At 37.9% G+C, this 140,925-nt stretch overlaps 2 protein-coding genes, 1 non-coding gene and 1 pseudogene across 7 annotated transcripts; 3 read left to right on the plus strand and 1 right to left on the minus strand.

Moving 5' to 3' along the window:
- Positions 1–4,257: 4,257 nt before the first annotated feature.
- On the minus strand, positions 4,258–17,031 carry lhx9 (LIM homeobox 9). 4 transcript variants are annotated; one of them, XM_058401212.1, is made up of 6 exons: positions 16,807–17,031; positions 14,210–14,451; positions 13,212–13,414; positions 12,279–12,652; positions 8,888–9,090; positions 5,989–8,037 (listed from the first exon to the last, which is right to left on the minus strand). In XM_058401212.1, exons 2-6 carry the CDS (start codon positions 14,393–14,395, stop codon positions 7,783–7,785), a joined length of 1,221 nt encoding a protein of 406 aa, XP_058257195.1. In that variant the 5' UTR covers positions 14,396–14,451; positions 16,807–17,031; the 3' UTR covers positions 5,989–7,782. The 4 variants fall into 4 exon arrangements, with proteins under 4 accessions (XP_058257197.1, XP_058257195.1, XP_058257196.1 ...); XM_058401214.1 differs by lacking the exons at positions 5,989–8,037; positions 16,807–17,031 and adding an exon at positions 4,258–5,488 and having other exon boundaries at positions 14,210–15,454; XM_058401213.1 differs by lacking the exon at positions 16,807–17,031 and having other exon boundaries at positions 12,279–12,649; positions 14,210–15,459.
- A 19,636-nt stretch (positions 17,032–36,667) lies between these two features.
- On the plus strand, positions 36,668–118,455 carry dennd1b (DENN/MADD domain containing 1B). 2 transcript variants are annotated; one of them, XM_058400714.1, is made up of 22 exons: positions 36,670–37,042; positions 38,386–38,450; positions 56,522–56,565; positions 73,455–73,504; positions 74,240–74,359; positions 78,286–78,355; positions 80,701–80,781; positions 83,939–83,992; positions 85,193–85,303; positions 90,491–90,591; positions 91,704–91,749; positions 92,846–92,947; positions 98,320–98,445; positions 100,055–100,156; positions 101,777–101,867; positions 102,129–102,169; positions 103,415–103,462; positions 103,678–103,734; positions 104,046–104,132; positions 113,307–113,389; positions 113,645–113,864; positions 114,014–118,453. In XM_058400714.1, exons 1-22 carry the CDS (start codon positions 37,026–37,028, stop codon positions 114,560–114,562), a joined length of 2,265 nt encoding a protein of 754 aa, XP_058256697.1. In that variant the 5' UTR covers positions 36,670–37,025; the 3' UTR covers positions 114,563–118,453. The 2 variants fall into 2 exon arrangements, with proteins under 2 accessions (XP_058256698.1, XP_058256697.1); XM_058400715.1 differs by lacking the exon at positions 103,415–103,462 and having other exon boundaries at positions 36,668–37,042; positions 114,014–118,455.
- Positions 118,456–125,556: 7,101 nt separating this feature from the next.
- On the plus strand, positions 125,557–126,930 carry LOC131360262 (uncharacterized; annotated as a pseudogene).
- A 1,246-nt stretch (positions 126,931–128,176) lies between these two features.
- On the plus strand, positions 128,177–128,291 carry LOC131360983 (U5 spliceosomal RNA). Its single transcript, XR_009205935.1, has one exon. It is a non-coding gene; the product is annotated as a U5 spliceosomal RNA (small nuclear RNA).
- The last annotated feature ends 12,634 nt before the right edge of the window (positions 128,292–140,925 follow it).

Here is a 140,925-nt window from a genome sequence, read left to right on the forward strand (position 1 = left end):
CATCTAACAATCACCATGCAATATGTGTCTGTATTCATGCTAGTCTGTTTTCCTAGTAGTGATAGAGTCTAGCATTACCTGTTTATTTTGAGTTTTGTTACTTTAGAAATTGTCCAGTTTAGAGGTTCCCACCTCAAGAGTATTTGCAAATTACATTTTAAAAGTCACATTTAAATGCAAGTTGCTTTGTTTCAAAAAGAATAAATTGAGACTCAGAGGCGGTGCTCAGGTGTGGATCATTGTGTGAAGACACCACAGGAAGCCTGGCTTCTGAGAAATCTTCTTTGAAGCCCCTGATACAGCGCTAATACAAACTTATTGAAGCCGGTGCATAAATGATTGTCTGTTTTTTTGTGTCAATGCTGCTTTAATAGGACAAAGACAGATCATTCTGAGCCATAGCTGGAAGCACCAATTTACTGGAGTGTGTGGAGTGTGTGTTTGTCCCACCTCTGATTGCACTCTGGCTTCTCTTTATGATCGTTGATAGACTTCTCAGAAGGATGTTCTAGTCAATGAATTGGGTTTGACTGTAGTACCATGAAATGTCAAACAAATCAGCAGCAGTTGAAATCACTTGGAGCCTGGTGTAGGTGTCATCTGTAAATATCTCTAAATTGCATTGTTTACAAATCTAGCTAACTAGCTATCACTTTCTTCTTTAGCTAGTGGTAGCATGAAATGCAGACATTATGTTTTGAATATATTCAAATATATAAGACATTATGAATTTTCCCAGAACCCCTTCATGGGATAATTTTGTTGGTTTAGAAGAGGGAGAAAGGAGACCTCTCTATAGCTGTGGCCTCCAGGACTGGAGTGTGACACAGATTTTTTTTTGTATGAACTCTGTGGAAGACTTAAGTCTGAGGTAAGGGAACTGGACAAACATAAAGGAAATCTGTGAATGATTACTTAACATGGCATGTCTATATATATATACTCTAAATAACTGATTTATACAATCCATCCCAATCTGGAGTGACTGTCCCTCCCTCCACCATAACTAGACCTCAATAAAATATGAAATCCTGATCATCCTTTACATGAGGAGATGACCCTCCTTGACAGAGTGGATAGCACTCTGAGCTGAAGGTCTCCATGGATGGATCAAGAAGGCAAGAAGGTTATTTAAGAGATTTGACATTGATTAGAACTTTAAATAAAGATGACTGTGTGTAAACAACCTTTTACAGTACTTCAGATTTTCAGTATTGTTTACAGAATTTCAGCACATTTTGGGTGTACTATTAGTATCACACTTACCTTTAGCACCAACATGATTTCCCATACAGTAAAACTGAATATCACAGGCTGAAATGAGTTGTCTTGCGTTGTATTCAATCAAAGAATTCATTCTAAAATCTTTTTTTCTCCGCATGAAACAAGAAATAGAATCTTATTTCCCTCAATTCTGACACTTGATAATCAGTAAGTGCTGTGTGCTTAGTATTACACACCTGACACTTCAATAGTATTTTACTAACCATCACACAGATATAAAGAAGGTAAGGCACACAGTCTGTGTTTTCCCTCTTCTTGAACAAGATTAAAAAGAAACATCTCCAGTAAATCTGTCAGTTCTCTTGTTGAACACTGCATTGGAATTTAATGGCATGGGTTATATTGGGCTCACTCAACACCCACACTCTCTCACAATCAGATCAATGCCTTTCTTTGACAAATTGGGACTGTGTTTAGAATCTTCACATTTGTGGTTTCTGAGGGAATAATTAGATGGCTGGATGAGACTCAGGCTTCTGACTGCAAATACACATGTTGGCTTTGTCAGAATTTGTTTAACAACTGTGTACAACTTGTAATGTATCTGAAAGCATACACTGGTTCTCTGTTACAGATTCTTTGCCAGCTGATTCTTCTTTGTGAACATTTTAAAAAATATATTAAATATATTTTTATATTTATATATTGTTGACTGTTAGACCAAGGTATCAAAAATGGCACAGGTGTGGACCTCTGAGGATTACATCAAAAAGGGGTGAAATTAGGCTTTTAAGGCTTAGGTGAAATGCATAATCCTAGTCTAAAGAATTCCTTCTGGCAAAATTTGTAGGTACATATATTAAACATACAATTGTGTGTTTTTTGTCATTTTAATATTTAATATAATTAAAGGTATTCCATGTATATTAATATATTGTTATGTTATGTTATGTTATGTTATGTTATGTTATGTTATGTTATGTTATGTTATGTTATGTTATGTTGTTCATGTTTAGGACTCCACATATCTTCATACAATGTACCTGACCATCACACCCACATGTGGGCATACAATTATTTAGAATGTCTCTGTATGCTGTTGCATTATAATTTCCCTTCACTGGAACCAAGAGGCTCAAACCCTGTTCCATCATGACAATGCCCCTGTGCACAAAGCACAGAGCTCCATGAAGACATGGTGTGTTAAGGTTGGAGTGGAAGAACTCGAATGTCCTGCACAGAGCCCTGACTCAACCCCAGTGAACCCCAGACCTTCACACTGTTACAACATCAGTGTCTGATCTCACTAATGTTCTTGCAGGTAAATGATCTCACACACACACCACCATCTCCAAAACCTTCCCAGAAGACTGGAGCTTATTCTAATAATAATGTTCAATCCCATTCCAGATTCAGACTGCATTTGTACAGTACATGTGGGTGTGATGGTCAGCGCTACACAAAGTTTGGCCATATAGTGTATAATTTGATTAAAATACTTCTATTTAACCACGAAGTTAGATGACCATTACGTATTGGGTTTAGATTAGATTAAAATTATGATTAAATCATGTTGATGTTTACCTGCTTTTTTTATGAAATATTATTATAGAAGTGAATGTACCAAATGTCCCACTGCAAAAGAAAAACAAGTGATATTGTGAAAATAAGTTGGCATTTACTTTCAGAATGTGTTTCAATGTCCTTCTAGTGAAAAGGCTCAAATATGCATGAAAGCAGGAAATGGTAGCGTTCCCATTTCATTTGTGTGCATGGGGCATGTAGACACACGCATACTTACATTTCCTGTTGCTAGCTGGCAATGCACTCATGTTCCCACATTTCTCACTCACACTGAGCATAAACTGTGTGTGTGTGTGTGATATATTCATATGTTCAGTGAGAGGAGAATTCTCGTCCAGAAACACACAGAGTTGAATGTACACATCTCCTGACACCCGGATCTTTCCAAGTGTGTGTGTTGTACCTGTCACTGTAAACATGTCTGATCTGCCAGTCTCTCTCAGGCCCACTCTACCATATCAGTCATATCAGCAGCTGAAGCCGTAGCACATCATAAGCATGCACTGAATTGAAACAGTTCTGTGTTTATGTGTGTAACTGTATTCAGGAGCATGAAGACGTTCAGGTCTTTGAAATGTCTAATAGCAGAAAATCTCAGTGACATTAATGATTTTCCAGTTCACCTATGATCCATCCGGGTAAGTGAACATAATCCTGTTATAGTAGTTAAAGTAGTTTTTGCCTGGTTCTACAAATAATTGTCTGATGTTTATAGTAAAGTGCATTTGAATAGGTATACTGCAACAGTATACCTGTATATATATACATATATATATATACATACATATATACAGTATACGTATATATGTATGTATAGGTTTTTTTTTTTTGCAGTGAGCACTGATTATGAAAGACAATACTGTAAAAATATCCAAAATATCTGTGGCTCAAAAGTAAATACTTACTTATTCATTCATTCCTTTATCTTCTGTAAACTCTTATCCTGGTCAGGGTCATGCTGGATATGGAGTCTGTCCCCGAAAAATTGGAGACGGGCATACACCCTGGTCACCACACACACACACACACACACATTCAAAAACACACACATCCACACACCTAGGGCTAATTTAGCATAGCCAGTCCACCTAGCACGGACCTCAGGTTACACAGACTGTAACCTGAGGTCAGGATCAAACCGAGGGACCCTGGAGCTGTGAAGCGGCAGTGCTATTTTCTTTTCAAGGTTTAAAGGATCCAACTACTAGTTTCATCTAATCTTATATGACGTATATTCCTCTCAGAGACACCCATTTTATGGCAACGTCTCTGAAGTCACAAGATTTAAGAGGCTCTGATGCATTGGCATGACTTCGCTCCAAGAGCTCAACACTGTGGAAATGTTTCCAATTGGAAACAGCTGACGTCTGTGTATTTTACACCCAAAGCTTGTATTTAAAAAAATAAATAAAATCAAACAAACGAGGAAAAAAAGCAGAATTCCACATGTAAAAGTGCAACAGAATCAGTTTAATAGCACTCCTCTGTATTTCTTACCTTTTACATAGAAGGGTGTGACCTGAGAACTGTGGTAGCTCACAAGCATCAGCTAGATCACTAAAGCAAAGGAGTGAATAAATAAAAGCAAACAATCGATATCAATATGCCGGTTCATGTAAAGAGATAATCATGTATGTGACCTCGTTTGGAAGCCATCTGTTCCGCTTGCTTTACAATGACATCTGAAAGTCTGGCACAGGATTCGCCCGAGATTTTATTGGTATCAGCTCCGACAGAGTGACACGCAGTAAACGTCTCAGAGTGCTGTAACGCAGCCGGTGTCCGTGTGTCCAGCTCACACTGTCCCAGGCATCAGAATTCAACACCATACTGCTTCTTTAATAATAACACTGCAACACTAAGTAAGTCCCAAAGCAAACCATTTCTATTTGGAAAGGAGCATTTTATTATTCAAATACTGCATGCAGTTGTGCATTTATTGTAGTTTGTTTGGTTTTTTTTTTTTTAGTGGAATATAGGTTTCACAAGGTAAAATGTTATATCATTTAATTTACATTTGACATCAAAAGAAACATCAGACAAAATAATACTTAGTGTTAAAACTGTAAACCACTGATAAGGTGCATGCAACATACAAATCTTATTAATTTTTTTATTATTATTAAATCGCTAAATCTGTTCTCCACAGTTCTCTTGAATATTTTACTGCTTTGGTCTTTTGAGAGTGTCATTTTCCATGCATTTAAAAAGTGTGATTTAAGTTTATGTAGGATATTGTAGCAAAGAAGAAGGTGTGTGTGTGTGTGTGTGTGTGATAGAGAGACAGGCAGAGAATCAGTATGTGTTTATGTTTTGTGTATGTAATCCTTATTCAGTTATATACAACTAGAATATTGTACATGTTTCTTGTCATTGTTATCCTGATACAAAGAACAATTTTAGTTCTAATAACAAAGATATTAGGAAAAAAACAGCTCACATATCGAGTGGGTTCTCCTCCAAGTGTGGATTCAAACATTCAGAAGAATTTAAAAGAAAAAAAGACTTTTGCATTACATTTATTGTTGCTGATTTAGGCTTATTATTATCATCTGATCCTAATATTGTCTTTGTCTTCAATGGTGAGGAATTCCGATCAAAGTTTTCCCCGTCTTTTAATACTTTAGGGAATTTTCAAACGCCGTGAAGTATGGCTGTAATGCCCCAAGATTTGTTCTCCCTGAAAGAAATCATAAAGTAACAATATATTAAACTACAAAGCAACCTGACTTTAAGAGGTTTGCATTTAGTTTTACTTTTTTTTAATACCAGTGTGCACTTTCTAGCACAGAAGAGCTTTTTATAATGTTGCCATATTCATGCATTAAAAAAAAACAATCCTAATTCTTCTGGATCATTTTCTCTATCAAGCACAGGGTCTTAGTGCAAATCCGTGGGGCATTACTTTAGAATAATAAAGAGAATGAAATTTGAAATCAATATCAAAAATGAGAGCAAGAGAGAGAGATGTGCGGTGGGAGTTTCTTTCTTTCTTTCTTTCTTTCTTTCTTTCTTTCTTTTTTTTTTTTAAATATCATTTACCAAAATTAGGTTTCAGTTCAAATCTGAGAGGCAACATAAAGAATGGTTGCACAATGAGAGAAATAAAACACTGTCAATGCAAGGCGTTTTTATTCACACAAATTTAATAAGATATAACAACCGCTTGGTCCATAAATATTTAATGGGAAATAGTTTCTATACACCATCTTTTTTTTCAAGAAACAAAGAAACAATGGACAATCTTGATAGAACACGTACCATACTATTAACACGAAGATCAATATATAAGATTCTCGGATTTACCGACTATATTTGAAAGAGTGCACAACTGCTTTCTAGGCCATCGCTTGCCTCCTTTGTAACAGAATTACACCATTAAAAAGATCCTCAGATGAAAAACAGAACAGTACAAAACTAGTGAGGCGTTCAAAGAATGCGATATCCATTAAACAAACACACATGTATCTCCTGAATTTCACAAGCTCTCTTCCAGGTTATAGCGTAAGGCACATAGTAGAACTGAGTTAGGCGTCTACTTCATGAAGTAGATCTTAGAGGAGCACTTTGTTCTACAAACAGAACCAACTCTCCATCACACAATGAACTAATCAACCCCTAACTGCCCCTCGCTGTCAATTCCAAATCATCCGTCATGTTTTTGGTCTGTTCAGTGGCAAGTGTCCATAAAAAAACCAAACAAAAAAAAAACCTAGAAAGAATTTGCATTTGACCAAAAAAGGGAAAAAAAGTGACTTGATTATACGTATGACTAACTTTCTCCAATCATAAGAGGTGTTTGTTTCATTTGGTTCTGCAAACCACAAGCTCAGAAGTAATACATTAGAAAATGCAAAAAAATAAAATAAGAAAGACAGACTAGATTTTTCCATCTCCAAATGTGTTGAATCTCATGATCACCCTGAGCTGCACCACCATAACACACTTATCACTAAGCAAACTGCAAATCTATAGCAATGAATAGGAATTGGCATAACAAAAGTTTGATATACTTTATACGCCAAAATACTTGTTAAAAGTGCCATATCTGTACAATCAATTCAAATGTCAAAGTCCATCAGAAAATAATGATGTAAAGGGCTCTTATACTTTTTTTGAACAGTTACCACTGCACAGTTTTCGATATTGTTTAACCCTAATTAGAGCCACGCTGGTACGACGATGCTGTCTTGAGGTTGAAGCACCACCTGGCATGCGAGTTGTAAAAGTATAAAGTACGTAAACGGCAATGGAGTTGTTTATCAGAGCTACAGTCACTGGATACATTGGAATGCAAAATGCTTTTAGAAATAAAATGCAGATCATCAATGAAATAAAAAAAAAATTACAAAACAGAATGGAGGATTTTCTGTGTGGCTTAAAGCACGTGCTCTAAGACATGTTTCCGCTTTCACATATGAAGTGCTGAAACATGCCGGCACGATGCTGACATGGTGAGTACATTACAAAAAATGGGGAAAAAATAGACAGACGTGTAAACTCAGCTGCCAAGTGGTTGCAAGTGCTACACATTAAGTTTTGACCCTCTCATTTGTTTTAGTGCTTTGTGTGAGAACGGGACCGTCACTGCTTGAATCGGAAATGAAATCTGTCCAATTTTCTAAAGTAATAGAAAAACAAAACCAAAAGAAATATGAATAAGGTTTACAGAGTGAGTTGTAGCTGTTCAAATTATACTTGATTTGAATGTAAACAAAAGAAATCAAATTATAATTTATGCTTTATTTCACTGATTAATTATTTCTGTCTTTCTTTTTTCTTTCTTTCTTTCTTTATTAATTTTTTGCCAAATCAAAATACAGTCTGTCCAAAATAATCCTGACTTGAGGGGACTACTTCGTCTTCAAATGGATCTGTCTCTGGTTGCTTAAGAGTGTTTTGTAAATAACAACAAAAAGCCACATTTGGAAGGGAGGAAAAAAAATCAATAAAGGACAAAACCCCAAATCTGCGTTAGAAAAGGTTCGTCAGGGTAGTTTGCGGGGGACTCCCGGACTCGTGGCTGTCCAAACTAGAGGTGACTGAGGTGACTACGGTGATAGAGGGATTGGTCAGGTCTGTAAGCGTGCTGGCCGTGCTTGGCGGGGTCAGAGCACCACTGTCGGAGGAGGGTGCGGGAAGTGACGTGCCGTCAGCCTTCTCAACACCCCCACTCTCCTGCCGCAAAACGTTCCGTCTGAATTTGGCCCGCGCGTTTTGGAACCAGACCTGCAAACCAACCCCAATGCCTTTTACTGATTGTGTTTATGTGTGCTGTCGGATACTGTTACATTCCTACCGTCAGAATATTTACATTACTGCTGGAAAACAAAATGCCATCATGAAAAAAAAAGGTGATGAAGTAGAAATACTCCTGATCTGTAAACAAAGCACTGTGCCCTAAACACCTTCCTGTTCTTGTACTATGTAGCACTTGAATACTAGTTCTAGGCATTAGGTACAACAATATTACAGGAATGATATATTTATAGATTTGACCTATAAATACGCAAGAATCTGTACATTCCTGTTACTGCCTAATGCTGCTATTTATACAGTACAGAGAGTGGCAGATTTATTGTTCTTTGTTCTGCAGCTGTACAGTGCTTTGATAATTTCCAAATGTAAAAATAAAACAGTAATGCATGTTCATTTCTAAATTACATAAATAAATAAATAAATAAATAAATAAATAAATAAATAAATAAATAAATAAATAAATAAATAATAATTCGTACATTTGTTTTAAATAAAATAATAATGATAATAATAATAATTATTATTATTATTATTATTATTATTATTTTATAATTCTTTCTAATTCTCTCTAACTCACTTCTTCAACATCCTAAAGTTAACACTAAAAACTGAAATTTAGGAATTCTCTTGTGTTTTTATCTCTCAACAGTAACGTGTTTAAATCACTACAAGGACATGGATGAAAACATAAAGCTAAATGATATGACGTGGAAGAACTCAAGCTTGGTTGAGCGATATGAGAGGAAATCTTCACTAAAGGGGGCACATGAAATAAGATCTAGGGTTTTTTTTCTTTGGAAAGACAGAAGCCGACGCTTACCTGCAGCACTCGTTTGGTGAGGCCCGTCTTCTGCGCAAGCTGCTTTAAATCCTTGGCATCAGGATTGTGATTGATGGCAAAGTAGGACTTCATGGTGCGAAGCTGGTGGTGCTTGAAGGACGTGCGCATGCGTTTGGTCTTCTGCGATGGAGCGTATGCCTGCTGGTCTCGATCCAGATGCTCAGCTTCGTTCTCATTACAACCTGAGACGAAAAAAAAAATTGCAAGATTCAAATTAAAAATCGTGAAGCATGATCGTTTTTTTCTTCCTGTCTTGCTGTGTTTTAAGTCTTAGTATTTGTTTCAGGTTTGTCATTAGTTGTGTTCTCTCTCTTTATGGGACCTTACGTTGTGAAGCATCTAAATAACAAAAAATTGGCCTCAGTGTTACTTCAAACAAACAAAAACACAAATAGTCAAAAACTATGTAAGTCTGTATGTTCGATTAGAATGAGAATTTGTTCCCTTCTGAGTCCCTATCAAGGTTTCTTCCTCATATCTTCTCATGGAGTTTTTCTTCTCCACTATTGCCTCTGACTTTCTCATTAGGAAAAAAAAAATTAATTTAGAAATGATATCCTTAAATTTATATATCCCTGTAAGAATTATCCAGATATAACTGATGAATTATAGAGCTATACAAATAAACCTGAATTGAATAAATTGAACCTCTGGATAAGAGTGTACGGATATTTCTAAAGAAAATCTGCCATCAATTTTTAAAAAAGTCTAAACATGAGCAATCCATCAAGACACTAATCTAACAAGAGCGCATTACAACAGCGACAACAACAACAACAACAATGCAGGGCGATGGGAGTGTTATGAGTAGTCACACAGAAAGAAAGAAAAGACACGACAAAGACCCTAAAGTCACAGCTGTACAGTTATGAGACTTTGTGAAATTTTTCTTTACATTCAAACTTTTTAAAAATTTTACATAAAATAAATCCCCTTACAACAGAAGAGAATAGAACTGGAAAATTATTTTATAAAAATAATAAGCAAAATAGATTTAATAATATATTTCAAATACGCAGAAATCTATGTGATGTTATGGTTGTGCATTTTAATGTCTGTACGTCTAAGAAATATCCTTTCCTCTCTCTGTTATATTTTAGCATTGATTAATTTTGTCAAATTTATTCTTGCACCCTGAACAGAAGAGTACATTTAAATTAGATTTCAGATTGGATTTTTGTATGTTGCAGGTAACACTAATACTAATACGATGATAAAGAAGAAGAAGAAGAAGAAGAAGAAGAAGAAGAAGAAGAAGAAGAAGAAGAAGAAGAAGAAGAAGAAGGAGGAGGAGGAGGAGGAGGAGAAGATATTGTGGTATTAAACTTTTTTTGGTAAAAAAAAAAAAGAGTGAGAGAGAGAGAGAGAGAGAGAGAGAGAGAGAGAGAGAGAGAAAGAGAGAGAGAGATTTTTTTCAGTGCAGCAGTAATCATAGTTGGGTAAAATATATTTTCCAAATGTAAAGCCAGGTTGGATTATGACCGGTTATAATCATTTTATTAAATTCCAAAAAAAAAGAATTCAAATCCAAACATAATAATAATAATAATAATAATAATAATAATTTCTTTCACAGCATACACTGCCAACAAAGCTTTGGTAGACCAAAAAAACCTTTTCCTTAATCCATTTTTATCTTGTGTTTGTTATAGCTACTTTAACTGTTACTGGTCATCTACACACACACTTAAAGGTTAAGTCGTTGTTTGTCATTTCTATTAAACATGAGGTGTTTCGAAATGGAAAAATGTGTTTAAGACGATAAAAAATTATTCATGACACTAAGAAAAAATGGGACCTTTTAAAAACATTTACCGAAAGGTTCTTTGGGGAACCAAAATCGGTTCTTCTCTGGCATCGCTGCGAGTGTTTACATGAACAGAACCAAGTCGGAACGAAAACGCAGACATTTGTGAAATGTTTAAATGTTGATTGTGAAGCTCTTGTGAAGTGAAGGTCTGAGAGTCGGTCACTTTCCTGATATGACCAGCAGGGGGCTCTGGGCATAACTGCTTACTAAATACTGTATATACCGCTTGGTCAAAAAAAGGAAAAATGAAGGCGTTTTCTAGGCGACTGTATCGCTGTTTCAGTGAGTGGACTGAAGGCATCACGTAGAAATAATTCCAAAATTTAATTCACGTTATATAGAAACAACAATAATCAGCATGAGGATTAATGTCGGTGTGTGAAAAATTCCAGCTGTTGCTTTATTTATCTCAGTTCTACAAAAAGCCTAAGCGCTTTTCCCCCAGAACAACAAACAAACCCTCCTGGAATGATCAGCACGTCTTCAGGGCTAATAATAAAAGGGAGAAATGTCCACTAATGCTAGACTGCATGCTACATGCGTCACACTGAAAATATTTTAAAAAGCACAGCGTGAGTTCAAGCTTATCACAGAGTCCAAACACTACACACAATTAAACCTCTGCCTTCATTGTGTCGAAATCCTGAGCGACTGCGAAACATACAATATTCCATTACGAGGCTTTATTTTTTGGTGAAAAACCCTGTGTGTGTGTGTGTGGGTGTGTGTGTGTGTGTGTGTCCAAATTCTGGCAGTAAAAGGCATTGTGTTTATTTTCTCCCGACAGTATCTCTAATTCACATTGAACACATTTCACTATGACAGGATACAAACACACACTTTTGATAACTGATATTAATTTCAATCGAAGGCACAGCGCATGAGATAAAGCCAATGAATTTTGCTGCAGCAAATATAACAGAATATATTTTAAATAATATCACATTTCATGTAGTATAACAGTGTATTATTTTGTGAATTAATGCGACACTTCCACGATTTCTTCCTTTAGGAAATCTAAGCAACATAATTGTTACGCATTCGTGTCGTTTAAAAAAATCAAATCATTAGCTATTAGCTATTACAATGTACTAAATTATTACAAATTATTTAAAAATTAAAAATACAAAAAAAAAATTCTAAGTCTAAATATGACACTGCGTTATTATTTTTGTCATGTAACGCTACGAATAGTCGCTTCTAATTCTTCACAACGAATTTATTCGTTAGTATGAAATTGTTAAGGTTTATGTTACTAAAGTCTGATTTGATTAGCTACTGCATCAGGATTTACGCTATTTTGTATTGTTTATTTTGTTTTATGGGCCAGTGTAACCCTGATATGTAATATTTCTTTTTGCATATGACATCAGTTTACATTTTAATAAATCCGATGTATTAAAAACAAAGAAACAAAAAATAATAGCGCATTCTTATTTGCTTCACGGCTATTAGTGCGCGTGTGTAATGTACTCTGAGAGGCGCGCGCTGTGGATGATTGTTGTGAAATGTAATGTAGATGCAAAAAAACACAGGAACAACAACAACAACACTGCTTACCCGAGTTGTACGTGCTGATATCTATGCCCATGGCCGGGCTCTTCCGTTTCCGCGGCCTTCCCTTCTGCACCGTGCCCGAGCCGTTGAAGTACGGCAGCGCTAGGCTCGCGCCCTTTGCAGCTAAGTCTGCGTAGTTCAGCTGCGCGTGCTGCTGTTGGTGATGCTGGTATTCCCCGTGCACGAGGCTCTCGAAGTGCAGACGGCAGTACACCAGACTCTCCTTCATGCCGAAGTGGTCGCCTGTGCTCAGTGTCTTGTGGCACGACGTGCACGTGAAGCAGCTAAGGTGGTACACGGAGTCGCGCGCTCGCATCACCATTTCCGACGCCGAGATGCCCAGGTGGCAGCGCGCGCACCGCTGCACGGAGAACCTTCTGGAACGGCAAGGACCTTATTTACAATCGGATTCAACTCTCACACCCACAGGTGTTATTATTATTATTATTATTATTATTATTATTATATTTCCCTCTTTGCTCGAATGACGTTCCGGAATTTATATATTTTTTTTTTATTTAAAGAGAAAATGCTTCTAAATGAAAGTGGACTGGGAAAATATTGAACGACAATATCCGAGACGATTAAGAAAGATTCAGTGTTCATGATGTACTACATCTAAACAAAAATAATAATAAAAAACTGTGAAATCTATGGCTAATTATATACATTTTAAGCAAACGAATGACCACATCTGTAGCAACAAAGTCTTTCAGATAAGTAGTCTGTATAATCTAATCTAAAATAAAATAAAATAACTTTATTAAATTAAATAACTTTATTTTGGAGCCCTGCATGCTTCACAATTCACAAGTCTATTGCAGTATATTATTCCCTGTGTATATGCACAGTGTCACAGTTATTTACGTGCTTGAGAAAGAAAGAATGAAAAACATATCAAATTAATGGAAGATTTTTTGCTGTGTTTGCCCTCACCTGTAGTAATCTTCTTTGCAGTAAATGCTGCCGTCCTTGGCGAAGCACGTGAGCTCGGACTCCAAAGCCAGTTTGCACTCGCAGCACTTGAGACAGCGCAGGTGCCACTGTTTATCCACAGCCAGTAAATAATAGCGGTCAGAGATTTTACCTCCACATCCGGCACACAGAGCAGGCTTCTCCGGGCTAACAGACGGCATGCTCTGGGGTTTAGTAATAAATAAATACATACAAACACAAACAGGGTTAACACCAAAAATCACTCTGAGTCGTGATATTTACTGATATGTCAATATATAGCCAGGCGACTTTACAGCTTATTTTCGTACAGCAAATAACATTCAAGATAAACAATGCATTATTGGATTATACTGTAGGGACAGTTGTTCTTCACTCTATGAGGCACGGTAGAGGCCTAACCTAAGAAACTACACATCTCTAAACGAAACCATGACTATAGGAGCGCAGTTTAGATATTTACACTTTGTTTGGTATTTATCAGCATGGAGGAAGCCGCAAAATAAAAGCAAAAAAGGAATGAATTTCCTTGAACATTAGGCCTCAGTTGTTTCTTAAAAGTACAAAAATACAAACTAAAATAGAATTAAATAAAAACAAAAATTCGATTATTATTATTGTTGTTGTTGTTAGTAGTAGTAGTAATAGTAGTATTAGTAGCAGTATATTGTTTAAATTGCATAATAATAATAATAATAATAATAATAATAATAATAATAATAATAATAATAATAATAATAAAAACTTCAAAGGTTTTTCATGGTGCCAAATTCTAAGCCAGATAATCAACAATCTACCATTAAAAAAGGACACTGTTGTATATCCTTTGATTCTGTTTAGTATTTTCGTTAGTTTGCTTTTGATTACATAGCACACGCTGCACTTCTTTTAAACTAAAAAGAGAAGAACTATGCAATAGTTTCATTATTATATTATGCAAAATACATTTATCTTATGCATTCTTAACAAAAAACCCTTACCGTTTCTCTCCCGTTCATCTGGACAGCTTTGGCTAGGCGAGACTCCGATTTGTTTCTTCTCTCCATCTCCTCCATAATGCCCTGGATGTGTTCGCCGGAGATGCCGTGGAATAGCATGGCTGCTGCTGCTGCTGCGGGGCGCAATGTGCAACTGCTCTCTTTCGCCTTGCACGCCACAACTTCCATATAACAGGCGCCACGGAGCCCCTCACACCATCCGAAAGCGATCTGCTGCAAGGAAACTTACACACACACCACCACCAGCACGCATACACCACCAAGCACACACACGCGCGCGCACGTGCGCGCACTTTAGCAGGCCGCCTCGCAAACTGCAAACGGCAGGAACATTAGTAAAGCGCACATCCACTTCTGTTTTTTTGTTTTTGTTTTTTGTTTTTTAAAAAAGAAGCAAAAATCAAAAGTATAGTCCAGGTGAGGAGGAAATCTGCTGAGAAAGAAATGAAAAATTTGTTTTAAATCGTGTGATTTTAGTTCCCAGTTTGGCTCTTATAGGGATCCGAGTGCCCAGAAGTCGGGTGTGGGGAGTGTGTGAGGCTTGGAGACGTGTGTCTTATTTGTTGAAGAAAGCGAGAGAGAGAGAGAGAGAGAGAGAGAGAGAAACGCCTGCCCTGCTTGGGTAATTTGGTAGGAGGAGTTCTCCCTCTCTCAATTCTGATTTCTTCTGTTCACTAACAAAGAGCTGTCACTGTAGGCTGCTGATGGCCAGTGCACTTATTTTATTCCCTCACCTCTAGCATGTTTAATCAGGGTCTATTCGGCCATTTGATGTGACCTCATCCCGATGACATAGACCTAATTTAGAAAAAAAAACTGAATTCGATTAATTGAGCATTTCATTAACCTATAGCAATGACTACTAATAATACTTTCACTCATTTTCATTAATCACCACCATATTTACCCTGTTTCAATAAACTCATTTAGGAGCCATTTATCTCTGATTAGCTCTGAACCACATCAAATGTTGTAAAAGTGATGCAAATAATTAAAGGGGAATTTACTTACGTCTTAATATTTAAACAAATGAACAAACAAACAAATAAATATATGTTTAAATCAGAAATCAGTGCCGTGTGTGTGTGTGTGTGTGTGAGGAGAGAGAGAGAGAGAGATAAAGAGAGAGAATAAATCATTTATAAAAATCCAAATTTTTGCATTTGTTATTATTTATTGACTTTTTTTACCAATGAGGTGTGTGTGCGCGCGCAAAATATTAATAATGAAAAACGCTCAATAACGCTTAAAAACTGTAGACTACACACACACACACACGTATGCGTATGTGCGAATATATATATATATATATATATATATATATATATATATATATATATATATATATATATATATATATATATGTATATGTATGTATGTATGTATTCTACATTTATAGAGAGTTTTTTTTTTTATTTAAACAATCTATCCTAGGACTGCTCCTGGTCCTTATGTATATATTTGTGTCTGTGTTTTTTTATTTGTTTGTTTATATGTTTGTTTTTTATAGAAACGTGTTAAATATATTGAGAAAATAAACAATACAATTTAAGCCCTTTTTCGGGAGAGGTAGATGAATAAATTCCTAGGCGCTATGCCGGGAAAGAGCAGTGTAATGCCAGGGTTTTATAATTGTATGAAAAGAACAGATACATGGCAGTGGACAGACTGAGTATGAGGTCAAATGACGTATAGCTTTGAATAAACAAAACAAAACAAAAAATATAGATAGATAGATAGATAGATAGATAGATAGATAGATAGATAGATAGATAGATAGATAGATAGATAGATAGATAGATAGATAAAGAAATATGCCATTAATATGGTGGCATATACATGTTCTTATAATTTAGGTAACCTAGATCCATGAAAGCATTTCTTTCTTTACAGTGACTAAAAGCAAAATCACAAACAACTTCTTCTTCTTCATATTATTATTATTATTATTATTATTATTATTATTATTATTATTATAAACCCTGTGAAACCCTAAAGCTTTCCGCCTATGGAATGATAAAATGCTTTAGGCTATGGAAATTTTTATGAATATTCAGATGATTTTTTAAAATAGCTTTAAATAACACATTATAATGCAGAGAACAAATAAATAGAAATTAAAAAAAAGAAAAAAAAATGTAAAAAAAAAAAAAAAGACAAATAAATTAAACAAAAATGAATTGAAACCTTTTATATAAAAAATAAATGTAAAAAACAACAAATTAAAAAAATGTGAAGTTTATAATGTGGAGAACAAACAAATAAATAAATACATTTTCCTGACATTTTCCCTACGCCGATAACCGACTGTGTCTAAATGTCAAACATCATTTGTCCAAAAGGTGACGAAAAAGACAAAATTCTTCCTCTAATTACCCTGTGAGTGGGCTGGATAGATAGATAGATAGATAGATAGATAGATAGATAGATAGATAGATAGATAGATAGATAGATAGATAGATAGATAGATTTACTTTTATCATAGAACGTTTATCATATTTCAAATTGCAGAAAACACACACACACACAGAGAGAGAGAGAGAGAGAGAGAGAGAGAGATTTGCTCGCGCTGATCTTACCTGTCCGTAGACTATTTTGTCCTAACCGTAAATAGCGCCTGAGCACGAGCTTTCTATTTCATTTACATTTTTGACCTCTTAATGTTTCGCCGTAATAAGCTAATTATCCTATGTGTAGGCTAACAATATCAGTCATGGCATTTATTCTTATTAAATCTAACTTCTGTCCATTACAATAGTGTGTAACTGCGCGAGGCTTCTCCGTCAGCTCCTGAGATGCCGTCTTGCGCGCGCGCCTGGGCGATCGAGCGAGAGAGAGAGAGAGAGAGAGAGAGAGAGAGAGAAGGATTGGTCCTTTTTTTCGTCGTATGTGATATTGTCATTTACAATAATCTCTGTTCATGCAGTTATTGTTTATATCTCAGATACTTGACCGGCCTTGATCAGGGCTTTAAGACAAAAACGTAGACACCAACATAAAGTTTTTTTCCTAATTATATTGCAAAGGTTAAAGATATATATATATATATATATATATATATATATATATATATATATATATATATATATATATATATATATAGAGAGAGAGAGAGAGAGAGAGAGAGAGATAGATAGATAGATAGATAGATAGATAGATAGATAGATAGATAGATAGATATTTTTTTAAGTTTATTGGTTTAAATGACCATATATATAATACTAAATATCACAATATTACCAAAATAGTACAATAATATAAATACAGTAATTTGGTGTAACATACCTTGTACTAACCTGCCTTTATAAAATATTAAATCTATTTAAATATAGCCTAACAATAGCCAAATATTGACACACACAGCCTAATAATAATAATAATAATAATAATAATAATAATAATAATAATAATGTATATTATTATTATTATTATTATTATTATTATTATTATTATTATTATTATCGTTGTTATTTTTTTCGATAGGATTAGTGTCTATCGGAACTAAAGTTGAGCACTTCGGCTTTGTAAGGCATTTCTAATATCACCTAAATAACCGGATGATGATTCGGTTATTAGAATTAGGAGCATCGGATTGAGCACGCGCTCAGCTGAGTGTCAACTATTTTGTTATCGGCATTTAATGACACTTTAACGAATATAAGTCACGTGCACCTCAAAGCTATGTTGTTATATTAAGTGAAATGAAATACTTTTGTGGACTTTTGTCCTGAGCTATTTTTCCCAAACCACTGTCGCATGTTCAAGACTAGACTAATAAAAAGTGAAAAACAAAACAAATAAAAGCAAAAAGACAACACCAAAATGATCGAAATTATTTTAGACGCAGTAAAAACTGAATTTGTAGGAAGAAGGTGGAATAGGACAAATCCCTGCAGATTTGTGACCTGCCACGACTGGAGCCTGACAGCTCTGAACTGAAGAACTGTGTTTGTGTAAGCAGCCTCTTCACATGCTTGGAAATCTATGTTTTAGGGTTTTTGCAACGATCTTATAGTGTAGGGGATTAACCGTTCCTTATTAAAACTTGCTAAATTTTTTTAACAAAATACATAAATTTTCAGTTCCTAAATCCCCTGTTTCACTCTAGCTGACTGGGCCTTCGATCCGTCTGCGTGCCAATGTGTTTACAATTGTAAATAAAATGCATGTGACGTCACACTGCGTTCTTCGCTGGCTTTCAAATGACGTAACATCTGCCGTACGTCGGCATTTAAAGATTTGATAGAGCTAATAGGGGACGCTCACACTGGCGAGCCTAAGGAGAATTTAGGTACCCCCCCCCCCCCCCACACACACACGCACGAGCATACACACGCGCGCGCGCACGCAGAGACACACTCCCTGTGAGCTGGCAGATGGGAGGTTTTTTTAATCTCCTTCTTAATTCAAAGAGTAGTGATCCTTAAATTGTCAGATAGCTTTCATGAAGCTACATATTCGACAACAGCAACGAAAAGACTTGGATTAATAATTGTATTAAATCAAGTAACCCTTTTCCCAAAATATGAGCAATATAACCAATAAAGACTTAAAAGCTGGTTCTTCTCAACATGTCCCCTTTTTTGACCAAAATTTCCAAATGGGTTTGTGCCTCCACTATTAACTTTAAAAATTGAAATTTGGTATGTTTTAAAATTATTTCATTGGTACTAGATACACAGCAATCCCCCCAAGACAACAGCATACACTATATTTAAATTAAATTATAATCTGTGCCGACAAGCATACCTCCAAACCTGAAAATATTTTACTGAACTCTAATTCTGGAGAGCTATTATAGAACCTAGTGGTCAAAAAAGTAAACTGCAACAAGCACTAACAGGAAAGAATCACGCTGCCCCATGCTCACTCAATCACTCATGTCCATGTTAGAGGGAACACTAGTTTCAGAGAGATCACCACAAGGTCTTTGACCATGTTTCTCACCTGACTCATGTTATTTCTTGATATACTATGGGTCTTCTTAAGATAATAGGTGGCTTTGACATGTAATTTAGTTTTGATAACATTTCTATTTGTGCTTTAATTAAAAACATGGCCACATATGCAGTGTGTCAAACCAGTGTTTTCACCCAGAATGATAGCTGGTGTTAGATGTCCTAATTGGATAGCTTAGAGGGACTTAAGGAGATGGCCTACTGTTTTGTGTGACTATTTGCAGTTGTGCCCAAAGGAATCTCTTGCCACTCTCAGTCAGATGTGGTGGGCTCTTCCAGCAACGTTGGCACAACCACAGTTGTTGTCCATCTGACCACTTTGGAGAGGCTGAAGCCCCGGGGCTGAGTGACATTGTCACTGTTGCATGACCAGACGGTGATCTGGAGGCTGCTCAGCTGCTGCTTGATCCAGCATGCACACACACACACACCTACCTAGAGTGCTAGAGGTTTAAGATTCTACCTTGTTTAAAGCATCTGAACCAACTCATCAGCTAGCTATCAATGCCATCACACACCTGAATTTCAAAAACACAAATCTTTGTACAGATGTGGCCTTCTAGATCTGGAGTCTGACACCCATGGCCTGGAACACCTAGCCAACCAAGCCCAGACCATGGAAACACACACACACACACATACACACACACACACACACACACACAGAGAGCAGATGCTAAAACTGATTTTTAGCCATCAGCCAGTTGACATCAGCTTCCAGTGGCCAAGTGTGTCATCATCCACACTAACAGTGGGACGGAGAAACTGTCTCTGCTTCAGTGACCAATAATACTACTAATGATAATAATAATAATAATAATAATAATAATAATAATAATAATAATAATAATAAAGGAAATATTTTGCAATTATTATTTCTACCTTTGTCAAAGTTACTCTACAATAAAAACATCTAACTGCATGTCTCCTTTGTGCCGATCTGACTGGTTTCAGTGTCTGCAGCATATGGTCTAGCTGAAGGTCAACTCGAGACTCCAAAGCTCTGCTGATGCAGATGTTGTCTGCCCCACAGCATCTTGGGTACGTTTCAGAACATGAGGCAGAGAACTGTGATAGAACACATGTGACATGTGCTGATGCCGGGGAAATTGTGCAAACTAATTAATAACCTGTTAGCAGTGTTAGATGTAACAAGATGGTGACAACAGAGAAGGCAGAGAACATAGCAAAGATATATATGTAGTCATGCAATCTGCATTTATAAACATTTATGGACAATGGGTCATTCTGAAGAGCTTAGTGAATTCAGGCATGGGACGTGGTGATAGGCTGCCACCTTTGCAATAAGTCAGTTCAGTTCTTTAGATATTCCATGGCCTATATGTTGTATTACTGAAAAGTGGAAATATTTAGGAACAGCAGCAGCTAAGCCATGAAGAAAAAGACTACATAAAGTCACAGAGCAGGGTCACTGAGTGGTGAGGTACATGGTGCAGAAAAGTTACACGTACTTTGCTGATTCCAAAGCTGAAGAATTCCAAACTTCCACTGGCATTAATATCAGCACAATAACTCTGCAGCAGGTGCTTAATGGACTGGGTTTCCATGTCAAGTAGCTGCATGCAAGCCTAACATCACCAAGTACAATGCCAAGCATTGATGAAGTGGTATAAAGCACACCATAAAGATGTGGCTGGATGAGTTTGGTATGGAAGAACTTGACTGGCCTGCACAGAGCTCTGACCTCAATCCCATCACCTTTGGAATGAACTGGAATGGAGAGTGAAAGCCAGGCCTTCTCATTTAACATAAGTGCCTGACCTCACAAATGCTGGGGGTGGGGGTGGGGGGTGTTGGTGTAGTGGTCAGGTCAGTGGTCTTATGTTTTGGGTCTTTGTGAGCTTCTTGCCATCAATTTTGACTAACATCCCTGTGCCACTGTGGACCTCACACAGCCCCAAAACATAAGAGGGGATTGTGTACTTTTCACCATAGGCCTTGATGACTCCTCTCCAAACATAGCATTTATAATTGTTATGTTTTATATATATATATATATATATATATATATATATATATATATATATATATATATATATATATATATATATAATCAAAATTGATATTGATATATATATATCATAATTGATTGATATATTCATCACTCCAAATGACTCAGCTCCAGAAGCTGTGAGGCTTGTCTAGGTGTTGTCTGGCATACTGAAAGTGGGATGTGGCATGGGAGCAATAACAGCTTTCTCCTGGCAACTCGACCATGCAGGTCATTTGTGTACTTCCTTATTATGCTTCTTGAAACAACACCACCACTTTTTTCCAGAGCAGACTGAATTTCTCTCAAAGGTCTTTGCGGGGTTTTCTTTGCGTCCAAAACAATTCTTCTGGCAGTAGCAGGTGAAATCTTTCTTGGTCTACCTGACTATGGCTTATTATCAACAGAACCTCTTATTTTCCACCCCTTTATCAGAGTTTGAACAGTAATATTTTCCAAATAAATGGCAATGTTTAACAATTTCTAAAAGTATGCATACTTTTGAGCACAGCTGTATACATATATATATATATTACAACTCTGGAAGAAATAAGAGACCACTGCAAAATAATCAGTTTCTTATGTTTTTTTCTTACAGGTGCATGTATTGGTGAGATAAACAGTTTTGTTTCATTTTTCGTGAACCGTTCACAAAATTCAAAATATAACTATTGTTATTTAGAGTGTATATTTAAAAGAAATGACAACACATCAAAATACCCATTCCAGAGGGTTCAAATCTGGAGATTGGGCAGTGGTCTATATATATATATATATATATATATATATATATAGAGAGAGAGAGAGAGAGAGAGAGAGAGAGAGAAGACTCCTACAATCCCAACTTCCTAAGCTTGTACAACTGAAAAATTGATTATTAAAGCTATAAAGGTCAAGGATTTAATTGTTAAAGGTCAGCTGCAAGTAGAGCGCCTTAATCCTGGTACATGAGGGAGCTTTCTGAACTGACAGGCAACATGCCTGACAGGTAAGTAGAGCCACCTCATGCAATTTGGTTGGATGTTGGTGGCCAACATCTTTTCCTCCCAGCCTGTCCCTGGTGCCCCTCCTATTGAAAACCTCTGGAATGTAATCAAGAGGAAGATGGATGGTCACAAACCATCAAGCAAAGCTGAGCTGTTTGCTTTTTTGCAAAAATACTGTTATAAAGTTCCCCAACAGCAGTGTGAAAAACTGGTGGAGAGCATGGAGCCAAAACGCACGCAAATCGTGGTTATTCCTCCAAATACTGATTTCTTAATGTTATTTAGCCAAAGCATTAACACAATTTGTTTACAAATTATTTGCATTTTGTTTTATTTGAGTTATTAAAGCTCTGCAAATACTGCATGATCTTGGGTTATTTTGATGTGTTGTCTTTTCCTTTAAATATACACTCTAAATAACAATAGTTATATTTTGAATTTAGGAGAAATATTGTCAACAGTTCACAAAAAATGAAACATTCATCTTACCAATACATGAACCTGAAACAGTATAAAACAGTATTGTTAAGAACATGTTTCTAAAAAATCAATCTAATGGACTAATTGTGTATTTTTGTTCACTGATGCAATTTCATATGCACAACTTATGTGGAGGACAATCAGTGACAACTGGAAGTGATTAGTTTGTAGAGTTCTTGTGAGAGTTGTGAAATGTAGAGTTCTTGCCAAATCAGCAGGAACTGTTAGTATATTTTCATAAGTAAATGATAATCAAAATGTAGAGATAGGTGCGTCATTTTCAGTGGAACCATGAAGGAATCTTAAAATGCTTTTTTTGGACACATTCTACACACCATATGGCCAAAAATATGTGTATGGGCCAAAAGTAAAATGTGCATGTGCACGCACACACACACATATATATATAAATATATATATATGTGTGTGTGTGTGTGTGTGTGTGTGCATGCTAGATTCTATATATACTTTATAGTTTTATCCGATTTCAAATTCGTCCATCCCTTAGCCTAGTGCTCAAATTCTCACTTGCTTGAGGGCTGTGAATACTGCACATGACAAAAGGAGTGCTGACTAGCGAGTCCTTTTGCTCCAAGAAGCCCTGCTGAAATCTGTCTGCTGAGGGACCTATGAGAGCGATGCAGCATCTATGTCTCATTCACCAACTGCTAGAAAGCCGAATGAGAAGACAAGGCGAGGCAATCTCAAAAGTCAGAGAATGCCAAGAAGCAAGGCAAGACATGAAAGTTGGCCTATTTCATGGTCAGGCAGTAGGGACTGGGGAGGGTCTTGAATGGCAATGTGTCTGCTTTAATGTGACAGACAAGTCCCTAGGCAAAATGAGCAGAGCCAGACAAGCCCAGGTACTCGATGAGTATGACACCGTCACTGGAATCGGTGTTTCTACACAACCCTGCCATGAGTCGGTATACACTTGTAAATAAATAAAACAAATTTGCCCCACATGTGGAGAGTTAATGGCATGGAGCCCTCGAGCAAGCTGTGCTGAACCTGTCCACCCTGCTCCAATTCGGATCATAAAGCTCTATGCTGACATTTGAGGGACTTGATCACTGAGCAACACACACACACACACATTCACACTCAGATGCTATTTGCTCGGGCAGCCATGCCTGTCCCTGCACTAACGCCTGGTGTGCACCGGGTGCCGGAGAGGGTGCTGATGCCTGAGGGCTCTGTGCCACTTATATTTACACGGATGCGACTTACATGCACAGACAGGCCAAAACATTTAACCCTACTGTTTAGGTCAAAATGACCCACTTACTTCTTTAATAAATAACAATATTTTATCTGCAACATTAAGCTTTATGTCTTTGACACAATATCTGTAAGAAACAATGAAAATTCTGTAAAATTATTGAAATTATGTTCAGATTATTTTTTTATGAAAGCACAGCTCGGCAGTGCTGATGAGGTCTAATACATAATCTAAGTCTAATAATAAAAGGATTAAATAAGCAAGCTGTTATTTCACAAAGAAAAAGAAATATTTGTTGACATATTGAAGTTTTCTGTTATGTGGTGTTTATTTTAAATAAAGGTGTCAGCATTTTGTAATGCGATATTTAACAATACAAACTGCATGTTTTTACATAACATTTACATTTATGGGATTTGGCTCTTATCCAGAGCAACATACAAAAGTGATTTGAAGTCTCACATCACGACTGGTCTGGTAGGTTGCAGACCTATGCAGACACCATCAGTCTAAAACTTTGTTTGGATAGCACATAGACAAACCATTTTTTTGTTCATCTCTAACATTATAAACTGCAGGCAGAGGCTGGTGGTGGAATAACTAACTGTTATTACTTCTGAATGTAAGAGGAAAAACTTTAAATCATGATGTTATTGGTTATCATGATGTAAATAGTTGGCTTTGGGGTGGTAGCAGTAATGCTGCTCCTGCTTTATAACCTCAATGTGGATTAGATTTCTAAAGCAGCACACCTTAAGTCTTATAAAGACTAAAACAGCACACTATACTCTGCCCCCTAAAAGCAAACTGACCAGGATAAAAGTACATGCAACAGTACTTAGGCTACTGGAAGGCATTAACACTCGTAATTACTGTGTGCCTATCTGGTTTTATTTTATCACTGGATCAAAACTGTCATATTTTCTACCACAACTCACACAGGGACTTGAATAACAGACACTACACATAAATGTTGATCATAAAAAGGCATTAACATTTAACTGTTCACCCTTTAATCTGCTTTTTGGTGCAATAGAGGTAAAGCTATTAGCTAGAAGTGCTTTTATCTTATTAATTTAAAAAAAGTTAAATTGTGCTTGTCATGGGGGTGACTGTTTATAACTGGCATGCAATAGCTAACATAAAACACACCAAAAAAATAAAATTGGCAAAATGCTGTTGTATAAAAGGGAATAAAACACTTACTTACTTACTTACTGGTTAAGTAATTGGAAAATCAATTTTTGCGGTAGTTACGGCCTCACACTATCCCTGACTATTTTCCTATAACAGCATGCCCTGTTACATGATTCTATATAACAATTTTTTTTCCGTGATGAAATCAGTTGCCATGTTAATGCATAAATTAATATTAAAATATAAAATATACACATACAAAATATAACCTGGTAACTCAGTCTACATTTCAATTTTCTATGAGAATGTGAAACCTCAGCTACATTATAGCACAGCAATTTTGTATTTTCTTTTGATAAATACGAAAATATATAAACAGTTCCTGGTGGTGCCCTTAGATGTTTGGACCCCACTGTGTAAGTTGAAAGTACGTCCTCTTGAGAGGAGAATGACAGTGACTGAACTTGGTAGCAGCCCAAGTGTTAAGCCTCAGGGAGCTATGGAGAAGTGCATGAATGCCAGGAGTCTGGGCTGAGTACACAGATGGAAATTAATATGTTGATGTAGGTGGCATGTTTGTTAACAGTAGGACTCCGTCAACTCGTGTAAGAGGCGGCCTACAGCCTGAAAAAGGGCTGATTAATGTCACACGGTTGCAGACGCACCGATAACATTACATCTGTTTAATACCAAACATCTATTAAAATCCAATATTCCTTTGTGATTTCACCATCTGGTTTTCACTTAAGCATTCACAATAAGTGACTCATAACCACTGGCATTTCTATTGTGTTATTTATGAAGTGAATTACTTCAAGTTAAGATAGTGTAATGGCTTACTCTGGGTGTAGTCTTGAAACGACACACAACAAAGAGAATAACCTTCTTGACAGCAAAGATATAAAACAGGTCATCATACACTATGTAGCCAAAAGTATGTGGACACCCCTCCAAATTATTGAGTTCAAGCGTTTCAGCTTCTCCCATTGCTAACAGCTGCATAAAATGAAGCATTAGCCATACAATCTTATTCTCATAGACAAACACTGGACAGTAGAAAGAGTGTAAAGGCTGCATATCTGTTGCATCACTCACTACAGATTTCCAAACTGCCTCTTGATGCAGCATCAGCACATAAAGCATGTATGAGGAGTTTCATGAAATGGGTTTTCATGGCTGGACATCTGCACACAAGCCTGAAATCACCATGCACAAGGCCAAGGGGTGTAAGAGATCAGCACTGGACCCTAAAACATGACAGACTTCACATCACACTTCACTATCTGGCAGTCTGATGGATGAATCTGGAGTTGGTCAGATGATCGCACAATACCAATAGTGAGTCTAGAGCTTCATTGCGTTTAGGATTTGAGCCCCTTAGTTCCACTGAAGGATAATGTTAATGCCACAGCATACAAAGACATTGTAGACGATTGTATACTTCCAAAATTGTGTCAACAGTTTCCTGTTCCAGCATGACTGCAGCCCTGTACACAAAGTATCGCTCCATGTAAACATGGTCTGATGAGTTTGTTGTGGAGGAACTCCAGTGCACAGAGCTTCATCAGATTTCATCACCTAACATTAGTGCCTTGCCTCACTAATGCTTTTTTAAATGAATGGGAAAAATTCCCAAAGACACCCTCTACTGGAACCTAACCTACTGCAAAGACATCACAGAGAAGTGGAGGCGATTACAGCAGAAATGAGAGAGCAATTCCATATTCATGCCCATGGGTTTGGAATGGGATGTTCAACATGCTCATACAGTTGTGATGGTCAGGAGGTATAAGGTATATGCCATTTGGTATCTAGTGTACAGTGAATACTCAAAGTGTTTGTGAATAAGAACATGAAGATTCGTCTGCAATTTTTTTTCTTTGGGATTGTTTTGATTTTTTTTCACATTTTAGTCATTTTATGTCATGATGTTTATTGATTGAAAAATGTAGTACATGTGACAATGTGACTGTTTATGTTCCAAAGAAACCAACACGTCTATGCCTTCATGGGCTTGGGGAACAGACCAACACCTGATGACACAAATCATGGTGTGATTCACATCTTACAGGTTCGTGAAGCGTGGGTTACATGTCTGCTGTACACTATTTCATCATTTCAAATAGAGTGTAAGGCAAATGCACATTCAGTCCAAATAAGCACTCACAAAAAGACTTATTCAGGAAATAGAAGGTTACATATATAACATTAATGAGATCTGCGATTGCTCTTCTGTTTTCCCATCCTTTGGCTTGTCCCATGGTTTCTTCCAGTTTCATTCTACTTTTTACTTAAAATGTGAATGTTTTTACCTTATTTGAAGTGTAAGACTGGAGGTCTCACAACATCTGAAAGGTTTTCTATAAATGACTATACATAAAAGGCAGAGTTGAATGTTTTCTTCTTAGAAGAGTCCTTCACATTAATTTGACCATATGGACACTGTATAAAAAAATACACATTAGGTTGATAATTGATTTTATGCCTATAATAAAGCAGATTTTAATAATATGCTAGGTGCTAGAAGAATGTAATCAAATATACAGTGTATATACCAGAATGTGTGTGTGTGTGTGTGTGTCCTAATTCAGACAGCTCCTAAATCCTGTATATGCTGTAGGCTGACTTACTGAAACAGGACTTACATGTCTACATGCACTTCCACAGCATCTCCCTCTTTTCTTATGGGCAACCTCCGTGAACACCGTGTAGCCGGATACTGGGTCTGTGTACGTTGTTTTCCCAGCCTGAAAATGAATAAAACATATACGACATCCTCCATGGACAATGGCTGTGGATGTGCATAGAGAATGTGGAACACCATCACACTGTATTGTTTTTTATGGGGTTTCATCATCTTGTGAGAAATGCACATGTTGTTGTTATTTGCTTTGCACTTGGTGTATTGGAGAAATGAATAGAGTGATTTGGGAAAATTTCTTAAGTAAACCAATTTTTTAGACACAAAACAGTAAAAAAAGAGCAGAAGTTTATTGGTTAAATGTACTGACACCTTCTGCATGTTGTTTAGGTATTACATCATGCAAAAAGACAGACACACAGATGTTTGTTTTACCTTCCATTTTTTTTAACCCCACAAAATGTTTACACAGATAGCAATAAAAATAAAATTCAAGTTTGTGGTAAAAAAGCTTATAAAAATTTGGCTAACACTCTGATTACTTTGACTCAAAAAACAAAGAGAAAGGAAATTCAGTGCCGCAGTGCTCGCTGAACTGAACTGCTCTCATGCATGCACAGTTTCTCTGCACCGCTACACACTCCTGAATGCCTTTGTGTGTACGCAATTCACAGCTTCTTTAATGACCACACTTGCTGATACTGTGCTGTGCATTCAGGATCAGGTCAGTTGCTCCTACGCTCTCTATTAAAGATACAGTTTAAATGCCACAGCCTGACCTTGAGAACTGACATGCACAGTTGTCTTTCTTTTTACATCTAAAATTGTTTTTATATTCACTTAACCTAGGCTACTTAAGATCGCAGGATGCTTTTCGTATATAAGCAAGACACAATGTCATTTCCCACTTGATGAACAATCTCATGTATGCTAGATACAAAAAATGTGGTATTAATATAGGGTATAGCATGGCACAACATGCTGAACATGTAGAAATATTAGGGCATTGTGATGATCTGCATAAAATCAATCAATAAAGAAATGTTTCAGATAAATGAGTTTTTACCATTGATGTGGATGATACTGTGGTATCCCTAGATGCAGTGATGAGTTTAGGGAATATTGATTCACATTACTAATTTTTCTGGATGCCTCACACATACATGAGAGTAAATGACCTCCTCTTTGGGTTCAGTTCATATAATATACAAATGTAAATGTTATGCATTTCAGAAAGCCCATGAACACTTTAACAATTGCTGGGTGCCGGGCACTCACAAATTAACCCACAAGAACTATACACTCATAAATGCAAAGGAAACAAAAAAGGCTGTTGACACTTTTAGTCTAGACTGTTAAGGGTTGTTCAATCTTATCTGCAAAGGGCCGGTGTGCAGGTTTCATTCCAGACTCAGTTGGAATGAAACACCCCTGCTTTAGAGGAACCCTAAAGGGTTCTATGTGATCATTAAACAGTGGGTTTCCCTATCAAGAAGGTTTGCAAGTAGAAGCATTTTGGAGGATAAGAACCTTAATTATCTAAAAAACCCTAAAAACATTTTGAAGCTATTACCTCACATTCACTGAAGCATTTTGATGGGTAGGTCAAGTATAGCTAACAATCTGGTCATGCAAATTTGTTAGTTGTAGCAGTTTAATAGCTTGAAAACTTTTACTTGAAAACATTTACTTCTAAACTGTTCATTGCATGTCGATGCAGTCTGACATTCAAACTCACGCACGACGCAGGGTCGCATTTACAATGACTTTTTGATTTTGATTTCCATCAAAATTGAAATTCTCATTTCAGTGAGAATTAAGTGATGCGCACCAATGCATATCTACATGTAAAAATGACACTGTCTCCTCCACTGAGTTGAACTTTTGTTGGGACGTACACTGGTGTCTATGTGCATCAGCCAGTAGGTCTTGATGAGGCTTTAACTTTTTAAGGAAAACGCTGCAATGAGAGTTGATTGCTTGCAATCAGAGCTATACAATTCAGCACTAAAATCAGTGTGTGCACAAATTACAGCACTATATACACTATATGGTGAAAAGTTTGTTGACACTTGACCATCACATCTGAGTGTTCTTCTTGAATATCCCATTCCAGAGTCCACATTCACTGTTATAATAAGCTCCACTCTTCTGTGAAGGTTTTAAACTAGATGTTGGAGCGTGGCTGTGGGAATTTTTGTTCATTCAGCTACAAGAGCATTAGTGAGAGCAGGCACTGATGTTGTAAGAGTGAGGAGGTCTGGGGATTAGTCAGTGTTCCCCTTCATCGCAAAGGTGTTCAGAGGGGTTAAGTCAGGGCTCTGTGCAGGACACTCGAGTTCTTCCACTCCAACCTTAACACACCATGTCTTCATGGAGCTCTGTGCTTTGTGCTCAGGGGCATTGTCATGCTGGAACAGGGTTTGAGCCTCTTAGTTCCAGTGAAGAAAAACTGTAATGCTACAACACACAGACTTTCTATGCAATTGTGTCCCTCTCAATTTGTGGCAACAGTTTGGGGAAGAACCACATGAGTGTGCATATTGTGATGGATGGTAAAAATTCTTTTTGAACACAGCTTTAAAGCAAGTCAGTTAATTAGATCAAGGTGTCTAAGGGAGCTACAGCCTCATGATGGCTCCTGTTCAGTGGACTAGCCATATGAGTATACAATGTTAACTGTGGTTAATAACTGGTTCAGATACCATACTTTGGTCCATGTCATCTTGGTATGAACAGTCTTTTTCACAAGATGGCGCACAAGATACTGCCCCAAAATCCTATACTGTCCTGAGAACTGTTCTGTTGGCTCAAGAATACATCACTGATAAAGAGATTCTTTTAAAACAGAATATTATTTTCATTAACTGCAGGCAAAAAGATTGCGGATTTGTTGCCATCATTTGCTACCACATGAACTGAAGACGTCATTGAAACGACAAAAAAAATGCAGCTCAGAAGTTTTTAATCCTCATTTCTGACGGAGTTTATAAAAGCATGCACGCTACCTTCAGCTGTGACAGGTTCCAAGGCCAGGAGTGCCTGAGGCATTTCTGTGACACACCATTTCACATGCCATGTCTGTGCTCCATAGTGAAGCTGGCACTTGGTAACAGCTCTTCTGTAACTCCTTTTCTGCCATAAAGTTTGAATGCAGCATCAAAAATATACCTCATGACGGCCACAAGGACTCTCTAGGTCCAAAACAGCGTACTATTAAATAGTGTGTTAAAATAGTAGAGCATGAAACGGCATTTCAAATTACTAAAAACATGGCTACTTGATTGCGTATCTTTTAACAGCCATAACATACATTTGCATGTAGTAACGCTCACAAAACTCCATTAAATGTAAAGCAGACAGACAGGGAGCATGAAATGTACAGGAAATGATCAGGCATGATTCACAGACATTTCTTCATTTATACGGCACCATTTCTTTTATTATAATTAAATTAATAAAAGAAACTTTTTTGAATTCTATATGTCAATCTGGATACAGTGCCTCCATTAATATTGGCACCCTTGGTAAATATGAGCAAAGAAGGTTGTGAAATATTCTCCTAATTGTTTTTAACAATTTGATCTTTTATTTAAATTCACAAAATTACTCCTCTCATGGATACCAAACAAAAACAACACACATTAAAAACATATCTTTGTTAAATATATGTGTGGCACAATTATTGCCACCCTTTTAGCCAATACTTTGGGCTACCTCCTTTTGCAAAGATAACAGCTCAGAGTCTTCTCCTAACATCTTTAACAAAGGGTTAAACATTAAAGACAATTTCTCACAGCCTTATTTGCTCATATTTACCAACGGTGCCTATATTAGTGGAGGGTACTGTAAGGATGTCTGCCTAAAAATAATTATTAGTTAATAATAAGTAACAATAAATGAATTACTACTATTTTAATAATTAATTAATAATCATTTTCAATAAATTAGCAATCTAAACTTCACAATATATTCCAGACATAAAGTGTAGTAATCAGTTCCATCAAGGTTTACATTAATGGCATTACTCATAAATTTACAACATAAGAATGTTTTTCCAAATGATAGGATATTCAAGATATTCTTGCATAAATGCTAATATGAATGTGATTATTAGCATTATACTACATTATACAATGTATACATTAAATAAGAATATATTATATAATGTTAGTGGAGTTGAATGGAAGCAGATAAATGAGTTTTCACAGGCTTAAGTTTAAGACTGGAATATGAGCATGTTGTTTTGTTTATTTAAGATCTTTTCTGTGCCCTGTAAGCTTGTTGGCTTTATTCTGTGTCAATACTAACACCCGTTCACATGAAACAGAACACCATCTAAAATATATAAAAACAAACATTTAATGATTAGCAACTGCTTTTAACCTGTTCTTGATTATGGTGCAATACACCGTGACTGGGAAGCCAGTCCGTCACTGGGGGTCATTCACACACATATTCACACACTTGTTCACACCTAAGGCAACCTATGTTTTGGGAGGTAGGAGATAACCAGAAAGCCCAAAGAAAACAGACATGGGGAGACCATGCATAGAACCACATAGTACTATGAGCTGAGAACCAAGAGCTGTGATATGGTAATGACAAACAAACAAAATCCCCTTCTTTAATGCTAGAATCACATCACAGATCCCTGAAGATGATCAGCAGTAGTTCCAGAGATGAGCTTGAAATGCAATTTTTGGACCACAAAACAGGTGCTGTGCTGTGAAGAATCCAGTGCCATTGAAGCAGGGATTGTGAAGGCTAGGTCTGTCATTCACAAAACAGTTTAATATTATTTTTTCAGTAGAAAACTGAATGGCTGTTGAAAACAATGCAAAACCAGAACACTGGAAAACAAAACCTCAAATATAATTTTATTGCATGGAGATTGTATGATTTTGATCTTAGTCAGATTTCAACATGCACAAAAACACTGAAGCCTTTCTACAACTACACTACATGGGCAAAAGTATGTGGATACCTGTCCATCACACCTATATGTGGATTTCCCCCAAACTTTTGCCATGAATGTGGAAGCACACAATTATGTAGAATGTGTTTGCAGGCTGTAGTTTTACAGTTTTCCTTCACTGGAACAAAGAGGCTCAAATACTGTTCCAGCATGATGATGCCCTTGTGTACAAAGCACAGAGCTTCATGCCAAACTGGTGTGTTAAGGTTGGAGTGGAAGAACTCGAGTGCACAGAGCCCTGACTCTAACTCAACCCCCACAGTGTCTGATCTTACTAATGCTCTTGTAGCTGAATAAACACAAATCCCCACAACCATGCTCCAACATCTAGTGGAGAGCCTTTCCAGAAGAGTGGAGCTTATTATAACAGTGAATGTGGAATCTGGAATAGGATGTTCAACAAGGCCATTTTGTGTAAATTGCTCTCTCAAAAAAGAACTTCTACTCAATGAGTAGCAGACGTTATCATGAGTAAAATAAGTTATGAAAACACCACATTTACACCAATCAGCCATAACATTATGACCATATTATTATGAGCCTAATATTGTGTTGGCCCCCCTTTTGCTGCCAAAACAGCCCTGACCCGTCAAGGCATGGTCTCCACTAGATCCCTGAAGGTGTGCTGTGGTATCTGGCACCAAGATGTTAGCATCATATTAACCTTTGTTAACCTTCAAGTCCTGTAAGTTGTGAGGTGGGGCCTCCATGGGTCAGACCTATTTGTTCAGCACATCCCACAAATGCTCAATTGGATTGAGATCTGGGGAATTTGGAGGCCAAGTCAACACCTAAAACTATTTGTTGTGCTCATCAAACCATTCCTGAATCATCTTTGCTTTGTGGCATGGTGCATTATCCTGCTGAAAGACGCCAAAGCCATCAGGGAATACCCTTTCCATGAAAAGGTGTACATGGTCTGCAAAATTGCTTAGGTAGGTGGTACGTGTCAAAGTAACATCCACATGGATGGCAGGACCAAAGGATTCCCAGCAGACCATTGCCCAAAGCATGACACTGCCTCCACTGGCTTGCCTTCTTCCCATAGTGCATCCTGGTGCCATGTGTTCCCCAGGTAAGCGATGCACACACACCCAGCCATCCACATGATTTAAAAGAAAATGTCATTCATCAGACCAGGCCACCTTCTTCCATTGCTCCGCGTTCCAGTTTTAATGCTAACGTGCCCATTGTTAGTGCTTTCAGCGGTGCACCGAGGTCAGCATGGGCACCCTGACCAGTCTGCGGCTATGCAGCTCCATACACAGGAAACTGTGATGCACCGTGTATTCTGACACCTTTCTATCAGAACCAGCATTAACTTCTTCAGCAATTTGAGCAACAGTAGCTCGTCTGTTGGAACAGCCCACACAGGGCAGCCTTCACTCCCCACGTGCAACAATGAGCCTTGGCCACTCTTGACCCTGTCGCCGGTTCACCTTGGACCACTTTTGATAGATACTGACCACTGCAGACCGGGAACACCCCACAGGAGCTGCAGTTTTGGAGATGCTCTGATCCAGTGGTCTAGCCATCACAATTTGGCTCTTCGTCAAAGTCGCTCAAATCCTTGTTCATTTTTCCTGCTTCTAACACATCAACGTTGAGGACAAAATGTTCACTTGCTGGCTAATATACCCCACCCACTAACAGGTGATGAGGAGATAATCAGTTTTGTTCACTTCACCTGTCACTGCTCATAATATTATGCCTGATCAGTGTATAAATATAGCATATAAAACAACACAGATATTAAAATATAATAGTTTTAATTTAATAATATAGTTTTAATTTGCCCTAATACACATTTTGTCCTCAACATATCTTCAGTTATACTGTATACACTCACACTGGAAATAAATGATTTTTTTTCCATTGTGCTGCTCCACATGATTGGCCGACTCCAAAACTGTAAGAATGTACAGGTGTTCCTAATAAAGGGGACGCTAAGTGTGCGTATTGTGGATATATTTGTCAAACTTACCACTCACACATGTTGATAACAGAATGTGCCCAAATGTACATTTAACCCATAATGACACTCCCGATAGTTTCTAGGTCCCTATTTAAGGCAGTAATTCAGGTCATAGCCCCGGGGCTGGGTGAGGATTTAAAGCAGCCTCTTTCCGCTCACCTTGCACGCGTCCTGGTGAAGGCTATGAATTAGCTTGTCCTGCTCAGAAAGAGTGTCTTTCCCCGGCAGCTCAGACTCTGTGCTTCCCACACTGCTCTGTTTCACACTGGGCTCGTTTTTTACTCGTGCTTCACTCGTGTACTGTGAGATCATTGTGACTTCCTCAAAGGTTGACGATTCGCGACAAATGCTAGCTGACATGATGACCGGATATTCTCCGAGTTTTAGAGGATTATACAGAGCTCGCGCTGCCCTGTAAAGTCCGTTTAAAAGAAACATTCCGTCCCATACAGGCTACTCGAATAGTTCTGTAAACATCGCATACCGGAAGTGCATCTGAACCAATAGGAAGCGTCGAGGCGCACGGCTGTGAAGAAGTGCACGGAGTTTTATTACACTGTCACATGTTATCCTTCTGCCATTATTACTATGTAGTTCATAATGCATTACAAAGAACCACATCCGTTGATTAACGACTCAATGCAGAAAACTAGATCATGATCTTTATCTCTCTATAAAGCACTGATTAGTACAACAGTACCTGAATTTTTTTTTTTATTACTCAGTCAGAAGGTGCTGGCTATTTGTTGGTATCTCAAACAGGGATTGTCCATCGTTAAAAGTGGTGTACAAATAAAATTAAATTTAAAATGAAATGAATTAATGCTGGTTTCAGCTGCTCAGGCATTTCCCAGCTGCTTGAAGCATCATTTCATGGTTCCTCATATTTTCTTACATAGGGAACTCTTCACTTCCCTGATTATTTCAGTGCTTGCCTATTACTGTCACTGACTTTTCCCTTACTGATTTGATTTTTTGTCACTTTAACACGTTATGACCAAAAGTTTGTGGACCTAAACCATGGGCACTAATGTTGACTTCTTCCCCCTTTGCTGTTACAATAAGCTAAACTTTGCTGGGAAGGTTTTTGAGTAGATGTTGGAGTGAGGCTCTGGGGATTTGTGTTCATTCAGCTGTGAAAATGTTAGTGAGATCAGATGCTGATGTTGGTTGAAGAGGACTGGGGATAAGTTGGTGTTCCAGTTCATCCCAAAGGTGTCGAGTGGGGTTGAGTCAGATTCGGGGCTCTGTGCAGGACACTCGAGTTCTTCCACCCTGACCTTGACAAGCCAACTATTCATGGAGCTCTGTGCTTTGTGCACAGGGACATTGTCAAGCTGTGAAAGGAAAATATAATTTTAATAAAAAACATTCTATACAATTGTGGCAACAGTTTGGGAAAGCAGCACATATAGCTGTGATAGGTTTTGGGCTGAAAATCTTGATACTAATAATCTTCACAAGAGCCCTTGGACCATGAGTAGCAAAACAGCCCAATAGCATCACTGATCCACCTATGTATATTGTACAGGGTATCAGGTGCTTTCCTGCTGTACACAGTTCCTTATTTTCACTAAAACATGCTGATTTATAAAGCAACAACAACAACAACAACAACAACAAAACCTTCCCTTATCTGACCACAACACCCTCACTCCTCTCATGACAATGTCCATTGTATATCTACATAATCTGATGAAATCTGATGAAATGGCTTTTAAGTAACCATCTCTCTAAAAATGTTGTAGGTCTGAAAGGTATTTCAGCATTGTACAAAGAATGTCCTAACCTCTTCATTCATTTAAACATTTCCCCTGATGATCAAAACCAAAACCATTGGGTGTGTGTGTGAAGAGGCCCCATTTCCTCCTGAAAACCGCAAGAACTTCCCGATATTTGCATGATCTTTTGCATGATCTTCATACAGGCTATGCTTGAAAACACATGCTACAGTACTAAACAGCATCTCAGGTGTCTCCTGTTGAGGATGCCTTGGCATGTCACCTGGCTTGTCTGGACATGCTAGTGCTTCACAGAGAAAGACCTAGAAATTCTTTCTTTCTTTCTTTCTTTCTTTCTTTCTTTCTTGTGGATTTATTTTCCTTTTGTTAAATGTCTTCCTGTAAAGGAGTGTCATTAGTCGTTATTATCCAGAATAGAATGAGAGAAGGAACTGGACAACTACAAGCTTTGAGGTATCCGTCAAACACGACGTGACGTCGCGCAGCGTCGGCTGCGCTTCCTGGTGCTCAGCAGAGGAGAAGTGAAACACTGCGAGCTGAACTTCTCAAGAATACAGAGAGGAGGGGAAACATGCTCTAAAATGTGTCTCAGGTAACCAGAAAGAGAAAGGTGCCCCTGTTGCTTGGACGGTAATTAAAGCGGCGAGTCGCGTCGCGATGCTGTAGCCATGGACAGCAGAATCCGGTAAGAAACAGCTGTTTACTTCCTAATGACAGTTACTGTGTTTTTTTTCCGTAACAGCTGAAGAGACCTGGCTGACCACAGCGGGGAGGTTCAATAAACCCAATTTATTAAAATGTAACTCGACATAACTGTTGTATAATAATAAATTAAAACCAATTGGCTGTCTAGATACTGGACGGGCTAGTTCAGTTAGCACGCAGGCTAGTAGGAGTGCTGTGGCTAGTGTAAGCTACTAGCTTTAGCTAACCTGCAGGGTCAGAGGTGGAAATTTACCTTTTACTATACACACTAAGCCTTTAAAATGTGTGTTAAAATGTGTCACCTGTTTCATTATTGCTTGTGTTATTTGTCCTCAGTAGGCCACCGATAAAGATCAAGTTTGCAGTCAAGAAACCACAAGTTAATAATAATAATAATATAAGACATTGTGTGCTTTTCATTACTGCTTAACAGATAACACGTCTGTACTGTGAAGATGTATGTAGAATAGATTAATATGTATTGCTTATTTAAACACAGGAAATGCTCTCAGTGAGTCATGGATCTACTTTGTAGGTTGTTGTTTGTCAGCCCTTCTCTTTCTGTCCATCTGTGTAAGAGATCTTTTATTTTTGTACACTATAGATTGCACTTGGCCATCACTCCAATATGTGCTTTTTCATCACCTCCCAAAGTTGGCTGATGCATTGCTGTTATAATAACCTTAACTCAGCAGCAAAGGTTTTCCACTCGATGTTGGAGCGTGGCTGTGTGGATTTGTGGTCATTCAGCTACAAGAGCATTAGTGAGATCAGACACTGATGATGTAAGAGTGTGGGGGACTGGGGTTCAGTCGGTGTTCCAGTTCATCCCTAAGCTGTTCCTAAGAAACTGTAATGCTACAATATAAAGACACATACTATACATGTGTGCTTCTGACTTTGTGGCAACAGTTCAGGGAAGGCCTACAGATGAGTCTGATGGTCAGTTGTCCACATACTTTTGGCCATATAATCTCTCAACACTCTCAAGAATAAAGAAAAGAATATTATTAGGTATTAAACATTTATTTTCCCTGCTTTTTCTAATTAAATAAGCCCTAACCTCAACCCCACTGAGCTCCTTTGGGAACACAGGTTGAACCCCACATCCACGCTCCAACATCTAGTGGAAACCATTGCAGAAGAGTGGAGCTTATTATAGCAACAAAAGAGGAACAAGTCAATATTAGTGTCCATGGTTTTGGAATGGGATGTTTAATACTTTGTCATATCATGTATATTTATGAAGTGCACACAAGTAAAAGTTAAATATTCCTGGTAAATGTAAGCCTGAGAGTGTACATGTGATTTGATTTGTCACAGTGAGAATCCAGAAAGGACGTTTGATTTGGTGCTGCAGGTTGCATGTCCATCCTCTGAAAATGAAGGTGAGTAATGAGTTCACTTGCACACTAACAGATATGTCTATATGTTAGCTAGCTAGCAGTTACTTACAGTACACTGTCCTCTGTTTTTATGTTCATTGTGCTACATGTATTTTTCTACTGACCAGATCTGTTGCTGTGTTTGTTGTGCTGTTGTGTAATGCTGATTCATTTGACAGATATTTTTATCCAAAGCGACCTACATGGGAGACAGGATATAACCCGATAGTGTAGCTGAGCTGTAGATGGTCCAACAGTGGATCTGTGAACTTGAAACCTTCCAGGCACTAGTGCAGAACCGCTACTGAGCTTCCACTGTCCATGTCATGCTGTTTACATGTTCTGTACTTGTGTAGTTGTGCTATGACCCTGTAGGAGCAACTCTGCCCTAATCCAATCCTCCACTGGTCACTGTGGGAGTTTTAGATGAACAGCACCTCTTTCTGCTATTAGGAATATTTGAATGCTACAGGATCATAGGAAAGTTAATACAGTTACCTGCTACAGGAATTTTGTGAATTTTTCTTGGAAAACATTATCTAATAATCACAAAATTGTGTCTAATATTAGTGTCTATAATTAGATAAGCATTAGTGCTTATCTGTCTGTGCAGTACCTCATCTAATGCATATCTCTGATGTGGGAAGTTTGAACATTATTCTGTCATCTCAACCACCATGTGCTACCAAGTGAGGAAATAGCATATCTGCCTTCATGTTCATTTTTGTTAGTCATAATGCAGTCAGCTGATTGTGATGAGTAATGTTTATTTTCTTTTTCAAAACAGTTAACTGCATCCTCAGTGTTATACATTTAACTATGTCTGTATGCCTGTTTGACCTAAGACAAATGCTTGTAGATGCAGTAAAGTTTATAGTAAGTAGCTACATGGTTTACTGTTGATGAGTGTCCATGATGAGTTGATGTCACTTGCTGAACTCAGGGTTGAAGACACTGTCCCAGTTTCCCAAGTAGGAATTCCGAGATTAGGAGGGGCTTTCTTTGATTTCTTTACACTTTGGTTTCTTTGGTTTTAAATGCTTTTTTTATAGGACAATGTAAGGATGTGTTAGGAAGGTTTATGTCAAACATTTGATTTTCGAGAACATGTACTGTCATGACATCACTTGCAAACAATGAGAGGTAGGTTGTTTGTTTATTAAGGGTACTGCCTTAATTCATTATTTAGAGATATAGGTGATAAAGGTATTTAATTTTTATTTATCTGTGGTATGGAAAATAAAATGACATATCTATCTATCTAAATATGTACCTAACATTATATTAACTTTGCTTGGAAAAAGGCCCAATTAAAAACAGAAAGTCGGCTTATGTGGCAATAATTGTTTTGCTTAGTGTAATTGACCTCTTGATTCATGTTTAATAGCTAAAACAATCATTTCATAGATGAAGAGTGAGATTATATGATAGTTTATAGCCCAGCCTTTAAGTTATGCAACACTGCTGCTCAGTTTATTGCATCTGATGATTTATGGCCATTAGGTTTCACTTATGCAGTGTGACCGCATAACACTGTAAAATGATCTGGCTGTGCTGGGCCCTTGCTGGTTTCCACCATGTGTTTTTAACAGACTGAGATGGGGTTGACTTAAAAAGTTGGTGTCTCTGAAAAGTGGTTGAAGTTAACAGAAACCCAATGGACTGTCATGAACCGAACTTTCTCAGAGAGTACATTAGCCTTTTTTCCTCAATTTCCCACCTCACACATTTTGCATACAGTCTTATTGGACATGAGAGCAGGGTGAGCAAAAAGTGTCTATTTCAAAACAATGCTGCCATACTTCACTTCTATATATTGATAGCAAACATGTGCACACAGGCTGTGCTGATATAGGAAATGAATCTGTGGTGTGATACAGCTCGATATGAAGCGTTACCACCCTGAAGCAAACTGATATTTTCTATTACAGCATGGCATAAAAGAATTTGCCATCTTTTGCAATTTTCAATTTACAAATGAACGATACAGTGTGCTTTTAATCTGTTTATTGCTACCTATAGTGTTATGGAACGTTATGACATAAAAAGTACAAAACTGAAAAAAGGAAACTTCTCTGTTCTGAAGACCTTGACGCTCAAGACCTCTAACATTATTTCATTTACTTCATCTATTAAATATTAGTCCTATTGGTTTATAAAAATGATTACCAATTATTACCCACCAAATCATTGAATTCAGGTGTTGTTTTTCAGGGGTTGGGCTTGACCCCTTAGTTCCAGTGAAAGGAACTCTTAGCATTCAGCTTCATACCAAGACTTTTTGGACAATTTCATGTTCCCAACTTTGTGGGAACAGTTTGGGGATGACCCCTTCCTGTTCCAACATGACTGCACACCAGTGCACAAAGCAAGGTCCATAAAGACATGGATGAGTGAGTTTGGTGCGGAGGAACTTGACTGGCCTGCACAGAGTTCTGACCTCAACCCCATAGAACACCTTTGGTAAAAATTAGAGCAGAGTCTGTGAGCCAGGCCTTCTTGTCCAACATCAGTGCCTGACCACACAAATGCACTAATAGAGAAATGGTCAAAAAATTCCCATTAACACACTCCTAAACCTTGTAGAAAGCCTACCCAGAAGAGTTGAAGATGTTATAGCTGCAAAGGACGGACCAACTCTGTATTAACTTCATGTCTATGTAAAGGCAGACGTCCCAGTTTTGGCATGGCCAAGTTCCTTTCACTGGAACTAAGGGTCCAAGTCCAACCCCTGAAAAACAACACCTGAATTCAATGATTTTAAGGGGTGTCCCAAATATAGTGTATGATGTTACAGCTGGATCTGTCAGAGCTGACGTTATTGAAAGTTCCTTCTGATTCATGACTTCAGCAGCTCTGTGATATAAAATGAAATGGAATGGAATGTTATGATAAGCAAGTTGGCTTGCTAAGTGCATGCATACAGATTCACAGAAATGAATAGGTACATGAATTCTGGGAGAGAGCGTGACTTCATGTTGCCCTAGTGTTCCTCATCTTTCTTTGGAGACACTTTTGACTATTAGATATAGTGTTCTGCATTGTATGTCATGTAAAAGGTGTTAATTGAGCTTTAACTAGCGTCTTTATTTTCCCTTGAATACTGCTGCATGGTGAAATGCTGGTCATGTCGTGCTAGAGAATTTTGTTCGATTTTGTCAGTATTTCCATTTCCACATATATGTGTGCCTGAATCTGAAATAAAATTGTCTGTCATCTGTGGACACTAATTAATCCATTGTGTTTTATCTGATGTGTGTAATATATCAGGCTTTGGGATTTTAAAACAAGTATTGTTACAGCTACTTAAAGTTAACAATATCTACCAAATAAAAAATTTGTTTTACAAAAGTCAGTAGGGAGAATTTTCATTTGCACATTCTTGTCCTCCAAGCAACTATAAATAAAGTACTAGTTGTACTTTCATGAAATGAGCTTACTCCAGGTCCTCAGTACACTGATTATTCCACCTAGATTGTTAATTAAGAGTACAAAACTTAACTTTATTTAACAATTGGCTTTAAAAACCGAGGCAGAATCTCTAGAATATTACTAGAACATATTATTTTCCCTTTATACCATGGCATTGGTTAAATACTTGATTGTGATTGTTCAGAAGGTGTGCATTATTTCTGAACAATAGATTAATATGAATGCATTCGTTCTAATATGTTATTGTTTCTATAGTAACAGCTCATTCACAGGAACTCAGATGCTCCAGATAATCTAAAACTAATAATAAACAATTACCCAGTAAAACATGCAAGTGATGATGTAGAGACTTTTACTGTTATGAGACGTTTATATAACATTTATGGAAGGAGTCTCATTGGTAAGAGCTTTGTAACAGTCACTGCAGTGGGCAAAGTCTCATCATAGGAAAAAGACATTTACGCTTTCTGGTTTCTCAATAAAAATACAAGTAGAGGCAGAGAAAGACTCGTTAAGGGGGGTATGGGGGGGTTAGGTGACTGTCTATCACAGCTAATTTGTCAATTGGATGCTTCATTCAATTAAATCTCACTAGAAACCTATAAAGTTTGTGACATTTCGTTAATAAATGAAGCATTGTCATCGTTGGCAAATTGCAGTGGTATAAGCAAAATACCACTGCAATTTACCAACGATTACAATGCTTCATTTAGACCATGACCATGATGTTATACAAAAAGTTAGACACTGTGTGCACGTCATGCTGAATCCCACCAGGCCAGCATGCATTACTTTCGGATACCCATGCAGCCTGGAGTGTGTTATTCCTTACTTATAAATCTCCTGGTCAGAAGTGTTGTGATGTTCTGACTCATTACTTATTTTTAGAAGGGTTTCTTCTTTATTTCAACCTGCTGATACTTAAACCACTGTTGTATCATGTCACTTCATACAAAGCTATTTCATGTACCCATTTATGCAGCACCCCTCATCCTTTATGGTGACTAAATGAAAACAAAATGATTACTACTTTTATTAAAGAAATCATTTTTTAAAGTGAACAAAAGAAAACTAGGAAGCAGACGTGAAATAATACATTTATTACAATTTATTAAATGTTTTATAAATTATTTATGTCATGCATGCTTTTACTTTTAAGAAGATAAGGCACAGGTGGCCTAATATAGCAACAGTCTCACAAAAAGAGGAATGAGTTGCATGTCCAGTCACTGACGTGAAACATTCAGGTCTCGCATATAGTTACAAACCACTTCCCTTATGATCTGCTGAGGTTAGTTTCGTTTCCTGACCCCAGCTCTCAGGACTGCAGCTATATCTCAACCAGTTTAGAACCAAAGAACAATTTAATCCTCAAGTTATCCTAAATTGCTTAAGGGAATTGTTCATTTTTATAAAACATTTGCATTTGCTTTATTCAGCATCTTATTACAGTGTTTGACTTTGAAAGGGAAAAAATATTTGATTGTATTTGAGCACTCTTCACTCTCGAATTCTGGCATTACCAGTGGCTATGTAGCTTTGAGGCTTTGTCCAGAACAGTGTGTCCGAGCATGTGTCATAGCTCAGTCATATCAATATCGGTGCCATTGAGAGGCTTGAAAATTAAATTGGTGAGGATGTGTTAGTTATGTATTAGGACTAAAACACAGTGGGGTGTGCCTTTATAGAAGAATAATAAAAAAAAGATTAAAGATGTGATATGACCCATCTCTATAGTACTTTCTTTCAAAAACAACATATCTTGAAGCTATTTATTCATCTTATGCCACAGCAAATTGTCAACAATTACAATTTCTAACTCTGTGAAACTGGTTAGTTCCTGTTCTCACTCATTATACCATCTCTCTCTCTCTCTCTCTCTCTCTCTTAAAGTTAATAAGACCAACAAAAATGCACATTGCCATGTTGTGTAGAAGTGCACTTACTTAACACTTATTTTGGATTCCTTATTGTTATGATGCCATGGGTGTTGAATAAACAGTCCATTTCTGTCTGTTAGCAGCATTAATTCTGTCGTTTGCACTGAATTGCTCAAATATCTAAGCGGTCTTCTGAGACCATGCTTTCATTAGGAGTAAACTGTGGGAAGTGAGTAATGCTGTGACACTTTATCAACTCAACACTGAATTGAAGTTGAGGCAGAGAAATATCTAGCCTTTTATTTCAGCAGAGCTGTAATGTTAGATAGTGAATACTTGGCCAGCTCTTGCGGAGCATGACTGGCATGCCTGCACTTGGCTTTATAGAGCCATGTTGATGTTTTTCCAAGCCCATGCCAAAGCTAGCAGAAGTTGCTGACTGTGCCAAGGCAGTAGGTGGAGACAGATGCTACCTGTCCTGTGTGCTCTTTTCATCCAAATTGCTCTCAGTAATAAAGCAATAATCATAATGCATCTGAAAAGTGATGCCACAGCTATACTTGCAGCAGTTAGATAATAAATCATTTTTGTTTCATCCTTAAAGGCTTCATGTTTTAGATTTGATATAGTTTTTATTATATCTTGGGCTCAGAATAAAAAGGGAACCATTTGTAAACTATTTATTAGATGTTTGTGTGTGTTAGTAAAAGTATTTTTAGATTAAAATGCTTGCATGTACTTTTGTTTTTCTTTCTCCATGAAGCTCGGCCCACAGGATATTTGGTGGCCTGTAGAGTGTTTATAAAATGACTGACGGGCAGATCCCAACACAAACCAGCACTCAGGACCAGAAGTTCATTTGGCCAAAGTGATAGCTTAATCTTTTTTTAAATGCAATTTCTTACAACTTTTTAAAGGTGCATTAAGACAGGTTAGTCTTTTTTTTGTAAGATTCTGTGTCTAATGCCCGGCGTGTGTGACATTTCAATGCCCATGTTCACAAATCTCTGCCCCAGGATGTAAAGCATCCTGGAGATTATATAGAAAATGACTTACATCGTGTTTTTTACCAAGTTATATGTACAAATAAAAAATTTAAAAAACTGACTGTTGCACCTCTTAAATGACTTATGCATAAAGAATCTCAGCCAGAAGTAAGAGAATTAGTGCTGCCTACATTCTCACCTGATCGCTCTGACCTACAGATGTGATCCAACAACTGTATTTCTCAGTCATAGATTTAATTGGTCCTTAGCTATAAAAGGCAAGGCCATTATTTGTGTCAGTGAATTGAACTGATCGGCTTGTGGGATATTTGCCAAACAGATTTATCTGTTCTCCTTATATTTGCTGACATCTTTTTTCCCCTTAGTTCTTTATCTGTAACATAAAGTACCGTGAAAGCCATTGAGACAGAGATCTTGCCACTTCAGCATAATAATGTGAATCAAGTTTGATCCCGCTTCCAAGTTGTTTACTGAGTTAATGATATAGAATTTGTGGGGAATTTATTTATAAGTGGTACCCTGCCTTTGTTTTCTGTGCAATGAAGAGTCACACAAATGCTCTGAAAGTTTTTGAAGAATGTATCAGATGTGTAGATTAGACACAAACGCTGGTACAAGAAAAACAAGTCATGTTTTTTTTTTAACTTCACTAGTGTTTCTGATATTTGGTTTTGTCATGATGCAAAATTCAGATCGTCAGACATCTTTTCATATGTTGCATTGTAGTTTATTTGCTTGGAATATGAAAATTTCCTGATCCCCTCTTGCTCACTCTTACTCTCTCTTTTTTCATGGAATTGCATCACCACAGCAGCTGTGTTCTGAAGACAGAAGCCTTGAATTTCTGCATTTGCAGTGTGCTTTGTTGGATTTGGTGTTATTTAGTCTTTACACTTCAAATGCACATATGCTAAATACACAAACGCTAAATATGACTCGGTTTAGCAAGGCAAAAAGACATATTAATCAGCTTCATAAAACATTTTCAGATAAAGGAAACATGAGTGAGCTCGTAACAGAAGACAATCTATGTTTCTCTACATGCTATTTTAGATGTATACTGAATGATTTCATGCATTTAATGTAAAGTTTGGATAATAAACCAAGCTAACTGCCATTAGCTCTTGTTTCCATGACAACAAAAAGCAAAGCTTGTGTGTAGAGAGTAGGTTTTTTGACATGCTTGATGAAATGAGACTAAATTGGACATAACAGATAAGACTGTTCTAGCAGGAGTATACATTTTATGTACACACACACACACACACACACACACACACATATATATATATATATATATATATATATATTATGTTTGTGTGTGTGTGTTCCTGTTTGTCATTAAACTATTGTAGTTTTTTTTTTCAGAATTGCAAACATTTTTACATCTTACTCCACTTATATAATATAAATAACATCTTGTTTTTTTGGTTGGGTTGACAGGTAAGTGTGTGTAGTGTTGGTGTAGTGCTTACACAGCCACTGTGGAGCAATACGTGTGACTCCTCTCGTGCACTTTGACCTTTCAGATTCTTTAAACAACTCCTACACTGATGTTGGAACGGTCTAGAAACTGTGGTTGAGCTCTGCTTATTTAAGTACTCCATGTCAGAATATAGTACACTCCAGCTCATCACCATGCGGTTTGGGGTGGGCAATATGACACTTCCTTTCTCTCTCACTCTATCTATCTGTCTGTCTGTCTGTCTATCTATCTATCTATCTATCTATCTATCTATCTATCTATCTATCTATCTATCTATCTACAGCTCTGGAAAAAAAATAAGAGAGCACTGCCCAATCTCCAGATTTGAACCCTATTGAAAACCTCTGGAATGTAATCAAGAGGAAGATGGATGGTCACAAACCATCAAGCAAAGCTGAGCTGTTTGCTTTTTTGCAAAAATACTGTTATAAAGTTCCCCAACAGCAGTGTGAAAAACTGGTGGAGAGCATGGAGCCAAAACGCACGCAAATCGTGGTTATTCCTCCAAATACTGATTTCTTAATGTTATTTAGCCAAAGCATTAACACAATTTGTTTACAAATTATTTGCATTTTGTTTTATTTGAGTTATTAAAGCTCTGCAAATACTGCATGATCTTGGGTTATTTTGATGTGTTGTCATTTCCTTTAAATATACACTCAAAATAACAATAATTATATTTTGAATTTAGGAATTTCAGCAGTTCACAAAAAATGAAACAAACCTGTTCATCTCACCAATACATGAACCTGGAAGAAAAAAACATTAAAAAGAAACTGATTATTTTGCAGTGTTTTTTTTTCCCCAGAGCTGTATGTATATATATATATATATATATATATATATATATATATATATATATATACACTATATTGCCAAAAGTATTCGCTCACCTGCCTTGACTCGCATATGAATCCCATTCCTAATCCATAGGGTTCAATATGACGTCTGTCCACCCTTTGCAGCTATAACAGCTTCAACTCTTCTGGGAAGGCTGTCCACAAGGTTTAGGAGTGTGTTTATGGGAATTTTTGACCATTCTTGCAGAAGCGCATTTGTGAGGTCACACGCTGATGTTGGACGAGAAGGCCTGGCTCTCAGTCTCCGCTCTAATTCATCCCAAAGGTGTTCTATCGGGTTGAGGTCAGGACTCTGTGCAGGCCAGTCAAGTTCCTCCACACCAGACTCTGTCATCCATGTCTTTAAGGACCTTGCTTTGTGCACTGGTGCACAGTCATGTTGGAAGAGGAAGGGGCCAGCTCCAAACTGTTCCCACAAAGTTGGGAGCATGGAATTGTCCAAAATGTCTTGGTATGCTGAAACATTCAGAGTTCCTTTCACTGGAACTAAGGGGCCAAGCCCAGCTCCTGAAAAACAACCCCACACCATAATCCCCCCTCCACCAAACTTTACACTTGGCACAATGCAGTCAGACAAGTACCGTTCTCCTGGCAACCGCCAAACCCAGACTCGTCCATCAGATTGCCAGATGGAGAAGCGCGATTCGTCACTCCAGAGAACGCGTCTCCACTGCTCTAGAGTCCAGTGGCGGCGTGCTTTACACCACTGCATCCGACGCTTTGCATTGCACTTGGTGATGTATGGCTTGGATTCAGCTGCTCGGCCATGGAAACCCATTCCATGAAGCTCTCTGCGCACTGTTCTTGAGCTAATCTGAAGGCCACATGAAGTTTGGAGGTCTGTAGCGATTGACTCTGCAGAAAGTTGGCGACCTCTTCGCACTATGTGCCTCAGCATCCGCTGACCCCGCTCCGTCAGTTTACGTGGCCTACCACTTCGTGGCTGAGTTGCTGTCGTTCCCAAACACTTCCACATTCTTATAATACAGCTGACAGTTGACTGTGGAATATTTAGGAGCGAGGAAATTTCATGACTGGATTTGTTGCACAGGTGGCATCCTATCACAGTTCCACGCTGGAATTCACTGAGCTCCTGAGAGCGACCCATTCTTTCACAAATGTTTGTAAAAACAGTCTGCATGCCTAGGTGCTTGATTTTATACACCTGTGGCCATGGAAGTGATTGGAACACCTGATTCTGATTATTTGGATGGGTGAGCGAATACTTTTGGCAATATAGTGTATATATATATATATATATATATATATATATATATATATATGAGAGAGAGAGAGAGAGAGAGAGAGAGAGAGAGCAATTTAAAAGTTGACTGTAACAATATTATTAATAAACAAATGAAATATTTGAAACACAATATTTAAAAAAAAAATGAAATATTTAAAATTGACACATAGAGATTGCAACATTTCCACATTATGTCAGCTGCTTCCAGTTTATAATTAGAATATGTTTTAAATGTAATAAAAGATATTGTGAAATTTAAGAAAAGTGTATTGTGGGATAATTTATCACAATATCAATATTGCATCATGGTCATTTTGCCCTGCTGTGGCATTTATCCCAGAATACTAGGACCTCAGTGTAGAATTAGAGGAAAAACATTGCTTCAGATTTAGCCTGTGTGTACTCAATAATTAAGCGTGCTCATTTGGATACTCTTATTGCATGACGTCTGCATAGTATTGCACCAGCCTGCTATCAGAAGGTGTTCTGCTGTGTGAACGCTCGCTCCTCATACACCTCAAGAGTGTGATATACCTAATTCCATCTAGACTGAGTATTTTAAAAAAAAAAAAAAAAACTTAGTTCCTTTGCCTCCAGATATCCTCATCTGATCTGCAGGCTTAATTTATCTAACAGCAGAAATATTTGTGGATATTAAAAATAAATATATAAATTAGAAAAAAAATTACACTGTATGTTGGCATTTTTTTTTGAAAACTCAAATCTAAGACTTGCTCACATATCTCAGAAAAAAACAACAAAAGAAAACAGTTTGTCAACATTTTATTGACTAGTGTTAGCTCCACCCTCCTTCCCCATGAAAAACCTTGCTTCAAACATTCGCAAAATGGATACATGAACTTTTTCTACCATAGTCCATATATTGGTCATGAATATAGGTCAGTGTGTATTTATTTGTGAGAGCTTCACTATGCTGTTTTTTGTTGAGCATCTTGTGATTTGATCACACTGCCTTTGTTGTCCCATTGTGTCTCCATTGCCTGATCGGCCCATTCTATCAGTGAGTGTCAGACAGAATTAGCATATACAGTACTGTCTTTGTTTAAGTATGCAGGCATGTCTCTGTCCTGTCTCTGTTTCATTTTTTTCATCTATAATCTATTCTTTCTCTTTAGGTCATTCATTTTCATATGCATGCTTTAACAACAACAAAAAGATGTATAATCCAAAGAAATACGAATGATGCTTATTGTTTATAATTGTATACTATTGGTGTTTTTCATAATTTATCATGTCTTAATTTCTACTAAGATAGTTTTTATTCTTCCTATTTTTTCATTTATATTTTTATTACCTATATCCCTATACTTTTCTTGTCCACACACTTTACTTTATACTCTTCTTCAGTTGTAGGACAGTCATAATAAGCATTTCACTGCATGTCGTACTGTGTATGATTTTGTATGTGACGAATAAAATTTGAATTTGAATTTGATTTATAAAATGTTTATTTGACTAATGAATGTGAGAGTGATCCAAAGTATCTATACTGATCCTCAATATAGTAGATACATAATCTGATGATATTTGCTGGGCTTTTGTAGTTTTAAACCTATAAGCAGAATGCAGGTTGCATGCCTTATGCACGGCCTGTGTGTGTGTGTGTGTGTGAGGGAGAGAGAGAAAGAGAGAGAGTCTGCTGGCCAATTGTTATTTGTTGTTTAATCGACTCTTTAGGTAGCCTGTTTTAGATGTGTGCGCGTGTACGTGTGACATGTGAGACAGATGGTGCGAGCATATGGTTTGCAACTTGTGATTACCTGCTGCAGCCCTTCTCCAGCTTTTCTGCTCACACACCCAAACGGGAGATGCGGCCACCCCCCTTTAAGAGGTAAAGACATTTTAATGTCCGTGAGATGTAGCCTACGGTGCGATAACGCAGACTGATGGCTGTTATGACACCGTGATAGGTGTACCTCTGCAAATGACTATAGAGTCAGGATTTAAAGAGTTATTTCAGTATTCTTTATTATTCTGTTATGGCATTGCGGTTTTAGCCCCTGAATTAAATAGTACACAGAAAAAAACACTTGCAGACTTGAGAAATATTCCTGGCTTTGGACATGTATTGTGACAGACTGCGCTAATATACAGTGATATGCTGGGACTGTCACATAGCCGACATCCATATGCTTCTCCACACAGTCGTGAAGCTGTGAAATTAGGGTGCACCCTGATCTAGCTTCATGAATTTAGACATAGAAATATATGTCTCAAATTTTCTTCCTCACTGTTTACTAAGAGGTTTAAGCATATGTAAATTATGCAAATGAAGCTGCCGACATGTGTTCCATATTGTGATGTAAATATGGTGAAATCCTCATTTGGTGGTGTTGAGAATAAAAATGTTTTTTTTGTACAGGAACAGGAAATTACATCCAGTCCAGTTCAGCACTTGTTTATGCAAACTTAAAATGAACACATTTTCTTTTTGCAGCTGTTCATATCTTTCATGTTAGTTCTGCAGGTTCTCCCCAATGCCAGTTGTAAGTAGTGCATGATCATAGGCTCCAAAAGCGGAAGACCACATTGTTTTCCTCTGACATTGTTTGTCAGCCAAAAATAATAAACAAAAAATACATAAGTGGGTGTTCTCTTGTTACATTTACATGCCAGGGTCAGAATTTGGCATCAGCACCATGAAATCATGGACCCAGTCCATGGCTGGTGGAGGTGGGGTAATGGTGTGGGGAATGTTTTCTTGGCACACTTTGGGGCCCGTTTATACCAATAGATCATGGCTTGAATGCCACAGCATATGTGAGTATTGTTGCTGATCATATGATTAACTTCTTGACTAAAATTTACTATTTCCCATAAAAATTTCTGTTTTTGAGAGAGACTTTTCAACTTGTCTAGACTTAACCCTGTTCTGAAAGTTAGGAAGTGTGTCACAACATCCATCCTCATCAAACTATTGCTCACTCCAAAACAAATCCCAAGGGTTTGGCATGTTTTCTGAAGGTCAAAATAGTTCAGTAGTGAATACTCACTATTCTTCAGTCTTTACTACTGATCAAATAACTAGTTAATTTTTCTTATAGAAGTGCAGATATTCATGGGTTTCTCCTACCACTATAAAAGGTTCACAGACCTCAAGTGACTATCGTGATAACTTTAAAAAGCATGTCATCACAGTATACTCTATCCATTCTCGAGGTCATTGCTTACTAAAGTAGCATGAAATGTAATGCAATTTGCGGCTTGCACTCAGGTTTGAGAAAAAAAAAAACTTGGAGTATTTTCTTTTTGTCTGAGCTTCAAAGATGTTCACTAATCTGCTTGGCTCTTTAATTGTGAGCTCAGTTGGAGGAGTTGCTTGTCGGTGGAATAAAGTTACTGGTCCAGAAGTAAAGTGATGACCACTGTTATTCCCGGCTCTTGGCTCAAAGATGCTGTCCTCCCTCCCCTTTCTGCACAGCTTTTAATTCTGTGGGGGGAGAAAAAAACACCCTGTGTTCTGACAATAGATTTTTTTAGGCCATATGTTTAGCTGACATCTTCATCAGGTTCACAGCAGGTTACCTTAGTTAACTCTCACACGACTGCTTGATGGGATTTTCTCCCAGTTTCTTGACTCGCTCACACAAAGTCTAGATGAGGCCCAAAAGAAAACCCAAGACCCTGCCAATGGGCCACTCACAATGGCATTATTGTGGGTGTTAAGTAGCTGCAGCTTCCTCTAACAGGCTGCCTCTTTGCACAGACCTGTTAGCAAAGGCAGACAATGCCTTTGTTCTGGGGCATCGAGTAGGATAATCCACACTACGACATACTGTGAAATAAATCTTTTATAGATAAGGGGACGGGATAAAGGAGAGGGGAAAAAAGAAAAATGAAGACTTTGCCAAGGAGGGTGAGAGTTCAGCAGTTTAACCTCTGGCCGAGAATGAGAGGAGAGGATGATGTATGTTGTCAGGATTTACACGGTTGTTTGTCCTAAGGCTCACCACAAGATATTAAAATTATATAGCAGGGTGCATGTTAACTTGCAAAATTTAACAACGACTCTTGAGATTTTGATGATGATGATATTAAAACTGTCATGCATAGTGGCTCCACTTATAGATTTCAACTTATGGAACTTTTTTTTTAGTAAAGTGTAAGATGCAATACACCTTAGTAGTGAAAACAGAAAGCATGTAGCTAGAGTGTGGAAAATTTTCAGTTGTGTTTAGGATTCACACTCTTGCATGTACCATGCTGTGCCTAGAAAGCAAACTGATATGACACTGTATTTTAACAGTAAAGAAAAGAAGTACTTATTTGTTTAACAGTGACAAAGACCTTCATTGTGCCTCTCACCTTCTTATGAACTCTGGCAGTTTTCCAATGAGCTAGAAGAGTATTAATCTAATTCCAGTATCAGTTGATAATTAATTCCATCCAAACATCAGCCATATTTGTTATTTCAGATTTCTTATTTCACACTTGATCCATAATTAAACTGAACACACCAGCAGTTCTGTTAATGCTCAGTGACAAGCACACAGCTAACCAGTGTATGTGTGTTATATCTATTACTGCAATGTGTATACCCTCCTAGTATCTCTATCCAGAGGGCCAACAGACAGACATGATAAAACGTGATGTCAGCTGACATAGTATGCCGTTCTTTCTCCACTACACACCTATTAACCCGTTTCCCTCTGCCTGGGCTCTATCAAAGAGACACATATCGACTTGTAAGGATAGGTATCCCCGGGATGGCCAAACATCGATTAAAGGCTGACCTGCACTGCCCACGCCTGCAAGTGCCAGTGTGTTGCCATACTCTTGAAGGTTAGCTTGGTATGAAGGCCTTTGGGGATCAGTACTCCTGAGCCTGCCAGCGGCTACACTTTCAGTGTGATACAGTCGAAAATAGCTCGCTCCTCTGAGGTGATTTCAATTCTCACCCATTAGTCTCCGTCTGCAGCCCAGTCAAATGACTTTGTCCAAGCTGACTGAAGAGCGCTAGATTGTTTCCCCACCCTCACTGTCATAGACAACACATTTTAAGACCTACTCAGGTGGTCATTTTGGTACAATGAAAGCAATGATGGTTACATGTAACACTGCCACCACTTTCAAAACTCATGGGATACTGTAGAGGCTACCATACAGACATTAGATTTTTTTTTCTACTTTGAATGTATTGTTCACAGCCTGAAGTAGCCAGTATGAAAAGTTGTTGCATAAAAAAATGAATAGCACATTAGTAAATCTTGTGTACATTAGGCCTATGTGTTTTTTATACTAAATTGTTTAGTGTGCAACTCGTGCTTGTTTCCAGCTTTTTATGCTAATGTATGCATCCAGTACATGTGTGTGTGCCGACTTGGGGCAGTTCACAGACCTGCTGGGAACAGGCAAGCTCTCACTGAGCCAGGCTCGGGGGTGGGGGGGTGCAGAAAGAAGGCTGTTAGGGCGGGTGCCTGTGTGTGTGTGTGTGTGTGAGGCAGGGGATTAAGCAGCCTCAGGTCTGTCACGGTGACATTTCTCTCTGGCTCAGCAGTAGGGGTGAGGTTTCCCCTCGTAACCTTCAACTTTCAGCCTTAACCCATTAATCCCCTTTGTGTCTGTCCGCCCCGTGCGTTTCGCCCTCACGCAAAAACGCTAACAATATGGCAGTGGGAGCCGGTGGAGGCAACGTGCCTGCTTCCCTTTGACAGCTTTTCACCCTCAGACAGGGGCCTTTATCTCACCACACTCCCTGGTGTAACCCCACCTCAAAAAAGGAGACAGTTGGAGACTAAATCAGAATGAACAATGATCTTGGCCCGCTATTTTCCACTGATTAACAGATCACTTGTCCTGTTTTTTGTGGATTCAGTGACTGTAAGCCAGTTATAAGTATGAAGTGTTAGGCTTCGGAAAGTCTACTTTTTAAATTTTGTTTTCAAAATGTTCATAGGTAGATAAAGAGAGCTCCTCCATACACTAAAACTTTTAGAAGTTTTTGATGAAATATTAAATTTTACCTTTGACTAGTGAACAGATCTCATTCAGAGTGGACAGTGAGGAGTGGAGCTTTATGACAAGAGCTCATCTGAATTTTGGCCTTTTCATGTCAGTCTGCTATGGTGAGAAAGTCCCATAGGGAGTGTGATTTGCAAGTTTTGTTCATATGAATAAGCATGTGTCTTGAGGTATGGTTTACTATGAGACCCTCCAGGATATGCTCTACAGAAGGTGTATTGTTTGGGGAGGGGGTCTGGGGGTGTGTGTCTGTGTGTGTGTGTGTGTGTTGGGGGGGGCTTTGGGTTGGGGGCTGTTGGTTGGGGTTTGATGTGCCATGTTTACCCCTCCCTCTCCCCGTTCTTTTTTCTTTTCACTTCTCCTTGTACCTAATTTCTTCCTTAACACTGTCCTGGTTTTGTGCCATGTCCATCTCCTTATTTTCAGCAATCTCCTTCCCTATATTTTACTCTTTACTCAATCAGATCACATTTCCCTTGTTTTGTTTTTCTCCCCCTGCAGTGGTTCTCATCCTTTCACCCATAAAATCAGCATAAAATTGACCTAACTCTGCCAAATCAGATGAAGGCTTTATACTCCCTGGGGAGAAGGATATTTGGTCTTTGTAAAATTCTTAAGACAGAGTCTGTGAAATCTTGTGAGGGGATTATGTAAGGTACCTTGGTCTTCCCTTTTCTTCCTTCAAACATCCAAGTCAGGTTAGTTTCACTGTCTAAATACCTTCTTGCTGCGGATGGACAGTAAAACAGGCAGTAAAATAAGTAGGAGGCAAAGAAAGAACGAACGAACGAAAGAAAGAAAGAAAGAAAGAAAGAAAGAAAGAAAGAAAGAAAGAAAGAAAGAAAGAAAGAAAGAAAGAACTAAAAATAGAATGAAAAAAAATGGAAGAAAGAACGAAAGTAAGAAAGAAAAAAAGAAGGAATGAAAGAACAAAAAATGAAAGAAAGAACAAAAAAAAGAAAGAACGGATGAAAGAAGGAAAGAAAGAAAGAAAGAAAGAAAGAAAGAAAGAAAGAAAGACAAGGGTTACTTGTGTTCTTTTGAGCGAAAGATAAAAGCAATAAGCATGCTGCACATGGCCTATCATACTAATAATTATTTTATTAAAAAGAATGAGTAATAATAGGAGAAGATCCATGCTACAGAAATGTGTGAACCTAGCTTTCCTGCACTTTTCCAAGCAGTGATGCAGCTTTAAAATGGTTTCCTTTGCTCCAGTTTATTCATTAAGCAACATTTTAGATAGACAAAGAATGACTTGAATGCTAACCGTAGCTACAGTGTGCCAAACCAAGTTGCTTCCTCTTGAAAATCTTTCCTAAAATAGTATTTTTGAGTTGGATTTGTTTTCGCATTTCACCGAGTAGGAGGATGTAGAGGTGTACGGATTCTGTGCATCCTGGGGCTCACTCTCTGGCTGTTTGCTCTATTTAATTGACCTTCAGTAAACCGCTGTGTGATCTTTACAGTCTCACTGTGTTGCTGGCTGTGTGTCTGAGACTGAACAGAACAGAATATTATTTTGCTAATGTGTAGCATATGTCTAAATTTAAAATCATAGATTTAATAAAAGGTAATAAACTTTAGACCTGAAAGTATTAACAGTTCACTAGTTGCCTATTTGGTTATTAGTATATTCACAGCGATGTGTGTTCATAAAAGAAAACATTAAATGTGTGGCAGAAATTAGCAGCTGGAAGATCCCTCCCTCTGGAAGAAACACTTGCATTGAACAAAATAGAGATTATGTAAAAAAAATGCTCCACATTTAAAATAAACAGTGGCCAAAGAACACCAACAAGAAGATTTTCATTTGACTCATATTTGTACATCATATTCTCTGTAGTGTAGTTTAAGGAAGGACTAACCTCAGCACTTCATGTTTCATATAAAACCCCTCAGTCTCATACTTTTACCTGTAAGAATAGCAATAATGCATTACATTATCTTCAAAAGAAAATATAAAAATTTCATACATTTTATATGTCTGTGGGTCTTGGCATGACTGATGATATTAGCATATGCAGAGCTCCTCATGCTCCTGCACACTGCGGCAGTGTGCCGGCACACAGGAGAAGCCACCCTTTTGCCCCCACCCCTTTCATTAATATGTATGTGTTCTGAATGGTGTGCATGGCGTTGTGCAGCCACTGATTAATGCTGTCTGTCAATTGCTTACAGATCCGACAGTGCTGTGGAAGTTCCCCCAGGACTTTGGAGACCAGGTTGGAAACAGCGCAACTTTTTTCCTCCTTCCCCTTCCTCCCTCCCTGCTTCTTTTCTCGTTTCTGTTCATATGGACCTCACCACCTCATCCATGACCCCCCCTCCTTCCTTCTGCACTGCACCCCCATCTCTTTTTAATCCTTCCCTTTCCTCCCACATCCCCACCTCAGTGGTTACTGTAATAGGAAGAAAATAGACTGCAGGTAATCAAGTACATTTCTCTCACAAAAAGTGGCAAAAAGTCATAATTTTTAGTATGATTCTAACATAAGACAATATGACTTATCAATATGATGTTGTTTTATCTAATGACTTTTTTCTTTCTTGAAATTATGACTATATCTCATCATTCTGACTTAGTTTCTCAAAATAACTAGATGATCTCTTGAAATTCTGATTTAATTCTCATAATTATTGTTGTGTTGAAAAATTAGCATATCTCATATTTGTGACTTTGTTTCTTGAAAAAATGAATTGATATCTAATCATTAACTTTTAACATTTCATAATCCATTAGTATCTCATAATTTTGAGAGCATTCACAGTTTTTTTTTTTTCGAGCGTTGGAAATACACTTCCATAGATGTAAAGAGCTAAACATTTTAAGAAGGTAAAAAACTGTTAAATGATACGACCTGAAGAGACCTGTGTGAAGAGTTAGATATGGCCAAAAATTTAGACAGATTTCAAATGAGTTTCACTGATATGATTCATTTGCCAGGTTTAAACATAAGGAAACTCTCAAGCATTTGATGTGAGACTGCTAGTGCATGAAGAGTTTAAATAGCAGAGCAGATCATCTCAGCCAGCACTTAGCATTACAAAAGAGTACGTAAGTGATTGTATAAATTGCAGAGAGCACTTGTATTTACTGGAAGAATAAACAACAATGGAATCATTGTGGTAAAATGACTATCTAGGAAAACTTTTTAAAGGTGTGAAAACAATTCCTGTAAACATACATATACCGTATGCTTCTTTCTATATATTTTTTTATCAGTTCCTTTACGAACCATGTTGTTGTCTTTGAACATGAACTGGCATGGAGAAAACCAGCGGAACTCCAACTGCCAGCTGCTGTTAAGGCTTCCATTTAATGGGCATTTACACTTTAGAGTGATTAATTAATTATTATTTGTTTCTGATCAGGCAGCCAGAATAACAATAAAACCATTTGATGTTAGCTAAGAGACATGCACCTAGTGAGAGGTTTTGCTCTTTTATCTTGTACTTAGTAACTTATAGACACACTGATGAGCAGTCTTGGTGAAAACGAACCACCTATACTCTTGTATTCTTTGAATCAGATTTGGCCATAGTTTGAGATCTTGGGCAGGTTTTAGTCCACTGCACGGTGGTCAGTTCAGTCTGGCAGACGTCTTTTTAATTGACCATCTCCTTCACAAGTGACTGAAGCCCTAATTGGGTTGACGGGAAGAAATTCAGATACATGAACCAATGGACCTTAATCTCTAAAATCCAAATTGATCAGCAACATGCATTAAAATTAAAATGCTAGGATTGGTTTTTAATTTATCACCATCTCTTATTTTGTCATCTGTCATTCATAATGTCTACCACAAAACTAGTATCATTCCATATGCTAACTATGCACAAATAGGGAAGTAACACACACTGTAATAAGACAGTGGGAAAAATGGACTTGAATGCTTATTTGAAATGTAATTTAATAATAATTATTATGATGGTTACAAGAAGCAGCACCATAATTAATATTTAGGCAAGCTTTTCCCCCCTGAAAAGTAAATCAGCACTGAGCTTCACCCTGTAATGCCTGCAGCCCCAGATTATTTTGATTTTTGGACATTCAGCCGAATGTGCTCCTTCCTGCATGTTGAACTATTCTACATGCATCAGAGAATTCAATACATAATTCATTGCAATAATAATTTAATAAAAGCAAACCAGCAGTAGAATGCAGATTATATGAAAGACTCTTCTGTGGGACATCATCCTATCATTTTATTTTATTACCTCTGTTACATTAAATCATCTTTGCAAACATTTTGATTTGTTACAGCAAGCCTGGGTCGTTCTATTCTTTATTATTTTATTTTATTTTATTTTATTATTTCAAAACATATAGGAAGATCTCAGTTTTCAAAGGAGCATGAGATGAGTCTACTGTAAACATTCTCAGTCAAGTTGAGCAAGTGTACTTTAAACCTCTATATTTTGATTTCAGATGATAGGATGACGTTCCACAGAAGGGTTTCTCATATTATCAGCATACTGCCGCTGCTTTTCATTTATTGCATTATTATTACAGTGTACTATATACTGGACTTCTCTTCCCCTTGTAGAATATTTGAATATTCATGAGCATATTCAGCAGAATATTCAAAAATCTAAATCATCTGTGTCTGCAGACATTACAGGAGGAAAGCTCGAACAAATAGAGAAGACTGCAGCAGCTAGCAAAACCAGCTCCCTATATATTTATATTCTATATAAATCATTGTATGTATTGTTCATTTTAAATGACTAAATTCTGCTTATTTCAGTGCAGGAGTTTGTTGTAATGAACATCTTAGCAGAAATCTCCAGGGAACTGTTACAAAAAGCAGTGTGTGGTACACCAGATGAATAGTGTGTGTTTTTTATTTTTGGTGTATCAATGGGGAAAATATACAGTAGATTTTAACCAGAGTTTCAGGAATGCTTTGAAGCGGTAGTGAAGTAGACGTGTTTGTGAATGTGCAGTGAGAGTTCAGACTGATTGAGTTAGCATTCTCATTGTAACCAGCAGGTCTATAGTGTCTCATAGAAAGTAAAACTTGTTTCTTGCAAATTTCCCTGCATCTGACGTTTGCACTCTTGCAACTGCTTACAGTGTGAAACAGTAAGAAAACTGTAATGTTGGCATGCTCACATCAACTCAAAACACAAACAGCTGCTGTGTTGATGAGTCTGGGGCTTCATGCACTACAACTTTCCTCAGATCCAAGCTCATGCGGCTTTTATTTCTCACCTCTCCCTGGAAAAATGCTACTTGTGAAGAGGGACTTAAGACCTCTCTGATTAATCTTTCTCAGTTTGCCTTTGCTATCTCCTCTAACTAATGAACATTAATGAACAAAGACTATGATGATAAGTGAGTGAGCAAAGTCAATGAAGACTTAATATTATAAATTAGTATAAATATGGCTTTGTATCACATAATTCTTGAAAATGTGGTATAGTATCTTATATGTATGTCTTTATCTTGTTATAGCTTATAATATTAATATTCTAGTTTATTTTTATAGTTTACTGTTGAGACATTATGGTTTGGTATCTCATATGTTTTAACATAGTTTCTTGACATTAACAGGTGATATTTACTAACCAACATTTTAGATGAACTATTTATTACCTCTGTATTACTTCTTGGAAGAGTGCTACTTGTAAGGAGGGATTTAAGATCGCTGAGATCGGTCTTATGCTTTCTCAGTATGGCTTTGTTTGTCTCCTCTAACTAATGAACATTAATAACAAATGCTATGATGATAACTGGGTGAGCAAAGCCAATTAAGACCCTGAACCTAGCAAGTGAGCTGAGCAAGGGATGGCTTTGGTGCTGAAGGAATGCCAGCTGTGGGGCTCACTGAGAAGCTGAGCCAAGTCAGACTATGGCTAAATGAGCTGAAATGGCCAAGGCTTTAAAATCGTTGGGTGATTGTTGTGCCCTGAGTTTTGCAGCTGGGATTTGATTTATTTTTATTTTTATTTTTAAATTTAGGTTTCACATTAACCAAATACAACCAGTACATGCAGAAACAGTAACAAAAAACCCTTTTTTAAAAAATAACTATAGGGAACATATCAGGATGGCAAAAGACATATTGCTCAGAATGTTCACAATGTTTATGAATGCTTTAATAATCCCCCCTTATATCTCCAGATGTAGTGCATTTCAGTGTGTATGACTATATAAAAATGAAAATGTTCTGTAATTCTGTATTTTGTGCACAGGAATCATCAGGCTTTAGTAATCAAAAACGACTTGAGTCTGATTGGTAAGGTGTTGATTGGTGTCAGGAGCTCTGACAGTAGTCTCAGCTGCAGGCCAAATCACAGGTTTATATTAATGCACTTGTTCTTTACTACAGTAACAGCACATTCACGATGATGTATGACGACACGCCTAATAATAAACCTAACCTAAACCTATATATATATGATGTTAGAATTATAATTAATCATTTCTGGAGTATTATCAGAATAATGCAATATTATTATTATTTTTCCATAACTGCATTTTTCTTACAACAGAATTTCTTAATGGCAGACTATTTAAGAGACAGGCAACTTGTTGTATGTAAACTTGTCTGATGTAGTGAATCAAATCTGAATATTGATTGTGTTCCTGAGGTTGCAAGACTAATTTAGATAGACTGAAACCAAAACTTCTCAAATGGCCTTTTTTTGTAAGTACACTACAGGACATCCTGGTGGTTAATATTTCAGACTGCATGTAGTGCATAGATTAAGGGAAAGGGAGCCATTTGAAATCTAGACAACATGCATTTTTTTTGTTTGTTTGTATGTTTGTTTTTTTAAACATGTAAGAACAATAATTTCGCTTCTGTAATGTTGACCAGTACACATCCAGAACTATGTTTGCACCATTAGCATGTTCTGTACGTTGCCAGTTTTGGTGTGTTCCTGATATTATATCTCTGTACAATTTACTTTAACACCAGATGATGATGGAAAGCTGCAGCCACTTGACTCAAAAGCATAGTCAATTCAAACCATTAGGTGGCCAGTGCTTGTAAATACCTGAGAATTGAACATCCCATCCCAAACCATGCTTGCTGTACTGTTCTGGGAAGGTTTTCCTAGGTTTTGGAACATGGCTGTTGGGATTCAGCTGGAAGAGGCACAGATCCAACAAGAAGGCTTGGCACGAAGTCTGTGTTTCGTTCCAGTTCATCCCAAAGGTGTTCAGTGGGGTTGAGTCAGGGCTCTGTGCAAGACACTCAAGTTCTTCTACTCCAACCTTAACACACCATGTCTTCATGAAGCTCTGTGCTTTCAGTAAGTTGAAGAGGTTTTTTAAATTCAAACACAAACTGTAATAGGAAAAGCAGTGTTCATACTTAATAAAAGGTCTAGAATAGTACATAAGTATGGAAATAGAGACACAACACTAGTTTGTTTATTCAGTTGGGGGACACTCGCATGGTGCTGACCTGTCTCCATTATGTAGGTTGGCAGTGCACAAGTGACCCACCATAGGATACACACTGTTGATGTCAAGTGTTAAGCATCCAGTAGTACCAGTGAAAGGAAATCTTAATGCTACAGCATGCCGAGAGCATTTGTTTCCAATTTTGCAGCAACAGTTTCATTAAAACACCTCATATAGGTGTTGGTGTAGTGTATACTTTTTGTCCATATACCATATGTTCTTGTGCTAATCTAGAGAATGAAAATTTTACTCCTATGCCTAGTTTCACAAATACACACCTTCTGTTCAATAATGACTTTCAGTGGCCATGAAAATGGAGTGATTCTTGATTTCACTGCAACATATTGTGGTTTGATGCTACTGCCTTTTACTCATGTTGAAAGGTCTGTTAGCAGTTCTTCGAACACTAAACAGAACAGACTACTGAACAAAAAAAGAAGACAGTGGGAGAAACCAATATGAGTAAGTCCTTGTTTTTGCCCAGTCTAAGTGACTGTGTGCTTTGAAGTTGGAGTGTTTGCAGTGATGCTGCAGGCTTTGCCTGCTCCCTAACAACAAGTGCAATAAGCAGAAAGAATAAAGAAAAGAAAACACACCTTGTGGTTGGAGAAACCTATGCCTTTAAAAGCATCAACAGTCAGATCTTTGCACTGTTTTATTTTTTTTTTTTCTTTTCTGTGTTGTTCACCGGCATGGTTTTGGTAAGATGGCTATTTTACGCAATGTGTACAGATGGATCGGCCTTTTGTAAGTCCACAAAAAGCCTCTCATTCAGTCGCCTCATTACCAGGATTAAGCTCCTTTTCCTCTTTGTAGAGATGCTCCTTCTGTAGCTGGAGAAATCCCTTTTTTTCCCTCAAGTTAGCCAGCATATGGCAGCAGCAGACCCAATCTCTGCAGGCCCCCTTTTGTCTATCCTGTTATTGTTGCAGGAACGTAATGACAGTTGTAGGCCGTAGATAGGGGTGGAGGGGTTAGTTTACCCCAGGGGAGTGAAGGAGAGAGAGAGAGAGAGAGAGAGAGAGAAGAGATGGGCAGCAGTGTGGATTATGGAAATATGGATTGATTTTTTTTCCCCTCTCTTCCTCTTTTCTCTTGCTTGCTAGAATAGGGGCTCTAACTAATCAAGGAACAGACTGCAAGCTGGTACCAAGGGGCAGTAAAATATGAAGTGCTAGAACCTCGACCCATGAGACTTGCTGTAGTCCTGGTCATCTACAGCTGCCATGTGGTCAGGCCAGAGAAATGTGGCAAAGCCATCTTTTGCAAATGAAGGAGACAGATGGAAACCCGTACATTTCTTTGTAACGTAAAATCATATATTTATGAGTAAGTAATGGTTTTTTATGGACATAAAGGTTTCAAAATGATGGCTTGCATTAAGAATCTGGATTGTGTTTGATTGTGTCTTTTTTTTAAAAAAAAAAAAATTGCAACTAGCTATCATATAGGTTTGTCCTGTTCCAGCAACTTTTTTGTGATTTCCCTGCTTTGGCACACACCAACTCAGAAAGTATCTTTCTTATTATCTGGGAAAATGTGAAAAAATGGGTAATAGGCTCTCCAGGAACAGGGTTGTGAACCTGTAACCTGGCTATCTGTGTACTATTCTCAGTTTTAGTCATAGGGTCTTACTTTTCTTTAATATGTGGCAGATATGCTTTATGGATGAAGTTTTATGGATACCTTACCATCACTTCCATATGTGTTTTTCCCCAAACTGCTGCCACAAAGTTTGAAACACACAATTGTATAGAATGCCTCTGCTTAACAATTTCACAAACCCTGTTCCAGCATGACAATGCCCCTGTGCACACAGCACATGAAGCTCCATGAAGACATGGTGTTAAGGTTGGAGTGGAAAAGTGTCCTACACTGAACCCTGACTGATTCAATCCCACTCAACATTGGAACACCGACATTGTGCCAGGCCTCATTGCTGGACATCAGTGCCCAACCTCTCATGCTCTTTTGGGTGAATCCCAACAACCATAGGCCAGAATCTAGTAGAAATCCTTCCCAAAATACTGGAGGCTGTTTAAGCAGAAAAGTGGGAGCAAATCCATGTCTATGGTTTTGTAAGTGATGTTCAATTCTCAGGTCCAAATTCTTTATCTGCACAGTGTGTACAGTTACTTTGTGCTCATGGTTATACCATCAACTGTAGGATTGATTTGTCAGCCTGATAGATAATGTTAGCTTTCAAACTGTACCAGGTAGCACACAGTCATTCTTACTCTTGATGTGAAAAATAAACTTTTCTTTTTGTATTATATTGTTAACACTGTATGTAATGCCAAATAATCTGCAATACATTTATATTCTTAAATGATATATATATATATATATATATATATATATATATATATATATATATATATATATATATATATTGTGAATACTTAAATGCTCTTTGAATATGTCTAAGCCATCAGATATTTGTGGCGCAGGAAGGAAGTTGCAACACAACTGACGTGACAAAATGAAGATCCAAAAATCCTAACAGTTAACACTTTATATATTCCACTGTCTTTGTCATGTTGATCTGTTGTCAGTGGGGGCACTGGGGTTGGAAGGATCGGAATGTTGTGAGTTCAAATCCCAGGTCTGCCAAACTGTCACTGATGTGCCCTTGAGCAAGGTCCTTAATGCTCAGTTGTATTAAAAAATGTAATTAAATGTAAGTTGCTCTGTATAAGTGTGTCTGCCAAATGCCGTAAATGTACGCTGACTTTGGTATTTATCTTTAAATCTTGGATAATGACCTAACGGTAACGGCACAGGGTTTATCCAAACCAAGCAGGTTGTGCAGTGACAATCGATCGTTTGTCTTGGCATAGCTATGAAGTGGCACACTCTAGCTTCTGAGATTCATCTCCTCAGAGTCCCAGAGAGCAAATATTTGTCTGTCTTTTGACATAGTGTTCAATCACATGCCCCCAGTCTGACATTTCATGATTGGTGGCCCACTTCTTCCACACACCCGTTCTACGATGTTGATGGGTCCCCTAAGGGGACAGGCAGCCAGCAGAGCATCATCCTTGAACACTAGGGTGATCTCTTTAACACGTTAGCATGGAGGACATGTGAGAGAAAAGCCATGATTGGGGGACAATGTGGCAGAAGTTGGAAGAATGGGGAGGAGTGAGGGGTTTGGGAATGCCAGAGATTCCATTTTCCCCTTCAGTGCACACCCTGACAGCAGTCCTGCAAGTGTGCATTCTCTTTCTGCTTTGCACCCTTGGGTTGAGCTTTTCCTTCCAACCTTGAGATGCGGGTCATGGGCAGAGCAGCCTCTGTGAGCTATCCTTTACACTCCCTATTGCCCTTTGTACATACAGCTACTCATTGCTCCTGATTACCCTGACCAAAAAAACTAAACAACACTAGGAGAGCACCACTCTGTTTCTGCCAGTTGTGGAATCACCAACACTATCACCACATGAGTGGAAAGTTCTACACAAGGTTCATGTTAAAGTGAAGGAATACTAAAATAAATAAATAATCTCAAACATAACAGATGGTGGTCAGATTTTACTGTTAGCTCCTAAAAGAAGCAAGAGCTTAATATTTTAAGCACCATTTTTCATATGATATTAATGAGAAATCCAAGCAAACACTGGACTCCAAATTCCAGAATGCAACACAGCTATATGACTCTGAGTTACAGAAGAGCCTTGTCTTGCCTCTATGACATAAGAAGCATGATGGCTTTGAGTGTCTGTATAAGCTTCAAAGTTAAGAGCTAATGCTAATGCTATCCATTTCATATGGATCATGGAACATGGCTGCTCACACTGTGCCCTGTGTAAATTCCCCCTTACTTACTGTTAAATTAGTTCACAGCAGTATTGGCTTTATATCAGTTACAGTTACAGACAGTACATATAAATCACTAACACTGTACATACTAATCACTGCTATGAAAAGGTAATCTTTAACACTGGCGTTATTGCTAATGTTAGCCAGCTAGCTTGTTTTTGAGCTACTCGCTATTGTCGTTATTGTTGTTATGCTGCAGTTTTAGTCCTATGTGCTAAGCAGCAGCCTCTCATGCATGGAACTGTAAGAATGTGCTAGCACTAGCTGTTCATGAGCTTTATGTGCTTTGATGAAGGAAATGAAATCCACACTTTTATGGAGGCATCCTTTTTTTTCCACTTCATGTATCAAACGCTCTGATAAATAACATTATTTCAGCCTGCAAAGTAGCACTTACAAGCCACCATGAGTGTAGCATAAATCCCACTACACCACTATCAGCAGGTAGATGAATGGCATTCTGGGTAATGTAGGAAACCACTAACCAAAATGAAAATCGGCCAATAAGTCAATCTAAAAAGTTTACATTCTTTTAAAGTAACTTCAGAATTTAATTACAAAAGATCACTTGTTAATTATAAAGATTATTATGTAAGCTTTTCTTTAATTTCACGTATATATGAAGTCCACCAGTATTGTTTTTACTTATTAGAGTTCCTCTGAATTTTGCATAACAGTGGGATATGGAAGCATGGGAATCTGAGAGATGATGATTTGTTGTAACACACTTGCTGTCTCAAAATTAAGAACTGTGGTAACTACTTCTTGACTCTATGGTGATAGATATGGTGATAGGCTTAACTGGCTGTTCTGGCTCTCTGTCTGCCAAGTTGCAATTATTTTCCAAAAGTGAATGAATCCCTTGATGGTTTAGCTCCTATGAGAGAAATAGAGAGAAAGGAGACGTGAGAGAGTGAAGAAGTGACTGTTCTTCTACACACTTGTAGAAGCTGAGACAGAGCGAGAGAGTGCAAGAGCGAGCGAGCTTTCCAATGGGAGATGACAGCTTAAATGCTGAAAATCCCCCAGGCCACTTGGCACTGAATTAATGATGTTTCTGGCTCCACACTTTTGGGGCATATGTGGTTGAAGCTTCCCTCAGCCCAGAAGAATATCAGTTGTATCATAAGAACAAAAACGTTCGCCTGTCACTTGCTAATTTATTCAGTGTGAAGAGTTTTAGAGAATATCTCCTCCTGTGTTTGGCTTTAAATTCAGGATTACTGACTGAATGTTAATTTTTTAAATCGTTAGTCTATGTTCAGTTTAGTTGCCATCAACATTGTGTTTATGTGACCAAATAGGTTAAATAGATATCTGTTGGACAATTCTTACGTGTACCTCTCAATTTCAATTTTATTTGCACGTGTAGTCGTTCTTTTATGGTAAAAAGTGCATTATTACCATGTGAATGACTTAAGTGCAGATGTATTATCACCTAAAGTTGGATGGAGGAGCTATGAATACAAAGAGAAAGAGGTAAAAAATTGGACACTGCTCTGCTAAAGTCAAAATATATATCTGAGCATCAGTATGAAACTGCACCCAGGCTCACACTTCCCCTTTAACACATTAGGTCCAAGGCAAAGTCCGTACTTATTAAATGCTCAGCAGATAAGGTGCAAGGTCAGAAATGGTGAGCCAGCAGCATATGATTAAAAATACAATGAAAGGAATCCCAGTAGGAGGATGTGGAAAAAATACAGACAGATTAAACCCACAACAGGTTTGCCTTTGCATCAGGTCCTGGTGCTGAAACAGATCAGAGGTGTGATGAGATGTACGGCTTCGAGCATCATCTCATGTGATTCTATAGGATCAGGTTGCCACATTGTTCTATGTGCCTTTATGACTATATAAAGTAACATAAAAACAGCAGAAGGCAGATAAGCCAACACACTGTTACACTGACATGCTAGTGGCATGTTAGTGGGTGTTGCGCTAGTATGAGTGTATCAGGTGGAGCAAGGTTCCTGCAAAGTTTAAACACCTCGGTATCACGGCTGGGTTGAGAAAAGTCCACCAACCAAAAATATCCATCCAGCAGCAGCCCTGTGGTCACAAACTGACAACCGATGAAGGCTAAAAGATGAGTAACAGAAACTGTGCATGGATAAACACAAGCTATAGTCTCTAACTGTCCACCTACAAGCCTTTACCAGCAAAGAGAATACACAGCGTTTGCAGCAACATTTTGTGTTACTAAAATGCTGTTGCCTTGTCAGTGTCACTGCTCAAACAGTATATAATCTGTCGGCTAAAGCAGCAGTTCTTCACTTTGATCACTTGAGACATGGGTGGAGTCACAGGAGATTATTTGTAATGTACCTCACTTGCATATCAGCTTGATTCATGGAACATTTAAAGCTCTCAGACTCAATTTGAATTTTATTTCACTTCATTAAATTTGGAGTCTCTTGTAGGATTAGGTCAATAAGATCAGGTCTTAATTATGTGTATTCGATATACAAATCTTTTTTTTTTAAATACCCTGATCCCATTCCCACCTATTTTCATGACACTCTGCCCCATGTTCAACAGTGGCTTGTGAAGTGTCTAAAATGACTGACAGGAGGCACTTCATTCTTAACCAGTGTATGCTATTGTGCTGAGGCCATGGTGTAAATCTTTAGATTTTATCATGGTCTATTTATATTCCATGTTATTTGTTTGTATATCAGGAATATAAATAACACATTGCCATGTTATTGTCATGTTAGTGAAAACCCAGACCTTGGCAATCCTGTGCTTGGTTTAAGTACAATATTTTTTGAAGTTTATGCCCTTAATGTAAACAGCAACATTATTTTAAGGTGCAGGCTACAAGCTCAGTGAAAGTTGTAACTTTTGCATATTGTGGAAGTAAAAATCTCATTAGATTATATGCAGTGGTAATGCATGTTTATAATATCTGCTGATCTCTAAACTAATTCAGTGCAAGAAAACATAAAGTGTCCTGTGGCCTTCACAGTCTACGATGGTAATAATATTGGATTGTTTAATTGATTTATTAATTGATGTTGTGATTGATGGTTTGTTTGTTTGATGAATTGCTTGTATTACAGTTCAAGGTTTATTTGATGTTTATTTAATGATTTGGTGTTTGTTTGATGGTTTAATGGTTTGTTTGATGTTTATTTGATGGTTTGGTGTTTGATGTTTGTTTGATGTTTCTGTGAAGTTTGGGGTTTGTTTGATGGTTTAATGGTTTGTTTGATGTTTATTTGATGGTTTGGTGTTTGTTTGATGTTTGTTTGATGTTTCTGTGAAGTTTGGGGTTTGTTTGATGGTTTAATGGTTTGTTTGATGTTTATTTGATGGTTTGGTGTTTGTTTGATGTTTGTTTGATGTTTCTGTGAAGTTTGGGGTTTGTTTGATGGTTTAATGGTTTGTTTGCTGTTGTTGCTATTGATGGTTTGATGTTTGTTTGATGGTTTAATGGTTTTTTTATGTTTTTTGATGGTTTGGTGTTTCATGGTTTAATGGGATTTTTTTTAATGTTTTTGATGTTTTTGTGACAGTTTGGGGTTTGTTTGATGGTTTAATGGTTTGTTTGCTGTTTTTATTGATGGTTTCATGTTTGTTTTATGGTTTAATGGGTTTTTTATGTTTTTGATGGTTTGGTGTTTGTTTGATGGTTTAATGTTTTTTTGATATTTTTTTGATGGTTTGTTGATTTGATTGATGAATTGTGTTTTGATGGCTTGCTTCTTTGATGTTTTGTTTGATGGCTTGATTGACTTGATGTTTTGTTTGATGGCTTAATTGGTGGTTTGTTGGGTTTGTTTGAAGGTTTGATTGGTGGGTGGTTCCATTTTATGAATTGTAATTAACATTCTGGCACATAAGAGAACATTTAGCTCAATGTATCCTTCTTTATTCAATGCAGTGTACTGCTAATATCTTAAGTACTATTCAGTGCAGATTTATATTAATTCCTATTTCTATTGTTTAAGTTAAATGGGTCTGAAATAATGTATGACTCTATTAGATTGTATTTAAAAATGGGCATGCCAGATCTATTTCAACCAGAGATGAGAATGTATTTTAAGTGGCCTGTTTTGGGACTGATGGACCTTTTTTGTCACAATAGCCAAGGGCCTTTGTAGCTGTATGCAGTATGGCCTGGCTTTCTGTGGCAGGAGAGAGAGAGAGAGAGAGAGAGAGAGAGGGGAAGAGAGGACCTAATTGGGAAAGGGGGAGTGAGAGGCTGCGGGCTCCTGCATTGATCTGTGGGGAAGATTCAGGGCTGAACCTGTCACTAGGACTTCTGTGCCATCAGCATGGTGGCTGTGCCAGTCTCTCTCTCTCTCTCTCTCTCTCTCTCACACACACACACACACACACATATATCCCCTGCTGGCGACAGCTCCACAGTGGCGTGTAGACCTGCTGGCTGGCAGAATTTTTAAAGAGCATGGAGGTTTAAAGACTGAAGCCCCTGGGGAGGAATCCCACCAGCTTGAGGAGGAAGAGATGGGGAGCTCTCTCTCTCTCTCTCTCTGTCTCACTCAGTCTCCTCTCTTTCTCTGTATATCGGTCTGTCTTTCTTCCCACTCTGTGTCTCATTTTATTCTCTTCTCCTCTTTTTACCATTGTCTTTCACTTTCTCTCTCTGACTGTCTCCTCGTCTCCCTTTCCCATTTTCCTATCAATCCCCCTCCCCCTGGCAAGTATTGACACTGTGTGTGTGTGTGTGTGTGTGTGTGTGTGTAAATGTGTGTTACTCTTGCATTTCTCTTTTACCTAGTAGAAGCAGAACGCTGCCAAGTTCCCTGCTCACATTTCAAACCCCAGGCCAGGAGACAGACTCTCCCACCATTCTGTCTCGCTGTTCTCATTTAAATATGCCGAGCTCGAGAGCTCCTGACACACATAGATACACTGCGAGCAAGCCCGCTGCTCCGCTGCAAGCTTCCGAGCCTGGCAATGTGTGTGAAAGAACTGCTGCCACTTCCTGCGGTACTAAAGCTGAGACAGTATATTGTGATACCGAATACCGGTATAGATTGTGAAGTCACAAATTATACAAAGTCACAAACTTTGTGTACAAAAAATATGATTAACAATGTAAAGCAGTGTTTTGTCATTAATTGTCACCCTTTATGCCACACCGAAAGCAGTATTGGATTGTACAGTCAATTTTTCATACTTTTAGTGCCCTGTGTGCTCTGTGTGCAGTCCGAGGTCCTAGTCGATGTGCGGTGAGGTAATAAATGAAGTTGAGTGGGGAGAGAGAGAGAGAGGAGAGAGAGAGAGAGAAAGAGAGAGACAGGGAGAGACGGAGAGAAAGGGGTGAGGAGGATGTGTGAGGGAGGGAGAAGCTGTGATGTGATTGTTGCAGGCCTCCGCAGGGGGAGCTGGGTGGAATGGAGACTCCTGTCTCATTGAGTGATATCCCTGTCTCAACAGTAACTAAATAATGCAGCCCTTCGACTTCAGCCTGCCGCCTCCAGTGAGTTGTAAATGTATTAGCTGCTTTATATTCTTTTGTCTTGGGAAAAACGGTCAGGAAGAAGTGTAGAAAAGGGAAAAGAAAAGGTAGGGAAGGGAAATAAATGCAACAACACACATTGTGTCCCTTACCCAGTCTGCCTTTCTTCCCTTGACATGTTTTGGTGTTATGCCGTGATCACCTGGAGTGAGGAAGGGGGATGAATGTGCATAGGAAGCACTATAGATTTAAATTTAGTTAATGCTGCAAGGACAATTATGGGAATCAGGTTTGCTGAAGGGATGCTGGATGCCAGGTGATTGCTACAGATGCCAGAAATTTTTGCCTAGTGTTTTGTTTTTAGTGTTTGTCAGTGGTTTTGCAAATAATTGCCAAAATCTTGTTTTACTTTTTATTTCTACATCAGAGTAGATGTGCTATGGGTTGAATAATAATGTTGAAGTTTTTCTTTAAATTTTTTTAGATTTGGTCAGTGCCAGTTTCATCCCACTTGTCCCACATCATACATCATACCTCCTGCCAGTCTGCAAGTGTGATGGCTAAGTACAGCATCTTTTATAACTGCTGCTCATGCGACATCACATGACAGCAGAACACATTTGAAGTAGAGCATGAACTGTGATTGTTCAGTGTTGTGCTGTTTGACAAAGAAGACAGGAATGCCATCCTTCCCATCCCTTCTATCCTTCCTAGGGATATAAATCGGTGTAACACTGATAAAACTGCTGGATTCTCTTTATTTCTATTCAAATTAACATAGTGGCTTTATGTTACTGTACAAGACTTTTACCTGCTCGTCATCCACACTTCCTTTAAAATCAGCTAGCTGGACCAACTAGGTAGTCGTGACCAATTCAGAATGAAGAGACGAGTTTATTTCTGTCAAATCTATGCCCCAAAGAAGCAAGATGTGCAGGAACATATTGATGGGCGCCTATAGTGGCTAATAATAGCAATGTGCACATACGGCGTGTCGAGCTTGCTTGTGTGCAACTTATTTATTAAAAAAAAAAAAACACTTGTACAGTCACAGGCCGCAGCAAGACACGACAGTCTCTGCCAGCTCTCCTCTCCTGCCAGATCCTTCAGTCCTCGTCTTCTGCTATCTGGTTCACTAGTCTCCCAATCCCCCCACCCGCCTCCGCCACCTACTGAGCTGTACAACAGCCAGTCATCAGCTCTGCACTCGCGCACACAAATAAAAACACACTCAAACACCACACCCTCCGTTCAAGTGGTGGCAGCTATCTATATACGTGGAGGGGATCACTGGCGGTTCCCCGTGGCTAAGCTGTGGTGTGGCACCAGCCAGACGTGGCTAACCCATATGGTGCTGGGCCGAATGTGGAAATCCATATGCTGCTGGTGCAGGGACGATTCCCGGTGGGCCACGCGGGGTGGTAAAGCCCTTAAGGCCGCTTTCTTCTCACTGATCCACTCACCCATTGTCTCTACAATCTTCCAGCAACCTTCGGCTGCATCTCAATCCTCCCCTCCCTTCTCTTATTCCACCTTGCTGGTGAATGAAGTTAATGGTAGCTAATTATTTAAGCTGCCAAGAGCCCCGTCTGCTTGCTGAGGCAGCACTGAGCTTAAACGTCACTTATGCCATCTGATACTTTGTCCCGTTATCCTCATTGAACAATTTGTAATGAAATATGATAAAAGTGTAATGTTTAATTGTTGCTGGATCAGGAACTCTTAAAGCATACACTTTTTTCCATCCTGATCTAAGATCATTGCATCTGTAGGAATAATTTCAGCACATTCGCCTCAACACAGGAGAGTAAAATACTTTCAAGGACAGACATTCAGTGAGTACTACATCAGTAGAGTATTTGGGACAATCCTGAAGAATAGTAGCAAAGGGATGAAATTATAAATCTTGAGGTCTGTGATTCTGTTATTATTATTATTATTATTAATAATAATAATAATAATAATAATAATAATAAAGACAAAATATCAGAATTACTTTTCACTGCAATGCTCTAGCAGTTAGGGGAGATGGATAAAATGGCAGAAATGAAGCTTTTTAAGGGCAGGGTTGTCTTATCCTAACACCTTTACTGTTAGTGTGTAATGGTTGTGTATTTGAATTTGACACATTGGGTACATAATACACTGAACAACTGAAACATTTTTTAAATACAAATATGCCACACACACACACACACATATATATATATATATATATATATATATATATATATATATATATATATATATATATATATATATATATATATGTGTGTGTGTGTGTGTGTGTGTGTGTGTGTGTGTGAATATATATATATGAAGTATGTATCTGAATCTTGTGTGTGTGTGTCTAGCCTCCTGCAGAGAGGTTATTTACTGTATACTCCCCTGTTTAATTTTATTATATGGCGTTGTCTGTCTCTGTTTTGTCACAGGAGGTCCTGCAGACGGTGCCCAAGTTCTGTTTTCCGTTTGATGTAGAAAGGTACAACCCTACTCTCCCTTCTCACATTTGTTTTGTTTTTGTAATGCAGAAATCAACATGTACCCTCTCTCTATAAGGTAAATGAATAGAATGAATGAAAGTATAGGAAACCAATCAGAAAAAACACTTATAACAAGCAAGTAGATGTGTGTGTGTGTGTGTGTGTGTGTGTGTGTGTGTGTGACGTGGGGACATCATGGAGACCTGATTCTGAAAGCAAAAGTGTGAAAAAGTGCGTTTGTACAGTTTTTCTAGTCTGTGAAGGAGAAGGAGACTGCATCCTTCTTTCAGTGGAAGCTTAACTGCTGCCATCTAGTGTTGAAGTGAACACGGGCGTAGCCAAAACACCGCACGTGAGACACGAGACGTACAGTTTAAAATCATCCAGGCTGCGTGCAGTCCGCAGCAGTCACTCTTTCTTTTTAGGAAGCAGTGATATTCTTTCTTTTGCTGTCTTTAAGTACTCTATATTGTGTAGAATGTAATGCACATTCAGCGTTATGAAAGTAATGCAGTAACGCAGTTAGCAAGCTGCTCTAGCAGTTACAACGGTTTATTAAAATTCTGTGTAGTAATCATTCATATTTTTTAGGCTTTTAAAATAAACATACAGCTCATTCATCATGTACTTAAGCAAACACGTTTAAACCTCTCGCTCCCTTTTATTAAAATATGAGTCTACTGTTTTGAGAAATAAGTCTCGTTAGTGCACTGTTTCGTGTTATGTGGCTGCAGAGTGTCCCAGAATCAAGTGGGCCAGAACTTCACATTCGTGCTGACTGATATCGAGAGCAAGCAAAGGTTCGGATTCTGCCGTCTCACCTCAGGCTGCAAGGTGTGCATCTGTCTGCTCAGGTGAGTCACAGCACTTTCTCTGTAATTACTCCTGACTGATCATGCAAAACTGAGGCGTGGGAGATTAAATAATTATCTATAAAACCATGGAACAATAAAACAAAAAGTAGCTTTGTGCTTTTGAATAAATATTTCTTTGGAGAAAATAATTTCTTTTTGATCAAACAAATGTTAGAATGAAATGTATAGTAATTTCTGAATCTACACACATTTTCTTTCTTTTTACTTTTATATTATTAACTGAGTCAACAATTTTCTCATCTTCATTTAGTCATGAATTGTGATACAAGATTGCAGGGTTGTGACTGTATGACAGGCAGCATAATGAGAATTACCTGTAAGGGAAATGGTAGATCAGAAGTGTTCTATAAATGCAAAATCAGTAAAATGTAAAGCACAGAAAACGAAAAGTGTTTGAACAAATTTAGTTATACTGATAGACAATTGCAGGTTGATCATTGGCTTGATAAGATCCTTCCTTGTCTTAACCGTGGTCTGGATGGGCTTTGTGTTTTTTCTCTTTTTTTTTAAACCCTGTCCCCCCCTTCTCCTTCTTCTTCCTCTTCTTCTTTCTTTCCTCTCATTATTCGGCTACTGGCACAGTAGCATGCCAGAGATGCTTTGCCGATAATTATGCATGAAGCCTCACTGCCAATTAGCAGAAGTCTCCCCTGTCCTTCTCGCTGAGTTTTACATGCTAATTCATTTGACATATGATGTATAAAATTCATTATGCATTCTGAGTAGTTTGCATGGCTTACTTCATAATAAGAAATTCATTTAGTTTTTTTTTAAGGTCTCCAAGTTCTTTGTTTGCATCGTGTCATAGGAAATAAATATCTGACAAATGAAGAACACTAGTTTTATTTATTTATGTGTAATAGTGCTGCATGTATAAATAAGTTTGCTAGGAATAAATGCATCATTGAATTAGAGTAAATATATAAACATAACATAATATAATAAAGAATTTTTTATTTTCATTATCTTCAAATTATATTTGTATGTACTTTATATATATATATATATATATATATATATATATATATATATATATATATATATATATATATATATATATATATAAAATTTAATTATTAAGTGTATATGAAAGAAAACACTGCAATTTTTACTTATTTTGCTATCATTTCTCTTTTGTGTGTGTGTGTTTTAGGAATAATAATATCTATCTTATGCTCTTCACTTGAATATTAACTTAATAATTATAATGTAAATATAATGGTCTTTGTATGTGTGATAGATGAAATAGTGGGACCATAAAATTGTCGCCCTTGCTTACACGAGGAACGAGCTTAATGAGAAGGACAGTTTTATTTGGACAGGCTTTTATCTGGAGCCCAGGGCAAAAGAGCCAGTGTTCCTTTAGGTCAACACTTAAAAAAAAAAAAGCAATATGATTGGATCTTCTGAGTTCCTTAGTCAGACACAGTCAGTAAAATTAATCTAAATATAGATTTGTCTCATGTCACAGTAAATATATTGTCTTTTATGCTGTATCACATATTTAACAACACTAAAATGTCATTTCATTTGATCTGTGAAAATACAAACTGCACTGATTATTATTATTAATAATAATAATAACCTTTTTTGTATCTAGTTAGAATAAAACCTTAAAGATTATGACAATAAAATGATATCTAACACCAATATGGCAGTAATGCATTATTATGAAAGAAATGTAGAAGATATGCTATAGTAATTTATTAAAGCAAGGGAATGAAAGATCCTAGCTTTTCTCCTGAAGTGTGTTTTGATTATTTGTCCTGAAGTCCTATGATGTTTGTGTGCTATGCTGTATATGGAGCAGTGTGTAAGAACTGTTATTGTTTTTGGACAAGCAGTTTGCAGTAATGGAAATTTTCTGTCTAGTTATCATGATTTTGTTTTGTTTAGGTACAGACTATAAATTAAAACAGTAAAAAAAAAAATTTTGTTTAATTGCAGAACACTTGTGTATCATTTAGTTTATCATTTTGGCTGTAAAAATAGCTTGTGTATGTGCATGTGTTCATGCATGCATGCAGGGTTAGATGTTGGTGTACTTTTTTGCGAGTAGGTGAACCACTTTCAAGCGGACAGCTTAAAAGGGCCGGAGAGAATGCCCTGGCCAGCAGCACAGCTCAGAATGATGAATGTCTCTCTATCGCAGGATTTGTCAAACACAAACACATTCTTACCCGCTGACCATGAAGAGATTAGGGGACTTAGGGCTGCACGTGCAGCAAAAAATTTTCACGTTTAACTTTAGTTAAACACAACAATTGAAATGCAGCATTATTTATACAACACAGGTATGTGTGCAAGCAATTCCTCCCTCGATCCTGTACCTTGATAAAGCGAGCTGTACTCCACTCATTCAGCTGTAATTTATTTGTCTTTAAAACAAAAGATTTACAGTCTTTCTCATTTCGGTGTATAATGAGTGTTTGGGCTCTTCGAGGCCTGTCGAGTCTCTTTGACAGCAGTAAACTCCCCTACATAAGTAAAAAAAAAAAAGTTGAGGATTAGCATTCTTAAGCTTGCATTTCAAACACAGGGGGTGAGGAAGATAACTGCTAGCTTTGTTGTCTAAGGCAAACAGGATTGTCAGAGGTGTTAGTTGATTGTGTTGTCCTTAATGTCCTGTGCATGATGGCAGTTTGTGTAAACCTAACGTTACACAGATTTGTAAAGATGTATATGTGTCTGACCTGGTTTGAGAGATTCTTTCTACGGATGTCAAAATATTGGCATATTAAGGGTTGATTGTTTCAGGTTAATGGTCATGCAAAATTGCGCTTGAGCGCACTTCACTTGGAGCTGCCTGTCATTGAGTCGCCTGAGCGGATTTAGCGATAAGAAAATTTGCATTACGTTCACTGTTGTTTTCCTTGTTGTCTGTTAATTCCAGTCTACTGAAGTGCTTACTGACCCATGCAAAGACAAAAAATGCTCATCACTAGGCTGTTTGTGGTTGCATATGGAACTTTTTTTTTTCTAGACAACACTACAACAAGACTATTTTAAAAATGTATTATTATTCAACTTTTTCATTTGTTATTAGTGCTACATTTTCCCCTATTATATACATGCATTTTTAGGCAAGACACACACATACACACACACAAAAGCCCAAATGATGTAATCAACTTTAATTAAGTGATAGACTTGAATAAAAATGCAAGACTGGATAAAAAAGTGAGTGGTTCACATTTTTTCATTATATTGCATAACAAAATGAATGGTGTGTGTGTTCTTGCAACCTCCAAGCTAAAACAAAATGTTGGCCCTGTTCCACCTCCAGAATCCTGTCAAGTTTGCCAAGATTCTGTCAAGCTAAACAAAAAACACAATGTTGCGGATACATGATATGGTGTCTCTTGGCGAGGTATTGTGTGATTAGTTAAAACAGAGACAGTACTTCTTTTTTTTTATTCAGTCAGCCTGGATAACCATTTAAACTGGAAGGAAAAAAAAATCTAATGTAGTGGCTAATGTAAGACTGTGCTTGTGCATATGGGTGCAGCATGCTTGTAAAGCCTTACATTTCTTCTCCCCCCTCCCTGTCCTTTGTTTATTACAGGCTACAGTGGCCTAATCATGCTATTTTGTTAAAGAAACTAAATCTTTTTATTTCCCACTCCTCAAAGTACAGCCTTGACTGGAATGTTTAAAACGCGGGTACCAGCAAGTACAAAGAATGTGATAATAGGGATGTTGAACTGGAGCTAAAAAGGAGGAAGCCTAAAGCCACTGGGTTAAATGTCAAGGTCAGGCAGGAAGGTAGGGGGTGGATTTAGTGGTACAAACCAGTTCTGGAGGCTGCAATTGTGGGATACTCATTTTCTTCTTCTGTTTTTCTGTGTTATGATAATTACATTTGCCCCCAGAATCCATGTCTTTTTCTCTTTTTTTCCATACAGCTATCTTCCCTGGTTTGAGAATTACTACAAGCTGCTAAACACCCTGGCAGACTACTTATTCAAACACCAGGTATGTTTACAGATTGTTACAACTTAAAAACACCCAACTGATGTGCTTATAGTGTTTAGAAATTGTTGTTATTGTATAACAACAGTGCACACAAGACTGTTTTTTCATGCTTGCACCGTGAAATGTTAATGAGGACTCTTAAAACACACTCTTGTTTAAATGTGTGTTCATATGGCTGGACTGAAGCAGGCTGTCTACTGAGCAAGCCACGTATGTCACTGATGCCTGTCACCAAGAAAAAAATGACCATCTATTAGCCAGGAAAACCAAACTCGTTTAGTTACACAGTGAAGTGTGCAGACAGGAGAAGGTTCGTCCCAGTGCTGTTAGTCAGCCAGAGCTGGTTGGCACTTTCCTGCTTTGCTTTGCTGTGCTGTTGATATTTAACAGACCAAACATGGAACAGGAAGTCTGTCTTTCACAAATTACTGGAAAACAAATCTCTGGGAAATGTGCTGCATCCAAAAACCTGCCCCCCCTACAACCGCCCTAAAAAGGATGCATACTAAAACAATATAAAGAAAACAACAGAGATGGGGCTGGGGGTAGTTTAGGAAAAATGAAAAGTTAACGAGGGAAATATGCGGTTTATGTCAAATAAAAACCAAAACATTTAAGAAACCATGAGGAAGAACCATGTAGAAGTGTCGCTGCATCACTGGGCTGTCATGCTGTTACACTCAGCAGTGCTACTGAAAGAATGCATAAGCAGCAAAAAGACATAAACTCATAAAACACTGAGAAAAGTTAGTCTGAACAGCAAGAACAGCAGAAATTAAGAAGGATCTGATCTATATATATATATATATAAATGTGTGTGTGCATGTACTGTTTAGTGTGTGTGTATAGATGTATATTAAACACACATTTTAAGTTTTCTTCATTTCAATTTCATATTACATTATATTATAGCTGGTTTTGTTTTAATTGCCTGAGCTCATGTCCTCCCCAAAACTGCCCTCTACAAAATGCAGTTATTAATAATAAATGAAAGAACTTTTTCCCCCTTACATTTTTCCCCAAAAACTGTACAACATAAAGTTAAAGCTCTGTGCCAAATGAATCTTAATCTTCAGAGGCTGTCTGATGGCACACTCTACACATGAAGCTCATGTCGACTGACGAGGACAGACAAGAGCGTCGATGGTTTAAGGCAAGAGGAAATGAACTGTTACCTCAGGCTGTTTTACTGACCGCACATGTGAGCATCCAGGATCTCATGAGAGTAGCTTGTGCTGTTCTGAAATGCAGACATGCACAGAAGTACCCAGCATCATAAAGTCACTGTTCAACCCCAAATTCAGTCTACACAATTTTTCACTCAATGTAGTTGATTGGCTTAGACATACAGCGAGTTTTGTGCTCTGTGACCTTCACAGAATTACTGAACACTGTAATGTTATAGAAAGCTTAGACAACTGCAACTGTGCTGTGCTTATCTCAGGACTACTGAACATGCTCTCAGCATATTTAGTACTGTTTGCTTTTACATCTGTTTACTGGAAGGATGTGTAATCCAACTATCTGGGGTTACCTAGAAGACATTGGGTTCCCTCTGCTTTTTCTCAAGGTTTCTTGTCTCAGAGAGATTTTTGTTGCCTCTGGCATCCTCATTACACACCTAAATCTGTAAAGCTGCTTAAAAGTGCTGTTACAAAAAGGAACCAAATAGAATTCAAAAACAATGCTTGATGCAATTTGGCATTGAAAACTTTAAAAGTGGGAGAAATCATAGAGTTCCAGTGAGAATTTTTTAGACTGTGTAGTAAAAAATGTAGACTATTTGCTTTGTACAAAATTAGCATTGTTTATTGTGAGACAAACTACAGGCTACATCAACGGAATGTTTGACTAATAATTAATAAAATATCTTATGCATCTGAAATACCATATTTAATTTTCAAAATTAGATTTAGTGTAAAGAGTCTAAATACATTAAAAAGCAATTGTATGCCTGTATTCCTTCCAATACCTATAAGAAAATAAATTGTGCCCTTGTTGTGAGAGCTCGTAAATGACCAGCGTTATAATCCGGGGGCCTGTTTTGTGGCGACGCTACTCTCCAAAGGCTTCTTAAAGCCGCCTTCACTGAGTAAGGACCTACGGTTAATTACGAACAGCCAACGCCAGTCATAAATCATCCCTTGAATAATAAGCATCTGCCGCGGCCCAGCTTACCGTCTCTTAACCTCAGGATTGCTCGTTAAACACGCGCCACTCGGATGTTTTTTCCCTTTCTCTGTAGGCTTGCTTCAGGAATACACAGTGCGTGCATTCTCCAAATTGATCACTGATTATAATGTTACTGTGCCCCAACATCCTTTGGTTAACTTTTTTTTTCTTAGGAAAACGATCTGAATGATTTGTTGGAGAAGCTGTACAGGCTGACCGTGCCAAAGCCAAGCACAGCCGTAACTCTGAGCGTGGTAGGTACACAGGGTTGGCTTTTTGTTTTTTGTCTGTTGGTTCGTTATTTTGAGCAGCTCTATTCTGAATTTTCTTGCTGATCAGACTCCACCGGCCGCTGTTAGCCCTAACAGCCACTTTTCACATATCATCACCACATCCTGCCACAAGTGTAAGTTAGCGCGCCCTTAACGAGCTGCCTGTCAGAGCAAGAGGTGCATATTTGTAGTTTAAAAATCTACCTGAAAGTTTCCCTAGCAGATTTAGCATTTTAGACATTGTCAAGTCTCAAAGTAAAATGATCAATAGTCCTGCTTGCCTGCAGTGTTTGCATGAAACACATTTATAATTAATATATTTATGTACATTATTTGTTTATATAAATACATTCTTGTCTGTACCATTAAATCATTTTGTGTTTGTGGTTTGATTTTGTTTAATATATAATATTTATAAACAGTCTTGTGGTTTATATTATATTTGATTTATATGTACTGCAAATATCCAAATGCCTTTTGTCCATTTTACTATACAAGACAGTAGTATTTCATAATTTTTAACAATATTGACCCATTTGCTGTTTTAAAAACTATAACCATCACTCTCATTTTGTACACGACAATTAAACAGCAGCATTTAATTTAATTTAATTTAATTTAATTTAATTTAATTTAATTTAATTTAATTTAATTTAATTTAATTTAATTTAATTTAAATGTACTAATGTCTGTATTGACATGGGTGCACTTTACAAATGATAAGGATTATGCCATATTCTGTGCTGATAAATGAAGCAGTATTTTTGTAGTTTGGTATTAGTAGTAGTAGTATTTGATTTAGTGTTTTTAGTTTTTAGGCTGTTGATGTGTGAGAACAAGTGCTTGCATATTGCCAATGGGCGAGTTGTGAAAGACAGAGGAAGCCAAAAGTCAGTGAATTGAGAAGGAACGATTATAGAAGCAGGAGCAAGAACAAGAAACAGCCCATAAATCCGACACTTTCATGCTAATTGCAGAATCCAGTGCTGTTAAATATGGCCAAAGAGACATCACTAAATGACCAACCATACAATTTAGGTCTTGCTTTAAAAAAAAATTGAAACAAAATAAAGTATGCTATATATTGAATGATTGCACCATTACACCGCTCTGTTCTGCTTTGAAGCATTAAAAAGATTCATTAGATTTAAAAGCAAAGGGCTGCTATACTTTTGCGTGTTTGTATATGTGTTGAAAAAGTCATCACTGGTTTGTGCTTGTGTAAATAACTGCTTAATCATACAGAAAAGGATGGTTTCCTTTGTATTAAATGTAGAAGTCATTTTCATACAGATGAATTCAGCAGACACTGGATTTGTCTTGTCCTGAGATGTGCTTGTTATGCTTGATCACCGAAGCTGAAACTAGTTAGTAAACTTGCTAGCCTAAAAGCCCCATTTAGCAGTGATTTACTTTGATTGGTAATTTATTGTTATCCATTTTTTCCTTTGTCTATCTCTGAATATTACCCATCTTACAATAGGGTTGTAAGTCTGTAATGTATGTAATGCCAAAAAAAATCATATATATATATATATATATATATATATATATATACTTACTGTGGCCTGGAATTGATCAAAAATTTTGTACTGTGCAGAAAGGTGTGTGTGTGTGTGTGTGTGTGTGTGTGTGTGTGCGCGCATGTGCATTTAGGGAGGGAGGTATCTAGGATCTGCCTCACACCACTGAGAGCAGCAGGCAGGCAGGCAGAGCACAGTGATAACAAGCACTTTGATAATGTGTGATTTTTATAAACATGGCTGCAGAGTTGCTGGCCGCAGCCAGTTGGAAGCGTAGCCCACGACACCAAGGCCAATCAGACACTCTGTGTGGGAGAATATACACAGGGGCCTGCACGTGACAATGAATGAGGCATTAAATGCTTTTTGCTCTTTTCTTTCGGGGCAGAATTAGTTGCTGATACATGTTGTACTTCTTACGAGAGGAACAGTTTCTTTAAGATATTTTTCAGCTGCTGTAGATTTTTCTTTGCATTTGATAAATTGCACTTTCCTTGGAGTCGCACTGCATAGTTTAAATAATTTAAACCAAGTTAATTTTTTCCCCATTCTTCATATTTGACAAGATAAAAGTTGCTTTTGTTAGTGGAGCATATGCAACAGCCAGAGTGTTGAACCCAGACACTCGGCAACAGATGGACACTCTTCACACACACAATGAGGCACGGCCTAGCCTGGGGAGAGAGAGAAAGAGAGAGAGAGAGAGAGAGAGGGAGGAAGAGGGAGGAAGAGAAAGAAAAAGTGAGGAATACTGTGCAAGCAAACAAAAGCTCTAAAGTTAGTGTGCAGTGTGGGATCTCGGCTTCAGAGCCTCTTTGATCCAGACATTAAACCTGTGTGGCTGTTCAAGCGCACACCAGGCCGATTCTTCTGATCCTGTCACCACAGAGCTGCTGGCTTCTGGGTCTTAATAAAGAATTTCTGTCCTGCACCAAGACTCTTTACATTTATTTCTAATACTAATAATACTAAAACTGCCAATAGTGCTATAGCTACTACAGCTATTACTAGTGCTAGTGCTAATACTACTGCTGCTACTAATGCTACTGGAACGAATACTACTACTGCTACTCATAACATTATTAAGACTTCTATAAATAGTACTAATGCTCCCACAGCTGCCACTTATCATTGCCACTGCTATTGCTACTATTAATACAAGTGCTAATACTGCTGCCATAATGCTTCTTTCAACACTACTACTGTTACTACTGCTGCTGCTGCTTTCATTACTACAAATACTACAAATATTACTAATACCACCACAGCTGCTACTCATACTAATACTAATGCTAATTTTTTTGATAATAATACTGATGCTAGTCATATTATTGTTGTTATTGTTATTATTATTATTATTATTATTATTATTATTATTATTATTATTATTAATAATAATAATAATATTATTGTTATTATTGTGTTTTGAGCCTTTACAATTGAGCTTTTAATGATTAAATTTTTATTTTCAAAAGTAGCATTTTCCAAAGCCATACAGTACTGGTGTACAGTGTGTGTGATTTAAAACATCTTGCCATAGGGCAAGTATTAACAAAGAGACAAATTTTTTGCTCATTTTTAAAATTCCGTTCTCTCTATCATTTGTCTTCATCTAGCACTTGCACTTTGTTGCCCCAGATATTACTGGACTTCCTACCATACCTGAAAACGTGAGTACACTGGTAGTGTGTGATTGCATGCTCAAATCAGCACTTTATCCTTCTTCATTAGGAATGCAGCCGATGTACGTAGTGCACGGATTTCACTTATTGTTAGGCTTTATTAAACCACTATTTATCTCTGTCATAGTTATGAGGTTGATATTAAATACCCTTACATTTTATTATTTCCATTCAATACCTAATGTATAGAGTTTCACATGTTCTTGTATTTACATTTCTCATTCTTCTCATCTATCATAGCCTGTGTGTGTGTGTGTGTGTGTGTGTGGGGCATCCCGTCCGAGTTAAATTCTCCTTGAATCTATAAAGAACTATAAACACACTAAGCTAGTACTCTGTGTGATAGCAAAATCCTAATATATATATATATATATATATATATATATATATATATATATATACACTACAGGTCAAAAGTTTGGACACACCTTTTAATTCAGTGTTTAGGGATTTATTTTCTACATTCTAGAGCAATACTGGAGATTTCAAAACTATGAAATAACACACATGGACTTAAGTAATCCATATGTAATGACAACAAAAAACAGTCAGTTGTTATTTTAAGACACGAAGGTCAGGTGTTCTGGAATAGTTCTTGCAAGAACAGTATTGTCAAGTGCATTTGCAAAACCCATCAAGCACCATGATGAAACTGGCTCACCCCAGTAAAGCAAGACCAAAACTTACCTCTGCTGCAGAGGGGAAGTTCAATTAGAGTTACCAGCCTCAGAAATCACCAATTAACAGCACCTCAGATTAAAGCCGTTATGAAGGCTTTACAGAGCATCAGTAGCAGACATATCTCAATATCAACTGTTCAAAGGACATTATTGTGTATTTCGGCCGCCTTCGGCATTAGGAAAGACCATGAAATTAGAAGGTGTGTCTCCAAACTTTTGACTGGTAGTGTGTATACATATATATATATATATATATATATATATATATATATATATATATATATATATATATATATATATATATATATACATATACATATATATATATATATATATATATATATATATATATATATATATGTATGTATATATATATATATATATACTCTCTTTAAGACCTTATTTTCTGATAGTGTTGCAAATAGAGTGTAACCAAATAAATCTAACTGAGTACTAAATAACTGAGTACTTTTACAAAAGCGCTTTTTATTGTTGTGTCTCTCATCAGAGGAATCTAACAGAATACTTTGTGGCAGTGGATGTGAATAACATGCTGCACCTGTATGCCAGCATGCTGCACGAGCGACGCATCATCATTACCTCCAGTAAACTTAGCACTGTAAGTAGCTCTTTGACTCTCTTTAGCTTTGAAATTTTTATATTTCATGTTATTCTGCAGAGTTACATTATAATCTCATTATATTCAATGTCAACTTCATATTACACTTAATATTATTCATTTCCAAGCTGCTTAGATTTTAATTGTCAGCCTGGCTTTATATTATCAGTTATAACAGTTCCAGCTTTTTCACATAGTTTCTGTCCAGCTCCTCTTCCCTCAGGAAGGGAGTGGAAGCTTATCGCATGGGCAGCCTGAAGCTTCCTGATGGTTCAGGGAGAAACAGCAAGTGATGTCATGTGCACATTATCTCTGCTTACTCGCCGAGCTATCTGTAGCCAGAGAGCGAGGGAGAGATGGAGAAGAGCCTGTCAGCTTGAGCCAATCCACGGACTATTTCACTCCTCCTGGTTGCCACCATCATTCTGTGTGCTCACTGACACGAGGGCTTAGAGTGTGTAAATCATTAGTCTCTTGGGTAAAGGCCCCCCTCCTTCTCCCCCACAGCCCTTTTTAATGTGATTTGCTGTTTTGGAGAGCAAGAGGGTAGCCAGCTGTCCGTTTACGAAACAACAGAGTTAGAAGGAAACCCATAGTTATTTGTGAACTCCTTTAAACTCCTTAAACTTCTCATCTTAAACTCTAAATCTGTCCATCTTTTCTTTTCTGATACAGTGCTGCAGGATTGCAAGCTGACTGTAAATAATACTATATATATATATATATATATATATATATATATATATATATATATATATATATATATATTTTTTTTTTTTTTTTTTTTTTTTTTTTTTTTTTTTTTTTTTCCCCTAATCATTGAAATGTAGAATGAATGTGGCATTGGTCTCTGTCCTACTGTCCTTGCAGGATAAATAAGAAAGAAAGAATGAGAGAGAGAGAGAGAGCGAGAGCATACATTATGCATGCTTCAGGCTGACCCTCAATGTTTGGGGCCCCCAGTGTACCTTTCCGTGTCAGTTCTAGCTGAACACAGGCACCGCCTTGCCTGTACCAGAAAGCAAAGGAATAAATCATGATCTTACAATGCCGCATCAGTCGACTCATCGCTGTTTTGTGACCAGAGGCGAGGCGCGCCGCTGTTTCCGAGGTGCATCTGCGAGGCAGCAGCCCGTGCTGCCTTGTCACACACTGGTATAATTGTGCCACATCAGGTGCCCTCTAACTAGTCAGCTGGGAGGCCCTGAGTCTTTGACAGCAGATTTCTTATCATGCTGTCAGCGCTATGCTAACAAGAGCAGATCCTGTCTTGGCCTGTGGTGTTAGCCACTCAGGTTCTTTGGCCCCATACTTCTTACCCCCCTTCTCACATATACATGCACACACTTCTTTTTCCCCCTTACTCCTTTTCTCTTTGTCATTCTTTTTTCATTTATCTGCGTAGCACTCTGCAGTCTCATTTTTGGCCTTTCTGAGCATTTCTCCTACCCCTGCTTCTTTGATAGTTACTTCTCATTGTTACTTCTCGTTCAACACCACCAGCTTGCTTTTTTCTGGGCATGCTATGTGGACGGGTTAGTATTATCCCGTGTTTATCTGCCTGTGCCCTTTCAGTGTCTTTTTTCTTTTCCCCTCAATGTCACCTTCTTGTTAGCACTGAGCATAGACAGGAATGGAGAAGGAATTGTGGTAATTGGGAAGCAAGCACAAGAACCAGTATAGAAAGAGGTTCTAGGGGAAGTTGGTGCACACTCTCAATGTTGTCACCCTTGTCAGGGGGAAATCACACATTGGTCTGCCCCAGTTGCAGTGATACTGCTGCCAGCAGTGCTGTTTCTATCAAAGATCAGAACTTTTTGTCTGGTGTTAGAGATGCTAAGAATATTCACTGATCCAAAAGGCACTGTTTACTAACTTCTTTACATGGACAAATATATCTGTAGGTTGCGTTGTTGCTGTCAAAGGCTGTGTTCATGTAAACATGGCAGAATGGAGATGTGTGTGTTCCTGGTTCACCAGTGTTAAATCTACTTTGAGCATATATGAGAAATGACTTAGAGCTTTATAGGAGACCGCAGGGAACACTGCTGAATTGCTTTTTTTCCTTCCTTGGAACTACAACCCAGTTTTCATTCCTATTATGCGTCTTCTGAAATCATCTTGATGGGGCAAGATGAAGTCACGTCAAGAAATATTGGCACACTTGGTAAGATGAAAAAAAACGTAAGAAAAATTAACTGTTATTTAATTTTAATTTATTGGCACCCAGATCCCAGCACAACAGTGGTTTTCAGTTCAGAGGTTTAGGTCAAGGCAACTAGAATGGCCATGTCCGGAGATTTTTTTGGATTTGGAGTATTTTGTATGGATTTGGAAGCATGTTATGGATCTCTATCCAGTTGGAGGATCCAACCACAACCCAATTGTAGCCTTTATTTAAAATCTCATGGTAGTTCATGGCGTCCCTGGTGCCCTGCATCATACCAGTGTTCTTTGGAGTTTTTGGAGGAAAATCAAAGACCGTCACAGTGGGGATTCATGTATTTTCAGTATCACCTCCTGCCTTTTTTAACGTCAGACCTTGAGTGTTTGTTGCTCAAAAGCTTTTTTTTTGGGGCTTTTGTGTCTTCATCTTGCACATGTACTGTACAACTCTGTTCCAGACAAATGATCTAATATCGTCTAGTGAAGTCCACATGCTTATGTTTCTTGTTTGGTAAAATAAAAAGGCTTTCTTATGGCACACATCCTATACACCATAATTTGTAAGTATGGAGGTAGTGTGTAATTCAGTTGAAGTATAATTAGTCCATTACCTATTATAAGACCATCAGTTATTTTTGTTTCTCAAGTGATGATGCCTCTTCTTGTTTTAAAATCTGTTACTGGACTTCGAAACAAACAGATGAACAGCACATATGGAGATTTTCAGGTGTGCTTCTATCATTTTCTAGCCATTGCCGGGTTACGAAGGTCAAGACGTTTTTGTCACTTTTTTTGTATTTTCTGATATTCTCCAGGTTGATGAATGGGCTCTGTGTCACCTTATATTTATACACCAGTGAAACAGGAAGTCATAGTGAAGTCATAGGAAGTGACTGCTTAAGAGTTTTTCTTTAAACAAGAAAAAATAAAGTCAGATTCAGCTAATTAACTACTGACCTGCAAATGATTTTGGAGGTGATTGAGCTGGCTTCTTTTTTTAAACCTTGACCCTTATCTCTCAAAAGGTAAGACAATATATATATATATATATATATATATATATAATAAAAATCAAAAGAACAAAAGTGTGTGTGAGAGAGGGGGGGGTGCCCAGCTGTAGGATGTCCCTAGTGACTGGATCATGGGCTGTGTTGTTTCTCTGAGCCTGGTCACCTCTGCTTAATCTGCTGTGTGGCTGGTCTCCACTTAACATGCTCATTAGTAGCAGCTCACAGTGAGCCCCAGCAGGCACCAGGCCAGAAGTCCACATTTTTCCTAGAGAAATAATATTTTTTATAACAAGTTTATTATAACACAGTGGAATTACACACACACTACCTTTTTTTAAAGGCATTTGTCATAGAATATTTATCATCTTGACAGAGATTTATTTTTTTTAGATATATATTTAGTGGATTATTTTGTATTTTCACAGTTTTATTACTTAATTAATTCAAATAATAGAAAAAAACATGCTTCATCTATGAATGCAGGGTAAATTAAGGTTGACTTAAAAAGCTTTAGAAAAAGAGAGTTTGGAAAAATATCAAGCATCTTCTTTGGTTTTGAATTTTGACCTTCACATACTTATCTTGGTTTCACCACCTCCCCTTCTTCCCATCCCTTTGAAAACAGATAGTGCTTCCCTTTCAAGTTAAGAGTAAATCAAGTCAAATGGAGCTCCCCTTTAGGCTTTGTTGAAATAACTGGAGTCGTCTTCCTCATCTGTACGTGGTACGGAAAGGTTTCTCTCCAGGAGATTAGACAGCAACCTGTTTTCACAGTCGAAAGGAAAGTGTTCTCGAGCGCCACAATGACCCCTTGACATCATTTACTGTTGTGGAACTGTTTAAATAAAATGCTCATAAAACAGGGAAATGTCTGGAAGCTTTGATATCCTGTGATACCCACCTGGTGGGAGATGATATAAATATTCATTTATCGCTCCTAAATTATCCAGACACAATTAGACATGTCACGGCTTAAGGGTTCTTATTTACAGAGAAAACTGCAAAACAAATTTGCATATATAAGAATGAAAAAAGAACAAGAACAAGGCTCTGTTTTTGCTTAATTAAATCATGCCTAAAATGAGGTGATATGCAGGGTTTGTGGTGTAAAATCTAATTTATATATAATTTAAAATGAAATGATCTTTATGCATGGCCTTGTACTGAAGAGGGATGGGTAGAATTCAAGCCGTTGCTGAGCTTGGGTAGTTTTGGTGGTCATTTGTGACAAGAGGGGTATTTGTGATTGTTTCGGAGCAGCGCTTCACACATTAGTGAAATGAGACCCCCAACACACACACACACACACAAATATCCTCCCTCAGCCTCTCTCCCTCTGGTATTCCTGCAGCTCATACTTTCTCTCTTGGCTAACTCATGTTTCATTCTTTGGCAATTTGCCCTAATGAAGTCCCAGAGGAGCCTTCAGACCTCTGTTCTTTTTCCATATTTAATCATGTTATTTTAATCTGGGAGATGTGTGTGCGTGTGTGTGTGTGTGTGTGTGTGTGTGTGTGTGTGAGTGAGTGAGTGAGTGAGTGAGTGAGTGAGTACACAGGCGCATGCACTTGTGTGTGGTGGAGGCGTATTGTTCTGGGGGGACACACACAATGCAATTGTTAGGTAGCCATGAGCACAGATGACTGGAAGAGGGAGGGTTCACTTGGGTTTCGCCCATCAGGCTTCCCACCCAGCCAGTCAATTAACTGTTCCCTTATTGTTTATTAGCTGTATTTACTTTAAGCTCTTAATTTTATAGTGATGTTCTGCCCATGCATTATTAAATTGATGATCTCAGTAGTCTCTGTCTGTCTCCTCAATGTCTGTCTCCTCAGTTTGCTTTAGCAGCAAGCAAAATAAATAAATGAATTTATATGTATATATATATATATATATATATATATATATATATATATATATACATATACATATATATATATACATATCTCATACCACAGTCTGTGCCTGATATATCTATCTCTCTATTGTTTTTGCTCTCATTTCCACATAGTTAACCGCATGCGTGCATGGCTCAGCTTCCATGCTCTACCCCATGCACTGGCAACACATCTACATCCCTGTTCTTCCCCCACACCTGCTGGACTACTGCTGGTAAGACCATCTTGCCTGGTTGCTATTCTCCTACAACTGTCCACACAAACACATACACACAATTACCAACTTTTATACACATGTACGCTTTGCTTTGGCATCAGATAAACACTTTATGTCAGAAGATTTGGACAGTCCTGGTCAGCTATTACATTACAAGTTGGTTTCTTTTTCCTTTGCTTTCTCACCCTCTTACTTTCTACCTACTGAGCAGAAAGCTATAGGACATGCAGCAGCCTATTCGCCTATTATCACTAGCCTATTGGCCACATAACTATATCGAGCATCTGCACCAGCAGCTACTCCAAATGATCTAATTATGCAGCTCTGCCTCGCCCCAACCCAACAAAGCCTGAAAACATGATGCGCACCAATTAGACTAATCACCTTCAGGCTCAGAGTGGCCCTTCCTGGAAAAAGTCAAAGGCAGTAATACATTTAGCTTCCTCAAGCACATTTTGCCAGATTCAGTCACTTTTCTTGGGCTTACATTTTGATGCCTCTCTTTTTGGGTTGCCCGGAATTATTTTATGTTTATTCTCTGTAAATGGTTCACATTATATGGTCGGTAGTTTGTGCACCCTTGACCATCATTCTCACATGTGCTTGATTAAACATCCCTTTCCAGACTTGACCTCACTCTTCTGTGAAGGTTTTCCAATAGATGCTGGAGCATGGCTGTGGGAATTTGTGTTCATTCAGGAGTATTAGTGAGATCAGACACTGATGTTGTAAGACTGAGGAGGTCTGGAGTTCAGTTAATTTTACAGTTCAAGTTGTTGAGTGGGGTTGAGTCAGAGTCAGGGCTCTGTGCAGGACACTCGAGTTCTTCCACTCCAACCTTAACACACCATGTCACCATGGAGCTCTGTGCTTTGTGCACAGGGACATTGTCATGCTGGAACAGGGTTTGAGCCTCTTGGTTCCAGTGATGGGAAACTGTAACGCTACAGCGTACAGAGACATTCTATATAATAAGTTACCATTTTGAGGAACAGTTTGGAGAAGAGCCACATATTGAAGTGATGGTCAGGTATTTTTAGCATTTAGTATTTTTTCATGCCATTATATTAGTTTTGCTATTGAATATAACTTCTCTTGATTCCCAATAGTGCACCCATGCCGTATCTGATTGGAGTTCATCTGAGCCTGTTAGAGGTAAGCAACATTAATCTACTGTCAGTAGCTCAGTGTGTTTGTTCAGCCTCTCAGAATAATTACTCACTGACCAGTAACAATCACTATATAGTGTCACAATGTCACTATATATATATTCTCATCTAGTCCTTCTAGTCATTCAAATTAAATTGGAGAAGTTGTTTGATGCCAATATTACTGACATCTTGAAATGCAAGGATATACTCAAATGTACAGCCTTTTATCTCGTGTGTGTGTGTGTGTGTGTTCCTGAGATATGAAAGAACATAATACAGCACAAAAACAAAGAGCCAGTGTGTTTGGATGTTGAGAGCTGGCATGTTGGCTAGTGGTGGACCTATACCTGTGTGTGTGTCTGTGTGTGTGTGTGTCTGTGTATGAGAGAGAGAGAATGAGAGTGAGTGAGTGAATCTGATGTTGCTGACAGTTGCAGACACCGGCAGTATTTATCACACTTTTGCATTAGTGACAGTCCCCCTATCTGGCTGCACATAATTAGACCAAATCAGCACGCAGGCCTCCATAGCAGCAACTGTCAAAAGTGACAAACCAGAACTTTTTTTTTTACCCACTTGGATGTTTCCCCACCTGCACCAACAGAATAATTGTGGGATTTGTCACCAACAGGATGCATGACTACCTCTGTGTGGATGCGCAAAATGGTCCCATGGCTTAACTGGCTGAATGCTGCATTTTCCATTTTTTATAAGCAAGGAAATGCACGTGTGTTATTGAGATGTTTTTTTTCTTTTAGGACTGTTTGATTTATATCAGTTACATATAAAGTAGATATCAGTGGAGTGAATATTAAATATTCATAGTCATGCAAGGATAATTCAGTGGCATATTGTGTCTTGATTTTTATAGCATCAATCTTAAGACTGGCATATGTTTGTCAATTAGAGGACAAATGACCATTTCCATGTAGATTGAAATGATTGTAATGGTTTGTAATCATTCTGTGGAAAATGTGTTAGTTATTAGAACAAAATATCACAATAGACATGTGGAAATAGTTCTAATAAGCCCTACTGTATTTATTATACTGTGTTTTCTTGTTGTGTTTTAATGGACGTCCTTCCATTCTCCTTCACAGAGAGTGAAGAGTAGATCCCTGGAAGACGTGATCATTCTGAATGTGGATACAAACACACTGGAAAGTCCTGCTGATGACCTACACAACCTGCCCAGTGATGTAGTGAGTGTCCACAAATAAACATGCATACACACATTTTAAAAGTGTACACACACAAATCATCTCAAAAAACTTTTTTCATTTTTCCTGTGTGCTTTTATCTTGATGCTCCCTCTGTGCTTCTTTTACACATTATTTCCTCCTGTATTTCTCAACCACTCAAATGCTTTAATCGGACCAGAGGAAAAATGTCTCTTCCCTTGTCATTAGTAGTGCTGCAATATTTAGGCAAGCTCACCTCGTCACATTTAAAGGCCAGTGCTCTTGACTGGTTTTCAGAAGTCAGCAGTCATGCAGCTGCAGCCTTCCTCCATTTCTTTCTTTGTTTTTTTTTTTAATCATTATATTTCCAAGGCGTGCCTTTTCTGCCCACCCAGTGGCACCTCTCGCTGCAAGAGAAGCACGCTGGATTTTTCTGAAGATACAGAGAAGAAGGTGGCCAATTATCAGTCTCTATTTTTTCAGCCACCTGCCACTGCTTTCTCTCCTTAATTAATGGTGTGCTGACAATGGTCAGTGGTACAGAAAGCTATGGGTACCATCAGGGTCAGAAATAGTCTCTTATCAATCATTTTGAATATTAAGGGATTTGTTTTTTTATTTTTATTTTTCCCCCTTTCTCTTGCTCACTTTGCAGAATTGGTGGCTGTGTGTCAAAGTGCAGGAGAATAAAATCATTACAATTCTGCAATTGGCATTTCATTTGTAAATTAAATTGTGAGGGTGTCATAAATGAATCAGACTTTGAAACTGACAGAAGAAGACAAAGAAACCCCTTTGTCTTTATAGTATGATAAATGAAGTGCCAGAACAATGTTTGCTTTGATCTTGGTGCACAATTGTTCATTGACTAATGATGGAGCATGCACTCTGAATCATGTTAAATTATCCCACCTGAAATGTAAATGTCAACACAAAATGATTTCTGTGTCTCTTCCTTGGCTACCTTACCTGTGGGGATATTAAAATTCATAAGAAAAAGAATAGAATCTAATTGAGCAGAGCTGAAAGCTGCTTTTGTTCATTTGTTAGTTAAACTGCCTGTCATATAGCATTCTCTACAAGTTCAGTGTTTTAAATCCGAGGGCAGTGCACAAAACTAACAACCAGGAATTAATTTATGATGTCACATCACACACCTTGAGGTGTAAAGAGGCTACCAGTTTGTTCTAATGCTTTTTTATTTGGGATTTTTAAAAGAAAATCAGTATATTTTAGCACTAAAAGGGAGTGTTTCTTCTTTGTTTTAATACATCTTTTAACCTGATTTAAGACAAACTTTATGACATTCATATACTTATAGGTATGAAGTCTATTCTGCCATGTGGACTCTATTATTCTGTGAGTCTGACGGTTGGTCCAGCTCTCAGTTAGGTCAGAGGTGACAGTTGTCCTGAATTACCTTCCAGACATGACTTGATGCTGAGCTCTTTGCTCTCCTTGGCATAATGGCCATTTCCCACAATTGTACACATAATATTTTAGATTTATTGACTATTAGAAATGCTACCATGCCTGTGGAGATTGTGCTGCATGCAGATTGACAAATATAGAGAATAATTGCAGTGGCTCAGAGCAGCCTTTTGAAAAAAGAGTTTTTAATAAAACTCAATTCAGTGTTAAATCTGATTTTACAGCTCACAGTTTACATACATAAGGAGTTTAATTATATGACTCCAATATCTTTGTTGTGCCGTTTTGTCACAACTTTGGAGGTAACCTTGTAGTAATTAGCTTTAACTTCCTGGCTGATGTATTGAGCTGTAGCGTCATAGCTTCAATATATCTACCTATTTTTTCTTCCTCATGATGCAGCAAAGCACCTCCAGAACAATGTATATTTATTTGTGTGAGTGCGTGTGTGTGTGTGTGTGTGTTTGTGGGTAAATCCCCATACCAAATTTTCCCCTCTTTCCCTCCTTAAAAGTGAATCTGCTGTACTGTTTTTTTTTTATCAGTTATAATTGGAGATGGTAAAAAGGGAAGGGTGTTTACTTTCGCATCCAAAAATAGGAAATTATGAGTGTGTTATGTACCAAACAGCTAAGAAGTGAATGTGAGCATTATTTGATCCTTTGTCTGCTTGTGGCATGTAAAGCTACAGACAGACATCTCTGTAAATTGTTTTGGTTTTTTGTACAAGCAATAGAAGCTCTTTGCTTGTTTTTCTGTTGTTGTTTTTTTTCTTGTTTTTTTGCTGTTGCTAGTATGACATTCTTTTCTCTGTCTTGTAGACTTTTTTATAGTTGTATCCTTACTGTGTTTTATCATTTCTATTGGAGTCATCTGTGAAAATTATAGGTTTGTGCTCCCGTGTTATATATATTTAAGGCAGTAAGATAACGAGTGAATAACACAGTGAATATCAAGCATGTCAAAGGTGCTGGACATGTAAGCTCTTGAAAAAGTTTTTAACATGAATATTGTAAAAGGCGCCATACAAATAAATTGAATTGAATTGAATGTAATCTCTATTTACTGAAGCAATACTTGCATAGATGAGTTGAACATGTCCTTTCGTTAAAAAGAATCTGCCTGTCTCACATTCAGTCTCACAGTGTCCTGTGTGTGTGTGTGTGTGTGTGCACGCACACGCGTGTACCGGTGTTGGTGTGTGTTACTGTGTGTGTTGATGTGTTAGAGTGTACACTATATCATCTTGCTGCACATCAAAAGAAAGAAGCAGATTTTCATAACTATTCCTTTTTCTTTGTAGTTTTCTTAATTGCATCCCAGCGGCTTTCTTACTCACGGCCAGAATCCCTCACAAAACACCTTCCACCCTACCACTCCACCACTGACTTAAAAATGAAAAATAATAATTAAAAATATACATTTCTGTTTAGAATTCATGTGTCACATCTGTAAAATACAAATGAATATATCATCTACCTAATATATGTTCTAAATAGTATATAATCTAAATAGTATATAATAGTCTATATATAAATAGTATAAATATAGTATAAATAATATATAATAGTGTGTGTGTAGAGAGAGAGCATTAAAATTCAGTCGACTTTTTACATTTATTACTTTATTACCATGGCACAATGTTTAAAAACAATATATATTGACTGTCTAATGTGTTAAAAGCCATGTTAAAACAAATGACATTGCAGAATAAGATGTCAGAAACCACTTTGCAAAAGGAATGTGTTGAATCTTCTTTACAGTAAAAATATTTTGGTATTTATTGTTAAAAGGATTTGCCACTTAAGCCAGACACCATACTGTCAATGAAGCTCTTTACTATATAAAACAGAGTACATAATACATTAGACATATGTGGTCAATTCAGTATATTCTCTTTATGTAGTATTGTGCAGGCATATATCCAGACCTTGCCCAATTCAATCAAATCTTCTATCTTGAGTATAGACAGCTCTGTCCTGAAGTGGTGTGTGTGTAGCATGGCATGATTGGCTGTATGAAAGCAGCCCATCATTGAGGGAAGGCTTGTGGCATCATCCTTTGCAGAAAAAAAGGAGACAGTGATGCACCTGCTAATTATCATCTCCAGCTGGTGAGTTAAATGGAGATCTGTTTTGTAGGCCACCTCTGACCTCTGCTCTTTACTCTGTGCACTTCAAACCCAGTTGGGGAGTCGGCGCTGTAGAGTTTAATGAGACGCCATGTTTGCAGCACTTTCATCCCAAACTATCCTGCCTTGATGTGAATTGAAAAGATCACAGCTATGGGGAAAAGACCTATACCGGAAAGGCCTCTCTGCATAGATTATGAATATCATAACTCACTCTCACCCTGCCCCCCATTTCTGTCTCTGTCTTTCTCTCTGTCTTTCTCTCTCTCTCTCTCTCTCTCTCTCTCTCTCTCTCTTTCGCTCTCACTCTTTTTTCCTTTCTCCCTCGTCTCTCCCTCCCTCTCTTTACCCGCCCCCTGCAATACCAGTGCTTATAATTGGACCCACTGGGGGACTCTGCCTTTGATCACATCATAGGCTCAAAGACTTTACACTAAAAAATGTCACTCCCAAATAGGTTGATCACCTGTAGAGCTAAGCTTCCTTCTGATGCCCCCTCCTGCTCATGTCTCGTTAGTGATACTCAGAGTATAATAGTTAATTAGTCTGACAGATCTGTTGCTGAGATTGCATGCTTGATGAGCTGTTTGTGACTATCCAAAATCCTATTATTAATCTGAAGTTTGCATTTACACTCATTGCATACATGAAAAAATGAATGGGAAAATGGCTGAAGGTTTTACTTAAGTGAAAAAAATTGGTTGATTACTTTTTAAGTAATTCATTAAATGACTGCTATGCTTTACCACTGACCATTTTTAAAGTGATAAGACAACAATTCTCTTAAAAGTTTTGAGCGCATTAGTAATAGAAGCTTTGGGAATAATGATAAAAGAATAAAGGAGCTAGTGTCGCATTACAGGAATGTCCTTTAAATTTACAAATCTTAGAACTTTTTTTATGTTCTCCATTTTTACTAACTTAATTATAGATCAATTTTCACAAGTAATAGAAATGTACTCTGGCTGTGAATTGCATGTCCTACATGTTCCTATGAATGAAACTATACACCGATCAGGCATAACATTATGACCACCTGCCCCCTTTTGCCAAAACAGCCCTGACCCATCATGCACTGTGTATTCTGACACCTTTCTGTCAGAACCAGCATTAACTTCTTTAGCAATTTGAGCAACAGTAGCTCGTCTGTTGGATCAGATCACACGGGCTAGCCTTCGCTCTCCCATGTGCATCAATGAGCCTTGGAACACCTGTACCTCTGCTCAATCATGTGGCAGCTCAATGCCTAAAATCCCATCAATGTTTACATCAAACATCTCAGTGCATTTGACAGTGGCATGTTTGTACCAGACAGGGATGGGTTGAGTATCTCAGAAACTGCTGATCTCCTGGGTTCTCTGGAGTTTGCACAAAATGGTAAGTTCAGAGGACAAAAATGAACTGATGAGAGCACTCAGAGGAAAATGACCAGTGGTTTGAGCTGATGATGGCTAGGGTAACCTCCAATAAGCACTCTTTACAATCGTGGTGTTCAGAAAACCGTTTCACGACACACAAGTTGAACTTCAGACAAAAACAGGAATTTAAGGTGGGCACAGAATCACTGATTTTATGCATTGTGCTGCTGTCTTTTTATTCTCACACCCTGCCTTTAACTCAATTAACAGAGCAGCAGGTGCTCTTGGCAGCACAACAGATAAGCTACAAGAAAAGTGAAGAGGCTCGTCTCATTCGTTCTTCCTTTCTTTCTCTTGTTCTTTACCGTGTCTGGGGGGGGGTCACCTGCAAATGTGACACTTCACACTCTGAATGGTTTTGCCTCTTCCTCCATGATTTCAGAGGTGCTATTTTAACACTCTCTCCCCCTCAGGTCTCGAGTCTGAAGAGTAAGCTGAAGAAGCAGTCGACTGCCACGGGCAGCGGAGTGGCTCGGGCTTTTCTACGCTCTCAGGCTGCACTGTTTGGCTCTTATCGAGATGCTCTGAGATACAAACCCGTAAGCTTGACATCTGCATCTCTCTCACTTTCTTCTGAGTTGATTGCAGCAGATCCTGATGCACTATGTGCTTCTTATGGCTCTCTTCATTTATGAAGCAGATCTGCTATGACTATTACTGTTTCCCTTTTTGTCTGCTAAGAATGCTCTCTCTCTTAAATATAAGCTTTCTTCACAACATTAATATGTCTGTCATGCTGTCAGTTCTTTTTTTAAACCTCACACAGACCAGAGCCTAAGGATCTTTGGTTCAGGTAGACTTCAGTGCATTTAAAGGCAGCTGAGCACCACACCATCCATAAGCAAAGAGAAGAGTAAGGAGTGGTGGGGTGGAGGGATGTTAAGGTGGGCCTGTCTGTTTCAGTGAAATGTCAGAAGTTGAAAAGGCAGGACAGTCTCTTTGAAGCCTTCTTTCAGCTCTAGTGGAGTATTGTTCTCAGGCCTTCTCAACATCTCAAATGGGCTTTTCACTCTCAAGCCCGGCAAAGACTGAAAACAAAATATGCTCCCTGTTTGTCAATATGACTCTTTTTGTTGAAAACATAATTGATGTAACACTGTTGTGTACACAAACTGACTTTTTCTTAGTGAGGTGTGTTAAAAAAGAATCTTGTGCAGATTCTTCAAAGCAACATCTCAGCACGGGACATTAAATCTTTATATTGTGATTTCTATTGTTTTTTGGATTTCTTTTCCGCTTCTTTAAAACCACGTTTGGATTTAAAATGCCATTTTATTTGGGAAGGAATAGCCACATATAATATGGTAATTAGAATAATTACTCACCATTTGCCTCTGAAATCATTTTGTCATTTGCAGATGTTATTATTTGTATTATTCTCTTTTGAATATCTGGAAACAAAGGCACCAACACATGTTGATAACATTCTCATAGTGTTTTATTTTAGAGTGAATAATTAAGTCATTCTTGTAGATCTAAAAACATATATATTCTGAATACTGAGTACTGAATGTTAGATGAAGCTCAAACGTGTCATATCTACACTTTGCACAAATTTGTAATTTGAGATTTTAGAACTCAAGCATTCTGATATGTTTTCATTCAGGATAATTTGGGAAATGTTAGCTAAAATAATTGCTGCTTTTTAATGATAGACCATTTGCAAAAGGCCAGACATAGGTGTAATATTTCAGAGGCTTTATGACCATTTTTCTGCTATAATGTTCTCGATTCTAATGCATCCTTGCTGTGCAGATCTAAAGAGTGTCTGCCGTTGCAGTGAGCTGGTTGAATAAATTATATAGTTCAGCTTTATGAAGCCCATATGCCTTCACACCAGCAGCTTTACAGAGCACTGGGGTCTAGCTGAGCTGTAAATGAAACAAAAGCAGGCAAACAATAATGAGCTCCTATGCAAGAGGTGGTAAATGCAGTCTACTGCATTCAGATCGTTAAACATGGCTGTGGAAATAACGACTTCTCTAATTGATCACATCCTTACTTTTCAAGATTGGCATTTATTAGCTTTAGCATAGCAGTGTTTCAAACAGCAAAATTCAGTTCAAGTGAAATATTCACCTTAATAATCATCACATGTAAATAACGTTTTAGCTAAATGGAATTAAAATCAGCTTCCTGCTTTTTTAGGGCGAGCCAATCACCTTCTGTGAAGAGAGCTTTGTGGCACACCGCTCCAGTGCAATGAAGAGTTTTCTAGAGATGGCTGTGAACCTCCAACTCTTCAAGCAGGTATGACATGAGCAGAGAAGAGACACTCCTGTCATTCTTGGTCTTTGCCACATCTCTGGTATTTGCTTCAGTGCCATTGTTAATTTAAGAACTTCAGCTTTTCCTGCAGTGGACTTTTGTAACAGTTTTGGCCAGATGTTGGGTAACCACATCGATGCTGAGAAAGCGAGTGCGGCTAGCTGCCAAGAAAAAGCAGGGGAAGCCTGTCAGCCACGACCTGCTTTCTGTTTATGACCTTCCACACCCCTCCTCCAAACACTCACACACATCCACACACATCGCTCACCTTCCGCTGCCTCTTGTTCACACTGCCTGCGAAAAAGTGTAATGCACTCCTACACTACACTACACACACACACACACACAGCTGGTGTGCTCTAGTTCCATCAACTGACACCGTTTCCTATCTCTTTCTGCCTTATGTACAGTATTAATTCCATTCCATTAATTAATGATTCTTTCTTATTACAAACACTGTACAATATCTAATTTACCTGCTAGAACATTTTCAATTGATTAACACTGTTGCTTCTTTGACTTGCTCTGTTCATTATTTTTTATAATACACCATGGATATTTTTTAACAATGTATCGTTATCTTTTCTTACATATTGTGGTGAATATTGAACTCCATTTATTGGTATTTTAGTGGTGTGTCTAAGCCAACCTGATCAAAAATTTTCAGCTGGAGTTTCAGTAAATTAGATGTGTGTATATATGCTAGAAGTATATGTGTGTGTGTGTATATATATATATATATATATATATATATATATATATATATATATATATATACATATATATATATTTGTGTGTGTGTGTATTTATCTATCTAGCTATCTATTTGTCCCTAAAGCAAATTTGGCACACAGCCAACTAGGGAGTTTACAACACATTGATGCATAGTATATAGTATACAGCTTGAGACATATCAGATTGGACATTTATTGGTCACTTAGTGCTGGCTCTAAAAGTTTGCTTTATAAATTTTTTGTTTGCTTGCTTTTTTATGTTTGTATATTTAATATATATATTTAGTTAATACCATTAATAGGGTAATACCATTAATGAGTTGGTTTTACAAATTTTCATTTAACTTGTGTTTGTAATTTAAATGTACAAGCTATTTGAATTTGACAACAGAATCCATGTATAAACGTTCAGCAAGTTATTGCAAATTATTTGAATTAAAACCAATAAAGCTAGATTTACATTAGTTGGCATACAGTTACACCAACTTAGGAGCTAGAATACATTTTTCCTGAAATGACAGGATTTTTATGAATATTCAGTTTCTTTTTTTAAATGCTCCTATGAAGGTTTCCAAATAAATCTGTTTATATCCAGCTTGAAAAAATTAGGCCCAATTGTGATGTCTGTCGTCTAAGCCCATCACTCTCCTGGTTAAAACCAGCAAATTTATTGGATGCTGTTTTACGACCTCTTTGTGAAAAGTTACAGGAAGTTCAATTTCCCCAAAAGCATTGCACACGCTACAAGCCAGCCTGCCATGTTAATCCTCCATCTGATCTAAATTACAGGAACACAGTTTAGTGAATATGTCCGGAAGACTCTCTCTCTCTCTTTTAATAACCTGTGATACTGTGATTTATGTTGCAGTTCATTGATGGCAGACTGGCCAAATTAAATGAAGGAAGGGGTTTCACAGATGTCTTTGAAGAAGAGATCACAGAGGGGGGATTTTGTGGAAGTGAGTAGGATTTTCTCTGTTTGGTGTAGGAAAGAGAAAGAAAGAACACCTTTATGTTTGGAAAGATCCCTGCAGGTTAGAGGGGGAAAACAGTATATGAATGGTTAATAAATGATAATTAAGGTGTATTTATTGTAACATGACCAACATGTGTAGATAGATCTGGAACTTCTGAGTAATTTATGTTAAACATGTTTAAATCAGAAAAAAAGTTTTGCTCTGTGAATTTGATGAGTCATTTTATATTTCTTTAATCTGTAGGTAATACTAGGTCTTATCAACAGTGGATGCATACTGTGAAGGTAAGCAGAACAATACTCTGGTATTGCTTAATCTAATGAATATTCATTTCACCTCAGCAATCACGACTGTTGCCTGAAACATATTTGTCACTTGTTGATGTGAAGTGATTAATCATATCCAGTTGCTCTTGAAGCACATAAAAGTCAGGCAACCATGCCATAGCAAACAGAAAACGTAGGCAGAACAGTTGAGATGTTGAGACGATACTGATGTGATATGACAGCCAGTCATCTGAGATGACACATGGATTCTGGCAGGAAACACAGCCATTACTCAATAGACTGAACAAAAGAGAGAAGCCTCCCTATCCATATGCCTTGCTTTTGTCTCTCTTCTCCCTGTTATGCCAAATTAACTCATTGAAGTGCCAGTTTCAAACAGTTTTATATAAAATTCACATCTCTTGACTGACACACATCTATAAAAGCATCTTCACCTCTGACCTTGAGATATAAATTCCATGGCATTATAGAAAATTTTAGGCATGTAGCATGTTAGCCTAGTGCTGCTTCAACTGTAGAATTATTACCTGTGGGAGAAAGGGCAAGAAAGAGGGAGGGAGTGAAAGAGTGAGTGAATGTGTGCATGATGGATAAAATGCAAGGACAGTGTGTGGTAAATAAATGTTCACTTTAAACAGTGTAAGGGAAACAATGTTTGTATATCTCATGACAAATAAATTTTGTTTTGAATAAGTACATACTGTATTATGTTCCAATATAAAACAATTAAAAATATAGTTTTAAGCAACAGTTATCAGTGTTGAAGCACTGTAAGAACGTGAAGTGCATGCATAAAAGGATCATATGTATATTTAGCAATTTACCACTTTGTAACAGTACTCCAACACATTTGTAAAATAACAAATTTTGTAAAATATTTGTAAAATAACAAACTTTTAAGCAAAAATAACTCATATCTTATATATCTTATCCACATATCTTATAATTCCATATCTTTTAACCAGTAGGTGGCACTGTTCCAAATATTCTCATGTACCCTTAGGTCATGGCTGTTATAAGACCATCATGAGATTATATGCCTTTGAAGTACTACCCTCCCTCACTATATCAAGTCTCTAGGCCATACGGTTTGGTGTGCATGATCAGTTTTAGGGCAGAACAACAACAACAACAATAATAATAATAATAATAATTATTATTATTATTATTATTATTATTATTATTATTATTATTATTATTATTATTGACTAATATGAATAATTATCACTTTTTAATGCACAGAGAGGTGTGAATAAGGCAAGCCCAGCTGTGAAATCTGCTTATAAGATTGTAAGTTTTCTTTCTATATAGTGTAAATTCTGTCTTAAATACTAACCAGCAAAAACATAGACTTAGATAAGACACAGATATATATTCTGAGCTGTAGTATAGTAATATAATATATATAATAATATTATATAATGTCATGCTTTTTTGTGTTAGATTTGTGTTAGTGATTTTCTGTAGACTATACATTCTCAGGTTTTTTGTTTTTGTTCTTAAAGGCGAAAGTTCATGCAAAAAAAGGCTTACGTGGAGTGAAGGACAGAATGAGACTTAAGGTAAGACTTCCGATTTTCAGCTTTCCACTGTTGTGTTTAAAATAGGTCTGGCTACTGAGTGAACTCAGCGAGCTTATGAAAAATAAATATCACTTAATTTAAGAGGATGACCAAAATGTGAATGTTTATGTTGGTTCATGGTATATAACGTGAATATGCTGGTTATTGTTGTATCATTAGGCAGTGGTTTAGTTAGAACTACAAATTCTTAAATACATTTAACAAAAATAGAATGGATAAAAATCTTTTTTAACTCTTATTGCTTGTCTGCATTCCTCTGTCTGTTTCTCACTATCATTATGTTTCTGCAGGATACTGAGGAGGAAGGTGGTCTGTACTGTACAGGTTCTCCCACCAGCACTAAAAGCCTCTCACCAAGAAGGCTTCAAAAGAGAAGGGTGCGTGCGTAGTGTGTTGTGTGTATAGTTATATATTTAAAAAGTGAATAATTCTGCATGTCTAATTTTTTTTTAAAAATGCTTCTTTGCTTACTCATGATGCTGTGAGCAGCCACTTTCATATAATGTCACTCCCTAAACTCAAAGAACTCAAAGTTGAGAAGACCATCCAGTGTTCCTGAGTAGGATTTTTGAATTAAGGGCATTTTTTTGGTTTTTCCAGAATGGTGGTCAGGAGTCACAAGTCAACCACTAGTCAGACATATGTGTTTCTGTATTTGTGTGTGTGTATCTCTATGTGTGACTCGATGTGGCTATGTCTGTGTATCTCTGGGTGTCTTCAGATGTTGTCTGGCATGTGTATATTGATATTGGTATTTGTGTGTGAGTTTGTGTGTGTGTGTCTATGTGTGTCTCTATGTGTGTCTCTATACGTGTCTCTTTGTCTACATGTGTGTCTCTGTGTTTATACGTGTGTGTCTGTATGTGCATGTGTGCATTTGTGCACGAGCATGTGCCTGTGGGTGCAGCTCAGTGATGTGTTGCTAAACCTTGGCACCAAATCAGCACAGTAGATGGCCTCAATTCCTACTACTCTCCTTTCATACTCGGGCCACAGGACATCACTTATCAGAATTTATACTGTCATTATTGATGGTCAGTGGTTTTAATTTTTTGATGCTGATGATATTATTTACCATCAATTTACCATCAGTATTATTTATGGTATAGAACAATGCCATTAACTGTATCTGTTTAGTTCTTATATCTGTTTTTTATTCAAATACAATGGGTGGGAAAGAGCATGGTTGAGGTCCTGATAACACTGAGAAAATACAGGGCTGCTGGAAAAATTATGCTAACAAATAGTAATTTGTAGAACATAACTTTATTGAACTGCTGACCAGACACCCCACAGAATTTTCCACCTTCTATTTAATGTGACTGGGTAAGCAAGCAGTGATGAGAAGTATAAGAAACTGTTATGCAGGCTATGTAACAAGATCACTCGAGGAGGCTGAGAGTGAATAAATCGTCTTTAATAAAAAAAAACTGGCAGACAGAAAAAACGCAACTTAGGCAGGCAGAAAATATAAGGATTAGGCTAAAAGAACGAAGGCAAGAGACTTAGACTTAAGGCACATACGGACAACAGTCTTAATACTCGCCGCTGCCATTGGCGAGTGAGAGGTTTAAATAGGCACAGGGGATTGGGTGCAGGTGGCGCAATTAGTGATCTGGTGATTGGGAGCAAGGAAGTGCTGCTGGGGCCGGCATGCCCGTGACAGTTTCTCTCCGACGTGAATCTGCTTGGCTCTTCTGCCGGTGAACTGTGCGGCGCAGGTGGACATGCGCCGACTCCCGGACCCTCTCACTCTCTGAACCAGTGGTCAACTGAAGGTATTTCGGATGGCTCACCTGACGAAGGGAACAGAGGCGGCTGGTAGCCGAGCACGCACTGAAACGGAGCGAGTCCGGTGGCTTCTTGGCGGAGTGAATTTTGTGCGTACTCGGCCCAAGGGAGGTATTGGCTCCAGTCATGCTGGTGATTGTGGCAGTACACTCGGAGGTAACATCCGATTTCCTGGACCTTACGCTCAGTCTGCCCATTAGTCTGAGGATGGTAACCAGAAGACAGACTCACTGATACTCCCAGCTGTTTGAAAAAATCTTGCCGTACTCTGGAGACGAACTGGGGCCCTCTATTGGACATGATGTCTTCGGGGATACCAAAATGCCGGAAGACGTGGTTAAAGAGAGCTTCTGCTGTTTCCAGAGCAGTGGGTAGGCCCTTGAGAGGTATCAGTTTGCACGCCTTGGAAAATCAATACCACAACGAGTATGCTGGTGAAGCCGTCGGACGTGGGTAAGTTAGTGGCAAAATCGATCCCCAGGTGGGACCAGGGTCGATGAGGAATCGGAAGGGGCACGAGCTTACCCTCCAGCAGACGGCGTGGTGTGGAGATCACGGCGCAGACTGGGCATCCCTTCACGAATCGAGCGACATCGAGAGCCATGTTCGGCCACCAATACCTGCCTTTGAGGAGTGAGAGGGTTCGTTGTCTGCCCGGATGTCCAGAGCCCGGAGACGAGTGCACCGAGTCCAGAAGAGATAGACGATGAGAGGTTGGGACATAAGTCTTCCCTTCCGGCCTTCCCGGCGTAGCGGGTTCTTTGGTGGTGGTGGCACAGATTTCTTCGTCGATGGCCCATAGAAGAGGGCAGACGAACAGATCAGGAGGGAGTATGGGCGCATCTTCTGGCTGGGGCTCTGGTGAATGAATCTGGGATAGTGCATCGGCTTTAGTGTTTTTGTGGCCGGGACGATAAGTAACGGTGAAGCAGAACCTGGTGAAGAATAGCGCCCAGCGAGCTTGCCTCAGATTTAAGCGTTTCGCTTCCTTCAGGTACTGGAGGTTTTTATGATCTGTGACTACCTCAAAGGCACATGGGCGGAGGGCAGGAGGTTCACCTCCTCTTTGGGATAACACCGCCCCCACTCCTAGGGCCAAAGCGTCTAACTCCACCACGAAGGGTTGGCTGGGATCTGGATGCAATAGGGTAGGTTCGGAGCAGAAGGCGGCTTTCAGCTTCTGGAAAGCTTCGACCGCAGAAGTCATCCAGTGAAGTGATTTTGGTTTATTGCGTAATAGGGATGTAAGAGGTGCAGTGTGCTCACTGAAGTTAGCGATGAAGCAATGGTAAAAGTTTGCAAACCCCAGGAAGCGTTGAAGATCTTTGATAGAGTGAGGTTGCGGCCAGCTCCTCACCACATCCACCTTGGACTGATCCATCTGAGTGCCCTCTGCGGAGATGATATAGCCCAGGAACTGGATGATGGGTTGGTGGAACTCACATTTTTCAAGTTTAAGGTAGAGGTGGTGACAGCGGAGACAGTCAAGCACCTGTCAGACATGACGGATGTGCTCCGACCAGTTGGATGAATAGATGAGAATATCATCAATGTATACAATCACAAACCGGTGGAGCATGTCTCGGAAAATTTCATTCATAAAGTTCTGAAACACAGCAGGGGCATTGGAGAGACCATACGGCATGACTCTGTATTCGTAGTGCCCGGAAGGTGTAATAAATGCCGTCTTCCACTTGTCTCTTCGCCGAATGCGGATCAGGTTGTAGGTGCTCCGCAGATCGAGCTTAGTGAAGAGGTGAGCTCCACAAAGTTCCTCGAGCGCCGCAGGGACCAGAGGCAGGGGGTAGGCAAACTTTACCGTCTGTAAGTTGAGGTTTCTGTAGTCTATGCACGGTCGAAGTCCACCATCCTTTTTGGCCACAAAGAAGAAGCTGGCAGGTGGATAGGACGCGGGAGGAGATAAAGTTTCCTGATGCACCAGAGTCAAAGAGTACGGTGACTGGATGGAATTGAGAGCCATATATATATGAGAGTGGCATCATGATACCGTGGATTGGTTATAACAGAACTGAGATGGATGGTACTCACCGCTGGGCGTGGAGGACGGACTGGGCAGGTCTGGAGTGAGTGATCTGGCTCTCCGCAATACAGACATAATCCACGCTGGAGACGGCGCAGGCGCTCGCCCGTGGACAAATGGTACTCATCTTTCTGCATTGCTTCCGGCGCGGAGGAATCCTCGTAGAGTGAGGTATTGGTACTGTTGCTCTCCTCAATGGTGACCGCTACGAGTTGTTGAGACACGCATTGCGCCTTCAGCATGAAGGCTTCCAGGTCGACAGAGTCGTTGTATATCGCCATCTGCCGTCAGATCCCGGGCCGTAAACCCCGCCAGTGAGCCGCGAGTAGTGCCGCCTCGTTCCAGCTCCTAGAGGCCGCGAGCATGCGGAAGCGGAGCATATACTTGCAGACAGTGTGCCCGGCTTGCCGTAGGGTGAACAGCTCGCTATGCACGGAGAGGGCATATTTCAGATTTAATTTAATTCTTGGGTTTGTTCCATTCAGAAGGTCCAGAAAGGTTCACTGAGCATGTTTTTAAATTAGTATCATGCTGGAATTCCAGAGGTTAAAATCTCAAAATCCTTAAGCACCATTAATGGCTTTATGAAATTTCTTTTAAGAATGATGGACAACAATCTTCCTGATTAAATTAATTAAATAATACTTAATTTTATTTAAATGATATTTTTGTGGCGATTCCAACAAAGATATGCAGCTCTGTATTGATACAGAAATGTAGAAAAATTTTATTTTAAAACTTTATTTTAAAGCTAATTAGGCTAAAACAGAATAGTAAATGGCCAGTGTCGTCAGGTTCCATTTACATGGTTCATTCACTGCAGATACACCACAGATCTGAAATGTACATCACCATTATCTTGTACCCCCCCACCCCACCCCAAAAAAAAGACTGAGAAAAGACACTTTACTGTGTGCATTTTACGCCTTTTTGTACTGTTTTTAAAATAATACCCATTGTTAATTTTTGTATTAATCTGTGCATATGCATTGTGCGATTGATATTAATTTATAAACTGATTATAATTCAATTAAATTCTGTTCAGTTTATTTGTATAGTGCCTTTTACAGTGGATTTACAATTGTCTCAAAGCAGCTTTACAAAAGAAGAGAAACAGAGAAAGAGGAATTATATTTATATATATATATATATATATATATATATATATATATATATATATATATATATATATATTTTATCCCTAATGAGCAAGCCTGTGGCAACGGTGGCAAAGAAAAACTCCCTGTGATGATATGAGGAAGAAACCTTGAGAGGAACCAGGCTCTGAAGGGAACCCGTCCTTATTTGGGTGACACTAAACAGTAAATAATGTAACTGTAACTGATTAATGTCCTTTCTATAACAGCAATCAAGATCCCATGAAGAACTATTAGGTCAGTGTAGTTTCTGAGGTCTTTATAGACATTAATTCCTTGCTAACAGATGTAACTTCAGATCTGTGACGGTGATATTGGACATTAGTGAGGAGCATATAGGACATTTACGTTTCTGAGCAGTGAACATATTTTATGTTTTATCATTCTATTTATAAAATTTTCTAGAAAGTATCGCTATATAAATTGATTTTATAAAAAAACAATCTAGGGATACTAATTATTAGGGATATTAATAATATTAATATTAATTTAATAATATATTAATTTCAATTTATATATATATATATATATATATATATATATATATATATATATATATATAGTCATATGGATTGATGTTTCCATGATTCCATCTCTGCTTATGCTAACAAATGAAGAGTGCTCAGACCTGGGCCAGACCTTACACCGAAGCTCATCAGATCTGATCACTGACTATTCTTTCACCCTTTTAATTAGCTTGGTCATTTGCTGTGTCGCCACTATGTGTGTGTATGTGTGTGTATTAGCAGTGGGGCGGGGGTGGGTAGGTCCCTGTTCAGGGGCAGGGGAGGAGGTAGGTGTGGGTATTGAATAAGCAGTACAAAAAGGTGTAGAGCCAGAGGTCTTCCAATTAGGGCTTTTCAGAAAGAGGCCTGACCCCCTGCCACCCTCACCCTTCCCCGCTCAGCTCTACAGTAACGGGCCCCTGGGGACTTTACACCCCCAAACAAAGGATGTCATATCCGGCACTGCAAGTGTATTCTTGTGTATAACGCAGTGGTGTTGACACAAAGGCCCTCAGCACGATCAATGGCTAAATCAATCAGCAGTAGGTTCAGTCACCATTATCTTCATAGAAGTCAACCCTATGAATGGATGAAGTGTTTTGCATGTCTAATACATCTTCCAGTACAGCAGAGGCACTATTTACAAAGGAAATCTATGATTAATTAGTTTTGCCTTGATTCACTTCTTCATAATTGTAGAACCTTTATTTTTTTTTACAGTATATTTGCATGATGTAGCTACATTATATATATATATATATATATATATATATATGATAGTGTGTGTGTGTGTAAACTATGGAATCCTGCATTTTCCTACTTAATGTGATCAGCAGGAATGAATAACATTAGCTTGATAAATTGCTGGGACTGCTGAAGGAGGTGACGCGAGGGCTTCCTGGCTGAGTCTGCATGCAAGTGGAACTCTTTCTGTGTGTCTGTGGCATGGCCTGGAGCCCAGCACCTCATCTGCATGGTCCTGTTTCTTCTGAATGAAGTGTGTGTGTGTGTGTGTGTGTGTGTGTGAGAAGAGAGAGAGCGTGATGGCTATGAATATGGCACACAGCCTCTGGGGAAGGAGTACACACATGCACACACGTATACAACCACACACACTGGATGAGAAGGGCAGATGTATCCCCCTCAGCCAAAGCCAGTTGAGCAGCTCTGCATATGAAAGAAAGCCCTGCTCAAGTAGTGTATAATTCATATGTGTCTCTGCTTGCAGCTCCTAGGCCTCCAACTTCATTTCCATACGGCTTTATGCAGTGACCAGATCATAGGGGTGCTTTTACAGTTTAATGTGTCCAATGATACTGTCCTCATCCTCTAACGTCTTTTTACTAAGATGCAAATTTAATCTGCAGCATTTGTTCAACGAATCCATATTCGAACCAAAGAAGTTTTAATCCCCTAAGTTTTGTCTCATCTATTTTAATATATATATATATATATATATATATATATATATATATATATGTAGAGAAATTTTAAAACTTTCAAATCAATCATGTCTCATTGGAACAGCTGATAGTGACGGCTTGTTAAATGTTGAGGAATATTATTTGAACCAGCAGTTTAATGTGACTCCTCAACATCAGCAGTTTATTCTACATTTATCTATCATGCTGTTCAATGTATATTTTTATTGTTGCATGTGTCTCTGTCTTTGTTGTATGTGAGAACTATTGTCTCATTGTGAGTCTGGAGGACTGCCATAGTTGGGACAGATTTGTTGGTTGTCAAAAAAACATTGACATACAAATAGAGAAAGAGCTCTTGGGTACTGGGCAACTGTATGTGACCTGAAGAGCAAACAGCACATCTGCATGGCTATGGTGTGATGGATACACTGCTTTTTTTTAATACACGGCTGACAGAATTGTGTAACCCTTCGGAGGGAATATAGTTTAATTCATAACCAAACTGCCATCTACTGGATGCTTCTAAAACATACACACGTCACGTGAAAGAAGGCTGGCTTTTAAAATTGTGATGTGCCAAAACACCTCCCTCTGATATTCTTGAAAGCGTCTTTTGCATCATAAGCCAGGCAAAGGTTTGGCTTCAGCATGGGCTCTTAAAAGGCACTGGAAGAGTTTGTTTGTGTTTTCCAGGCATGTCTTCCAAACCTGCCAAGCGAATTAGATCAGCGGACTGTTTAAAATCGGCATGTGAAACACATAACATGAGCCTTGCTATTATATTGGCAAAAGGACTAAGCTGAATTGGAAAGTGCTGCAACAGAACCTCTAAAATGATCTACTGATGAAAACAACTGCTATTAAAATAAAGATGAATTATTAGTAGCATAAGACTAAGCTTCATTGTTACGACAGTCCTTTAAATGCACAGAAATAGAAGGGATGTACATTCTGGCACCCACAATATGCCATTTTATAGTACAGAATTATAAAAAAAACTTAATCCAGTGTGAACGGACTTGGTCTATGTGCATTACTCAGACCCAGCATGGCTCTATTTTCCAAAAAGACCTGAATGAACAGTTACACAGCAAACACAAAGCTGTGGCAGCTCAATATAATATTTCTGATTTAGTGCATATATAACAAAGTCAAATAGGCACATGCCCATGCTTTCTTTTGTTTCATTTCAAACTAGTGGTTTTGGCAAGGCTGAGTCTGATTGCTTAAACTGTTTAATTTTTTATTTCTTATGCTGTGTCTGAGGCGCCTGCTCTCTTTCAATTTGCTGAATATAACCATGGAAAATATGAAAGAAAGAATGAGCAAGTAGTATCTGTTCTATTTTTTTTTACATCTTTGTCCAAGTCTTTTGTTTAGTGATGCAGTAAGTTTAAGGATTTTCTCTTTGTCTCCAACATACTGCATGATCATAGTAATACAGTATATAAAAACAATTTAGCAAAATTCAGCTAAATTCAGTAATGTTTTTTTTGCGAAGGCTGGTAAACTCTCTGTAGTGTTTGTGCCAATCCTTCCATGTATAGGGAAGTGTAGAGCATGACTTGCTTGACTGCCTTCTTTTCCTGGAACAGCAACACAAGTCACTGTACTCACCTTGCTTTAATAAAAACCTTCAACTTTCAAGGAGGGGAATTGCACACCACAAAATCCAGCTAGACTACCTGAATGAATGCAAACCAAGGACTTTAGGCACTTTTAAGGCACATCTTTAGCCTCAGTAGAACTTAGGTCGAAAAAGTTTTAGTCTGTCTGACAAAGACTGACAGCCTGCTAAAGAAATGCTGCAGTACTGCACTGAGTGGTTAAATTGTAAATTTGTGTAAGTGGTCTTAATTACACATTTCCAGGGGGCACTGACACCTTGGTCTAAGATCCAGGTTACGGTTTTGCAGTCTTGAAGATCATTCAATAATTTCGGCATCTCTCATAAACACTCTGCAAATGAAAGTAACAGTTTTGCAGGTGCACCAAGTTGATTCACTCCAGGCCATAGCGGCTCACGGTCCAAAATTTACAGGCCTGGCAAGAATCCTTTAAAGCCTTTCGGAGAATTCGAGTTCTAAACTTCCCTGTAATCACTTTCATTATAGCTCCCAGCTACCAGTGAACAGGGTAATCAGAGCCCAACATGTGTCCCTGTTTATTCAAGTGGCCGACATACACACTTTCTATCTTGTTTTGTTCTGTTCTGTTCTGTTCTGTTCTGTTCTGTTCTGTTCTGTTCTGTTTTGTTCTGTTCTGTTCTGTTTTGTGTCTTGACCAATGGTGCTTTGGAAGGCTTAAAGTCCACTTGACCTCTGCTACTGCTGCCTGTGTACTTTAAATTAGATGAATTGTTGGTGTGGCCATCATCTGGTCAAAGCCAAACAAATTTGTGAAACCATCCCTCCTACCATGCACAAGAAGCCATTTATCTGACTGTTCATAGATCAGTCTATCACTTAAAAGTGTTGCACAGGTGTGTTACAAAACTCATGGATTATCATTCAGAGTGTGCTGCACTGGATAGATGACTAACTGTTGTCCCATTGTACTCTGAATAGTACTTCCCATGCTGCCTAAAAATGGTTAACATAATAGTTAAAAATGCATTTTTTCTCTCTTTCAGTGCCAGCATCAAAACTCCAATAAGTATATCAGCTTTCCGGACTATCCCATTGACATGGAAGATGAATTGGACACAGCTAGCAAGTAAGGGACTGTTGACAGTCAACTATTGTTATCTGTATGAAGTGTGTAATAACATATAATGTAGTTGGCTTTTTCTACAAATTCAGTGGGAATTCAGTGAGCTGGCATTGTATAACCTCTTAAAAGATCATTAAACAATACTGCCATCTGGTGTTCATCATTTCTCCCACATAGACATCTGTTCTACTAAAGATTATATTTCCTGATGTGTTTGTGTGTGTGTGTGTGTGTGTGTGTGTGTGTGGTTGGCTTTAGAATCTCCTCCGAGGACAGTGGGGAAGTGCCATTCTACATGGAGGACAGTGATGATTCGTGCGAATTCGAGCATGAGTCAGGTCAGACAGGCCAAATGAATTTGCTAGAAGAAATCCTAGATTCACTCAGCACCACCACATTAGATCATGGTTCAAAGCTCTCCTCAGCCAAGAGCCTTGACTTTTTTCGTTCCTTGGATGAGATTGACTGCTGTACCCTGGTGAGAGAAGCCTAATCTTTGTATGTTTTTTTATGTATAGTAAATCTTGGTGTTGGAAATCTGTCATTGTATAATATTACATTGTATGTTGTGTACTCTCTGAGCAAATTCATATAAAACCTCAAACACTGACATGTCATTTGCTTTAGAATATGTCTCTAGCTAAGACTAGTCCAGTTCAAACTGGTGAAGTTGGCATGGCTGCCAGTGGAGATCAGAGTGGCTGGAACATGGGGCAGGATGACAGCGCCATCAATGGCAAGCACCTCCCTCCTTCTCCTCGTCGCCAGTGCAGCACTCGCTCACTGCCAGCTCCTTCTACCAAACCCTGCGAGACCCTTTCAGACATGAGGAATTCTCTCATGGTGCCTCCCTCTCAGCCTTTGGCACTCGAAATGGGTGAGAATGCCAGCCCTTCTGTCTATCTAGAGCTCCCCTTGGACCTGAAGCTGAGCCCAGAGAGTCAGGTGACAGAGGGCTGCAGTGGCCTGAGGAGGAAAGTCCTATCCAAAGAGACACTGAGGCACTACCAAGAGCGTTCACAGCAAGGGGGAAGCAACAGGCAGCCTTCACTGCTTATTCCTTGGGAAATAGAGAACAAAGGCAATGGAGAAGAAGTTGAGGCCGAGGTTCAGGAAAAAGGCTTGCTGGAGGAAATTGAGTGTCGTTTCAGTGAGGCTCTGAACTCTAACTTGTAACTCATGCCAGTCCCCAACAGTACAGTACAGTACAGTACAGTATAGGCCTGTTCGAAAGCTGAGAATATGAGCCTCCCCCTTCTTCCATTCTTATATGTACTCATTGTGTATCAGAGCTACGTTTTGTATAAATGTCTAAATATTATATCAGCAGCAGCACAGCAGGTTGCATTGCTTGTTTCTCACAGCTCCAGGATCCCTGGTTCAATGCTGAGCTCTGATTAATGTGTAGAGTTTTGCATGTTCTTCTTGTGTCTAAATGGGTTTCTTCTGGGTTCTCCAGTTTCAGCCAACCTCCCAAAAAGATGACAGTTTAAATAAATTACTCTTAGGTACGGATGAGTTACTCAGTGTGTCTGCGTTCACACTGAGCCCAGTGATGGACTGGCATCCCATCCAGGGTAAATTCCTGCCTTGTACAGGAAAAAGTGCTTACTGAAAGTGAATGAGGCGATTCCAGTAATTTGCACTTCCAAACAGGTACATTAGTTAATCACTGTAACTCAAAATTTTTAGAGAACAAGGTTATGTTGACATAAATATATTTTTTACAAAAGTCTATTTTTGGACAGAACAGTATGCCTTAAATGTATTTCTAATTTGCTTCTGGTACTATGCAGTGTTTTTTAATCATGAATCTGAACTCATGATGCCTTAGATGTCTGTTGCTTTAGGTCATTCTTACTCCTTATTATGTGGGTTTTTTTGTGGTGTACATGTATAACTCAGAAATAACAGCACGTTTTGTTACAATGTAGGTGTGTTTCTTTTACCAAGACTATTCTCAGGTTAGTGTTTTCTTCAGATATAATGTGACCTTTGCAGCACAGCACAGCATTAGAGCCTTGTTTTTTCTTTTAGTACACTTGTCTCTAAAGGACATGTCAGCTGAGCTGTAGGTGAACACATAGGTATGGACAACGAATACATGATCCTGGTTGTCTCATCACTATAACCAGGTCAGTTGGGTGTGGGGTTGGGTGGGAGGTCCAGCTCTGTGATAATGTGGTAGTGAAAAAGCTTTTTGTGTGCTGGCACATTGTGTTATCAGTATAACGTCTTTTCCATATGGTCAAGTTGTCATAACTTTAAGGTATTTAAAAAGAAATCCCTGTATTTGTGTGACAGTCTGCTGTCCAGAGCTTGTTAGATACTGTTATTCTGAATTGTTTAAATTTTTACCATCAAAACAAAGTATTCTACTCTATTATGGCCCAGATCATGTAAAAATGGTATTACTTACTAAACAATGGGTCTCATTGTTCAATCTTTTAGTAAACTTGTGTGTAAATGTTTGGGTAAACCAAACCAAACTAAAAGTTATTGAAACACTGTTTTTTCATATTTGCTTGTGTATGTTAATGAAAGTCATAAAATAATCACCCGTAAAATAACCAAGCATGTTCCTGACATAGTTTGTTTGCATGTAGTAAAACCTACAAAAAAAAAATTGAAGTCTTCTGGTCTGGGTAAAGTGTGAAAAAGAGGTGCACATTATTTTGACTCACTAACTGTACCAATAATAATATTTAATAAGGTGTAATATTAATAATAAATAGTGAGATGTTTATGGAAATATTGAAAATATTCATCTGAAGGATTTGATTAAGGATTGTGGGCTGCCCTGTTTATATGGTGCCATTTATTTTGTCATAATTGACCTTTAATTTATGGGTTTTTATATTCATTTAATTCATGCCAATAATATTAAACAAATGGATGCAGATCTGCAGATCTTGACAGAGAAATTCAGGTTTTTTGTAAGTTGCTATTAAACTATTAAACGCTGTCAACATTATAAAATGCACATTATTGGTACTGAAAATTCAAAGTATTAGTAATAATGCAGTGAGGTGGTAGTGCAGTTGTTAAGATGTTTTTTGAGAGTTCAAATCCTTGTAAGCTGCTCTGAATAAGGGGGTCTGCCAATAATGAAAGTGTACTACATTTGTGTGTTTTTTTTTTCCATTGTAAGACATTCTGTTATTTTCTCAGTATTATTCTTTCTTTCTTTCTTTCTTTCTTTCTTTCTTTCTTTCTTTCTTTCTTTCTTTCTTTCTTTCTTTCTTTGAGGGGGAAAAGTACAGTTTTTTCATTAACTCTCATATTCTAATGCTATATAAGTGTGCCTTATTAACTGAAGGAAACTCAAGGAGTTCAGCCCCCACCCAAACCCAAAATTCGTATATACTGTATTTTATTAGGAATGACAGAAGGCACTGTTTACTTCTGATGTCTCTTCCTAGACGATGTGCGATGTATGAAATGATATGCAATGGTCTTCAGTCACCAGATCTCACCTCAGTTAAACCCTGATTTGAGCACTTATCAACAACTCTTATCATAACCACCATCATCAAAATACCACCTGTGGACAAGGCCTTTGGAAGAATGGCGTTCCTCTGTCCAATACATTTTCAGAAATGTTTATTGCACTGCATACCACTAAGATGGTGTTGGAAAAGGCAAAATATGTGTTTTGTTTAATATATATTCCCATTTCTCTGTCTTAACAATTTGCATCATTCATTTCCCTCTTATTGTTCTGGTTGTAGCACCACAGAAGTTTTTATAGAACATAATAGTCAAATGGCAAAATTGTAAATGGTTTCCTGGTATTTATTTAACACCACTAGACACCAGGTAGATGGCAAATAACTTTTCAAAAGAAACTAGCATCTTTGATAAAACTGGTAATATAAACTTAAAATTAAAGAGACATTGTTTTTTTTTTAAAAATGTTTTCATCATGAGTATATACATGCATCATGTCTGAAATATAAGATTTTTTAAATTGCAGTATTTATTTCTAGTAAATAAAACCTGTTTCAGGAATGTGCTTTATTAAATGAAAATCTATTGTTTGTGAATCTTTGCTCTGAGTATGTAAAGCTTTTACAAGTGAGATTGTTAAATGTATTTTAAAAATACTGCGTGTTATAAAATTGCATGGCAAAATATACACTCAAACCCTATTCAGACGCTATCCATGGGGCCCTAGGGCAATTGAAAAGTATGTTACAGGTGCTTTTATTTTTACAGTGTTTTTTACTGGCCATGTTCCCATTTTCTCTGTTCTCCTCTAAGAAAATTACAGGTTGAATTAATTACCTTCTGTTTGTTGCCAAATTTAGTAATCATCTGATAATAATTGTGGATGCACATGTCCATGATTTTCTATGCAGGTCTCTATTTCTGTTTCTATTTAAATCAGATTTCTATGTTTCCTCATGCTGTAAAAAATATTTGTTATTTGAAACTTAGTGATTATTAACTGTTTTTGAATTTGTTGTTGGATTGTTGCTGACTAGTCTTTTTCTAGTCTTCAGCTGGTTTTGTGTTGAGGTTTTGATGAGCTTGTACTCACTGTGGTCTGAGATCTTAGCTGATTATAGTGTAGCTTAATGTGGTTTTCTGTTGTTGTATCTCATCCGCCTCAAGGTTCATTGTGCTTTGCATTCTGTGATAATTTTCTGCTCTCTAAAGTTGTAAAGGTGACCTTTCTGATCTCTCTAATCAACATGGTGCTTCTGCTAGATGTTTTATAGTTTTTACACCATTTTGTGTAAACTCAGCAGTTTCTGAAATACACCAACCAGCTCATCTGACTTCAACTTTTATGCCACAGTTAATCTTTTGTTATGTTGAATATATTAGTAATATGTGTCCAAACAACATAACTGGTATGCAAGTATGCCATCTCTTTTGCCAAAAAAGGAAAATATTACAAAACATTATCTGGGTATATTATATGTGTATAATAGAAAACTTAATTCATGTTTCAAAACCATATAATTTTTTTGAACAATAAACATATTTTACATTTATTCAGTAGTACAACTGAGTGGACTATTAGTGACATGATGCTTTGTCTCCCTTGATTACTATCACTTGAAGGTTGATGTTTGTTTGTATTTTTGTACCCAAACAAAACAAAATTAACTGTGGACTGTGTTTCTGGGTTCTTCTGATTAGCTTTGTAGTTAAAGTATTCCTTGTCAACATCTTTGCATAAATGCATACAAATATAAACTGAATGTTACTGTTTAAATTTAGCTGTCTGCTTTAGGTGTCACATTCATGCTGGCTGCTTCAATGAACTTTTATTATTGACAAATCTCAAATTAGACCAATTACAACATATATATGAAACATAGATTTATTTCCCCTTTGCTGGTATGCATGTAGTGAATGACTAAAAACACCGGCTTTTTCACCTTGTTTGGTGAGAAACATCGGAAAAACGTTTTTTCACATTGAATTTATGGAAAAAATTTTGTGTTTTCTGTAGTGTATTGGCTGAATATTACAATAGTGAGGTTCCTTTTAGAGGAATAAATGACTGGGAGGGGTGTTACTAGTTTTTCCTAGAGGAAGTGGTGTATTATGCTAGAGTGCTGGATGGAGATGTATTTACTGTTCTACACTGAATCAACTACAGTAAAAGTTTCCAGATTACCATAGTTATGCCAGGTCATTCAAGTATCCTACCCTGGTGACGAGCAGAATCACACAGGCTGAATGCAGATAAGTGCATGACACAGCTGTGAAAGTGAACTAAATACACTGCTCTCTAACTACAAACATGACTATCCTCGGCCTTATCGAAGAGTTTGATGAATGCTCAAGTGATTCTTTTGAAGAATATATAGAAAGACTGGAATGTTTTGGTAACGCTTTATAATAACTGGACACTATTAAGCATTAGTTAAGCATGAGTACATGCTTCATTAATCATATACCAAGCATTGCTTCTACATAAATATGCGTTAGTAACCAGTTTATAAATGTCATTATAAATGCTTTATTCTTGATCAAAAAGAGGCAGCACCTAAGAAGCACTTTTGTGCATGCATGTAGAGATTCACTGAAAACACAGGGAATTAAAGCACATTTGATGAAAATGAACCTTCCACACACAAATTTTCACTTTTCTACCTCTGATCACTTTATTATTAATGTATTGGTTTTTTATTTGGTCAATCATTTTTTTCTAATTTTCAATACATTCAGTGTAAAAAAGCTTCTTTTTCTTCAAGGTTTCTAAGCAAACCACCATTTGTACTATAATTTTGCATCAAAACAAGTTGAAAAAGCTCATTGAAGAGGCTGTCACACGTGCAAATCAACGCTTACACGAAAAACCGCTTTCCTGAAGCCCTAGAGCGCTGAGACTTGCGGAATCACATTTTCAGCGCCTAAGAAGCACTTTTGTGCATGCATGTAGAGATTCAGTGAAAACAGATGGAATTAAAGCACATTTGATGAAAACAAATTTACACTTTTCCACCTCTGATCACTTTATCATCAATATATTGCAGTGGCGGGCCGTGCATTTCACACCTAGGCCTTCCCTGGTGTCCTTCCTTAATTACTCCACCTCTAAACCATCATTATGACGTCACCATGGGCGTCGCTAGGCAATTTTCTACTCAGCCCTCCTAAAATTATGCGATTCTCCATAAACTGTACACAAATTGGTGATCGCCTCAGTCCCCTTTAAATTTCATAGGGAAGTGGCGGCAGACTTCAGCTCTTCAGCGCGTTCGTCAATCCGCAAACCGCGGCGTCGCAGAGCGAGGATCAGAGGACAGGTGTGTGTGTGTGTGTGTGATCAGGACTCGTATTTGGCTCGTTCAGTACTCAAATGTTATACACATCTATGCAATACAGTGGAATGCTGCGATAAGTTTACCATCCTACCCTGTTAGTCAAACCTTTATTTAATTAATTTATTTATTTTTTATTTTTTTCGGAAGAGGGAGGAGCATAGACTGACTTATAAGAGTGGAGTTAGGAGCACACAGGTAGACTACATCCTATGTAGAAGAGGCAATCTGAAAGAGATTAGTGACTGTAAAGTGGTAGTGGGAGATGGAATTAAAGCACATTTGAAGCAGAGAGCACACTGCGCTGTGACAGGAAACGAGCCAGTTCGATGAAAAATGATGAAAGTTGACTTTGTTAAGTGGATTTTCATGGAATATCACTGTTTCCATGTTCTAGTGAATTTTTGTATTTTTCTGTAAACAATCACATTTCATATTATAGTTGACCCCAAACATGGACAAAGTCAAAGAAAACTGCCCCATTCAGCTGCACACATATACATTTGGTTTAGGATGCACCTAAAAGTCCTATATAAGGGGGACCCTCTCCACTGTGTAATCTCATTGCACTGTGTTTGAGATGCCATTTGCCATGGCAAAATAAAAATTCCTTTCTTATCTCTTTGCTTTGACTCGCACCCTTGTGTCCGTGTGTAGTTGTGGCAGACTTGCCATCACATTTCTGGAGGTCCCACCGAGATCCCTTGTCTGAGTGCCAGTCTCGGGGTTGAACCCTGATTGGTCTGGTCCGGACCAACCCAAAGACGGTTACTTCGTCGAACCACGCAATTGACTACTGTTGGGGATAGATCTGGACAATCACGAGACTGCCCCAGCAAAGGGATCTGGAATTAGGTGGTAAGATTTTAATTTATTTAAACTCTCGCTCTTTTCATCTTCAGACAATCGGCTTCAGGTAGGCGGAATTTAAGCTTGGACTTTGGCCAACGGTTCTGGGAACCGGAAAAGTTACATGAATAGTTCTGGGAGCTAATTATATACTATGGTAGTATATTTTGATGTTGTAACTACTTTCAGCCATCTTTGAGGAAAGCCATCGCTGGTGCTGACGAGCACAGCTGAGTGACCTGCACAGGTAAAATCAGGCTAAAAAAGGTAAATAAGGTGTTTGTCTGTTGATCGATTGTTGAGAGAATAAAGGAACCGTCATGGACAATGGGTAGTGGGGAAAGTAAGGATAAGAGTGATGATTTCTTGAGTGCATGTAAGCATCTTAATGTTTAATTTATGATAACTAATTATGGGCCTGGTTCTGTATCACAATATTGTATGTGGGTGATGGACTGTGGATTTCCAGAGAAAGGTAGTTTTAGTGAAAGACAATTAGAAAAGTTGAGAGAAAAGTTACAAGAATGTGAGGCTTCAAAGAAAAAAGGGAAAAAGAGAAGAGAAGTAGACTGGGTTGCGTATAATATGTGAGCAACTGAAGCCCAAACCAGAGCATGCAAAACAAATGCACAAACTAACTTTCAATCTTCCTCTCTTCAGTGTACTAAATCTCTTTTTTTTTGCAAATTATTTTTATTGAACAATTTTCATATACAAACATTCAGTCCTGGTTTTAGTAATTTTACCATTATTAAGCGATAAGATTAAATTATATATTATTGAAATCCCACCTCGCTGATATGGATTAAATGTGATCAGGTTTTCCCAGGGCTGCTTGGGAGGTATAGAAGGAAAATCAGGAAAACATTTGGATACAAAGTTGCGAACTTGTAGGTAATGAAAGAAATGAGATGCAGGCAGCTCATATTCCAAGGACAGACTAGCAAAACTTTTAAAGACTCCATCTTCATACAAATTATAACAATGCATGATGCCTTTGTTGTACCATGTTGAGAGACACAGACAACCACTCCAGCCGCATGCCTCTGCACCTCAACCATCCAAAGCAGCTGAGCGGGACCCAGCTCCCTGTTATATGGGACCTGGACCCTCTACCCATTACTCCCCTGTGTGCTATCACACCTGTGGCCAAAAGCAAAAGGGGATTCTGAAGGAAATGAGACCAGATGATCCAATTTCCATCACACTCAATGAGCATGATGCCGAGGCCATTCCTGATGGCCGACACGGATCGTCTCACTCAAGAACTGATGACAATCAGATGCCTAGGGTAGCTGGCCAAGAGGGAGGACCGCTTCTTGTGTATTGCCCATGGGGATCAAATGACATAAAAAAAGCACAGAAACAACTCCCAGATCCAAGTGGGAGGTCGGAAGTTCGGTGATGAACTGGTCCGTTTTGCAGAGACTCACAGCCCACTTACACAGGCACGAACCACATGAGAGTTATGAGAAAGAATGGTACAGGAAATTAGATAGGCCAGACATATTGATATTGAAGCGTGTGAGATGGAATGAACACAGATGTGCTGTAGAGGTAGATTTATCTCGGTTTCAGTTCGGGCTGGTCATCCACACCCATTCCAAATGAATCATGGATCTCTAGCCAAATCTGTCAATGATGAGTGTTAATCTTTGGGAGAATAGATGTTACAGGCTACTCAAAGTCATGATTGGGAACCAACTGAGCAGCCAGCTGTTTACAGCCCAAAATTAAATGCATATAACACAGCACTAAACTGGCTGGCTAGAGCTGAGAGAGGCGTGGTGATCCTTCCTGATGATAGGACAGATCCCAACCCATGGTATAAAACTGATTTGGTCCTACCTGAATTGGAACTTTCAGTTGTAAGACTACGAAAAGTGCCCAAGGAATTGTAAGGGAGTAGAAAATATGATGTAGGTCTAATTAAAAATTGCCCTCCAGTGATCATTACACCAAAATCAGATTATAGGCCAAAGAGGGCTCAATATCTCCTAAAACCAGAAGCTATAGCAGGAATAAAGACCATGTGTCAAAAGGAGGGATGGTAACAGAAATAAGGAAACACTGGCATGTTATAGGCTATGCTAACTACTCCCAAAGATTTTGTGAACGCTGTGTCATATGTGCAACAAACAACATTGGGAGAGGCACATCCATCACCACAAACGCCATTTGAACACTTACAAATGGACTTTATTGAGTTAACACCTAGAGAGGGTAAGAAGTATTATATGGTTATAGTACATATGTTCTCTAAATGGGTAGAGGCTATTCCTAGATCTAAGCAGGATGCTAGTGCAGTAGCAAAAGCACTGCTCACTGAAATTATTCCACGGTGGGGAATTCCTGAGAGAATTGGTAGTGATAATGGTACCCCATTCCTGAATTAGGCATTACAGAAAGTCAGTGAATACTTAGGGATCACCCAGCTAGTGGTGGAGCAGTAGAAAGGGAGAATGGCACACTAAAAAATAAATTGGCAAAATGCTGCTCTGAGACAGGTTTGTCATGGGTCAAAGCCCTCCCAAAAGTGTTGATGCAAATCCGAGCACGAGCAAGAGGGAGCGCTGACCTGAGTCCATTTGAAATCCTTTTTGGCAGGCCATTAACCACAGGAGTGGGTTTTTCAGGAAGCCAGAGACACAGTATCGGCGAATGTGAAGATCAAATGTTGAACTATTGCATAAATTTGTCTTCTGTGTTATCTGATATTCACAGGCAGGTGAAGAACACCCTTCCTAAACCACATGCAGACACCCTGCACAACCTGAAGCTTGGCGAGTGGGTCGTGGTGAAAGACTTCAGGATGAAGAATTGGAAGGCTAAGCGTTGGCTGGGACCGTTCTAGATTCTGCTGACTACACCCACCGCTGTGAAGATAGCAGAGAGAGCAACGTGGATACACACCAGTCACTGTAAGCGGGTACCAGTGCCGGATCAGGAACTAGGGGAGAGTAAATGTTCACTGTAACCACCCCATATGGTAGAATTGTTGGTTTCTAGACGAAATCTAGAAAAAATCCCTAACACCCGCACTCATGAAGACAACCTGAACAGATAGTGTTCCAGAGCCTCGGTGAGGTGGGACGAGTGCCTAAGGGCAGTGCCTGCATTCTAACCACCAATATACTTTAAGAAAGGTGAAGGTTCACTTAAAGTTTGGTGTTGTTCATAGGAATCATCCGAGAGACACTGATGTTCCACCAGATCTGACACAAACAGACTATGACCCTGAGTTGACAAATGATAAAAATTCATTTAGTGTGTGTTTTGTTTTGATTTTTTTTCATCCCGATATGTTTTGTGTTATGCTTTTCTTTTCCCTGATTCTGATTCCCTGACTTGCAAAGAAAAAAGAAAGAAAATTAGAGGGGTTTCTCCTCTCTTAAGAAAAAGCAGAGTAACTATTTTTTAAGTTTTAGTTGATGAAGACATCATTGGAAAGCCAAGGGTAAAGATGATGGTTGTCCTTAAGGACAAAAATGAGGGAAATGTAGTGGAAATTTTAACAAGTAACAAAAATGAACAAGTAACACTTTAGGACCTCTGCTGTGTGTGTGTGTGTGGAGAGGAAGATATTAACCAGGTGGCTGTCAGTACCAGGAGTTACTCTACTCGTGGCATACAAGAACATTGTTTATCATGTCTTTCTATATGCTATAGCTCCTTTGATGGAAGTGCTGTTGGTCACGTATACATTTGGTTTAGGATGCACCTAAAAGTTCTATATGAAAGGGACCCGTGAAAGCGGGCCTTGCCTCTCCGCTGTGTAATCTCATTGCACTGTGTTTGAGATGCCTGTTGCCGTGGCAAAATAAAAATTCCTTTCTTATCTCTTTGCTTTGACTCGCACCATTGTGTCCGTGTGTAATTTGTTAATCTTTTCAATTCAGAGTGCAGACTTGCCACCACAATATCAAAGTTATTTTTTTCCGCTGTTCCCATGTTTCTTTGAAATTTTGCATTTTAATGTAAAAAAATCACATTTCATATCATAGTTGACGCCAAATGTGTGCAAAAAGTCAAAGAAAACCGCCCCATTCAGCTGCACACATGCGTTTGTCTGAAAAACCGCTTTCCCTTGCCATTTCCATTTTTTATGTGCTGAGACAGCAACAGTCTGACCTGATTAATGATGCTCATTTCAATCCAACTTCTGAAACAAAATTTACAGAAGGAGACATGATAATGATACTGTACGTGTCTTAGTAAAGCAAAGTACATTCACTCCTGGGTGGCCCTATGAGATTAAAGCTATCTGTAATAGCTGTGTGGCCATGTCTATCAAGGGAAAATTATGATGGTACCATATGTCCCAATGCAAACTATTCAAAGGTCCAGCAAGTAATTAACTAATGTTTCTCTGTGCTCTTTCTCAGGCTGATCACAGCAATTCCATGGAAACCAGATGACAGGAAGGTGTCCGGGCACACTTGCATCAAACTATGCAAATTATATCCAATCCCTCCAGGTTGTTTTATTAAGGGAAACATTAATAAGACTTTATTGCATGATGTAAATTTGATACTGATGCATGTAACCTATAACATTTCAAATATTTTGTCTGCTTTTGTGAAACATTGTAGTGAGGATGATAAAACAGCTACAGTCACGAATCGGTGATTTAATCTCTGATTACAAAGGCAGGCTTGCAGTCCAAATTGCACCTGTACATTCTAAGCGAGATCTGTTTGGAAATTTAGGAGGTCTCTTTGGCTCTGTGAATTCAATTGCCAACACTTACAAAATAACAGGACAATCACAATTCTCAGCTTAGTTGGCAAACCAGGTGGCCACTGGTTTTTAACACATCACCAACAGCAATGAAAATATCATCAAATCGATTAGATCTGAAGCGCAGGCACTTCTATTGGTCAGCCATACATTATTCAATTAAAGCCGTACCATCCAACGTGACTTAGTCTGCAGATCATATGCTCAGGATTTATTTACTGGTGCAAGACAAGAAATTTTAGACCTTTGTCTTCTCAAGACACCTAGGCATGCTTTAAATGATCTTATAGAAATTTTAGACTTGCATAGATGGTATGCATCAGAAAAGATGAAAGATATTAAATACTCTGAATTACTGTCTACATTGATGTTATACATTGGGAATGAGTGCACTGGCTGCATTGTTGTTGTTGTTGTTTTTTTTGCCAATTTTCCTTTTATACACCCAGAGCAAGTATTTTTGAACTCCACAACTATATGTTCTATAGGTGTAGTAGTGAAAGATCAGATCAATGGGTCCACCTAACAGGATATATGACTTTAAAAGAGGATGAGACCTTGTTTACCACTCGCACCTGTTGTCATGAAACTTCCAGTTATGTTATTTGCACATGTAATACTTTACGACAACCCTTCTCTTCCAATGATACTAAGCTTATCAGTGTTCAGTCATTGCATGGTCATGCTGATGCGATTCAAGTATCTCACACACAGTGGTGTTTCATCAGTGAAATGAATTCCTTCACCTATGGTGGTCTGACCTGCCCTGCTAACCATACCTTCTGTTTGGAGGTTACAGAGGATTTCTCAATGGGTCAGATAAATATCTTGGGGAGGATACCACTGGACACAGATGTTTCTCCATGGTGGGAAGACACTTTCTTTGAACATAGCACAAAAGCTCTTATGGACACAATATATTTGGTACAACAAACAATACTACAGACTGAGTATCATCTGAACCAGGCTCAGGTGGAAGCAAACCTGGCCAAGGGAACAGCAGAGATCTTGTCAAGTTCATGTTCCGTGGCTGTGTGATTGCCAGTGGACTTGTTCTCAATTCAATGTTATTATTTCAGATTTATGCTTCGCTCCTTACGAACATTTGCCAACACTGTTTTCATGCTTAGCCCCTTATAGGTTCCAGCCATTCAGAGACTGCTACAGTAAGATTCCCAGCAATGTCCCCTTGGGAATTATTTTGAAAATGTCCCAAGGGGCCAGGGCAGGATGGTAATGTGACAGGCCAAATTATTAATTTTGAGTGTGATGAAGTTATATCTTCAAGCAAAAACAGAAACTCTGCGGAATTTGGGGGGATTTGGGAGGTGTGTCATAAAACAATTCACTTTCCTGTGTACCTCCCCCTCTTCAAGGAGTCAATGGTGGAACTATTTTCTGGATCTCACCAAGAATGTACATTCTTTTACCCTTCAGGTTCTAATCTCAAGGAACACTGAAAAGATATGATGATATACTTACTGTATGATGTTATTCATGTTTAATGTTATTTTAAAGCTCATGTCGCGATTGTTGTAAAAGGACTAATGTCCATATCAGAGTATGCTAAAGTTTACACATAGTCTGTACTCCTGTTGGAGATATCCTTATGACATGTCACAAGACAACACTCTGAACTATGTCCATTACAACCCATTTGGTGTGAACCAAAACTAAAAGCCAGCTGTGTCCTTATGACCCGTCCACAACCAGGCTTTCTGTGGACTCAGAGATTGTATGACCCTTTGTCTCTCTTGGGTATATAAGGTGCATTGACAAAAGACTCAGGGAGCATCTGCATTCAGAACTTCCCACACTATTATTATATGTCTCTATTGCCAGGTATGACTTTAACTCTGTAACTTGTGTTTTTCATACTATGCTGATCCTTTGAATTGTTACTGTGTTTGGTATTTTTCTAACTGAATAGACTGACTTAAGTGGAACCTGCCTGGCAAAATAAAATTGTTAATATTGACTTATTCTGAGTCTATGGAAAATCATTATTATACACCTCTTTAATCTTAGATTGTGAACTTAAATCGGAATGGAGAAAGCTAGGTTTATGTTGGAATGGAGTAGCCTCGACTTAAACTTGAATGGAGAATGCCTCGGTTTGAAGTTAAATTAGAACAAACTGAAACTTAAACTTGTATAGAAAAACCCAGGTTTAAGTTTAAATAGAGTTATGTTCAATCATTTCAGTTTTCAATCTACTTAATAAATTAAGAAAAGTCAACCCTCTAAATTGTGATCGGCATCAGATTATACTTACATTAATTATTAACTGGAGTCAGATTATCATTATACACAGAGTTCAAAGAATGAATCCAAGATTTAATAAATGAAGCAAAATCTTCTAGAAGCCCAAAGGAAAGGTAGAATATGAGATATGCTGCTCTGCATTTTTTCTTTATAGCTCTGGTTTCTCTTAAGTCACGCATAATTCTTTCGCCTTTTACTAAAGACTTCCGTGGAGAGGAACATCAATGAGTTTGATGTATTTTTATGAGCTTTGCTCGGGCAAAGCTGTGTGTGCATTTTATATGAATTTTTTATGAATTTTGGCATTTTAATGTAATTAATCACATTTCATATCATAGTCGACCCCAAACATGAAAAAAGTCACACTGCGCCGAGGCAGGAAACGAGCAAGTTCGATGAAATATGTTGAAACTTAACTTTAAATATGTATTCACTTAACATTGTTAAGTGAATTTTCATGGAATATCACCTTTTCCATGATTCTTTTGAATTTTTGAACTTTGATGAAAAAAAATCATATTTCATATCAAAATTCATATTTTTTATAACTTTCCTATGTTTCTCAAGAATTTTTGCATTTTGAAGTAAACAATCACATTTCATATCATAGTCGACCCCAAACATGTGAAAAAAGTCAAAGAAAACTGCCCGATTCAGCTGCACACATGCTTTTCGCTGAAAAACCGCTTTCCCTTGCTCGTAGAGCGCTGAGAGTTGCGGAATCGCATTTTCAGCGCCAGAGAAGCACAATGCAGAGAGCACACTGCGCCGAGGCAGGAAACGAGCCAGTTCGATGAAAAATGATGAAAGTTGATTTTGTTATGTGAATTTTCAAGAAATATCACTGTTTTCATGTTTCTAATCAATTTTTGCACTCTGATGAAAAAAATCATATTTCATATCAAAGTTCATATTTTTTATGACTTTCCTATCTTTCTTATGAATTTTGTCATTTTATAGTAAACAATCACATTTCATATCATAGTCGACCCCAAACGTGAAAAAAGTCAAAGAAAACTTCCCCATTCAGCTGCACACATACGATTGTCTGAAAAACCGCTTTCCCTTGCTCGTAGAGCGGTGAGAGTTGCGGAATCGCATTTTCAGCGCCAGAGAAGCACAATGCAGAGAGCACACTGCACCGAGGCAGGAAACGAGCCACTTCGATGAAAAATGATGAAAGTTGATTTTGTTAAGTGACATTTCAAGAAATCTCACTGTTTTCATGTATCTCATGAATTTTTTTACGTTGATGAAAAAAATCATATTTCATATCAGAGTTCATATTATTTATGACTTTCCTATGTTTCTTATGAATTTTGTCATTTTATAGTAAACAATCACATTTCATATCATAGTCGACCCCATACATGTGAAAAAAGTCAAAGAAAACTTCCCCATTCAGCTGCACACATACGATTGTCTGAAAAACCGCTTTCCCTTGCTCGTAGAGCGCTGAGACTTGCGGAATCGCATTTTCAGCGCCAGAGAAGCACAATGCAGAGAGCACACTGCACCGAGGCAGGAAACGTGCCAGTTCGATGAAAAATGATGAAAGTTGATTTTGTTATGTGAATTTTCAAGAAATATCACTGTTTTCATGTTTCTAATCAATTTTTGCACTCTGATGAAAAAAATCATATTTCATATCAAAGTTCATATTTTTTATGACTTTCCTATGTTTCTTATGAATTTTGTCATTTTATAGTAAACAATCACATTTCATATCATAGTCGACCCCAAACATGTGAAAAAAGTCAAAGAAAACTGCCCCATTCAGCTGCACACATACTTTTCGCTGAAAAACCGCTTTCCCTTGCTCGTAGAGCGCTGAGAGTTGCGGAATCGCATTTTCAGCGCCAGAGAAGCACAATGCAGAGAGCACACTGCACCGAGGCAGGAAACGAGCCAGTTCGATGAAAAATGATGAAAGTTGATTTTGTTAAGTGAATTTTCAAGAAATATCACTGTTTTCATGTTTCTAATCAATTTTTGCACTTTGATGAAAAAAATCATATTTCATATCAAAGTTCATATTTTTTATGACTTTCCTATGTTTCTTATGAATTTTGTCATTTTATAGTAAACAATCACATTTCATATCATAGTCGACCCCAAACATGTGAAAAAAGTCAAAGAAAACTTCCCCATTCAGCTGCACACATACGATTGTCTGAAAAACCGCTTTCCCTTGCTCGTAGAGCGCTGAGAGTTGCGGAATCGCATTTTCAGCGCCAGAGAAGCACAATGCAGAGAGCACACTGCACCGAGGCAGGAAACGAGCCACTTCGATGAAAAATGATGAAAGTTGATTTTGTTATGTGAATTTTCAAGAAATATCACTGTTTTCATGTTTCTAATCAATTTTTGCACTCTGATGAAAAAAATCATATTTCATATCAAAAATCATATTTTTTATGACTTTCCTATGTTTCTTATGAATTTTGTCATTTTATAGTAAACAATCACATTTCATATCATAGTCGACCCCAAACATGTGAAAAAAGTCAAAGAAAACTGCCCCATTCAGCTGCACACATACTTTTCGCTGAAAAACCGCTTTCCCTTGCTCGTAGAGCGCTGAGAGTTGCGGAATCGCATTTTCAGCGCCAGAGAAGCACAATGCAGAGAGCACACTGCACCGAGGCAGGAAACGAGCCAGTTCGATGAAAAATGATGAAAGTTGATTTTGTTATGTGAATTTTCAAGAAATATCACTGTTTTCATGTTTCTAATCAATTTTTGCACTCTGATGAAAAAAAATCATATTTCATATCAAAAATCATATTTTTTATGACTTTCCTATGTTTCTTATGAATTTTGTCATTTTATAGTAAACAATCACATTTCATATCATAGTCGAACCCAAACATGTGAAAAAAGTCAAATAAAACTTCCCCATTCAGCTGCACACCCACGATTGTCTGAAAAACCGCTTTCCCTTGCTCGTAGAGCGCTGAGAGTTGCGGAATCGCATTTTCAGCGCCAGAGAAGCACAATGCAGAGAGCACACTGCACCGAGGCAGGAAACGAGCCACTTCGATGAAAAATGATGAAAGTTGATTTTGTTATGTGAATTTTCAAGAAATATCACTGTGTTCATGTTTCTAATCAATTTTTGCACTCTGATGAAAAAAATCATATTTCATATCAAAAATCATATTTTTCATGACTTTCCTATGTTTCTTATGAATTTTGTAATTTTATAGTAAACAATCACATTTCATATCATAGTCGACCCCAAACGTGAAAAAAGTCAAAGAAAACTGCGCCTATCAGCTGCATACATACGTTTGTCTGAAAAACCGCTTTCCCTTGCTCGTAGAGCGCTGAGAGTTGCGGAATCGCATTTTCAGCGCCAGAGAAGTACAATGGAAAGAGTACACTGCGCCGAGGCAGGAAACGAGCCAGTTCGATGAAAAATGATGAAAGTTGATTTTGTTAAGTGAATTTTCAAGAAATATCACTGTTTTCATGTTTCTAATCAATTTTTGCACTTTGATGAAAAAAGTCATATTTCATATCAAAGTTCATATTTTTTATGACTTTCCTATGTTTCTTATGAATTTTGTCATTTTATAGTAAACAATCACATTTCATATCATAGTCGACCCCAAACATGTGAAAAAAGTCAAAGAAAACTGCCCCATTCAGCTGCACACATACTTTTCGCTGAAAAACCGCTTTCCCTTGCTCGTAGAGCGCTGAGAGTTGCGGAATCGCATTTTCAGCGCCAGAGAAGCACAATGCAGAGAGCACACTGCACCGAGATAGGAAACGAGCCAGTTCGATGAAAAATGATGAAAGTTGATTTTGTTATGTGAATTTTCAAGAAATATCACTGTTTTCATGTTTCTAATCAATTTTTGAACTCTGATGAAAAAAATCATATTTCATATCAAAAATCATATTTTTTATGACTTTCCTATGTTTCTTATGAATTTTGTCATTTTATAGTAAACAATCACATTTCATATCATAGTCGAACCCAAACATGTGAAAAAAGTCAAATAAAACTTCCCCATTCAGCTGCACACCCACGATTGTCTGAAAAACCGCTTTCCCTTGCTCGTAGAGCGCTGAGACTTGCGGAATCGCATTTTAATCGCCAGAGAAGCACAATGGAGAGAGTACACTGCGCCGAGGCAGGAAACGAGCCAGTTCGATGAAAAATGATGAAAGTTGATTTTGTTAAGTGAATTTTCAAGAAATATCACTGTTTTCATGTTTCTAATCAATTTTTGCACTTTGATGAAAAAAATCATATTTCATATCAAAGTTCATATTTTTTATGACTTTCCTATGTTTCTTATGAATTTTGTCATTTTATAGTAAACAATCACATTTCATATCATAGTCGACCCCAAACATGTGAAAAAAGTCAAAGAAAACTTCCCCATTCAGCTGCACACATACGATTGTCTGAAAAACCGCTTTCCCTTGCTCGTAGAGCGCTGAGACTTGCGGAATCGCATTTTCAGCGCCAGAGAAGCACAATGCAGAGAGCACACTGCACCGAGACAGGAAACGAGCCAGTTCGATGAAAAATAATGAAAGTTGATTTTGTTAAGTGAATTTTCAAGAAATATCACTGTTTTCATGTTTCTAATCAATTTTTGCACTTTGATGAAAAAAATCATATTTCATATCAAAGTTCATATTTTTTATGACTTTCCTATGTTTCTTATGAATTTTGTCATTTTATAGTAAACAATCACATTTCATATCATAGTCGAACCCAAACATGTGAAAAAAGTCAAAGAAAACTTCCCCATTCAGCTGCACACCCACGATTGTCTGAAAAACCGCTTTCCCTTGCTCGTAGAGCGCTGAGACTTGCGGAATCGCATTTTCAGCGCCAGAGAAGCACAATGCAGAGAGCACACTGCACCGAGGCAGGAAACGAGCCAGTTCGATGAAAAATGATGAAAGTTGATTTTGTTATGTGAATTTTCAAGAAATATCACTGTTTTCATGTTTCTAATCAATTTTTGCACTCTGATGAAAAAAATCATATTTCATATCAAAAATCATATTTTTCATGACTTTCCTATGTTTCTTATGAATTTTGTAATTTTATAGTAAACAATCACATTTCATATCATAGTCGACCCCAAACGTGAAAAAAGTCAAAGAAAACTGCGCCTATCAGCTGCATACAAACGTTTGTCTGAAAAACCGCTTTCCCTTGCTCTTAGAGCGCTGAGACTTGCGGAATCGCATTTTCAGCGCCAGAGAAGCACAATGCAGAGAGCACACTGCACCGAGGCAGGAAATGAGCCACTTCGATGAAAAATGATGAAAGTTGATTTTGTTAAGTGAATTTTCAAGAAATATCACTGTTTTCATGTTTCTAATCAATTTTTGCACTTTGATGAAAAAAATCATATTTCATATCAAAGTTCATATTTTTTATGACTTTCCTATGTTTCTTATGAATTTTGTCATTTTATAGTAAACAATCACATTTCATATCATAGTCGACCCCAAACATGTGAAAAAAGTCAAAGAAAACTGCCCCATTCAGCTGCACACATACTTTTCGCTGAAAAACCGCTTTCCCTTGCTCGTAGAGCGCTGAGAGTTGCGGAATCGCATTTTCAGCGCCAGAGAAGCACAATGCAGAGAGCACACTGCACCGAGGCAGGAAACGAGCCAGTTCGATGAAAAATGATGAAAGTTGATTTTGTTATGTGAATTTTCAAGAAATATCACTGTTTTCATGTTTCTAATCAATTTTTGCACTCTGATGAAAAAAATCATATTTCATATCAAAAATCATATTTTTTATGACTTTCCTATGTTTCTTATGAATTTTGTCATTTTATAGTAAACAATCACATTTCATATCATAGTCGAACCCAAACATGTGAAAAAAGTCAAAGAAAACTTCCCCATTCAGCTGCACACCCACGATTGTCTGAAAAACCGCTTTCCCTTGCTCGTAGAGCGCTGAGACTTGCGGAATCGCATTTTCAGCGCCAGAGAAGCACAATGCAGAGAGCACACTGCACCGAGGCAGGAAACGAGCCACTTCGATGAAAAATGATGAAAGTTGATTTTGTTATGTGACTTCTCAAGAAATATCACTGTTTTCATGTATCTCATGAATTTTTGTACGTTGATGAAAAAAATCATATTTCATATCAAAGTTCATATTTTTTATGACTTTGCTATGTTTCTTATGAATTTTGTCATTTTATAGTAAACAATCACATTTCATATCATAGTCGACCCCATACATGTGAAAAAAGTCAAAGAAAACTTCCCCATTCAGCTGCACACATACGATTGTCTGAAAAACCGCTTTCCGTTGCTCGTAGAGCGCTGAGACTTGCGGAATCGCATTTTCAGCGCCAGAGAAGCACAATGCAGAGAGCACACTGCGCGAAGGCAGGAAACGAGCCAGTTCGATGAAAAATAATGAAAGTTGATTTTGTTAAGTGAATTTTCAAGAAATATCACTGTTTTCATGTTTCTAATCAATTTTTGCACTTTGATGAAAAAAATCATATTTCATATCAAAGTTCATATTTTTTATGACTTTCCTATGTTTCTTATGAATTTTGTCATTTTATAGTAAACAATCACATTTCATATCATAGTCGACCCCATACATGTGAAAAAAGTCAAAGAAAACTTCCCCATTCAGCTGCACACATACGATTGTCTGAAAAACCGCTTTCCCTTGCTCGTAGAGCGCTGAGAGTTGCGGAATCGCATTTTCAGCGCCAGAGAAGCACAATGCAGAGAGCACACTGCACCGAGGCAGGAAACGAGCCAGTTCGATGAAAAATGATGACAGTTGATTTTGTTATGTGAATTTTCAAGAAATATCACCGTTTTCATGTTTCTAATCAATTTTTGCACTCTGATGAAAAAAATCATATTTCATATCAAAAATCATATTTTTCATGACTTTCCTACGTTTCTTATGAATTTTGTAATTTTATAGTAAACAATCACATTTCATATCATAGTCGACCCCAAACGTGAAAAAAGTCAAAGAAAACTGCGCCTATCAGCTGCATACATACGTTTGTCTGAAAAACCGCTTTCCCTTGCTCGTAGAGCGCTGAGACTTGCGGAATCGCATTTTCAGCGCCAGAGAAGCACAATGGAGAGAGTACACTGCGCCGAGGCAGGAAACGAGCCAGTTCGATGAAAAATGATGAAAGTTGATTTTGTTAAGTGAATTTTCAAGAAATATCACTGTTTTCATGTTTCTAATCAATTTTTGCACTTTGATGAAAAAAATCATATTTCATATCAAAGTTCATATTTTTTATGACTTTCCTATGTTTCTTATGAATTTTGTCATTTTATAGTAAACAATCACATTTCATATCATAGTCGAACCCAAACATGTGAAAAAAGTCAAAGAAAACTGCCCCATTCAGCTGCACACATACTTTTCGCTGAAAAACCGCTTTCCCTTGCTCGTAGAGCGCTGAGAGTTGCGGAATCGCATTTTCAGCGCCAGAGAAGCACAATGCAGAGAGCACACTGCACCGAGGCAGGAAACGAGCCAGTTCGATGAAAAATGATGAAAGTTGATTTTGTTATGTGAATTTTCAAGAAATATCACTGTTTTCATGTTTCTAATCAATTTTTGCACTCTGATGAAAAAAATCATATTTCATATCAAAAATCATATTTTTTATGACTTTCCTATGTTTCTTATGAATTTTGTCATTTTATAGTAAACAATCACATTTCATATCATAATCGAACCCAAACATGTGAAAAAAGTCAAATAAAACTTCCCCATTCAGCTGCACACCCACGATTGTCTGAAAAACCGCTTTCCCTTGCTCGTAGAGCGCTGAGAGTTGCGGAATCGCATTTTCAGCGCCAGAGAAGCACAATGCAGAGAGCACACTGCACCGAGGCAGGAAACGTGCCAGTTCGATGAAAAATGATGAAAGTTGATTTTGTTATGTGAATTTTCAAGAAATATCACTGTTTTCATGTTTCTAATCAATGTTTGCACTCTGATGAAAAAAATCATATTTCATATCAAAGTTCATATTTTTTATGACTTTCCTATGTTTCTTATGAATTTTGTCATTTTATAGTAAACAATCACATTTCATATCATAGTCGACCCCAAACGTGAAAAAAGTCAAAGAAAACTTCCCCATTCAGCTGCACACATACGATTGTCTGAAAAACCGCTTTCCCTTGCTCGTAGAGCGCTGAGAGTTGCGGAATCGCATTTTCAGCGCCAGAGAAGCACAATGCAGAGAGCACACTGCACCGAGGCAGGAAACGAGCCAGTTCGATGAAAAATGATGAAAGTTGATTTTGTTATGTGAATTTTCAAGAAATATCACTGTTTTCATGTTTCTAATCAATTTTTGCACTCTGATGAAAAAAATCATATTTCATATCAAAAATCATATTTTTTATGACTTTCCTATGTTTCTTATGAATTTTGTCATTTTATAGTAAACAATCACATTTCATATCATAGTCGAACCCAAACATGTGAAAAAAGTCAAAGAAAACTTCCCCATTCAGCTGCACACCCACGATTGTCTGAAAAACCGCTTTCCCTTGCTCGTAGAGCGCTGAGACTTGCGGAATCGCATTTTCAGCGCCAGAGAAGCACAATGCAGAGAGCACACTGCGCGAAGGCAGGAAACGAGCCAGTTCGATGAAAAATAATGAAAGTTGATTTTGTTAAGTGAATTTTCAAGAAATATCACTGTTTTCATGTATCTCATGAATTTTTGTACGTTGATGAAAAAAGTCATATTTCATATCTGAGTTCATATTATTTATGACTTTCCTATGTTTCTTATGAATTTTGTCATTTTATAGTAAACAATCACATTTCATATCATAGTCGACCCCATACATGTGAAAAAAGTCAAAGAAAACTTCCCCATTCAGCTGCACACATACGATTGTCTGAAAAACCGCTTTCCCTTGCTCGTAGAGCGCTGAGACTTGCGGAATCGCATTTTCAGCGCCAGAGAAGCACAATGCAGAGAGCACACTGCGCGAAGGCAGGAAACGAGCCAGTTCGATGAAAAATAATGAAAGTTGATTTTGTTAAGTGAATTTTCAAGAAATATCACTGTTTTCATGTTTCTAATCAATTTTTGCACTTTGATGAAAAAAATCATATTTCATATCAAAGTTCATATTTTTTATGACTTTCCTATGTATCTTATGAATTTTGTCATTTTATAGTAAACAATCACATTTCATATCATAGTCGACCCCATACATGTGAAAAAAGTCAAAGAAAACTTCCCCATTCAGCTGCACACATACGATTGTCTGAAAAACCGCTTTCCCTTGCTCGTAGAGCGCTGAGAGTTGCGGAATCGCATTTTCAGCGCCAGAGAAGCACAATGCAGAGAGCACACTGCACCGAGGCAGGAAACGAGCCAGTTCGATGAAAAATGATGACAGTTGATTTTGTTATGTGAATTTTCAAGAAATATCACCGTTTTCATGTTTCTAATCAATTTTTGCACTCTGATGAAAAAAATTATATTTCATATCAAAAATCATATTTTTCATGAATTTCCTACGTTTCTTATGAATTTTGTAATTTTATAGTAAACAATCACATTTCATATCATAGTCGACCCCAAACGTGAAAAAAGTCAAAGAAAACTGCGCCTATCAGCTGCATACATACGTTTGTCTGAAAAACCGCTTTCCCTTGCTCGTAGAGCGCTGAGACTTGCGGAATCGCATTTTCAGCGCCAGAGAAGCACAATGGAGAGAGTACACTGCGCCGAGGCAGGAAACGAGCCAGTTCGATGAAAAATGATGAAAGTTGATTTTGTTAAGTGAATTTTCAAGAAATATCACTGTTTTCATGTTTCTAATCAATTTTTGCACTTTGATGAAAAAAATCATATTTCATATCAAAGTTCATATTTTTTATGACTTTGCTATGTTTCTTATGAATTTTGTCATTTTATAGTAAACAATCACATTTCATATCATAGTCGAACCCAAACATGTGAAAAAAGTCAAAGAAAACTGCCCCATTCAGCTGCACACATACTTTTCGCTGAAAAACCGCTTTCCCTTGCTCGTAGAGCGCTGAGAGTTGCGGAATCGCATTTTCAGCGCCAGAGAAGCACAATGCAGAGAGCACACTGCACCGAGGCAGGAAACGAGCCAGTTCGATGAAAAATGATGAAAGTTGATTTTGTTATGTGAATTTTCAAGAAATATCACTGTTTTCATGTTTCTAATCAATTTTTGCACTCTGATGAAAAAAATCATATTTCATATCAAAAATCATATTTTTTATGACTTTCCTATGTTTCTTATGAATTTTGTCATTTTATAGTAAACAATCACATTTCATATCATAGTCGAACCCAAACATGTGAAAAAAGTCAAATAAAACTTCCCCATTCAGCTGCACACCCACGATTGTCTGAAAAACCGCTTTCCCTTGCTCGTAGAGCGCTGAGAGTTGCGGAATCGCATTTTCAGCGCCAGAGAAGCACAATGCAGAGAGCACACTGCACCGAGGCAGGAAACGTGCCAGTTCGATGAAAAATGATGAAAGTTGATTTTGTTATGTGAATTTTCAAGAAATATCACTGTTTTCATGTTTCTAATCAATTTTTGCACTCTGATGAAAAAAATCATATTTCATATCAAAGTTCATATTTTTTATGACTTTCCTATGTTTCTTATGAATTTTGTCATTTTATAGTAAACAATCACATTTCATATCATAGTCGACCCCAAACGTGAAAAAAGTCAAAGAAAACTTCCCCATTCAGCTGCACACATACGATTGTCTGAAAAACCGCTTTCCCTTGCTCGTAGAGCGCTGAGAGTTGCGGAATCGCATTTTCAGCGCCAGAGAAGCACAATGCAGAGAGCACACTGCACCGAGGCAGGAAACGAGCCAGTTCGATGAAAAATGATGAAAGTTGATTTTGTTATGTGAATTTTCAAGAAATATCACTGTTTTCATGTTTCTAATCAATTTTTGCACTCTGATGAAAAAAATCATATTTCATATCAAAAATCATATTTTTTATGACTTTCCTATGTTTCTTATGAATTTTGTCATTTTATAGTAAACAATCACATTTCATATCATAGTCGAACCCAAACATGTGAAAAAAGTCAAAGAAAACTTCCCCATTCAGCTGCACACCCACGATTGTCTGAAAAACCGCTTTCCCTTGCTCGTAGAGCGCTGAGACTTGCGGAATCGCATTTTCAGCGCCAGAGAAGCACAATGCAGAGAGCACACTGCACCGAGGCAGGAAACGAGCCACTTCGATGAAAAATGATGAAAGTTGATTTTGTTATGTGACTTCTCAAGAAATATCACTGTTTTCATGTATCTCATGAATTTTTGTACGTTGATGAAAAAAGTCATATTTCATATCTGAGTTCATATTATTTATGACTTTCCTATGTTTCTTATGAATTTTGTCATTTTATAGTAAACAATCACATTTCATATCATAGTCGACCCCATACATGTGAAAAAAGTCAAAGAAAACTTCCCCATTCAGCTGCACACATACGATTGTCTGAAAAACCGCTTTCCCTTGCTCGTAGAGCGCTGAGACTTGCGGAATCGCATTTTCAGCGCCAGAGAAGCACAATGCAGAGAGCACACTGCGCGAAGGCAGGAAACGAGCCAGTTCGATGAAAAATAATGAAAGTTGATTTTGTTAAGTGAATTTTCAAGAAATATCACTGTTTTCATGTTTCTAATCAATTTTTGCACTTTGATGAAAAAAATCATATTTCATATCAAAGTTCATATTTTTTATGACTTTCCTATGTTTCTTATGAATTTTGTCATTTTATAGTAAACAATCACATTTCATATCATAGTCGACCCCATACATGTGAAAAAAGTCAAAGAAAACTTCCCCATTCAGCTGCACACATACGATTGTCTGAAAAACCGCTTTCCCTTGCTCGTAGAGCGCTGAGAGTTGCGGAATCGCATTTTCAGCGCCAGAGAAGCACAATGCAGAGAGCACACTGCACCGAGGCAGGAAACGAGCCAGTTCGATGAAAAATGATGACAGTTGATTTTGTTATGTGAATTTTCAAGAAATATCACCGTTTTCATGTTTCTAATCAATTTTTGCACTCTGATGAAAAAAATCATATTTCATATCAAAAATCATATTTTTCATGACTTTCCTATGTTTCTTATGAATTTTGTAATTTTATAGTAAACAATCACATTTCATATCATAGTCGACCCCAAACGTGAAAAAAGTCAAAGAAAACTGCGCCTATCAGCTGCATACATACGTTTGTCTGAAAAACCGCTTTCCCTTGCTCGTAGAGCGCTGAGACTTGCGGAATCGCATTTTCAGCGCCAGAGAAGCACAATGGAGAGAGTACACTGCGCCGAGGCAGGAAACGAGCCAGTTCGATGAAAAATGATGAAAGTTGATTTTGTTAAGTGAATTTTCAAGAAATATCACTGTTTTCATGTTTCTAATCAATTTTTGCACTTTGATGAAAAAAATCATATTTCATATCAAAGTTCATATTTTTTATGACTTTGCTATGTTTCTTATGAATTTTGTCATTTTATAGTAAACAATCACATTTCATATCATAGTCGACCCCAAACATGTGAAAAAAGTCAAAGAAAACTGCCCCATTCAGCTGCACACATACTTTTCGCTGAAAAACCGCTTTCCCTTGCTCGTAGAGCGCTGAGAGTTGCGGAATCGCATTTTCAGCGCCAGAGAAGCACAATGCAGAGAGCACACTGCACCGAGGCAGGAAACGAGCCAGTTCGATGAAAAATGATGAAAGTTGATTTTGTTATGTGAATTTTCAAGAAATATCACTGTTTTCATGTTTCTAATCAATTTTTGCACTCTGATGAAAAAAATCATATTTCATATCAAAAATCATATT

Source organism: Hemibagrus wyckioides, linkage group LG10, assembly GCF_019097595.1.
Source record: "Hemibagrus wyckioides isolate EC202008001 linkage group LG10, SWU_Hwy_1.0, whole genome shotgun sequence".
In the NCBI taxonomy this organism is placed as follows: domain Eukaryota; kingdom Metazoa; phylum Chordata; class Actinopteri; order Siluriformes; family Bagridae; genus Hemibagrus; species Hemibagrus wyckioides.

Excerpts from the sequence above, each read along its gene's own strand:
- lhx9 (XM_058401212.1), bottom strand. The coding sequence starts at position 14,395 with ATGGAAGTTGTGGCGTGCAAGGCGAAAGAGAGCAGTTGCACATTGCGC. Across the intron at positions 9,091-12,278 it reads TATCAGCACGTACAACTCGG|GTTGTAATGAGAACGAAGCT; the intron begins GTAAGCAGTGTT and ends TTTTCGTCTCAG. Across the intron at positions 8,038-8,887 it reads TCACCAAACGAGTGCTGCAG|GTCTGGTTCCAAAACGCGCG; the intron begins GTAAGCGTCGGC and ends GTTGGTTTGCAG.
- dennd1b (XM_058400714.1), top strand. Across the intron at positions 92,948-98,319 it reads ACAACCTGCCCAGTGATGTA|GTCTCGAGTCTGAAGAGTAA; the intron begins GTGAGTGTCCAC and ends TCTCCCCCTCAG. Across the intron at positions 103,735-104,045 it reads AGGACAGAATGAGACTTAAG|GATACTGAGGAGGAAGGTGG; the intron begins GTAAGACTTCCG and ends ATGTTTCTGCAG.